The sequence below is a fragment of the Coregonus lavaretus genome (genome assembly GCF_964263955.1).
Source record: "Coregonus lavaretus genome assembly, chromosome: 28".
NCBI lineage: Eukaryota > Metazoa > Chordata > Actinopteri > Salmoniformes > Salmonidae > Coregonus > Coregonus lavaretus.
Window position 1 is genome coordinate 1,027,894 of NC_140015.1, and position 135,812 is coordinate 1,163,705.

Consider the following 135,812-nt stretch of genomic DNA (forward strand, 5'->3'; position numbering starts at 1 on the left):
CAGGCAACGCAACAGGCATGCTGTCAGAACAGAGTGGAAAGTGGACAATAACATGAAATTATTATAAAGTTTATAGGAAATCTTACACTGTATAAAAGGATGTATAATATAGAAATGGATATCAAGTGGATGAACTCAAACCTTTGACTGGAAGAATAGCATACAGTATTTTATGATCATACTAAATGTGACTAATTGTTAATGTGCTCCAGAACTGCAACAATTAATTGATACAAAACAACATATATACAGTAATATTAGCAAAGACACTATTGACTTTCTAGAGTACCATATATAACTGGATTTTTTATGCTAAGGTCAACTATATACAAAGAAACATGCGGCCAGAGCTGCTCTGTGTGTGTGTGTCTGTCATCTTATTTGTACAGGAATTTTGCCCGTCTGTCCTTCTGAGTGGCAAACCTCTCAATGACCCTTTGATTAAAGTCAGGAATGTCCCTGACAAGTTTCTTCTCCATGGAGAGCATGGCCAGAGCGTTCAGGCGATCCTGTGTCATGCTGTTTCTCAGGAAGGTCTTGATCCTTTTCAGTGTAGAGAAGCACCTTTCTGACTCAGCAGTTGTCATGGGTGTGGTGATGAGGATCTTGAGGAGGCTGGCAGTCTCTGTGAAAGTGCTCTGAAGGTTGTTCTCCATGAAGAACTGGTACAGGGGCACTGCACCACTACAAGCCTTGAACTCACTGTTCTCATAGATGAGGGACAGTTCGGTTTTGAGCTTGGCCTTGTTCAACATGGGGTACGCCTCCACGGTTGTTTCAAGCGCTGTATCGGGGAACTTCACACTGTGTTGTGGGAACAACTCTCCGTGCAATAGTGTTGCGCTGATGAGGTGCTGGGTGAAGGAGAACCTCTCTTTGGCATGACTCAGGATGGTATCACATACCTGTAAAAGATACATCATCAGCTTTAATTTGCAATTAAGCTATTTTGATGCAAGTGATCCTGACTGACACATGCCTATGTCCAACTCAAGTATATGATTACCAAGGTGCTGATTGTTCAGGGTTTTGGCTACATACTACCAGGCCTGAAAAAAGTTCTAGGGGGAAACACTGACAATTACATCACAACTTACCTCTATAGCCAACCTCTGTTGTTCTCCTGGTCCCAGCATCCTCCGTCGCTTGATGGGCTGTTGCTGCTCGTCAGATGCGCTGTCCCCACACAAAGAGGGAATTGAGGCCCTGGGTCCAAAAAATAAAGTTTAATTTGATAACTTGCAATCAGACTTCTTAACTCACTGTAATTCCCCCTCAACACACAACCAGTGACTTTTATATATATATATATATATATATATATATATATATATATATATATATATATATATATAGACAGACAGACAGACAGACAGACAGACAGACAGACAGACAGATAGTGTGTATATACACACAAACTATGTCTAGTAACTGCTTTTAACCTGTGATGTACATAATTAACTGATGTTATTAAGTTTTAAAGCCTTTTTCTATTACATTTGTGAGAGGGATGCAACATCATTTTGTTCTGCTGTGCACTTAGCAATAAAGTTAATCTTCAATAACAACTAGGCCTCTTCTAGAAATTGACCTGGTGGACACCTGAATAATTATTACAAACTGTGTAGTACTTTCCTGCATTATTATCAACGTCTGATTGTGTCTTCTCTTTCCTTTTAAAATACTAAAACAAATATAATTGTGACGGCTCTATGATAATCACTCACTTTGATGACCAGACACATTTAGGCTTTTAAACTGTTGTAAGTGAACTATTCATCTTTCTAACAACATCTTTATCAGCCAATAGTAAATATAGTTATTTACCTGATTGTTAGCATGCTGTCTGTGAACCTCTGGACAAGTGCTTTAATGAAGACAGGGTCGATGTTCCTCTTCTGCAGCTGGCTGAAAAGCATGTCCACATTTGGCATGATCTTGTGGAACAGTGCCAGGAAAAAACAGAAAGCCTCGTCTTCGAGCATCCTCACAAAGCCCCCCGCCTCTCTGACAGTCGGGGCATCAAAGTTCCCAGAGTCTCTGATGGTCTGGAAACACGTTAGGAGGTCATCCCTGTACTCGTACACAGTGTTTACAGCGCGACTGTGGAAGTTCCACCGTGTTGTAGAGGCTCTGGGGAGTCTATGCGCAACCACTTCGTCAAGCACGGTGGTTCGCTTGGGAGACCTGGAGAAGAAAGCAGAAAATCCTGCAAGGTCGGAAAAGAAAGTGCCGATCCTGGGGATGCGTGAAGTAGCCTGCTGCATGATGAGGTTCAGCTGATGTGCATAGCAGTGGACGTAGTGCGCATTTTCGTACACATCCACTATTTTACGCTGCACTCCGCCGGTGGCTCCCCTCATCACACTTGCTCCGTCGTAAGCCTGGGCAATAAGTTTGGCCTTTTGTCCATGTGAGAGTATGGTGCTGAGCCTCTCCAGCAGCGCTGTAGCGATGGTGTCGGCGGTTGCGTTCTCGATCAAAATGCGCTCTTGGACGTTACTTTTAGCATCGATGTAGCGTATCACAAGCACCAACTGGCAGTGGGTGGAAACGTCAGTCGTCTCGTCAGCTTGAATGGTGATAAAATCAGCACTCTTTACTTCCTCCAGGATGTAATCCTTAAGCACTGACAGCATACAGTCCAACAGCTCGTTCTGTATCGTCTTTGACGTGCCCTTAAAAACGGTAGCTGTCTTCAGGTGCTCCTCCAGCACACTGTCGAGGGAGGCAACAAAATCCACTAAGCCCCGGAAAATGCCGGGGTTGTCCGAGGAGTCAGTCTCCTCGTGCCCACGCAAGGCCAACTCAAAAGCCCCACAGAACTTCACACAATCGATTATTTTGGATAGAATGTGCCTGTTTTTATCCACCTCCTCATTGTGTTTCCTCACCGCAATCCTGTGGCCGTCATCCAGCTGCGTAGCAATGTTCACCCTTCCTAATACAGCTAGCTTTACAGAGTTGTCCATGTGTGCCCTGGTGTTCTCATGTTTCTTTACCTTCTCTGACAGGTGCTTCATATCCCTCACTCCGGTACCTGTCCATGCTGAATCTGACCCCGTCGTTTTAAAAAGCAAGCACGGAAAGCAAAATAAAGCATTAGCATCAGTGCACCCAGCTAGCCAAGCCTTCCTGGTGTACCAGCTACGGGAGAAGCCGCGCATATACTGCTTCCCTTTCTCGCTAGCCTGCTGTCTGATTGAGAGGTCAGGTTGATCTGGGCCCAGCTCTTTCACCCGAACTTTCTCTGACAAAGTTCTCCTCTCAAACGGATCTTGGAGGAGAGATTTCACAGAGTTAGGGTTGGGTCTTGGAGGAGTAACGTTTGCGCTCGCCATTGTCGTCTAGTAAAAATGGCGCCACTGGAGCCCGGTCCTTATTTTATCAGGGGCGAGCTTGGGGCGATAAAATAATCGCCCTCCTTGGATTCGATTTAAGATCGCTGATTGGCTACATTTTATGTCATACATTCATATCTTAAATTAGCAATTGGCTTAACTGCTACGTAGACCCGCCTCCTCGGGGCACTTTCTGTATCGCCCAGAGCTGACGAGGCGTTTGACAGGCAGAGGAAAGGTTGCGAATATGATTTTCTATCATATCTTACACATATTACTGTGTGCATTCCATATTTCAAACACACAAATATTGACATACTGATGTTTTTATTATTATTATTATTATTTTTATTTATTTTTTATTTTATTTTTTAAAATAATTTTATTTAAGGGGGCGGCGCCCTAGCGCCCTCTATCGGCCAGCCGCCACTGGTGAAAAGACTAATGGTGAGATTCGCGCCAACAGACGCCTCGCCGCCGCTCGGAGAGTCTGACGGAGAGTCTGACGCAAACATATGCATGAGACGGTTCTCGGCTGCAGAGCCTGTGATGCAGATAAGGCTATATCTGCGGTGTGGTTTTTATTACATAAATAGGCTACTGGATAGATTATATTCCGGGACCGCCTGTCAGCTACAGAGAGGGAGGGAATTGGGTTAGGTAGTTTCACCAAAACACCTCTGTTACACGTCCATAGCTCTGTCCCCAGCCGAACCCCTCAGTTCCCAAACAAGGTCTCGGGGTCAGGCTTTTGAAAATGCAGATTGTGCCTTTGGTAGCCTAACTTATATTGGCCTACTTTTATTAAGGTTTATTAACTTTGGGGCTGTTAGAGATTATGATTAATACTTTTTTCTCCTTAAGCATTGGATTACAACCCTTTAAACTGGCGTGTGGCCATCTGGCAATTCTGGCAAATGCCAGATGGGCTGGAAAATGGTTTAGTTGACACACCAAAAATGTTTTTTAAACATAAAAATAAAACAATGACAAAAGTGGGCCTTAACATTTTTTTTTGTGCAATTTCTCTGGTATACTAATCTATAATGAGCTTTTGGCTGATCAGTGGGCAATGGCCAAGATCACGGATCGTAGAAAACAGAAAGTTTGCCTATAAACGTAGAAAGAGCACATTCTACATGGTCACCTCACTGAAAACATCCTATTTTTTGGGCGGCTAAAACCATGATTTGGTCAAACAGTAAAGTGCATTATCCTCATGATTTCTGTAATGAAAGTGTCTGCCCTGCCCCTGTGCCTGTGCCCTCGCCTGTCCCCGATTAGCCCTCAGAAATAAAAAAGTAACTCTGAAGTTAAATTGAGGCCGATGTTTCAATAATCAAACGCTGTATCCAATCAGATTTGCATGGAACAATTATGTCTATCCCTGTACCAAACTCGTTTGCTACACTGGTCACCTTAATTTTGACAGTAAAATATAGCAACTATAGTCTAATTGTCAACCCAAAATTCATGGCAATACTGGGTTAGGTTGCACATCAAAATATCTTGAATCATGCATTCCTGCTTGGACATGTTAGATGAAACAACTTATTTATTGAATACCTCAGTAGTCTAATTATTACACTTCTAAATAAAGGACTATAAATGACTTGATAAGATTATTTCTCATGATTTGTCTGACTAATCATAGGCTGGTGCCACCAACAAAGTTAGAGGCACCGGTGACACCAGGGGAAGATTAGTTGGCGGCTAGTGCAGTGATGTGGGCTGGTGTGGATAAAACACCAGGGCTGAATTCTTGTCCCCTGCACATGGCCATATGGATCAGCACAGTGTGCCAGAAAGAGGCCTTTGAAGTAGAGGTGAAAAGTGTGTCAATGGAAATGGAAGCGGGAAGGTGGGACCTGTTGCAAAGGGAATACACAACATGAGCACTGACTGGTAAAAAAACTATAGGTGCTTCAGAATGTGGCACATGTGCAATAGGTCTACAGTGAGGGAAAAAAGTATTTGATCCCCTGCTGATTTTGTACGTTTGCCCACTGACAAAGACATGATCAGTCTATAATTTTAATGGTAGGTTTATTTGAACAGTGAGAGACAGAATAACAACAAAAAAATCCAGAAAAACGCATGTCAAAAATGTTATAAATTGATTTGCATTTTAATGAGGGAAATAAGTATTTGACCCCTCTGCAAAACATGACTTAGTACTTGGTGGCAAAACCCTTGTTGGCAATCACAGAGGTCAGACGTTTATTGTAGTTGGCCACCAGGTTTGCACACATCTCAGGAGGGATTTTGTTCCACTCCTCTTTGCAGATCTTCTCCAAGTCATTAAGGTTTTGAGGCTGACGTTTGGCAACTCGAACCTTCAGCTCCCTCCACAGATTTTCTATGGGATTAAGGTCTGGAGACTGGCTAGGCCACTCCAGGACCTAAATGTGCTTCTTCTTGAGCCACTCCTTTGTTGCCTTGGCCGTGTGTTTTGGGTCATTGTCATGCTGGGATACCCATCCACGACCCATTTTCAATGCCCTGGCTGAGGGAAGGAGGTTCTCACCCAAGATTTGACGGTACATGGCCCCGTCCATCGTCCCTTTGATGCGGTGAAGTTGTCCTGTCCCCTTAGCCGAAAAACACCCCCAAAGCATAATGTTTCCACCTCCATGTTTGACGGTGGGGATGGTGTTCTTGGGGTCATAGGCAGCATTCCTCCTCCTCCAAACACGGCGAGTTGAGTTGATGCCAAAGAGCTCGATTTTGGTCTCATCTGACCACAACACTTTCACCCAGTTCTCCTCTGAATCATTCAGATGTTCATTGGCAAACTACAGACGGGCCTGTATATGTGCTTTCTTGAGCACGGGGACCTTGCGGGCGCTGCAGGATTTCAGTCCTTCACAGCGTAGTGTGTTACCAATTGTTTTCTTGGTGACTATGGTCCCAGCTGCCTTGAGATCATTGACAAGATCCTCCTGTGTAGTTCTGGGCTGATTCTTCACCGTTCTCATGATCATTGCAACTCCACGAGGTGAGATCTTGCATGGAGCCCCAGGCCGAGGGAGATTGACAGTTCTTTGTGTTTCTTCCATTTGCGAATAATTGCACCAACTGTTGTAACCTTCTCACCAAGCTGCTTGGCGATGGTCTTGTAGCCCATTCCAGCCTTGTGTAGGTCTACAATCTTGTCCCTGACATCCTTGGAGAGCTCTTTGGTCTTGGCCATGGTGGAGAGTTTGGAATCTGATTGATTGCTTCTGTGGACAGGTGTCTTTTATACAGGTAACAAACTGAGATTAGGAGCACTCCCTTTAAGAGTGTGCTCCTAATCTCAGCTCGTTACCTGTATAAAAGACACCTGGGAGCCAGAAATCTTTCTGATTGAGAGGGGGTCAAATACTTATTTCCCTCATTAAAATGCAAATCAATTTATAAAATTTTTGACATGTGTTTTTCTGGATTTTTTTGTTGTTATTCTGTCTCTCACTGTTCAAATAAACCTACATTAAAATTATAGACTGATCATTTCTTTGTCAGTGGGCAAACATACAAAATCAGCAGGGGATCAAATACTTTTTTCCCTCACTGTATCTGTGTAAACATAGACTTAAATTGTAAACATAAGAGTGAACATGGCTCAGGTAGGCAGTTTGGACTGGCTCTCTGTGTGTGTAAACAGATAATAGATAAACAAAGTAAACAAGTGCGTGTGTGTGTGTATAGGGTGGGGTGGGTGGTGGGTTTGATTAGGATATAAACGGGTCAAGTAAAGTAACATGATTGTCTGAGACTTTGTCCCAAATGTCAACCTATTCCCTACATAGTGAGCTACTTTTGACCAGAGCTCTGGTGAAAAGTAGTGCACTATAAAGGGAATAGGGTCCTATTTGGGATATAACATGGGTGTCTTTATGGGACATAGACAGCTTAAACAACAACTAGGCCATCTAGTGGCTAGCTAAAATGCCACTGACACTGGGTCCCACAGTTGTGTCAAGTTGGCTGGATGTCCTTTAGGTGGTGGACCATTCTTCATACACATGGGAAACTGTTGAGCGTGAAAAACCCAGCAGCGTTGCAGTTCTTGACACAAACCTGTGCGCCTGGCACCTACTACCATAGCCCATTCACCTTCTGAATGGCACACATGCAAAATCCATGTCTCAATTGCCTCAAGGCTTAAAAATATATTTTTTAACCTGTCTCCACCCCTTCATCTACACTGATTGAAGTGGATTGAACAAGTGACATCAATAAGGGATCATAGCTTTCACCTGGATTCAACTGGTCAGTCTATGTCCTGGAAAGAGCAGGCGTTCTTAATGTTTTGTACACTCAGTGTGTATGAGAGGCACACTCACTCAGCAGACATTTGATAAGATGGCTCAACAATGGAAAGTAGACAACTAATTTTCCTGAATTACCTAATACCCCGTTATCATGACAGCTTTGCACACTCTTGGCATTCTCTCAACCAGCTTCACCTGGAATGCTTTTCCAACCGTCTTGAAGGAGTTCCCACATATGCTGAGCACTTGTTGGCTGCTTTTCCTTCACTTAGCGGTCTGACTCATCCCAAACCATCTCAATTTGGTTGAGGTCGGGGGATTGTGGAGGCCAGGTCATCTGATGCAGCACTCCATCACTCTCCTTCTTGGTAAAATAGCCCTTACACAGCCTGGAGGTCTGTTGGGTCCTTGTCCTGTTGAAAAACAAATGATAGTCCCACTAAGCCCAAACCAGATAAGATGGCGTATCGCTGCAGAATGCTGTGGTTAAGTGTGCCTTGAATTCTAAATAAATGACAGACAGTGTCACCAGCAAAGCACCCCCACACCATAACACCTCCTCCTCCATGCTTTACGGTGGGAAATATGCATGTGGAGATCATCTGTTCACCCACACGCGTCTCACAATGACACGGCAGTTGGAACCAAAAAAACTCTAATTTGGACTCCAGACCAAAGGACAAATTTCCACCGGTCTAATGTCCATTGTTCGTGTTTTTTGGCTCAAGCAAGTCTCTTCTTATTATTGGTGTCCTTTAGTACTGGTTTCTTTGCAGCAATTCGACCATGAAGGCCTGATTCATACAGTCTCCTCTGAACAGTTGATGTTGAGATGTGTCTGTTACTTGAACTCTGTGAAGCATTTATTTGGGCTGCAATTTCTGAGGCTGGTAACTCTAATGAACTTATCCTCTGCAGCAGAGGTAACTCTGGGTCTTCCATTCCTGTGGCGGTCCTCATGAGAGCCAGTTTCATCATAGCGCTTGATGGCATTTGCGACTGCACTTGAATAAACTTTTAAAGTTCTTGAAATTTTCCGTATTGACTGATCATCATGTCTTAAAGTAATGATGGACTGTTGTTTCTCTTCGCTTATTTGAGCTGTTCTTGCCATAATATGGACTTGGTCTTTTACCAAATAGGGCTGTCTTCTGTATACCCCCCCTACATTGTCACAACACAACTGATTGGCTCAAATGCATTAAGGAGGAAATAAATTCCACAAATTAACTTTTAAGAAGACAAACCTGTTAATTGAAATGCATTCCAGGTGACTACCTCATGAAGCTGGTTGAGAGAATGCCAAGAGTGTGCAAAGCTGTCATCAAGGCAAAGGGTGGCTATTTGAAGAATCTCAAATAAAAAATATTTTTTGCTTACTACATGATTCCATATGTGTTATTTCATAGTTTTGATGTCTTCACTATTATTCTACAATGTAGAAAATAGTAAAAAATAAAGAAAAACCCTTGAATGAGTAGGTGTTCTAAAACTTTTGACCGGTAGTGTATGTGAAATCCACTTTTGTAGCATCATGTGCTCTTAATATCACTATACCCCATAAATGTGAAATCCTGGTTTTAGATGTGACCATGAGCCAAAACGTGCATATATTTGTTGCTGGACTGTATAGGCCTCCTGCTGCTTTAGTTGATGCGATTAGTATCATAGCTGAGCATTTAAAACCTTTCTATCATCTGAACTGGTGGTCTTAGGGGACTTTAACCTGGACTGGCTGACACCTATCTCAGATAACTTTAAGAACATTTGTCTTGATCTTAATCTAACCCAGCTAATCACAAAACCCACTCGGTTAAATGTGAAAAATCTAGATAGATCCTCATTATTAGGTTTAATTCTCACAAATAACCCCCATAAGTACATGTCTTTTGGTATGTTTGCAAGTGACCTTAGTGATCATTTTCTTATAGCCTGTATTAAAGATACTAGACAGCATAATTCGGATCCCCGTATTATTAGGAAGATACATTTTAAAAACGCATGTCAAAAATGTTATGAATTGTTTTGCATTTTAATGAGGGAAATAAGTATTTGACCCCTCTGCAAAACATGACTTAGTACTTGGTGGCAAAACCCTTGCTGGCAATCACAGAGGTCAGACGTTTCTTGTAGTTGGCCACCAGGTTTGCACACATCTCAGGAGGGATTTTGTTCCACTCCACTTTGCAGATCTTCTCCAAGTCATTAAGGTTTCGAGGCTGACGTTTGGCAACTCGAACCTTCAGCTCCCTCCACAGATTTTCTATGGGATTAAGGTCTGGAGACTGGCTAGGCCACTCCAGGACCTTAATGTGCTTCTTCTTGAGCCACTGCTTTGTTGCCTTGGCCGTGTGTTTTGGGTTATTGTCATGCTGGAATACCCATCCACGACCCATTTTCAATGCCCTGGCTGAGGGAAGGAGGTTCTCACTCAATATTTGATGGTACATGGCCCCGTCCATCGTTCCTTTGATGCAGTGAAGTTGTCCTGTCCCCTTAGCAGAAAAACACCCCCAAAGCATAATGTTTCCACCTCCATGTTTGACGGTGGGGATGGTGTTCTTGGGGTCATAGGCAGCATTCCTCCTCCTCCAAACACGGCGAGTTGAGTTGATGCCAAAGAGCTCGATTTTGGTCTCATCTGACCACAACACTTTCACCCAGTTCTCCTCTGAATCATTCAGATGTTCATTGGCAAACTTCAGACGGCCCTGTATATGTGCTTTCTTGAGCAGGGGGACCTTGCGGGCACTGCAGGATTTCAGTCCTTCACAGCGTAGTGTGTTACCAATTGTTTTCTTGGTGACTATGGTCCTAGCTGCCTTGAGATCATTGACAAGATCCTCCCGTGTAGTTCTGGGCTGATTCCTCACCGTTCTCATGATCATTGCAACTCCACGAGGTGAGATCTTGCATGGAGCCCCAGGCCGAGGGAGATTGACAGTTCTTTTGTGTTTCTTCCATTTGCGAATAATCGCACCAACTGTTGTCACCTTCTCACCAAGCTGATTGGCGATGGTCTTGTAGCCCATTCCAGCCTTGTGTAGGTCTACAATCTTAACCCTGACATCCTTGGAGAGCTCTTTGGTCTTGCCCATGGTGGAGAGTTTGGAATCTGATTGATTGATTGCTTCTGTGGACAGGTGTCTTTCATACAGGTAACAAGCTGAGATTAGGAGCACTCCCTTTAAGAGTGTGCTCCTAATCTCAGCTCGTTACCTGTATAAAAGACACCTGGGAGCCAGAAATCTTTCTGATTGAGAGGGGGTCAAATACTTATTTCCCTCATTAAAATGCAAATCAATTTATAACATTTTTGACATGCGTTTTTCTGGATTTTGTTGTTGTTATTCTGTCTCTCACTGTTCAAATAAACCTACCATTATAATGATAGACTGATAATTTCTTTGTCAGTGGGCAAATGTAGGGGATCAAATACTTTTTTCCCTCACTGTAAACGATATAGACTAAAGAATAGATCAAATCCTTAGTTTTCTACAGAACTCTCAGATATCTTCAGAACAAGAAATCATGCCTGGGCCAGAGCTAGACTAACTGGTGCTGTTGTGGACTGGCAGCTTTTCAGGCAACTGAGAAATAAATGCACGTCCTTAGTAAAAAATACTAAATCAAGCTACTTCTTAAGTTCTATCGCTGACTCTGCTGGTGATCCATCCTACATTTTGGAAAACAGTTAAGGCGTTAAAGCGTGGAAATTCCTCTCCTTCCCTACCCAAGCAAGTTATACTGAACTCTGACATCATTATTGAAAAGAATGAGATAGGTCATGCTTTTAATCAACATTTTATGTCAGCCGGTTTTTTGTTTGAAATAAATCTTGGTTTAATAGACCCGGATCAGTCAGTAAACTGCTCGTCCCTCTCCTAGCCGCTAGTCGACTTGATAGTGGACCAGACAACCCCCAGTGAATCCTTGTAATCTCTGGAGCAACTGTCTACTTCTGATGTATTGGAACAACTACTCATGATTGATGTAAAAAAAGAAATCTACTGGGGCTGATATGCTTGATCCCTTCTTATTACAGCTTTCTGCTCCATTGTGTCAAAGGCATCAGTGAATTGCGGTGGGCGAAGTCAAACGCAGGACACAGAGATGATCAGAAAACGTACTTTACTAGAAAGTAATCTGAGAATACACAATCTCCACACAGGGAGGAAATAACCCGCACACTAACGACTGCCGATAACAATAACAATCACACACAACACACAGTGTAAGACAGAGGGTTAAATAGGGAAGACAATACTACATAATGGGAAACAGGTGTAACCAATCAAGACAGAACAAGTCAAACATAGAAACATAGATCGGTAGCAGCTAGTACTCCGGTGACGACGAACGCCGAAGCCTGCCCGAGCATGGAGGAGGGGCAGCCTCGGCTGAATCCGTGACACATTGATTGCGGAAGCATTAACACATATTTTTTACTTGACAATTATATAGAGTACTATCCCTACAGTTTGGAAGGCGGCCCATGTGCTTCGTCTACGTAAATGTGGCGACCCGAGTGATCTAAATAATTATCGTCCCATTTCCAAACTCTCTTGCCTAGCAGAAATCTTGGAATCATTGATTAATACTCAGCTTAGATCCCTTTAACATATTTTCTGAATGTAAAAGTCAGGGTTCAGACCAGATCATAGTACCATCTCTGCTACTTCTATGGTTTTAAATGATTTCATAAATTGTTTAGATACGAAGAAACACTGTGCTGCCCTCTTCATTGACCTGTCCAAGGCATTCGACAATGTGAATCACACCTTACTTATTCAGAAACTCTCTACGATTGGCTTAGATCGGGCTGCTTGTAGCTGATTTGAGAATTATTTAAAAGACAGAACACAGTGTATACAGTGGCTATAGAAAGTCACCACCCCCTTTCAAAATGTTCACATTTTGTTGCCTTACAGCCTGAAATTAAAACACATAAAATCAGACTTTTTCCGGCTTTATTTACACACAGTAACCCACAATATCCAAGTGGAAAACAAATCTAAAAAACTCAGAAAATTATTTAAAATGAAAACAGTAAAATACCCTATTTGGATAAGTGAACACCCCCCTGAGTTAATACTTGGTGGAACCACCTTTTGCTTGAATTACAGCCACGAGTCTCTTTGAATACGTCTCTACTAACTTTGCACACCTAGACTGTGCAATATTTGCCCATTGTTCCTTGCAGAATTATTCAAGCTCAGTCAAATTGTATGGTGACCGCTCATGGACTGCACACTTCAAGTCATTCCACAGATCCTCGATGGGATTTAGATCGGGGCTCTGACTAGGCCACTCAAGGACATTCACCTTCTTGTCCTTCAGCCACTGTACGGTTGCTTTGGCGGTGTGCTTTGGGTCATTGTCATGTTGAAACGTGAACCATCTTCCCATTTTCAAATTCTTGGCAGAGGGCTGCAGGTTTTCCTCAAGAATCTGTCGATATTTTGCACTGTCCATTTTCCCTTCTATCCTGACAAGCGCTCCAGTCCCTGCTGAAGAGAAACACCCTCACAACAGGATACTGCCACCGCCGTGCTTCACTATAGGCATGGTGTTCTTTGGGTAGAAAGATGTATTGGGTTTTCGCCAGACATATCGTTTTGCGTTCAGGCCAAAAAGTTCAATTTTGGTCTCATGACCACAGCACCTTTTGCCACTTGGCCTCGGAATCTACAATGTGCTTTTTGGCAAAGCTCAAACGAGACTTGATGTTGCCTTTTTTGAGGAGTTGTTTTTTTCTAGGTCTCAATGTGTTTTTCCCTGGTTAAATAAAAGTTAATAATACAAAATTATAATAATTATGATGATTATTTAGAGAATGTAGGTGTGAGCTTTACCAAATGTGGTCCTATAAAGCTTCCCAGAACAGGGAAGAGTCTAGGACGGTTACTAACACAGTTCCCAAAACACAAATCTGGTCCAGTTATATTGATATTCATTCAGTCAAAACCCCAGCAGCATTGCAGTTCTTGACACAAACTGGTGGCTAGCCAGCTGCGTAGCTAACAAGAACAGAAACGATTCACTGGAAATATACCCTTGTCCTCGCTATCTCTGTGACACGGATTGAGTTGCTATGTCTCTTCTCATGGAGGCTTCCCCGTTCAGAGGAAAAAGCGAGCGTTTCATGCACTGCAGGAGCTGTATTTACTATCCTCTCTTCCGGGACAATGTGGACTGACCAGAATTCCGATGCAACAATTGTTTACTTGCTGAGGACTATAGGGAAGAAGTGGCTACTCTTAGCAAACAGATTAAGAACTTGCACTACTGGGGAAAGTACCCCCACCCACCTTCTCCTTCTCTAGGCTACACCACAGGCTGGACGCCGTTCCGATGTGTTGAAAGTATCACCGCCATGTCAACACTCCTTGACTGAATGGCCAAATGCCTTCCAGGGAACCCTCCCCGAAGAAGTCTCCCACTCCCCTGGGAAATAGAATAGTACCGTCACTTCAGGTGGATTTAGTGGATGATACTGTCACCAACCCTGCCATGGAAGCACGTCACCCGCCAAAATGGAGGGAAGCGGCCTGTGGTGCATCTTTGGCGTTGAGAAGCCCGGCCCAAATTCAGTTTTCGACCAGCTTTGCCTTCCTGGCTTCAGAGGTTCCCACGCCATCGCCCTCTATCCGGACTCCTTCCCAGGGGGATTCTGCCTCCGATTCTGTCTTGGACTTGGATCCTCCACGTTCCCGGGGGGACTCGGCCTCGGACTCCTCCTCTCACTGGATCTCGAGGGTGTCTGACGCACCGGCTCCTCCGTCAACCACAATGGGTTTTGCAGCCAGCTCGAGGCACAAAAACCGCCAGACCTCCTTTGTCATCTCACCAGCCGTTAACGACAGTTCTATCGGGAGAAACATCTCAGTTCCCGGGGCAAAAATGTTGTGCTATCTTGGGGCTCGGGTACAGGACATCACTAGGACACAGGGGTCGTAGTCACTGTCGTAGTCCATGTGGGATCTTATGACATTAGAATGGCTAGCTCGGAATGGCTGAAACGGGATTTTAAAGAACTGGTTGGAACTCTAAAAGACTCCAACAAGCGTCCAATTACACTACCAGTCAAAAGTTTGGACACACCTACTCATTCAAGGGTTTTTCTTTATTTTTACTATTTTTTACATTGTAGAATAATAGTGAAGACATCACAACTATGAAATAACACATATGGAATCATGTAGTAACCAAAAAAGTGTTAAACAAATCAAAATATATTTCAAATAGCCACCCTTTGCCTTGATGACAGCTTTGCACATGCTTGGCATTCTCTCAACCAGCTTCATGAGGTAGTCACCTGGAATGCATTTCAATTAACAGGTGTGCCTTCTTAAAAGTTAATTTGTGGAATTTCTTTCCTTCTTAATGCGTTTGAGCCACTCAGTTGTGTTGTGACAAAGTAGGGGGGGTATACAGAAGACAGCCCTATTTGGTAAAAGACCAAGTCCATATTATGGCAAGAACAGCTCAAATAAGCAAAGAGAAACGACAGTCCATCATTACTTTAAGACATGAAGGTCAGTCAATACGGAACATTTCTAGACAACGTGGGTAAGAGCGTTGTACCAGTAACCGAAAGGTCGCTGGTTCTAATCCCCGAGCCGACTAGGTGAAAAATCTGTCGATGTGCCCTTGAGCAAGGCACTTAACCCTAATTGCTCCTGTAAGTCGCTCTGGATAAGAGCGTCTGCTAAATGACTAAAATGTAATGTAAATGTTGAAAGTTTCTTCAATTGCAGTTGCAAAAACCCTCAAGCGCTATGATGAAACTGGCATGAGGATCGCCACAGGAATGGAAGACCCAGATTTAACTCTGCTGCAGAGGATAAGTTCATTAGAGTTACCAGGCTCCAAATTGCAGCCCAAATAAATGCTTCACAGACTACAAGTCACAGACACATCTCAACATCAACTGTTCAGAGGGGACTGTGTGAATCAGGCCTTCATGGTCGAATTCCTGCAAAGAAACCACTACTAAAGGACACCAATAAGAAGAAGAGACCTGCTTGGGCCAAGAAACACGAGCAATGTACATTAGACCGGTGGTCTGGAGTCCAAATTGGAGATTTCTGGTTCCAACCGCCGTGTCTTTGTGAGACGCGGTGTGGGTGAACGGATGATCTCCGCATGTGTAGTTCCCACCGTAAAGCATGGAGGAGGAGGTGTTATGATGTGGGGGTGCTTTGCTGGTGACACTGTCTGTGATTTATTTAGAATTCAAGGCACACTTAACCAGCATGGCTACCACAGCATTCTGCAGCAATACACCATCCCATCTGGTTTGGGCTTAGTGGGACTATAATTTGTTTTTTAACAGGACAATGACCCAACACACCTCCAGGCTGTGTAAGGGCTATTTTACCAAGAAGGCGAGTGATGGAGTGCTGCATCAGATGACTTGGCCTCCACAATCCCCCAACATCAACCCAATTGAGATGGTTTGGGATGAGTCGGACGGCAGAGTGAAGGAAAAGCAGCCACCAAATAAAGAAAACCCCTTGAATGAATAGGTGTTCTAAAACCTTTGACTGGTACTGTATTTCAGGGCCAGTGCCATCACTGAGTCATGGCAGCGAAGGATTCAGTAGGTTGCTGGCACTACACGACTGGCTACGAGCCCACTATAGCTATTTTGGAGTTACTTTTGTGAATAACTTTGACACCTTTTGGAAACAGAAGATGCTCTACAGCAGTGGTCACCAACATTTTTTGAGTCGAGATTACTTTCTGAGTTAAAATGCAAGCCAAGCTGTACCGTAACATATATTTTTTTACATGACTTAAAAAACGTAAGCCTATGCAACATTAACCTATTAAAAACAGTACTGTAGTAATGACGTATGTGCAGTAGGCTATAGGCCCAAAACATTATCACCACATATTGGCTTTGCTTGAATTGCCCTGCCAATGCATTGTTGTTCTTCTCAGACCATTTTTAAAATTATATTTCAAGATTTGAGGTAGGCTATATGATCACACCGGTAATAGATCAGTTGTTGTATTACTTGTGAAGCACAGCTGAGTGAATATACATTTAAATAATTCGCTTTTTTATTTGATTTTACTGGGCTGATGGAGCCTGCATTTGATGGTCAGTCTCAGCGGAGGGAGAGGGCAGAAGACTGAGGTGTCCACGTCTCAACGTCCACTGACACTGACCAAAAAGGGACACCGTCTTCCAGGCGAAACTCAAGTCGTCACGCATTATTTCTGCCTCATGCACAAATTCATGTTGTTACTTACTCCTATGGCCAGAGAAAGTGAAATATTCCTCGATATAAAAAAACACCCAAGCCGTTAATAATAACAACGCAAGCCTATCGATTCACTTTCCTACTCATTCGTTGCAGCTGCAGTGCTAGTTTTAGCAGGAGTGGAAGTAGGGAGAACACACATTTTATAGCTTATGAAAGTGCTGAATAGAAAGTGTTGACAGAGCTGAGTAAAAACTTAAACATGAACTCATTCATAAAAACAGCAGCTCTTTGCTGTATTTGTTGACAGTCTCTCATTAAAAGTTGAGAAATCTCACAGTAACAACTTTGCTGTAGCTTTTTTTTTACGTCTGCTACGTTACTGCAGACATGGTAATCTGAGCCATCTGATTGGCCAGTGGTAGGTCTATAGTGCACTTGATTTGCTCCGCCCAGGCCCGCTGGGAAGGCAGTTTGTACCTTCAGACATAGGAAATGGTTCAAAATGGGAGCACGTCGCCTACCCGGTGCGCAGGGCAGCTGAATCGGGTGCACCTACCGCCAACAGCACGCGATCGACTAGGAATGCCTTGGAGATCGACTAGTCGAACGTGATCGCTCTGTTGGTGACCACTGCTCTACAGAGAGGATGGGGTCCATCCAAATCATCATGGTGCCTGGACCCTGTCCTCGCATTTCAAGGCTGCGCAGAGACATTGATTTATCAACACCCCAAGTCCCGCTCAGGTGGTAATCCCAACCATAAATTATCAGCATTATCATTATACTGCAGGCCGGCAAACAATTAACCATAATTGACTCTTGTTTTAACCCACGTCCTCGCTCGAGGCATAGGCACAATGGTACAGTTCTAGACAATCTTGTATCTATACCAATTCAAGCTAGCCCTATGGTATTTTCAAATAAGGAGTTGCCAACTGAGCATAGAATGCTTGTATTAGAGACTCCGTTTGATCTGAAATCCTGCAGCTGCGGCATTGGACTGATTCATGTACAGTACCAGTCAAATGTTTGGACACACCTACTCATTCAATGGTTTTTTCTTTTATTATTATTTTTATTTCACCTTTATTTAACCAGGTAAGCCAGTTGAGAACAAGTTCTCATTTACAACTGCGACCTGGCCAAGATAAAGCAAAGCAGTGCGATAAAAACAACAACACAGAGTTACATATGGGGTAAACAAAACATAAAGTCAAAAATACAACAGAAAATATATATACAGTGTGTGCGAATGTAGTAAGTTATGGAGGTAAGGCAATAAATGGGCCATAGTGCAAAATAGTTACAATTTCGTATTAACACTGGAATGATAAGATGTGCAAAAGATGATGTGCAAATAGAGATACTGGGGTGCAAATTAGCAAAATAAATAACAATATGGGGATGAGGTAGTTGGGTGGGCTAATTTCAGAATGGCTGTGTACAGGTGCAGTGATCGGTAAGCTGCTCTGACAACTGACGCTTAAAGTTAGTGAGGGAGATAAGAGTCTCCAGCTTCAGAGATTTTTACAGTTCGTTACAGTCATTGGCAGCAGAGAACTGGAAGGAATGGCGGCCAAAGGAGGTGTTGGCTTTGGGGATGACCAGTGAGATATACCTGCTGGAACGCAGACTACAGGTGGGTGTTGCTATGGTGACCAGTGAGCTAAGATAAGACGGGGATTTGCCTAGCAGTGATTTATAGATGACCTGGAGCCAGTGGGTTTGGCGACGTAGTGAGGGCCAGCCAACAAGAGCGTACAGGTCACAATGGTGGGTAGTATATGGGACTTTGGTGACAAAATGGATGGCACTGTGATAGACTACATCCAATTTGCTGAGTAGAGTGTTGGAGGCTATTTTGTAAATGACATCGCCGAAGTCAAGGATCACTAGGATAGTCAGTTTTACGACGGCATGTTTGGCAGCATGAGTGAAGGAGACTTTGTTGCGAAATAGGAAGCCGATTCTAGATCTAACTTTTGATTGGAGATGCTTAATGTGAGTCTGGAAGGAGAGTTTACAGTCTAACCAGACACCTAGGTATTTGTAGTTGTCCACATACTCTAGGTCAGACCCGCCGAGAGTAGTGATTCTAGTCGGGTGGGCAGGTGCAAGCAGCGTTCGGTTGAAGAGCATGCATTTAGTTTTACTAGTGTTTAAGAGCAGTTGGAGGCTACGGAAGGAGTGGGACCACTATTTTAGGACCACTATTGTTTTCACTATATATTTTACCTCTTGGGGATGTTATTCGAAAACATAATGTTAACTTTCACTGCTATGCGGATGACACACAGCTGTACATTTCAATGAAACATGGTGAAGCCCCAAAATTGCCCTCGCTAGAAGCCTGTGTTTCAGACATAAGGAAGTGGATGGCTGAAAACTTTTTACTTTTAAACTCGGACAAAACAGAGATGCTTGTTCTAGGTCCCAAGAAACAAAGAGATCTTCTGTTAAATCTGACAATTCATCTTGATGGTTGTAAAGTCGTCTCAAATAAAACTGTGAAGGACCTCGGCGTTACTCTTGACCCTGATCTCTCTTTTGACGAACATATCAAGACTGTTTCAAGGACAGCTTTTTTCCATCTACGTAACATTGCAAAAATCAGAAATTTTCTGTCCAAAAATGATGCAGAAAAATTAATCCATGCATTTGTTACTTCTAGGTTAGACTACTGCAATGCTCTATTTTCCGGCTACCCGGATAAAGCACTAAATAAACTTCAGTTAGTGCTAAATACGGCTGCTAGAATCCTGACTAGAACCAAGAAATTTGATCATATTACTCCAGTGCTAGCTTCCCTACACTGGCTTCCTGTTAAGGCAAGGGCTGATTTCAAGGTTTTACTGTTAACCTATAAAGCGTTACATGGGCTTGCTCCTACCTATCTTTCCGAGTTGGTCCTGCCGTACATACCAATACGTACGCTACGGTCACAAGACGCAGGCCTCCTAATTGTCCCTAGAATTTCTAAGCAAACAGCGGGAGGCAGGGCTTTCTCCTATAGATCTCCATTTTTATGGAACAGTCTGCCTACCCATGTGAGAGACGCAGACTCGGTCTCAACCTTTAAGTCTTTACTGAAGACTTATCTCTTCAGTAGGTCATATGATTGAGTGTAGTCTGGCCCAGGAGTGTGAAGGTGAACGGAAAGGCTCTGGAGCAACGAACAGCCCTTGCTGTCTCTGCCAGGCCGGTTCCCCTCTCCACTGGGGTTCTCTGCCTCTAACCCTGTTGCAGGGGCTGAGTCACTGGCTTGCTGGTGCTCTTTCATGCCGTCCCTGGGAGGGGTGCGTCACTTGAGTGGGTTGAGTTACTGACGTGATCTTCCTGTCTGGGTTGGCGCCCCCCCTTGGTTTGTGCTGTGGTGGAGACCTCTGTGGGCTATACTCGGCCTTGTCTCAGGATTGTAAGTTGGTGGTTGAGGATATCCCTCTAGTGGTGCGGGGGCTGTGCTTTGGCAGAGTGGGTGGGGTTATATCCTTCCTGTTTGGCCCTGTCCGGGGGTTTCTTCGGATGGGGCCACAGTGTCTCCGGACCGCTCCTGTCTCAGCCTCCAGTATTTATGCTGCAGTAGTTTATGTGTCGGGGGGCTGGGGTTAGTTGGTTATACCTGGAGTACTTCTCCTGTCTTATCCAGTGTCCTGTGTGAATTTAAGTATGCTCTCTCTAATTCTCTCGTTCTCTCTTTCTCTCTGAGAACCTGAGCCCTAGGACCATACGTCAGGACTACCGGGCATGATGACACCTTGCTGTCCCCAGTCCGCCTGGCCTTGCTGCTATTCCAGTTTCAACTGTTCTGCCTGCGGTTACGAAACCCCTACCTGTCCCAGACCTGCTGTTTTCAACTCTTAATGATCGGCTATGAAAAGCCAACTGAGAGACCTGAGCCCTAGGACCATACGTCGGGACTACCGGCCGTGGTGACTCCTTGCTGTCCCCAGTCCGCCTGGCCTTGCTGCTATTCCAGTTTCAACTGTTCTGCCTGCGGTTATGGAACCCCTACCTGTCCCAGACCTGCTGTTTTCAACTCTTAATGATCGGCTATGAAAAGCCAACTGAGATTTATTCCTGATTATTATTTGACCATGCTTGTCACTTATGAACATTTTTGAACATCTTGGCATGGTTCTGTTATAATCTTCACCCGGCACAGCCAGAAGAGGACTGGCCACCCCTCATAGCCTGGTTCCTCTCTAGGTTTCTTCCTAGGTTTTCGCCTTTCTAGGGAGTTTTTCCTAGCCACCGTGCTTCTACACCTGCATTACTAGCTGTTTGGGGTTTTAGGCTGGGTTTCTGTACAGCACTTCGAGATATTAGCTGATGTAAGAAGGGCTATATAAAATAAAATTGATTGATTGATTGTTGTATGGCGTTGAAGCTCGTTTGGAGGTTTGTTAACACAGTGTCCAATGAAGGGCCAGATGTATACAAAATGGTGTTGTCCGCATAGAGGTGGATCCGAGCGTCACCAGCAGCAAGAGCGACATCATTGATATACACAGAGAATAGAGTCGGTCCGAGAATTGAACCCTGTGGCACCCCCATAGAGACGGCCAGAGGTCCAGACAATAGGCCCTCCGATTTGACACATTGAACTCTATCTGAGAAGTAGTTGGTGAACCAGGCGAGGCAGTCATTAGAGAAACCAAGGCTATTTAGTCTGCCAATAAGAATGCGGTGGTTGACAGAGTCGAAAGCCTTGGCCAGGTCGTTGAAGACGGCTGCGCAGTACTGTCTTTTATCGATTGTGGTTATAATATCGTTTAGGACCTTAAGCGTGGCTGAGGTGCACTCATGACCAGCTCGGAAACCGGATTGCATAGCAGAGAAGGTACGGTGGGATTCGAAATGGTCGGTGATCTGTTTGTTAACTTAGCATTCAAATACTTTCGAATATACTTTTTCTTTATTTTCACTATTTTTTACATTGTAGAATAATAGTGAAGACATCAAAACTATGAAATAACGCATATGGAATCACATAGGAACCAAAAAAGTGTTAAACAAATCAAAATATATGTTATATTTGAGATTCTTCAAATAGCCACCCTTTGCCTTGATGACAGCTTTGTAGTGCACATGCCATTAGTTTGATCTCGAAAATTGACTTTATTATAACCTCTCAAACCAATGTGGACATTCTGGTAATATCTGATCATAATTATGTGCAGGATACTGATGTGTCTCTGACTGGTTATAATGTTTTTAGATCTGACAGAGTTGGCAGAGGTGGAGGTGTCGCCATATTTACAAAGGACAACTTAAAGATGTACTGTGCAGAAATCGCTACGCCATTTTCTGGTTGCAAAAATTCTAATAGTTAGCCTAATTTCAGTTCATGTGACAAAACAAGCAATTGTAGTGTAGAGAATCATTGCGCCATCTAAACCGTTGTGAAATATATTTTCCATAACCAAAAATATTATATTTTCAGCTGTTTGAAGCTGGTGTACAAAACCGAAAGTAAAAGACGCAAAAACGAACAGCTCTAACGCTTCTTAGACTTGCTTTCAATGATAATGACAGATATACAGTATAACACACATTTCTATGTGAATTTGGTTGGGTCGCCCAAAAAGTGACATATTGCAGCATTAAATGTTTCTGTATCTCTCACTACCTCTGTCCCTATGCAACTTGAATGTCTTGTCCTAAATGTGGGCCTTGGTAATAATGCCCAACTTACTCTAGTTGGAATTTATCGCCCTCCATCTGCCTCAACATGTGCTCTTGGCCGATTGTCTGACTTGCTATCTAACTAACTATCCTAAATCTAAATTATTAAAGGGGAATTTCACCCTGGGGGAATCTGGGCTTGTTTTCATCATGTCTGAGGCATTTCTAGGTTAGTGAGATGTGTTTCACACATATTTGCCCAGGAGGAAGGCAGGTCTGGGCTTTGTGCGCAGAATGATACGCCCTATGACGGCTTCCTGTGCCGGGGGCTAAATATGCAAGCTGATACATTTTTCCAGTCTCTGAAAGACTACAACTCGTGTGGGGCCGTGCTTCATGCTCTGACCATGTCCCTCCCCCAAGGCGGGCTTTTTTGAAAGGGTATCAATCAATGAGAGAAGACTTGAAATAGACAAGATGGCGGCGTACACTTTGTTGGATTACTTCATGGAGCAAAAAAAGTATATATTTTAACAATGGAGCATTTCCCCCTGCAACTGGACACAGACATTTTATAAGACTCTTGTTACCACAAATTGAGGACGAAGACAGGAAGGTTGGTTGGCAATCCTCTGTGCTACATCAAACAGTACCTATCCTGTAAAGTAATGGATACCAAAAATCTTTGGTTAAATCATATTGTCGGGTGTAAAATCTGTAGCTACGGTTCTCTGCACTTTACTATACCCGAGACACACTCAGACACACTGAACTGTACTACACAGTTCATACAATTTTTTTGTATGTTACTTTTACCATATAACATTCTTGTTGAATATCCAGTTCTCTTTTTGAGTTAGCATTAAATAGTGTATTTTAGATTTGGACAAATAAACATTCTTTGGATATATCTGAATGTCTAACATCTGATTGATGCTACAGAGCCCTGTACAGGTTATATAAATATCTTATTTGAATCCATAAAGGCAGACAACTTTCAAAGATTGATAGAAAATATCCATATTTATTTTATGGTGGTTCTATATGGTCTTATGCTGAGCCACACTGGCTGTGTTTACACAGGCAGGCCAATTCTGATATTATTTTCCATTAATAGGTCTTTTGACCAATCACATCAACTCTTTTTCAGAACTGATCTGATTAGTCAAAAAAATATCAGAATAAGCTGCCTGTGTAAATGCAGCCATACTCCTTTATCCGGCTTCGGTACGCTGACAATGGTGTTTGGCATGGTGGGCTGTGGAAGCTGAGAATCTTTGTGCTTTTGGCGAATGGTCTTGTCCGAATGCAATGGTCCGGTGTACGGCCGGCTGACCTTAACCACCAACTGTTTGGACCTCTTGCAGAATATTTTCTGTTACTGCACATCTCCTGGAAATACAGTGAGGGAAAAAGGTATTTGATCCCCTGCTGATATTGTACATTTGCCCACTGACAAATAAATGATCCGTCTATAGTTTTAATGGTAGGTTTATTTGAACAGTGAGAGACAGAATAACAACAACAAAATCCAGAAAAACACATGTCAAAAATGTTATAAATTGATTTGCATTTTAATGAGGGAAATAAGTATTTGACCCCCTCTCAATCAGAAAGATTTCTGGATCCCAGGTGTCTTTTATACAGGTAACGAGCTGAGATTAGGAGCACACTCTTAAAGGGAGTGCTCCTAATCTCAGCTTGTTACCTGTATAAAAGACACCTGTCCACAGAAACAATCAATCAATCAGATTCCAAACTCTCCACCATGGCCAAGACCAAAGAGCTCTCCAAGGATGTCAGGGACAAGATTGTAGACCTACACAAGGCTGGAATGGGCTACAAGACCATCGCCAAGCAGCTTGGTGAGAAGGTGACAACAGTTGGTGCGATTATTCGCAAATGGAAGAACCACAAAATAACTGTCAATCTCCCTCGGCCTGGGGCTCCATGCAAGATCTCACCTCGTGGAGTTGCAATGATCATGAGAACAGTGAGGAATCAGCCCAGAACTACACAGGAGGATCTTGTCAAGGATCTCAAGGCAGCTGGGACCATAGTTACCAAGAAAACAATTGGTAACACACTACGCCGTGAAGGACTGAAATCCTGCAGCGCCCGCAAGGTCCCCCTGCTCAAGAAAGCACATATACAGGCCCGTCTGAAGTTTGCCAATGAACATCTGAATGATTCAGAGGAGAACTGGGTGAAAGTGTTCTGGTCAGATGAGACCAAAATCGAGCTCTTTGGCATCAAATCAACTCGCTGTGTTTGGAGGAGGAGGAATGATGCCTATGACCCCAAGAACACCATCCCCACCGTCAAACATGGAGGTGGAAACATTATGTTTTGAGGGTGTTTTTCTGCTAAGGGGAAAGGACAACTTCACCGCATCAAAGGGACGATCAAAGGGACGAAATGTACCGTCAAATCTTGGGGTCAAATACTTATTTCCCTCATTAAAATGCAAATCAATTTATAACATTTTTGACATGCGTTTAAACTGGATTTTTTTGTTGTTATTCTGTCTCTCACTGTTCAAATAAACCTATCTTTTAAAATTATAGACTGATCATGTCTTTGTCAGTGGGCAAACGTACAAAATCATCAGGGGATCAAATACTTTTTTCCCTCACTGTACATGGTTGTGGTGTTACCATTTTACACTTTTTGTGGAAGGGATGTAGGGCAACATGCCTTTGTTGGAAAAAGTGTCAACCGATTGGGACCTAAGTGTTTAGAGACAGACTAGTGTATTGTTTAGGGAAAATGAGGGACATTGGGAGCTGCTTTTGAGAGGAAAGATCAGTCAACAAAGTGAATGGGCTGGGAGGGGGTGAAAAGTCTTAGGATAGAAGTTCTTACACAGGATGTATTGTTGTGTATGGCAGATTGAGTAGAAATGGCACCTTCCAATAATTCTCATACACAACAATACATTTACTGTCTCTAAGCGCATCCAAAAAAAACTTCCTAATCTCAAAGACCTATCTGTAAACCTCCCCCAGCACATTGACTTTGACAGATCATTGTTGTCAGTAGTAGCCCTTGGCAGGGGATTTTTGTAGATGTGTCTTTGTATTGTATTTGTATTTGTATTTATTAAGGATCCCCATTAGCTGCTGTCAATGCACCAGCTACTCATCCTGGGGTCCAGCAACATTAAGGCAGTTATACACCATTTTAAATATTATATGACATTACATTTGAAACTGGATTTTAAAGAGCTAATTGACTCTCTGCTAGACACAAACAAAAAACCCATCATATCTGGCCCTGTGCCTTCTCTGAATCGTGACATTGAATGCTTTAGCAGGATTATTTCTCTTCACAACTGGCTACATGATTAATGCAGCTCAATGGGTGTAACTCTTGTTGACAATTTTGATACCTTTTGGAAACAAAACACGTTTGGGTTCCTGGATCCTTTCACAGCATTATAAGGCTGCGTTGACACAATGACTTATCAATGACCCAAGCCCAGCTCAGCTAATCCCTACCATTGTGACGCAGAGTCATAATGCTAAAGCAAATGTACATTACACCAAGGGCGTTGGTAGACACAATATAAGTAACCTAATTTATGTCCCTCTAACTGCCTGGAATGCCTCTGTTGATCCTACAGCTATTGTATGCAGTAATCATGTGCCTAAGAACCAGATTTATACTGTTAGCACTGAGCCAGTGTGCCCTAGGAGGAAATCCACTGTATGCAGCTCACCCTGCACTAACATAAAGAACATGAGCACATCTACTGCTGCTAAGCTTCCCAGTAAAGCAATAAAAACAAGTAAGCATCCCAGAAGAAAAGTGCTCAAAATAGCCCACGTTACAAGGTTCATGAAATCAATAATTTGCTAGTAACAGATAATATTCGGACTATCTCTGAAACTCACTTAGATAATACATTTGATGATACAATGGTAGCAATACAAGGTTATAACATTTACAGAAAATATAGAAATGACAATGGTGGAGGTGTTGCTGTTTATATTCAGAACCACATTAGAGAGGATCTCATGTTAAATAATGTTGAAGTAATATGGCTACAGGTTCATCTGCCTCACCTAAAGCCCATTCTGGTGGGAAGCCGCTATAGACCACCAAGTGCTAACATTCAGTATCTGGATAACATTTGTGAAATGCTTGATAATGTATGTGATATCAATAGAGAGGTATACTTTCTGGTTGATTTAAATATTGACTGGCTTTCATCAGGCTGCCCACTCAAAAGAAAGCTTCAAACTGTAACCATTGCCTGCAACCTGGTTCAGGTTATCAGTCAACCTACCAGGGCAGTTACAAACAGTACAGGAATTAAATCATCAAGGTGCATTGATCATATCTTTACTAATGCTGCAGAGATTTGTTTGAAAGCAGTATCCAAATCCATTGGATGTAGTGGTCCTCTGTAGTGGTCCTCTGTGGTCCTCTGTAGCTCAGCTGGTAGAGCACGGCGCTTGTAACGTCAAGGTAGTGGGTTCGATCCCCGGGACCACCCATACACAAAAAATGTATGCACGCATGACTGTAAGTCGCTTTGGATAAAAGCGTCTGCTAAATGGCATATTACATTTACATTACATATAGTGATCACAATATAGTAGCCATATCTAGGAAAACCAAAGTTCCAAAGACTGGGCCATACAATACGTTTTGTAGTGATTCCTATGTTGTTGATGTAAAGAATATATGTTGGTCCGTGGTGTGTAATGAGGAGCAAACAGGCACTGCACTTGACACATTTATGAAATTGCTTATTCCAGTTACTAATAAGCATGCACCCATTCTGAAACTAACTGCAGCTCTTTTTGAAGTGTTGCAGTGATTTCACTCGCTGTAGTAGGTGACGTGTATAGTGTTGAGTCATCTGCATACATAGACACACTGGCTTTACTCAAGGCCAGTGGCATGTCATTAGTAAAGATTTTAAAAAGTAATGGGCCTAGAAAGCTGCCCTGGGGAATTCCTGATTCTACCTGGATTATGTTGGTGAGGCTTCCATTATAGAACACCCTATGTGTTCTGTTAGACATGTAACTCTTTATCCACAATATAGCTGGGTGTGTAAAGCCATAACACATTTTTCCATCAGCAGACTATGATCGATAATGTCAAAACCCGCACTGAAGTCTAACAAAACAGCCCCCACAATCTTTCTATCATCAATTTCTGTCAGCCAATCATCAGTCATTTGTGTAAGTGCCATGCTTGTTGAATGTCCTTCTCTATAACCGTGCTGAATGTCTGTTGTCAATTTAATTACAGTAAAATAGCATTGTATCTTTGTCAAACACAATTTAAAAAAATGTTTACTAAGGTTTGGTAACAGGCTGATTGGTCGGCTATTTGAGCCAGTAAAGGGGGCTTTGATATTCTTGGGTAGCGGAATAATTTTTGCTTCCCTCCAGGCCTGAGGGTACACACTTTCTAGTAGGCTTAGAGTGAAGATATGGCAAATAGGAGTGGCAATATCGTCTGCTATTATCCTCACAAATGTTCCATCCAAGTTGTCAGACCCCGGTGGCTTGTCATTGTTGGAAGACAACAATAATTATTTCACCTCTTCCACACTCACTTTACGGAATTCAAAATTACAATGGTTGTCTTTCATAATTTGATCAGTTATATTTGGATGTGTAGTGTCAGCGTTTGTTGCTGGCATGTCTTGCCTAAGTTTGTTAATCTTGCCAATGAAAGAATCATTAAAGTAATTGCCAATATCAGTGGGTTTTGTGATGAATGAGCCATCTGATTCAATGAATGATGGAGTTGAGTTTGCCTTTTTGCCCAAAATTTCATTTAAGGTGCTCCAAAGCTTTTTACTTTCATTCTTTATATCATTTATCTTTGTTTCATAGTATAGTGTTTTATTTTTATTCAGTTTAGTGACATGATTTCTCCATTTGCAGTACATTTTGTTCAATAGTGAGTCAAGGTTTTCAGAAATCATGTTCTGTAGACCAGGATTTAAAGCGATCCCCAGGTACCTCAAGTTTTTAGGAACCCATTGAAACCTCCAGCTGAGGAAGTCATTTCTCAGACAATGTTTTGATAGGGGCATTACTTCAGATTTGATCCAGTTTACTTTATAGCTGATATATCTGAAAATGCATTTACTAGGTCCAGTAAAGGCGATATGGAGAGTTGGGGGTCTGACATTAATAGTAATATGTCGTCTGCATAAAGTAGTAATTTATTCTCCCTACCATTTGATTGACTGATGCAGCCTAATGGCTTTGGCTAATGGTTATATTGCTATAATAAATAGGAGAGGCGAGAGACAGTCACCTTGTCTCGTTCCTCGTCCTACTGAAAATCAAATCAAATTGTATTTGTCACATGTTACCGTGAAATGCTTACTTACAAGCCCTTAACCAACAATGCAGCTTTAAGAAAATAGAGTTAAGAAAATATTTACTAAATAAACTAAAGTAAAAATAAAAAAGGGGTACCGGTACCTAGTCAATGTGCAGAGGTACAGGTTAGTCGAGGTAGTCAAGGTAATTTGTACATGTAGGTAGGGGTAAAGTGACTATGCATAGATAATAAACAGCGAGTAGCAGCACTGTAAAAATAAGGCGGGGGGGGGGGGGTCAATGCACATTTTATTAATTGTTCAGCAGTCTTATGGCTTGGGGATAGAAGCTGTTAAGGAGCCTTTTGGACCTAGACTTGGCGCTCCGGTACCGCTTGCCATGCGGTAGCAGAGAGTAGAGTCTATGACTTGGGTGACTAGAGTCTTTGACAATTTTTTGGGCCTTCCTCTGACACCGCCTAGTATATAATTTAGGTGGTGGATGGCAGGAAGCTTGGCCCCAGTGATGTACTGGGCTGTACGCACTACCCTCTGTAGCGCCTTACGGTCGGATGCCGAGCAGTTGCCATACCAGGCGGTGATGCAACCGGTCAGGATGCTCTCAATGGTGCAGCTGTATAACTTTTGGAGGATCTGGGGACTCATGCCATGGAGATGATCATAGTCCGTTAGTGAGTACTATGGATTTGGGGTTGTTGTACATAAATTTAATAATATTCTGAAAGCCCTGTCCAAATCCAAATGTATTTATAGTATAATGCAGGTAGTCTCAGCCCACCCTATCAAAGGCTTTCTTTGCATCTAGGGATAAGGCTGCCACTGAAGTATCCAAATATTTTGCCTTCCAGATGACGTGCAATCGGCGGCTAAGATTATCAGATTAAGTTCTGCCTTTCACAAATCCTACCTGGTCTGGATTTATGATTTTCTTAATGATATGATTCACCCTCATAGCCAGTTTTGTAAACAATTTTCCATCACAATTTATCAAAGAAATTTGACGGTAGCTCCCACACTCCTTTCCCTTTTTGAGGATTAAGGTGATTACTGCATCACTCGCAGAAGGTGGGAGCTCACCCATGTCAATCGATGTGTTAAATGTTTTCAATATTTCTGGGCTAAGCTGCTCTACAAACCTTTTATAGAAATCACTGGGTATCCCATCCAACCCTGGAGTTTTACCACTGGGTGCTTGTCTTATAGTTTCGGTCAATTCCTCCAAAGTAATGGGGCGGTCAAGCCAATTCCTGTTTTCCTCTGTTACTTTAGGAAGGTTCAAATTCTGAAAGAATGCTTCTGCTTTCTGCATATCTAAAGGACCGTCTGAAGTATAATGTTCCTGATAGAAGTCTCAAAATATATTGTTTATTTCTTTATGATTGGTAATCAGCTTGCCTGTCTTATTTCTGATTCCACCTACTTGCCGATCTGTTTATCTAGATTTCAATTGACTGTCCAACAGTTTTCCTGCCTTTTCACCTGATTCTTACCATCTCTGCTTCAGCCTGTACAGGGAGTCTTCAGCTTTTTTACTGAATAAAGTATTCAGCTCGTATTTGGTTTTCATCAGATTTACCAGCGAAATGTTGTTAGGATTGGACTAATATTCCCTCTCCAGCATTTTGAGCTCTGTTTCAAGTTGATCCATTTTCTGTTTATCACATTTCTTAATAGCAGCTGATCGTTGTATCATTACTCTGCATATGTAAGCTTTAAAAGCTTCCCAGACATGTACCTGTTTTACACTATCGTTGTTTGTTTCAAAGAATATCGTAATGTGTGTTTTAAGGAATTCACAAAACACCTTGTCCTGTAAGAGGCTGGTGTTCATTCGTCAAAATTTACATTTGTCTCTTTCTTCTCCTATTCCAACAGTCAGATCAATGGATGCATGATCTGTCATAGCTATCATGCCCACACTGCAAGCACCCACTTTATCTATTGTGTGAGATCAGAAAGTAGTCGATGCCCGAATAAACAGTGTGCCTATTTGAAAAGAATGTGCAATCACGAGCGGTTGGATTGATCGATCTCCATATATCATAAAGACCAGCATCTTTACACAGTGTTTCAATTGCGTCTTGAGTTTTTGAGGTCCTGGTTAGACAAGTTTTGGATTGATCTAAACATGCATTAGGGACCTGACTATAATCCCCCCTAGTACTTGAGGAAAATCACTGAAATCCAGTATTATTTTGTAAAGTTGAAAGAATATTTCCCAATATTATATTTTGTCATGAAACCTTTACAAGTAAAATCCAGATTCACCCCTCTTGGTCCTTGGTCCTTAAACTATTTTTCCAATTTTCCAGTACACTTTTGGAAAATAGAATAGAGACTTTTTTTTGATTGAATGTATTATGGTAAGCACTGCCCACCCATCTGTCTCCCACCCTAGGAGCATCCTTTTCCAGCAGGTCTCTTGGAGCATAATCATGTCTGAGTGTTTTTGGTTAAGATAATTCAATATCTTTCGTCTTTTTTAAATATGAACCTAATCCGTTCCCGTTCCACGACGTAACTTGAATCACATTAGTCATCATATCTGAAAGGTTGTAAATATATTATTACCAAAATGTGACAAGTATTACAATATTTTAAATCAATGCATTTCTGATAGCCACTGCTTGGCAAATCAAAGAAAGTGAACGACTGGTAGTGTGCTCCACCTAGAACACTAAACTTCCCATGGAACAAATATGTCATAAACATATCCCAACCCCACAAAATACAACAAAAAAATGAAAATACTAAAAAATAAAATCCCTCCCCCCTAAACCAGGCCTTCATCCGTGTGAAGTGTCCCAAGGTCTTTCGAGCACTGACGCTCCAACTAGAATAAGAACATTTTACCAGCACAAAATATAGGCATGACCATATACATTTTCAAATGACAGAGATGACATGTCATAGAAATGACATAGATCAACCAAAAACATCGAACATAAAGACAGGCTGGACATTATTCTCGCAAAGAGAAGAGATTACCTTTCTCATGATACATGTCTAATTCCAGGATGCAGTGTGATGGAACATTTTATGTTTGTGCTTTTCTAATGACCAATTTCTGTGTTCATGCAAGTGACTGATTGAACGAATCCTCACTATCAGTATCTGCAATTTGGCAGCACACCCAGACCCTTGTTTTGAGAACAAAGATATCTCAGTTTCAAGGTCTCAGCTTAGAGAGAAGAAGCCTCGTGAGGTATTGGTCTGTCACATGCATGAATGAAGCAAACGTTAATGATGAATTAACTTTGAATGATGAATAAGCTAAATCATGCAAATATAACTTGTCTGCAGTATATAAGAGAACTAACGGGACTGCCCCGGTAGAGCTCCTGACAGACGTTCACTATGGTGCATCAAGTTTGTTGGAACCTCTCAGGTTAACTGTTAATAAACAATGATTCATTTAAGATTGACTTCGAGTGTCCCATGTGTAGAATTTCCACGGCAATTTGGCATCACTAACTAGATTATTGATTCTGCCTGCAGAACTTTCCAGTGGGGGTCTTCGAGGAAAACCGGTGGTGGATTTTATGAAGCGTGAGGGAAATTCCCGTCTGACCAAAAGATGAGGTAGACCCGCCCAGACCCTTACTGTGAGCTGCCCAGGAGACACATCATCAGCAAACAATTGAAGGACACGGCGGCTGAATTTCAGTAAGTCAATTTAACAGGATTGAAATTTGGATATTAAGAAATATTAGTTAAGTGATTGAAATGTGGATAATAAGAGATAAGTACTGAGTGAATGTGTGAAAGTGCATGTGTTATTCTGATAGACAGTGCCAGCCCAGGTATTGTGAAAGTTGATCCCAGAAAGAGACTCTAGTCTCGAGAGCTACCTTAAAAAAGGAAGCTCCCTCCAAAGTTGATCTCTTCCCTTCTGAATTGGCAGATGTATTTTATAAATTCAGCGCATTACATGTTAATCTTAAAATAATAGACATTTAATAAGTGTGAAGCAGAAAGTGAATATCCAACAGAAATTGGTAATACATATTAAGAGGTAACACTGTTAGGGTAGACTAAAATTAAAACAATGCCTTTTAATACGGAGAAAGTTATCATGTTTGTTTGTTTTCTTTTGGAAAAGCAGAACATTATTTGAGAGTGATCCGTGTGTATTAGCAGTAGTGATTGGGAAGGTCTTGAGAGTCCTAGTTGAGGGAAACAGATATGGAGACTAGTGAAAGTAACAAAGTGAATGGTAATATTAGTGGCTTTCAGATAACACTCTAATAATGCAATGTCTTAGTAATGTATAGAGTAAATGTTTCAATATAAGGTCACATGACAAACAGAGGGATTGAACATTGGGACTGATATTAAATTAGAGGCCGCCATCTGGTGTTTGGGTTAGAGATACGTTTCTTGTGGAACAATAGATAGCAGCCAGTACTAACTGAACTCAAACAGGCTGTAAGGGACACCGTGGGGAAATTTTGGACAGAGGTATGAATAATTGAAGAAGACACGTTTTTGACAATTTCCTATATTATTACTCAATTCTATAGTTTGGGTAGCACCAGTGATTTACGTAAGAAGGTCATGTCTGTCACGTTGTATAATGATTAGAAGACAGGCGCAGGAATACGTATTAGGGTTTTTCTATTACTCCACCCAACACAAGGTACGTCATGAAAAACAACGGGACGAAGCCCAAAACAAACACGTGTATACAGTGGGGGAAAAAAGTATTTAGTCAGCCACCAATTGTGCAAGTTCTCCCACTTAAAAAGATGAGAGAGGCCTGTAATTTTCATCATAGGTACACATTTACATTTGACATTTACGTCATTTAGCAGACGCTCTTATCCAGAGCGACTTACAAATAGGTACATTCACCTTATAGCCAGTGGGATAACCACTTTACAATTATTATTATTATTATTATTATTATTTATTTTTTTTTGAGGGGGGGTGGTTTGGAGTAAAGGGGGGGTGGGGGGGTAGAAGGATTACTTTATCCTATCCCAGGTATTTCTTAAAGAGGTGGGGTTTCAAATGTCTCCGGAAGGTGGTGAGTGACTCCGCTGTCCTGGCGTCGTGAGGGAGCTTGTTCCACCATTGGGGTGCCAGAGCAGCGAACAGTTTTGACTGGGCTGAGCGGGAATTATGCTTCCGCAGAGGTAGGGGAGCCAGCAGGCCAGAGGTGGATGAACGCAGTACCCTCGTTTGGGTGTAGGGACTGATCAGACCCTGAAGGTACGGAGGTGCCGTTCCCCTCACAGCTCCGTAGGCAAGCACCATGGTCTTGTAGCAGATGCGAGCTTCAACTGGAAGCCAGTGGAGTGTGCGGAGGAGCGGGGTGACGTGAGAGAACTTGGGAAGGTTGAACACCAGACGGGCTGCGGCATTCTGGATGAGTTGTAGGGGTTTAATGGCACAGGCAGGGAGCCCAGCCAACAGCGAGTTGCAGTAATCCAGACGGGAGATGACAAGTGCCTGGATTAGGACCTGTGCCGCTTCCTGTGTAAGGCAGGGTCGTACTCTCCGAATGTTGTAGAGCATGAACCTACAGGATCGGGTCACCGCCTTGATGTTAGCGGAGAACGACAGGGTGTTGTCCAGGGTCACGCCAAGGCTCTTCGCACTCTGGGAGGAGGACACAACGGAGTTGTCAACCGTGATGGCGAGATCATGGAACGGGCAGTCCTTCCCCGGGAGGAAGAGCAGCTCCGTCTTGCCGAGGTTCAGCTTGAGGTGGTGATCCGTCATCCATACTGATATGTCTGCCAGACATGCAGAGATGCGATTCGCCACCTGGTTATCAGAAGGGGGAAAGGAGAAGATTAGTTGTGTGTCGTCAGCGTAGCAATGATAGGAGAGGCCATGTGAGGATATGACAGAGCCAAGTGACTTGGTGTATAGCGAGAATAGGAGAGGGCCTAGATCTGAGCCCTGGGGGACACCAGTGGTGAGAGCACGTGGTGCGGAGACAGCTTCTCGCCACGCCACTTGGTAGGAGCGACCGGTCAGGTAGGACGCAATCCAAGAGTGAGCCACGCCGGAAATGCCCAGCTCGGAGAGGGTGGAGAGGAGGATCTGATGGTTCACAGTATCAAAGGCAGCAGACAGGTCTAGAAGGACAAGAGCAGAGGAGAGAGAGTTAGCTTTAGCAGTGCGGAGAGCCTCTGTGACACAGAGAAGAGCAGTCTCAGTTGAATGACCAGTCTTGAAACCTGACTGGTTTGGATCAAGAAGGTCATTCTGAGAGAGATAGCAAGAGAGTTGGCTAAAGACGGCACGCTTAATAGTTTTGGAGAGAAAAGAAAGAAGGGATCCTGGTCTGTAGTTGTTGACATCAGAGGGATCGAGTGTTGGTTTTTTGAGAAGGGGTGCAACTCTCGCTCTCTTGAAGACGGAAGGGACATAGCCAGTGGTCAAGGATGAGTTGATCAGCGAGGTGAGGTAAGGGAGAAGGTCACCGGAGATGGTCTGGAGAAGAGAGGAGGGGATAGGGTCAAGCGGGCAGGTTGTTGGGCGGCCTGCCGTCACAAGTCGCAAGATTTTATCTGGAGAGAGAGGAGAGAAAGAAGTCAAAGCATAGGGTAGGGCAGTGTGAGCAGGACCAGCAGTGTCATTTGACTTAACAAACGAGGATCGGATGTCGTCAACCTTCTTTTCAAAATGGTTGACGAAGTCATCCACAGAGAGGGAGGAGGGAGGGGGGGGGGGGATTCAGCAGGGAGGAGAATGTGACAAAGAGCTTCCTAGGGATAGAGGCGGATGCTTGGAATTTAGAGTGGTAGAAAGTGGCCTTAGCAGCAGAAACAGATGAAGAAAATGTAGAGAGGAGGGAGTGAAAAGATGCCAGGTCAGCAGGGAGTCTAGTTTTCTTCCATTTCCGCTCAGCTGCCCGGAGCTCTGTTCTGTGAGCTCGCAATGAGTCATCAAGCCACGAAGCTGGAGGGGAGGACCGAGCCGGCCGGGAGGATAGGGGACATAGAGAGTCAAAGGATGCAGAAAGGGAGGAGAGGAGGGTTGAGGAGGCAGAATCAGGAGATTGGAGGGAGAAGGATTGAGCAGAGGGAAGAGATGATAGGATGGAAGAGGAGAGAGTAGCGGGAGAGAGAGAGCGAAGGTTGCGACGGCGCATTACCATCTGTGTAGGGGCAGAGTGAGTAGTGTTGGAGGAGAGGGAGAGAGAAAAGGATACAAAGTAGTGGTCGGAGACTTGGAGGGGAGTTGCAGTGAGATTAGTAGAAGAACAGCATCTAGTAAAGATGAGGTCAAGCGTATTGCCTGCCTTGTGAGTAGGGGGGGATGGTGAGAGGGTGAGGTCAAAAGAGGAGAGGAGTGGAAAGAAGGAGGCAGAGAGAAATGAGTCAAATGTAGACGTAGGGAGGTTGAAATCCCCCAGAACTGTGAGGGGTGAGCCATCCTCAGGAAAGGAACTTATCAAGGCGTCAAGCTCATTGATGAACTCTCCAAGGGAACCTGGAGGGGGCGATAGATGACAAGGATATTAAGCTTAAATGGGCTAGTGACTGTGACAGCATGGAATTGAAATGAGGAGATAGACAGATGGGTCAGGGGAAAAATTGAGAATGTCCACTTGGGAGAGATGAGGATTCCTGTGCCACCACCCCGCTGACCAGATGCTCTCGGGGTATGCGAGAACACATGGTCAGACGAGGAGAGAGCAGCAGGAGTAGCAGTGTTTTCAGTGGTAATCCATGTTTCCGTCAGCGCCAAGAAGTCGAGGGACTGGAGGGTAGCATAGGCTGGGATGAAGTCTGCCTTGTTGGCAGCAGAACGGCAGTTCCAGAGGCTGCCTGAGACCTGGAACTCCACATGGGTCGTGCGTGCAAGGACCACCAGGTTAGAGAGGCAGCAGCCACGCGGTGTGAGGCGTTTGTGTAGCCTGTGCGGAGAGGAGAGAACAGGGATAGGCAGAGGCATAGTTGACAGGCTGCAGCAGATGGCTACAATAATGCAGAGGAGATCGGAATAAAATGAACTAAACATCTGGGAAAGGAGAGAGCCACAACTCCCAAATATAACTCTCCCAACTTCCACCTCAGAAACTATAATTGTTGTAAACTACAGCGGTTCAATGTTTTCTAGGAATAGACTAACCTAGTTTCTTCAGCTAGCTAACTAGGTGCAGTATTATTCCGTGAAAAACGTCCGGGCACCTCGTCATAACACACAGCACGAACACACGGAGAGAGCCAAACTAACGTTAGCTAGTCACCCATGTCCCGAATTCCTTGAGCGACTCGGGCTATCAATGTGTAAAAAAATAAAAATAATAATAATAATAATATATATATATATACAGTGGGGAGAACAAGTATTTGATACACTGCCGATTTTGCAGGTTTTCCTACTTACAAAGCATGTAGAGGTCTGTAATTTTTATCATAGGTACACTTCAACTGTGAGAGACGGAATCTAAAACAAAAATACAGAAAATCACATTGTATGATTTTTAAGTAATTAATTTGCATTTTATTGCATGACATAAGTATTTGATCACCTACCAACCAAGAATTCCGGCTCTCACAGACCTGTTAGTTTTTCTTTAAGAAGCCCTCCTGTTCTCCACTCATTACCTGTATTAACTGCACCTGTTTGAACTCGTTACCTGTATAAAAGACACCTGTCCACACACTCAATCAAACAGACTCCAACCTCTCCACAATGGCCAAGACCAGAGAGCTGTGTAAGGACATCAGGGATAAAATGGTAGACCTGCACAAGGCTGGGATGGGCTACAGGACAATACGCAAGCAGCTTAGTGAGAAGGCAACAACTGTTGGCGCAATTATTAGAAAATGGAAGAAGTTCAAGATGACGGTCAATCACCCTCGGTCTGGGGCTCCATGCAAGATCTCACCTCGTGGGGCATCAATGATCATGAGGAAGGTGAGGGATCAGCCCAGAACTACACGGCAGGACCTGGTCAATGACCTGAAGAGAGCTGGGACCACAGTCTCAAAGAAAACCATTAGTAACACATTACGCCATCATGGATTAAAATCCTGCAGCGCATGCAAGGTCCCCCTGCTCAAGCCAGCGAATGTCCAGGCCCGTCTGAAGTTTGCCAATGACCATCTGCATGATCCAGAGGAGGAATGGGAGAAGGTCATGTGGTCTGATGAGACAAAAATAGAGCTTTTTGGTCTAAACTCCACTCGCCGTGTTTGGAGGAAGAAGAAGGATGAGTACAACCCCAAGAACACCATCCCAACCGTGAAGCATGAAGGTGGAAACATCATTCTTTGGGGATGCTTTTCTGCAAAGGGGACAGGACGACTGCACCGTATTGAGGGGAGGATGGATGGGGCCATGTATCGCGAGATCTTGGCCAACAACCTCCTTCCCTCAGTAAGAGCATTGAAGATGGGTCGTGGCTGGGTCTTCCAGCATGACAACGACCCGAAACACACAGCCAGGGCAACTAAGGAGTGGCTCCGTAAGAAGCATCTCAAGGTCCTGGAGTGGCCTAGCCAGTCTCCAGACCTGAACCCAATAGAACATCTTTGGAGGGAGCTGAAAGTCCGTATTGCCCAGCGACAGCCCCGAAACCTGAAGGATCTGGAGAAGGTCTGTATGGAGGAGTGGGCCAAAATCCCTGCTGCAGTGTGTGCAAACCTGGTCAAGACCTACAGGAAACGTATGATCTCTGTAATTGCAAACAAAGGTTTCTGTACCAAATATTAAGTTCTGCTTTGTTGATGTATCAAATACTTATGTCATGCAATAAAATTCAAATTAATTACTTAAAAATCATACAATGTGATTTTCTGGATTTTTGTTTTAGATTCCGTCTCTCACAGTTGAAGTGTACCTATGATAAAAATTACAGACCTCTACATGCTTTGTAAGTAGGAAAACCTGCAAAATTGGCAGTGTATCAAATACTTGTTCTCCCCACTGTATATATAAATAAAATAAAAACACAAGTGTAGGTTATGACTTACCCCTAGCAGCTACTGTTAGCTAGCCAAGTGCAAAGCTAGCCACTGAATTGACTCAGCCAGTTCGCATCAACTATGACAGATAAAATGAGGAAAAAAAATCCAGAAAATCACATTGTAGGATTTTTAATGAATTTATTTGCAAATTATGGTGGAAAATAAGTATTTGGTCAATAACAAAAGTTTCTCAATACTTTGTTATATACCCTTTGTTGGCAATGACACAGGTCAAACGTTTTCTGTAAGTCTTCACAAGGTTTTCACACACTGTTGCTGATATTTTGGCCCATTCCTCCATGCAGATCTCCTCTAGAGCAGTGATGTTTTGGGGCTGTCGCTGGGCAACACAGACTTTCAACTCCCTCCAAAGATTTTCTATGGGGTTGAGATCTGGAGACTGGCTAGGCCACTCCAGGACCTTGAAATGCTTCTTACGAAGCCACTCCTTCGTTGCCCGGGCGGTGTGTTTGGGATCATTGTCATGCTGAAAGACCCAGCCACGTTTCATCTTCAATGCCCTTGCTGATGGAAGGAGGTTTTTACTCAAAATCTCATGATACATGGCCCCATTCATTCTTTCCTTTACACGGATCAGTCGTCCTGGTCCCTTTGCAGAAAACAGCCCCAAAGCATGATGTTTCCACCCCCATGCTTCACAGTAGGTATGGTGTCCTTTGGATGCAACTCAGCATTCTTTGTCCTCCAAACACGACGAGTTGAGTTTTTACCAAAAAGTTATATTTTGGTTTCATCTGACCATATGACATTCTCCCAATCCTCTTCTGGATCATCCAAATGCACTCTAGCAAACTTCAGACGGGCCTGGACATGTACTGGCTTAAGCAGGGGGACACGTCTGGCACTGCAGGATTTGAGTCCCTGGCGGCGTAGTGTGTTACTGATGGTAGGCTTTGTTACTTTGGTCCCAGCTCTCTGCAGGTCATTCACTAGGTCCCCCCGTGTGGTTCTGGGATTTTTGCTCACCGTTCTTGTGATCATTTTGACCCCACGGGGTGAGATCTTGCGTGGAGCCCCAGATCGAGGGAGATTATCAGTGGTCTTGTATGTCTTCCATTTCCTAATAATTGCTCCCACAGTTGATTTCTTCAAACCAAGCTGCTTACCTATTGCAGATTCAGTCTTCCCAGCCTGGTGCAGGTCTACAATTTTGTTTCTGGTGTCCTTTGACAGCTCTTTGGTCTTGGCCATAGTGGAGTTTGGAGTGTGACTGTTTGAGGTTGTGGACAGGTGTCTTTACGAGTTACTCGTAATGCCCCGTGGTCGTGGAAAAGGCTGTTTTCCATTCGTCGCCTGCACGAATGCGCACCAGATTGTAGGCGCTCCTCAAGTCCAGTTTCGTGAAGTACTGCGCCCCGTGCATTTGTTCGATGATTGTTGGGATGAGGGGTAAAGGATAGCTGAACTTAACGGTGGCTTTATTCAGTGTTTGATAATCAATGCAGGGGCGCAGTCCCCCATCTTTCTTCTTAACAAAAAAGAAGCTTGAGGAGGCTGGTGACATAGAGGGGTGGATAAACCCCTGTTGGAGGCTCTCCTGTACGTAGATCTCCATGGCCTCGGTCTCCGTGTAGGAGTGGGGATAGACGTGTCCTCTCAGGAAGGCTGCGTCAGACAGCAAGTCAATGGCACAGTCCCAGGGGCGATGAGGAGGCAGGCGTGTCGCCTGGGTCTTAGAGAAACCCGGTGCAGATCCTGGTATTCCTCAGGTAAATCCACTTGAGTGGCGTGGTCCGGACATTCCACTGTAGTGTTGACAATGTAATCTAAAACAATAATCTATTTCCATTACGTGGAACTGTGTTCAGAATTGAAGTAGATTCAAGTATATGTTTTTAGTACCGAATATTGAGCTGATAAGCCAGCAGCAACTTTTTGAAGGTCCTAGCAGATTTGTTAAACACCAGGTTTTTATATTTTGACTAGTTTATGTCCCAGGGACAGTTAGTACAGAAATGTATGTCAATGCAACAGGTCAAAAATATTAAGATTACAAGCGAGGGGCTATGGGATTGTTTACTTTAGAAGGTGCCTATTCAGCTTTACGGGACACCATATTATCTGATGTGTCTGAAGTATAATTCTGTATATGCATGGTTTTATCAAGACTTAATCGATTAATGATGAATAATTTTTAGGACTGATTAAAATGTAGCATAGTGAAAACTAAGTACATGTTTATTTTCTTTCTTCCAGGACTGAGGGAATGTCCGCTACCAAGTTGTTTTTAACATGTTTATCAATGATTCTGTATCTCTCCCTTTGAAATGCTTTCTGAGGCAGGTGCTTTGGGAGTTAGTATAAAGGTACCCGAATCTGGCTGTTAAAGGAGCCCCAAATTAAGTAAGGCCATTTTGTTTGTTTTTACCTGTTATTGAATATTTGTTAGTGGTGTTAATACTGATTTATTGTGTGGGGTCTTTTTATTTTTTATTTTAGTGGGTTTTTCACAGGCTAGAAAGGATGCACCTTAAAGGGCACACAAATGAAAATGTCTGAAGTATCTATTGTCAGAGTTTTGGTTGCACACATGTAAACACTCTTGATCAGAAATGTACAGAAAAACCCAACGTAAACCTGATACACAAAATGTTTGAAATGTTTGAAATATCTTTAAATAATGTCTGAGGTACAGGGAAAGAAACTCTCACTTAATCTGTTCTGACTTTCTGGTGAGGCCTGAATACCCTCACTAGAAAGAGACATTGGGTGAGATTTAAATGGGCTATGTAAACACTAATAATTAGGAAGAAGTTTATAATTTATCAACAGTCCTATGTGTGATTCGGACCACGAGAAGGAGAGAGCGCTGCCCGTGAATGAGGGACACCTGTCTCTAGTCTATTTCTAAACCTTATAGGATACAATTAAGTTAAGATGGAGTCATCAAGGGTTGTAATTTTGATTTAACAGGCAGTGTTGTTGGTTTTTTTGGACTCATGAATCACGACGTGATCCAGCATATTGACTGTAGCACTCGTGCTGGAAAAACACTGGACCATTGTTACACTAATTTCCACGATGCATACAAGGCCCTCCCCCACCCTCCTTTCGGCAAATCTAACCACGACTCTATTTTGCTCCTCCCTTCATATAGGCAGAAACTCAAACAGGAAGCACCCGTGCTTATGACTATTCAACGCTGGTCTGACCAATTGGAATCCACGCTTCAAGATTGTTTTGATTACGCGGACTAGGATATGTTCCGGGTAGCCTCTGAGAATAATATAGAAATATACGCTGATTCAGTGAGTGGGTTTATAAGGAAGTATATAGGAGATGTCGTACCCACTGTGACTGTTAAAACCTACCCTAACCAGAAACCGTGGATAGATGGCAGTATTCGCGAAAAACTGAAAGCACGAACCACCGCATTTAACCATGGCAAGGTGACGGGGAATATGGCAGAATACAAACAGAGTGGTCATTCCCTCAGCAAAGCAATCAAACAGTCAATATCGACACAAAGTGGAGTCGCAATTCAACGGCTCAGACATGAGACGTATGTGGCAGGGTTTATAGACAATCATGGACCACAATAGGAAAACCAGCCACGTCTCGGACACCGACGTCTTGCTGCCGGACAAGCTAAACAAGTTCTTTGCCCGCTTTGAAGATAACACAGTGCAACCGACGCGGCCAGCTACGAAGGACTGTGGGCTCTCCTTCTCCGTGGCCGATTTGAGTATCTGTATGTGTTAACCCTCGCAAGGCTGCCGGCCCAGATGGCATTCCTAGCCACGTCCTCAGAGCATGCGCGGACCAGCTGGCTGGTGTGTTTACGGACATATTCAATATCTCCCTATCCCAGTCTGCTGTTCCCACATGCTTCAAGATGGCCACCATTGTTCCTGTACCCAATAATGCAAAGGTAACTGAACTAAATGACTATCGCCCCGTCACACTCACTTCTGTCATCATGAAGTGCTTTGAGAGACTAGTCAAGGATCATATCACCTCCACCTAACCTGTCACCCTAGACCCACTTCAATTTGCTTACCTCTCCAATAGGTCCACAGACGATGCAATCGCCATCACACTGCACACTGCCCTATCCCATCTGGACAAGAGGAATACCTATGTAAGAATGCTGTTCATTGACTATAGCTCAGCATTCAACACCATAGTACCCTCCACGGTCATCATTAGGCTTGAGGCCCTGGGTCTCAACCCCGCCCTGTGCAATTGGGCCCTGGACTTCCTGACGGGTAAAGGTAGGAAACAACACCTCCACTTCGCTGATCCTCAACACAGGGGCCCCACAAGGGTGTCTGCTCAGCCACCTTCTGTACTCCCTGTTCACCCATGACTGCGTAGCCAAGCACGCCTCCAACTCAATCATCAAGTTTGCAGATGACACAACAGTAGTAGGCTTGATTACCAACAATGATGAGACAGCCTACAGTGAGGAGGTGAGGGCTCTGGGAGTGTGGTTTCAGGAAAATAACCTCTCACTCAACATCAACAAAACAAAGGAGATGATCTTGGACTTCAGGAAACAGCAGAGGGAGTACCCCCAGATGGGAGAAATATACTTCTCCCATGGGCAAAGAAATTCAAAAGGGGTGATGATATTAATTAATAGTAATTTCGATCCGAATGTGCAAATTGTCCAAATAGATACGCAAGGTAGATGGATTATTTTAAATATGTTATTGGACCATAAACAGATATGGCTCATTAACCTTTACGGACCAAATAATGATGATCCACAATTATTTGACAATATATATAATAAATTATCAAGCCTGCAAGCAACTCAAGACAATATTATTATGGTGGGGGATTATAATACTGTTTTAAATAGCTCAATGGACCGTAAAGGAAATCACACCACAAACAATCACCCACATGCTCTTAAGGAAATTGTGAATGTCATGGATACATTAGAACTAGTAGATATATGGAGGCTTAAATATACTGATCTAGTGAGATATACATGGCGGAGACTGAATCAAGCTAGTCGTCTTGACTTCTTTCTTATCTCATTCTCGTTGGCACCAAAAGTAAAAAAAAGTGTTGATAGGGGACAGAATGCAGTCGGACCATCATATAATAGGCATATACATTACTCTTACTGAATTTCCACGTGGGCGAGGATATTGGAAATTTAATCAAAGCCTATTGGATGATAATTTATTCATACAGTGAGGGAAAAAAGTATTTGATCCCCTGCTGATTTTGTACGTTTGCCCACTGACAAAGAAATGATCAGTCTATAATTTTAATGGTAGGTTTATTTGAACAGTGAGAGACAGAATAACAACAAAACAATCCAGAAAAACACATGTAAAAAATGTTATAAATTGATTTGCATTTTAATGAGGGAAATAAGTATTTGACCCCTCTGCAAAACATGACTTAGTACTTGGTGGCAAAACCCTTGTTGGCAATCACAGTGGTCAGACGTTTCTTGTAGTTGGCCACCAGGTTTGCACACATCTCAGGAGGGATTTTGTTCCACTCCTCTTTGCAGATCTTCTCCAAGTCATTAAGGTTTCGAGGCTGACGTTTGGCAGCTCCCTCCACAGATTTTCTATGGGATTAAGCTCTGGAGACTGGCTAGGCCACTCCAGGACCTTAATGTGCTTCTTCTTGAGCCACTCCTTTGTTGCCTTGGACGTGTGTTTTGGGTCATTGTCATGCTGGAATACCCATCCACGACCCATTTTCAATGCCCTGGCTGAGGGAAGGAGGTTCTCACCCAAGATTTGACGGTACATGGCCCCATCCATCGTCCCTTTGATGCAGTGAAGTTGTCCTGTCCCCTTAGCAGAAAAACACCCCCAAAGCATAATGTTTCCACCTCCATGTTTGACGGTGGGGATGGTGTTTTTGGGGTCATAGGCAGCATTCCTCCTCCTCCAAACACGGCAAGTTGAGTTGATGCCAAAGAGCTCGATTTTGGTCTCATCTGACCACAACACTTTCACCCAGTTCTCCTCTGAATCATTCAGATGTTCATTGGCAAACTTCAGACGGGCCTGTATATGTGCTTTCTTGAGCAGGGCGACCTTGCGGGTGCTGCAGGATTTCAGTCCTTCACGGCGTAGTGTGTTACCAATTGTTTTCTTGGTGTCTATGGTCCCAGCTGCCTTGAGATCATTGACAAGATCCTCCCGTGTAGTTCTGGGCTGATTCCTCACCGTTCTCATGATCATTGCAACTCCATGAGGTGAGATCTTGCATGGAGCCCCAGGCCGAGGGAGATTGACAGTTCTTTTGTGTTTCTTCCATTTGCGAATAATCGCACCAACTGTTGTCACCTTCTCACCAAACTGCTTGGCGATGGTCTTGTAGCCCATTCCAGCCTTGTGTAGGTCTACAATCTTGTCCCTGACATCCTTGGAGAGCTCTTTGGTCTTGGCCATGGTGGAGAGTTTGGAATCGGATTGATTGATTGCTTCTGTGGACAGGTGTCTTTTATACAGGTAACAAGCTGAGATTAGGAGCACACTCTTAAAGGGAGTGCTCCTAATCTCAGCTCGTTACCTGTATAAAAGACACCTTGGAGCCAGAAATCTTTCTGATTGAGAGGGGGTCAAATACTTATTTCTCTCATTAAAATGCAAATCAATTTATAACATTTTTGACATGCGTTTTACTGGATTATTTTGTTGTTATTCTGTCTCTCACTGTTCAAATAAACCTACCATTAAAATTATAGACTGATCATTTCTTTGTCAGTGGGCAAACGTACAAAATCAGCAGGGGATCAAATACTTTTTCCCCTCACTGTAATTAGAACAAAGGAATTTATAACTGACTTTTTACAACATAACATAGGTACAGCGAATCCCCTTATTGTATGGGACACCTTTAAATGTGCCTTTAGAGGCCATGCAATTCAGTACTCATCTCGAAAACAAAAGCAATTTAGGTCAAAATAGTTTATACTAAGAAAGGAAATAGAAAATCTAACAGAACAGATAGATGGCAATAAAAACTGTAACATAGAGGCTCAGAATAAATTAGAGGAAAAACAAAAAGAAATGGAGAAACTTATTCAAGAAAGATCAAGTGTAATATATTATAAAAATAAAGCAAACTGGATGGAATATGGGGAAAAATGCACAAAATTATTTTTTAATCTTCAACATAGGAATGCTACCAAAAAGAACTTAATGAAACTGGTTACAATTGACGGAGTCACCCATATTTCACCAAATGATATTTTGAAGGAAGAAACAAAGTACTTTAAGCATATGTTTTCTTTTCAGTCGCCTCCATCTCCTCTAACTGAAGCTAATTGTAGAGATTTTTTTTCTATTGATAATGTCAAATTAACAGCCACACAGAAAGACTCATGTGAAGGTGAAATTACAGAGGGGGAACTTCTGGATGCAATTAAAGACTTTAAGTCCGGGAAAACTCCAGGGTTGGATGGCATACCAGTCGAGGTATACCAAACCTTTTTTGATATACTAAGTGGACCGTTATTAGCATGTTTTAACCACCCCTATGTAAATGGTAGATTATCTGACACTCAAGAAGAAGGTCTGATCTCATTATTACTGAAACAGGATACAAGTGGAAAATATAAAGATCCAGTCCATTTACAAAATTGGAGGCCCCTTACACTTCAGTGTTGTGATGCAAAAATCCTAGCAAAATGTATAGCGCATAGAATTAAAAAGGTATTGTTGGATATTATTCATTCGAATCAGACAGGTTTTTTACATGGAAGATACATTGGAGATAATATAAGGCAAGTATTGGAAACAATAGAACACTATGGAAAATATGGGAAACCAGGCCTGCTATTCATAGCAGACTTCGAAAAGGCATTTGATAAAGTTCGACTGGGGTTTATATATAAATGCCTGGAGCATTTCAATTTTGGAGAATCTCTTATAAAATGGGTCAAAATCATGTATAGTAACCCTAGGTGTAAAATAGTAAATGATGGCTATTTCTCAGAAAGTTTTAAACTGTCAAGAGGAGTGAAACAAGGATGTCCACTATCGGCATATCTATTTATTGTGGCCATCGAGATGTTAGCTATTAAAATCAGATCCAATAATAATATCAGAGGATTAGAAATACAAGGCTTAAAAACAAAGGTGTCATTGTACGCTGATGATTCATGTTTTCTTTTAAATCCACAACTAGAATCCCTCCACAGCCTCATTGTCAGTGGGTGCTGTAGGTGGGTGTGTTGCAGGAATCAGATGCAGGACGCAGAGAAATAAGTCCAATAGACTTTAGTAAAAAAAAACACACTCAAACAACGAGTCAAGCGCCCGGAGGCGAGAACGTCCGCACACAGGCGAAAACCAAAGGCGCACAAAACAGTGCGTAAATAACCTCCTAACACAGAGGAGGAAAATAAGAAATGCACAAGGCAACAGTAGCGCACTAACATGACAGCGAAACAATCACACACAAAACACAGACACACACAACGAGAACTAAATAGAACACTAACGAGGACTAACTAGACACAGGTGTACAACATCAAGACCAAACCAAACGAACATGAAACATAGATCGGTGGCAGCTAGTACTCCGGAGACGACGACCGCCGAAGCCTGCCCGAACCAGGAGGAGGAGCAGTCTCGGCCGAAACCGTGACAGTACCCCCCCCTTGACGCGCGGCTCCAGCCGTGAGCCGACCCCGGCCTCGGGGACGACCAGGAGGACGCGGAGCAGGGCGCGCGGGATGGTCCCGGTGGAACTCCGACAGGAGAGATGGGTCTAAGATGTCCCTCCGCGGCACCCAGCACCGCTCCTCCGGGCCGTACCCCTCCCACTCCACGAGATACTGGAGACCCCCCATCCGGCGTCTGGAGTCCAAGATGGACCGAACGGTGTACGCCGGAGCCCCCTCGATGTCCAATGGGGGCGGAGGAGTCTCTCCTATCTCATTGTCCTGGAGTGTACCAGCTACCACCGGCCTGAGAAGAGACACATGGAACGAGGGGTTAATATTCTTATATTCAACAGGTAGATGTAACCTATAACACACCTCGTTCAATCTTCTCAGGACTTTAAAGGGCCCCACAAACCGCCGACCCAGCTTCCGGCAGGGCAGGCGGAGGGGTAGGTAGGTTTCTGGTAGAGAGCCAGACTCGATCTCCGGGTGCGTACACCGGCCCCTCACTGCGGTGGAGATCGGCGCTCGCCTTGTGACGAAGGACGGCCCGCTGCAGGTGGACGTGGGCAGCGTTCCACGTCTCTTCCGAGCGCCTCATCCAATCATCCACCGCAGGGGCCTCGATCTGGCTCTGCTGCCACGGTGCCAGAACCGGCTGGTAACCTAATACACATTGGAAAGGGGTTAGGTTAGTAGAGGAGTGGCGGAGAGAGTTCTGGGCCATCTCGGCCCAGGGAATGTAACGCGCCCACTCCTCAGGCCGGTCCTGGCAATACGACCTCAGAAACCTACCCACATCCTGGTTGACACGTTCTACCTGCCCGTTACTCTCCGGGTGGTACCCCGAGGTAAGGCTAACCGAGACCCCCAAACGCTCCAAAAACGCTCTCCACACACGGGAGGTAAACTGGGGGCCTCGATCAGACACTATATCCTCGGGGACCCCGTAATGCCGGAAGACGTGGGTAAATAGGGCCTCAGCGGTCTGTAAGGCAGTAGGAAGACCCGACATAGGGAGAAGACGACAGGCCTTAGAGAACCGGTCCACAACGACCAGGATGGTGGTACTCCCCTGAGAGAGGGGAAGGTCTGTTACAAAATCCACCGAGAGGTGGGACCATGGTCGTTGTGGAACGGGTAGGGGCTGTAACTTACCCCTGGGCAGATGTCGGGGCGCCTTACACTGGGCGCACACCGAGCAGGAGGAGACGTAAACCCTCACATCCCTAGCCAAAGTAGGCCACCAGTATTTAGTGCTAAGGCAATGCACTGTCCGACCAATACCCGGATGTCCAGAGGAGGGTGACGTGTGAGCCCAGTAGATGAGTCGATCCCGAATCTCGAGCGGAACGTACTTCCGACCCTCAGGACATTGTGGAGGGCTGGGGTCGGTACGCAACGCTCGCTCGATCTCGGCATCGACCTCCCACACCACCGGTGCCACAAGGCAAGACTCCGGTAGTATGGGAATAGGCTCAACGGACCTCTCCTCCATGTCATACCGCCGGGACAGTGCATCTGCCTTGCCATTCTGGGACCCAGGGATGTACGTGATTTTAAATACGAACCTGGTGAGAAACATACTCCATCGAGCCTGGCGAGGGTTCAGTCTCCTCGCTGCCCGGATGTACTCCAGGTTCCGATGGTCAGTCAAAATGAGGAAAGGGTGTTGAGCCCCCTCAAGCCAATGCCTCCACACCTTAAGGGCTTGAACTACAGCTAACAGCTCCCTGTCCCCAACGTCATAGTTACGCTCCGCCGGGCTGAGCTTTTTTGAGTAAAAAGCACAGGGGCGGAGTTTAGGTGGCGTGCCGGACCGTTGAGAGAGAACGGCCCCTATACCAGCCTCAGACGCGTCTACCTCAACCTGAAAGGGTAATGCGGGATCCGGATGCGCCAGCACCGGAGCCGACTTAAACAGGTCCTTCAGTCTCCTAAAGGCCCTGTCCGCATCAGCTGACCACTGCAGGCGCACCGGACCCCCTTTCAGAAGGGATGTGATGGGAGCTGCCACCTGTCCAAAACCCCGGATAAACCTCCGGTAGTAATTCGCAAAGCCCAAGAACTGCTGCACCTCTTTTACAGTGGTTGGAGTTTGCCAATTACGCACAGCGGACACACGATCCACCTCCATTCTCACCCCTGACGCGGACAACCGATAACCCAAAAAGGAGACCGACTCCTGGAAAAACAGACATTTCTCGGCCTTGACATATAGGTCGTGCTCCAACAGCCTCCTCAATACACGTCGCACCAGGGTTACATGCTCGGCTCGGGTAGACGAGTACACCAGAATATCATCAATGTACACGACCACCCCTTGTCCCTGCATATCCCGGAAAATGTCATCTACGAAGGATTGAAAGACTGATGGAGCATTCATCAACCCATATGGCATGACAAGATATTCGAAATGACCTGACGTGGTACTAAACGCTGTTTTCCATTCATCGCCCTCCCTAATGCGCACCAAGTTATACGCGCTCCTGAGATCCAATTTTGTGAAAAACCGCGCCCCATGCAATGACTCCGTCATGGTCGCAATCAGAGGGAGTGGATAACTGTATTTCACAGTAATCTGATTGAGACCACGGTAATCAATGCACGGGCGCAACCCTCCATCTTTCTTTTTCACAAAAAAGAAACTCGAAGAGACGGGGGAAGTGGAAGGCCGAATGTATCCCTGTCTCAAAGATTCGGCTATGTAAGTCTCCATAGCTTTTCTCTCCTCTTGAGACAAAGGATACACATGGCTCCGTGGGAGCGCTGCTCCTGCCTGGAGATCAATCGCACAATCCCCCTGTCTATGGGGAGGCAACTGCGTTGCCCTAGTTTTGCTAAACACAAGAGCTAAATCCCCATATTCAGGCGGAATGTGCAGTGCGGGCACTTGGTTTGGACTTTCCACTGAAGTCGCCCCCACGGAAACACCCAGACATCGCCCCTCACACTGAACAGACCACCCATCGAGAGCCCTCTGTTGCCACGAAATAGCAGGGTTATGGGTGCTTAACCAGGGAATTCCCAGCACCACTGGGTACGCAGGAGAGTCGATCAGATACAGCTGTATAGTCTCTTCATGACCCCCCTGCGCACACATCCTAAGTGGCGCTGTGACCTCCCTGATCAACCCCGACCCCAACGGGCGGCTATCTAAGGCATGAACGGGAAAAGGTTTGTCAACAGGTAGGAGAGGGATCCCTAACTCTAAACAAAACTTTCGATCAACAAAATTCCCAGCTGCGCCTGAATCTACGAGCGCCTTATGCTGGGAATGAGGTGCAACCTGTGGAAAACCAACAGGTATACAAAAGTGCGCAACAGAAAGCTCTGGGTAAGTGGGGCGTCTACTCACCTGGGAGGCCCCCCCAGTGCGTGGCCTGTTGTCTTCTCCCCCGGAGAACCCTCCCCAGCACCTGGCCGCAGTGTGCCCTCCACGACCGCACTTGGTGCAGGAGACAGTCCCCCTCGGGCTCCTCCTCCTCCGTTCTCTAGCGCCGGCACCCCCGAGCTCCATAGGGCTCGGCTCGGAGGTGCCGGAGGGTGGCATGGACGGACCCCCCTCGGGACGTCCACGGGTGGCCAGCAGGGTGTCTAAACGAATGGACATATCAACCAACTGGTCGAAAGTCAGATGGGTATCCCTGCAGGCCAACTCACGTTGAACGTCCTCCCGGAGGCTACACCGAAAATGGTCAATGAGAGCCCGTTCATTCCACCCTAAATCCGCCGCTAGAGTCTGGTACTCTAAAGCAAACGCCTGTGCGCTCCTCCTCCCCTGTCTCAAGTGGACTAGCCGCTCCCCCGCCGCTTTGCCCTCAGGTGGATGGTCAAACACGGCCTTGAAGCGGCGGGAGAACTCGGCGTAGGAGATGGTGTTGGCGTCCATCTTCCTCCACTCAGCGTTAGCCCACTCCAACGCCTTTCCCGAGAGACAGGAGATGAGGGCGGAAACGCTCTCGTGTCCCGAGGGCACCGGGTGTACAGTGGCCAGGTAGAGCTCCACCTGCAGGAGGAACCCCTGACACCCGGCAGCTGTTCTGTCATACGCCCTCGGGAGTGAGAGTCGAATCCTCCTGGGTTCCGGACCTGGGACTGGTAGACCGGCCGATGGGGTGGACAGGGTAGGTGGAGGTGTGGGTACCCTGCTGGCTTCCCATCGGTGCAGGGTGTTGATCACGTCCTGTAGAGCGGTCTCCAGTCGACTTATCTGGCCATCTTGCCAGTGGATATGCTCCTCGAGCGACACAGGTGTCACGGCCGATCCTGCTGATTCCATGATGGTGTGTGATTCTGTCAGTGGGTGCTGTAGGTGGGTGTGTTGCAGGAATCAGATGCAGGACGCAGAGAAATAAGTCCAATAGACTTTAGTTAAAAAAAACACACTCAAACAACGAGTCAAGCGCCCGGAGGCGAGAACGTCCGCACACAGGCGAAAACCAAAGGCGCACAAAACAGTGCGTAAATAACCTCCTAACACAGAGGAGGAAAATAAGAAATGCACAAGGCAACAGTAGCGCACTAACATGACAGCGAAACAATCACACACAAAACACAGACACACACAACGAGAACTAAATAGAACACTAACGAGGACTAACTAGACACAGGTGTACAACATCAAGACCAAACCAAACGAACATGAAACATAGATCGGTGGCAGCTAGTACTCCGGAGACGACGACCGCCGAAGCCTGCCCGAACCAGGAGGAGGAGCAGTCTCGGCCGAAACCGTGACACTCATAGAGGATCTAGATACATTTTCTAACCTCTCTGGATTACAACCAAATTATGACAAATGTACTATATTACGTATTGGATCACTAAAAAATACAATTTTTACATTACCATGTAGTTTACCAATAAAATGGTCTGATGGTGATGTGGATATACTCGGAATACATATCCCAAAGGAAATAAATGATCTCACTTCAATACATTTTAATAGAAAGTTAGCAAAAATAGATAAGATCTTACTACCATGGAAAGGAAAATACCTGTCAATTTGTGGAAAAATCACCCTGATTAACTCTTTAGTATTATCCCAGTTTACCTATTTGCTTATGGTCTTGCCTACGCCTAGCGAACAGTTTTTTAAATTATATGAGAAAAAAATATTCAATTTTATTTGGAACGGCAAGCCAGACAAAATTAAAAGAGCATATTTATATAATGAATATGAATTCGGAGGACAGAAATTATTAAATATTAAAGCATTAGACCTATCACTAAAAGCTTCAGTCATACAAAAGTTATACTTAAATCCGAACTGGTTCTCAAGCAAATTAGTAAGATTGTCTCACCCAATGTTCAAGAAAGGCCTTTTTCCCTTTATTCAGATTACAAACTCTCACTTTCAGTTATTTGAAAAGGAAATAATCTCCCAAATGTCACTATTTCTAAAACAAGCCAGAGAAAGTTGGTTGCAATTTCAATTTAATCCTCCAGAAACGACAGAACAAATAATGCAACAAATATTGTGGTTAAATTCAAATATACTAATTGACAAAAAACCTTTATTTTTTGACAGAATGTTTAAAAAAGGTATAATCTTCGTAAATGATATCATCGGTAGGACTGGTGGAGTTATGTCACACATGCAGCTAACAAAAACATATGGAAATGTCTGCTCTACCCAAAATTACAACCAAATAATTGCAGCCTTACCGCAAAAGTGGAAGAGGAAAGTGGAAGGGGGAGAAATTAAGGAACTTGTCTGTCGGCCTTGCATTAAAGAACATAATTGGTTAAGGAAAACTGTGATAAATAAAAAAGTATATCAGTTTCACTTAAGGACCAAAGGATTGACAGCCGTCCCATATAGATTGCAAAATAGTTGGGAAGAGATCTTTGACGTACCGATCCCATGGCATAGTGTTTATGAACTGACACGCAAAACGACACCGGATTCAAAAATTAGAATCTTTCAATTTAAATTATTATATAAAATTCTTGCTACCAATATAATGTTATTTAAATGGGGGATACAATCTTCCCAGCTCTGCAGGTTTTGCTGTGAAGAGACAGAATCATTAGATCATTTGTTTTGGTTCTGTCCATTTGTAGCTTGTTTTTGGACACAGGTCCAGGAATGGCTAAAGGATTGCAATATTTACCCGGAACTAACCTTGCAGATAGCATTACTGGGTGATCTGAAAAGTCATAGTCAATCAATCAATAATATAATAATACTTTTAGCAAAAAAAAAATTTTTTAATTCACAATCTCTAGAAGCAATGAGAATAGAAAGGTTCAGAATTTTTGTAAAACATCACAGTACGGTTGAAATATATATGGCAAATAGAAATCCTATATGGATGGTGTTAAGAGATAGATGGGAGGTATTGAATAGAGTTGAAGGATGGGACTAATAACAAATAACAACAAATAATAACAAAGATAGCTAATAATGTAAGCATACTGTGTCCATAATAAGTATATAGGTTGAATGTTGGGAGCTTTTGGGAAGGAGCACAGTTAGAAAGATATGCCATATAGAAGCAAACCGGATGGACACCATGAAAATGATTGGAGAGGTTGAGAGTAGAAGAAGATCAGGAGCAAAAAAAAAAAATTATATATATATATATATATAATAGAATTATTGTAAAATTAACTCTGTCCATAAGGTGTAGATAGTAAGTATAGACCGGAAGTAGAGGCCTGGGCATTGTTGTTCACTAATTTACTCCAAGTAGGGAAAGGATGGTGGGGTTGAAAAGTAATAAAGGGGAGTATATATATAAAACATTTTAAAAAACATGGGGGATTGGAAGTGATGCAGACAATTACATTGATAGAAGATACAATCTATCTGCAATATTAAGCTGATCCATTCCCCCCCCCCCCCCCAAGAAAAAAAACAAAAAAAAAACAATGATGAGACAGCCTACAGTGAGGAGGTGAGGGCTCTGGGAGTGTGGTTTCAGGAAAATAACCTCTCACTCAACGTCAACAAAACAAAGGAGATGATCTTGGACTTCAGGAAACAGCAGAGGGAGTACCCCCCTATCCACATCAACGGGACAGCAGTGGAGAAGGTGGAAAGTTCCTCTGCGTATATATCACTGACAAACAGACAGTGTGGTGAAGAAGGCGCAACAGCGTCTCTTCAACCTCAGGAGGCTGAAGAAATGTGGCCTTTCTCCTAAAACCCTCACAAACCTATACAGATGCACAATTGAGAGCATCCTGTCGGGCTGTATCACCACCTGGTATGGCAACTGCACCGTCCACAACTGCAGGGCTCTCCAGAGGGTGGTGCAGTCTGCACAACGCATCACCGGGGACAAACTACCTGCCCTCCAGGACACCTACAGCACCAGATGTCACAGGAAGGCCAAAAAGATAATCAAGGACAACTACCACCCGAGCCACTGCCTGTTCAACCCGCTATCATCCAGATGGGACAGAGAGACTGAAAAACAGCTTCTATCTCAAGGCCATCAGACTGTTAAACAGCCATCACTAGCACAGAGAGGCTGCTGCCTACATACAAACTTGAAAATCACTGGCCACTTTAATAAATGGAACACTAGTCACTTTAATAATGCCACTTTAATAATGTTTACATATCTTGCATTACCCATCTCATATGTACATACTGTATTCTATACTATCTTAATAATGTTTACATATATGGCATTACCCATCTCATATGTACGTATATACTGTATTCTACATTTTTACATTTTAATCATTTAGCAGACGCTCTTATCCAGAGCGACTTCCAAGTAGTGAGTGCATACGTTTTTCATACTGGCCCCCCGTGGGAATTTAACCCACAACCCTTGCGTTGCAAGCGCCATGCTCTACCAACGGAGCTACAACTATACTATCTATTGCATCTTAGCCTATGCCACTCTGATAATGACATTGCTCATCCATATATTTAGATATTATTATTCCATTCCTTTAACCCTAAACAGGGGGTTGAGAGTAAGGTTTGCTTTAACCTTACAAGGACAATTTCAGCCTCATCAGTCAAAATAAAACTCTGATACTTCCATCTTTCTCCCATAGATACAATCCTGCAAGGGCTGGACTATCTCCGCATAGTCTTTCAACCATGGACGACAGTAACCAGCCACTCCCAACAGGGACATCATGTGTTGTTTAGTGACAGGTTTAGGCAAGGTCTTTGTTGCCTCTAATCTGTCATGCGAGAGGGTGCGACCCTCAGAAGTAATGTCATGACCCAAATACTTAACTGAACTACACAGCTGTATTTTAGTAGGGGAAGCTTTGTGACCATTCTCTGCTAGAAAGATCAATAGGGCCCTGGTGTCCTCAAGACAGAGCTCAGCAGAAGGGGAACAGACCAACAGGTAATCTACATACTGACCCACAGTACTGGCAGGTGATTCAACATAGCCTTACGGCATCACTGTCCAAGTCAATGTTTTCCCAAGAAATGTGTAGGAAAACCACTCCCATGACTCTGGTTCCACAGGGATACTGAAAAAGGCATTAACCAAATCAATAACTGAAAAACAACAACTTCCAGGGGGAACCTGGGAAAGAACGGAGACAGTGTTTGGCACTAAAGGTGCTCTGGCAAACACAGCATCATTCGCAATCCTCAGATCTTGAACAAAATGACAACAACAACACTGACTGTTAAATCAAAATAACAAATAAAATTAGAATTACAACCCTTGATAACTCCATCTTAAAATAATTGTATCCCATAAGGTAATTCAAGGAATAGTAAAATAGACTAGAGACAGGTATCCCTTATTTAGGGGCAGCGCTCTCTTTCTGTCCTTCTCGTGGTCCAAATCACACATAGGACTATTGCTAAATTATAAACTTCTTCCTAATTATTAGTGTTTCCATATTACATTTAAATGTCACCCAGTGTCTCTAGGCTTTCTAGTGAGGGTGATCAGGCCTCACCAGAAAGTCAGAACAGAGGTCAGAGGTCATTCAACCCCATTAAGTGAGTGTTTCTCTTTTCTTTCCCTGTACTTCAGACTCATTATTTAAAGACATCTCAACCATTCTACGGACCAGGTTGTCACGGATTCAGCCGAGGCTGCTCCTCCTCCTTGCTCGGGCAGCCTTCGGCGTTCGTCGTCCCCGGAGTACTAGCTGCTGCCGATCGATGTTTCGGTGTTTGTCTTGTTTGGTCTTTATTGTTTACACCTGTTTCCCATTATGTTGGATTGTATTCCCTATATTAACCCATGTCTCTCATTTGGTTATTTTGTGTGTGATTGTTCGTTTGTCATTCCGGCAGTTTCTTGTATGTACGGGTCTTTGTGTTTTCCTCCCTGTTTTGGAGGTTTGTTGTTTTGTACGTTTATTTTACTGTGTTCAGTAAAGAACGTTGCCAGCCGCTCTGTGTCCTGCATTTGACTTCGCTAACCGCATACACGTCGCTTGACACAGGTTTACATTGGGTTTTTCAGCACATTTCTTATCAGGAGAATTTACATGTGTGCAAGCAAAACTCTGACAATAGATACTTCAGAAAATGTCGTTTGTGTGCCCTTTAAAGTGCTAACCCGTGAAAAACCTGCTAAAAACAAAATAAAAGGACCCCACATAATAAATCAAACACGTTATTAACACCACTAACAAATATTCATAACAGGTGGGTGGGTGCCGGCGTTTGTGGTAAAACGTAGGGCAAAAACAAACAAATGGCCAGGCCTTACTTAATTGGGAGCTCCCTTTACGGCCAGATCTGTGTACCTTTATACTTAATAGAACTACAGAATTGTACTAACTGCTCTCCCAAGGCAACAGCCTCGGGAAACATTTCAAAGGGAGAGATAGGGACACCCCATCCTCTCCTAAAACCTTTTTTGGGTATCTGTACTTTACTTTACTATTTATATTTTTGACAATTTTTACTTTTACTTCATTACATTCCTAAAGAATAGTATGTACTTTTTACTCCATACATTTTCCCTGACACCCAGAAGTCTTCGTTACATTTTGAATACTTAGCAGGACAGGAAAGTTGTCTAATTCACACACTTATCAAGAGAACATCCCTGTTCATCCCTACTGCTTCTGATCTGGCAGACTCACTAAACACATGCTTCATTTGTAAATTATGTCTGAGGGTTGGAGCGTGCCTCTGGCTAGCCGTAAATTAAAAAAACTAGAAAATAATAATATGCCATTTAGCAGACGCTTTTATCCAAAGCGACTTACAGTCATGTGTGCATACATTTTTACGTATGGGTGGTCCTGGGGATCGAACCCACTACCCTGGCTTTACAAGCGCCATGCTCTACCAATTGAGCTACAGCTTCTGATAGGCTGAAAGATATCTGCATTGAGCTAAATGTAACTCAACTGATAACTGAACCAACCCACTCCAACTGTAAACACTTTAAAATATACAAACGCCCCTCATAAGTATACAGTCAATGGAATTTTTGCTAATGAGTTCAGTGATGGTAATAATTATTGTCTAATCTGGGATTGTGTGGATGGGGGATTGTGTCCGATATCTCTGACTTGGATCAGGCCCTAAATCGTTTTACTTCTTTGTTCAACTCTATTGCAGATAAGCATGCACCGTTCAAGAAACTAATGGTAAAGCATAGTGCTAATCCCTGGTTCACGCATGAACTATCAGAGAAATTTCAGGAGAGACATTTTGCTTGGGAGAAGGCTGACTGATTCTATGTCTGACTGGTTAGAAAAGAAAAAACGCCTTCTGGAAGGTAGTCACATCTCTGAAACAAAACTCTACGCCCTCATTACCCTAGCAGGTAATGACTAGAATACAGTATATACAGTTGAAGTCGGAAGTTTACATACACTTAGGTTGGAGTCATTAAATTCATTTTTAAACCATTCCACAAATGTCTTGTTAACAAACTATAGTTTTGGCAAGTCGGTTAGGACATCTACAAGTAATTTTTCCAACAATTGTTTACAGACTGATTATTTCACTTAAAATTCACTGTATCACAATTCCAGTGGGTCAGAAGTTTACATACACTAAGTTGACTGTGCCTTTAAACAGCTTGGAAAATTCCAGAAAATAATGTCATGGCTTTAGAAGCTTCTGATAGGCTAATTGACATAATTTTAGTCAATTGGAGGTGTACCTGTGGATGTATTTCAAGGCCTACCTTCAAACGCAGTGCCTCTTTGCTTGATATCATGGGAAAATCAAAAGAAATCAGCCAAGACCTCAAAAAAGAAATTGTAGACCTCCACAAGTGAAGGTACCACGTTCATCTGTACAAAGAATAGTATGCAAGTATAAACACCATGGGACCACGCAGCCGTCATACCGCTCAGGAAGGAGACGCGTTTTGTCTCCTAGCGATGAATGTACTTTGGTGCGAAAAGTGCAAATCAATCCCAGAACAACAGCAAAGGACCTTGTGAAGATGCTGGAGGAAACAGGTACAAAAGTATCTATATCCACAGTAAAACAAGTCCTATATCAACATAACCTGAAAGGCCGCTCAGCAAGGAAGAATCTACTGCTCCAAAACTGCCATAAAAAAGCCAGACTACGGTTTGCAACTGCACATGGGGACAAAGATCGTACTTTTTGGAGAAATGTCCTCTGGTCTGATGAAACAAAAATAGAACTGTTTGGCCATAATGACCATCGTTATGTTTGGAGGAAAAAGGGGACATCTCAAGACATCAGTCAGGAAGTTAAAGCTTGGTCGCAAATGGGTTTTCCAAATGGACAATGACTCCAAGCATACTTCCAAAGTTCTGGCAAAATGGCTTAAGGACAACAAAGTCAAGGTATTGGAGTGGCCATCACAAGTCTCTGACCTCAATCCTATAGAAAATTTGTGGGCAGAACTGAAAAAGCATGTGTGAGCAAGGAGGCCTACAAACCTGACTCAGTTACACCAGCTCTGTCAGGAGGAATGAGCCAAAATTCACCCAACTTAGTGTGGGAAGCTTGTGGAAGGCTACCCGAAATGTTTGACCCAAGTTAAACAATTTAAAGGCAATGCTACCAAATACTAATTGAGTGTATGTAAACTTCTGACCCACTGGGAATGTGATGAAATAAATAAAAGCTGAAATCAATCATCTCTCTACTATTATTCTGACATTTCACATTCTTAAAATAAAGTGGTGATCCTAACTGACCTAAGACAGGGAATTTTTACTAGGATTAAATGTCAGGAATTGTGAAAAACTGAGTTTAAATGTATTTGGCTAAGGTGTATGTAAACTTCCGACTTCAACTGTATATCTGACCAAATTATGAAAGACAAACATTGTAATTTTGAATTCCGTAAAGTAAGTGTGGAAGAGGTGAAAATATTCCCCTACCTAAGAATAGTAAAGCCCCCTTAACTGGCTCAAATAGCCGACCAATCAGCCTGTTACCAACCCTTAGTAAACTTTTGTGTTTGACCAGATAAAATGCTATTTTACTGTAAACAAATTGACAACAGACTTTCAGCACGCTTATAGGTAAGGACATTCAACAAGCACAGCACTGACACAAATGACTGATGATTGGCTGAGAGAAATTGATGATAAAAAGATGGTGGGTGCTGTCTTGTTAGACTTCAGTGCAGCTTTTGACATTATCGATCATAGCCTGTTGCTGGAAAAACGTATGTTATGGCTTTACACCCCCTGCTATATTGTGGATAAAGAGTGACCTGTCTAACAGAACACACAGGGTGTTATTTAATGGAAGCCTCTCCAACAAAGTCCAGGTAGAATCAGGAATTCCCCAGGGCAGCTGTCTAGGCCCCTTACTTTTTTCAATCTTTACTAACGACATGCCACTGGCTTTGAGTAAAGCCAGTGTGTCTATGTATGCGGATGACTCAACACTATACACGTCCGCTACAACAGCGACTGAAATGACTGCAACACTTAACAAAGAGCTGCAGTTAGTTTCAGAATGGGTGGCAAGGAATAAGGTAGTCCTAAATATTTCAAAAACTAAAAGCATTGTATTTGGGACAAATAATTTACTAAACCCTAAACCTCAACTAAATCTTGTAATGAATAATGTGGAAATGTAGCAAGTTGAGGAGACTAAATTGCTTGGAGTAACCCTGGATTGTAAACTGTCATGGTCAAAACATGTTGATACAACAGTAGCTAAAATGGGGAGAAGTCTGTTTATAATAAAGCGCTGCTCTGCATTCTTAACAGCACTATCAACAAGGCAGGTCCTACAGGCCCTAGTTTTGTCGCACCTGGACTACTGTTCAGTCGTGTGGTCAGGTGCCACAAAGAGGGACTTAGGAAAATTGCAATTGGCTCAGAAGAGGGCAGCACGGCTGGCCCTTGGATGTACACAGAGAGCTAACATTAATAATATGCATGTCAATCTCTCCTGGCTCAAAGTGGAGGAGAGATTGACTTCATCACTACTTGTATTTATGAGAGGTATTGACATGTTGAATGCACCGAGCTGTCTGTTTGAACTACTCGGTCACCCATGCATACCCCACAAGACATGCCACCAGAGTTCCCCAAGTCAAGAACAGACTATGGGAGGCGCACAGTACTACATAGAGCCATGACTATATGGAACTCTATTCCACATCAAGTAACTCATGCCAGCAGTAAAATTAGATTTATAAAACAGATAGAAATACACTTTATGGAACAGCGGGGACTGTGAAGCAACACAAACATAGACACATGCATACAAACACACGATAACATATACACTATACACACATGTACACATGGATTTTGTGTTATAGATATGTCGTAGTAGAGTAGAGGTCTGAGGGCACACACTTAATATGTTGTGAAATCTGATATGAATATATTGTAATGTTTTTTAAATGTATAACTGCCTTAATTTAGCTGGACTCCAGGAAGAGTAGCTGCTGCCTTGGCAATGGGGATCCATAATAAATACAAATACAAACAGACATTTATCCCTCAGAAGGGTCTTTCTACGGAAGCCTTCACCCTGTGCATGTGGCTGGCCACCGAGCTGGCAACAGGCAGCCGTGAGATCATCCTGTTCGCCTACCGCACAGAGTGCTACGACAAGTTCAACGTGTGGAGAAAGGCTGACGGCACCTACTGCCTGTACATGAGTGGGGACGGGGTTTTCTTCCACCTGCCTGAGCTCAGCACATTCCAGACCCACCTGTGTCTCACCTGGGAGTCTATGTCAGGCATGGCCATGTTCTACGTAGATGGGAAGAGGAGCATTAGGAAGGTGTATAAACCGGACACAAATTGCAGGCTGTCGGTAGAGTCATCCTGGGACAGAACCCAGACTCCTGAAGGAGTTTGACACCAAGCAGAGTTTTGTCTGAGGGATCAAAGACGTCAACATGTGGGACTACGTGCACTCCAATGCCATGATGGAGGCTTTGTATGCTGGGAAACGTGTGCCCAAAGGGAACATTTTTGACTGGGAAACCATAGAGCTCAAGGTCAACGGGAACATCAAGGTGATCACTAAAGACAGTGGCGGTCGGTGCTGTTTAAGATGAAGGAGGACAATTATTATTTTTATGAGCATGGCACTATTGTTATTACAGCATATTGGATGACTGTCACTCATATACCATTCACCCAGCTCAATGTAACATGGATAGGTTTAGGCTACTTACGACATAATTCTCAAATTTTCCCTATACCCATCATGAGGTTGCTACAACCTAGCCTATGAATGAAAGATTACAACGTGGGTGCACACAGGTCGAGATAAATTTGAGTAATCAAGGTGACAGACATTGACACATTCAATATCACCTTGCACAACATTCCTTGCATCTAGCTGATTTAGGGTGTAATCATTAGTCGAACAGTTGCAAACAAGAGTTTCTATTGGACAAATTCAGGTATGTTTATCCCCGTTTTGTTTGCTTCCGTTTAAGAAACGTTTTTCAACAGAATCGGCGGAATGACACCCCTGATCACACGCAAACACAGTTCACTTTCATAGCAGCCGGGGGTGCCTCGTAAGGATCTGACGGCGAGAGAGTAAACTGCCTCTTCCATCAATCCTATTAGCCAATCTTCAATCATTGGAAAATAAATTAAATGACCTATGATTACGCTTATCCTACCAACGGGACATGAAAAACGGTAATATCTTATGTTTCACCGAGTCGTGGCTGAACGACGACATGGACAACATACAGCTAGCGGGCTATACGCTACATCAGCAGGAAAGAACGGCTGACTCCAGTAAGACAAGGGGTGGCGGTCTGTGTATATTTGTAAACAACAGCTGGTGCACAAAATCAAATACTAAGGAAGTCTCGAGGTTTTAGCCTCCTGTAGCTCAGTTGGTAGAGCATGGCGCTTGCAACACCAGGATTGTGGGTTCGATTCCCACAGGGGGCCAGTATGAAAAATGTATGCACTCACTAACTGTAAGTCGCTCTGGATAAGAGTGTCTGCTAAATGACTAAAATGTAAAAATGTTTTAAAAAATTGCTCGCCTGAGGTAGAGTATCTTATGATAAGCTGTAGACCACACTATTTACCAAGAGAGTTTTCATCTATATTTTTCATAGCTGTCTATTTACCACCACAAACCAATGCCGGCATTAAGATTGCACTCAATGAGCTGTATAAGGCCATAACTAAACAGGAAAACGCTCATCCAGAGGCAGTGCTCCTAGTGGCCGGGGACTTTCATGCAGGGCAACTTAAATCCGTTCTACCTAATTGCTACCAGCAGGTTAAATGTGCAACCAGAGGAGAAAAAAAACTCTAGACCACCTTTACTCCACACACAGAGACGCATACAAAGCTCTCCCTCGCCCTCCATTTGGCAAATCTGACCATAACTCTATCCTCCTGATTCCTGCTTATAAGCAAAAACTGAAGCAGGAAGTACCAGTGACTCGGTTAATAAAAAAGTGGTCAGATGACGCTATTGCTAAGCTACAGGACTGTTTTGATAGCACAGATTGGAACATGTTCCGGGATTCTTCAGATAGCATTGAGGAGTACACCACATCAGTCACTGGCTTCATCAATAAGTGCATCGATGACGTCGTCCCCACAGTGACCGTACGTACATACCCCAACCAGAAGCCATGGATTACAGGCAACATCCGCACTGAGCTAAAGGGTAGAGCTGCCGCTTTCAAGGAGCGGGACTCTAACCCGGACGCTTATAAGAAATCCCGCTATGCCCTCCGACGAACCATCAAACAGGCAAAGAGTCAATACAGGACTAAGATTGAATCGTACTACACCGGCTCTGACGCTTGTCAGATGTGGCAGGGCTTGAAAACTATTACAGACTACAAAGGGAAGCACAGCCGCGAGCTGCCAAGTGACACAAGCCTACCAGACAAGCTAAACCACTTCTATGCTCGCTTCGAGGCAAGCAACACTGAAGCATGCATGAGAGCACCAGCTGTTACGAATGACTATGTGATCACGCTCTCCACAGCCGATGTGAGAAGACATTTAAGCAGGTCAACATTCACAAGGCCGCAGGGCCAGATGGATTACCAGGACGTGTACTCCGAGCATGTGCTGACCAACTGGCAAGTGTCTTCACCGACATTTTCAACATGTCCCTGACTGAGTCCGTAATACCAACATGTTTCAAGCAGACCACCATAGTCCCCGTGCCCAAGGACACTAAGATAACCTGCCTAAATGACAATGACCCGTAGCACTGATGTCTGTAGCCATGAAGTGCTTTGAAAGGCTGGTCATGGCTCACATCAACACCATTATCCCAGAAACCCTAGACCAACTCCAATTTGCATACCGCCCCAACAGATCCACAGATGATCTCTATTGCACTCCACACTGCCCTTTCCCACCTGGACAAGAGCAACACCTACGTTAGAATGCTATTCATTGACTACAGCTCAGCGTTCAACACCATAGTGCCCTCAAAGCTCATCACTAAGCTAAGAACTCTGGGACTGAACACCTCCCTCTGCAACTGGATCCTGGACTTCCTGACGGGCCGCCCACAGGTGGTAAGGGTAGGTAACAACACATCTGCCACGCTGATCCTCAACACGGGGCCCCTCAGCGGTGCGTGCTCAGTCCCCTCCTGTACTCCCTGTTCACCCATGACTACATGGCCAGGCACGACTCCAACACCATCATTAAGTTTGCCGACGACACAACAGTGGTAGGCCTGATCACTGACAACTATGAGACAGCCTATAGGGAGGAGGTCAGAGACCTGGCCGTGTGGTGCCAGGATAACAACCTCTCCCTCAACGTGATCAAGACAAAGGAGATAATTGTGGACTACAGGAAAAAAAAGAGGACTGAGCACGCCTCCATTCTCATCGACGGGGCTGTAGTGGAACAGGTTGAGAGCTTCAAGTTCCTTGGTGTCCACATCACCAACAAACTATCATGGTCCAAACACACCAAGACAGTTGTGAAGAGGGCACGACAAAGTCTATTCCCCCTCAGAAGACTGAAAAAATGTGGCATGGGTCCTCAGATCCTCAAAAAGTTCTACAGCTGCACCATCGAGAGCATCCTGACTGGTTTCATCACTGCCTGCTATGTCAACTGCTCGGCCTCCGACCGCAAGGCACTACAGAGGGTAGTGTGTACTGCCCAGTTCATCACTGGGGCCAAGCTTCCTGCCATCCAGGATCTCTACACCAGGCGGTGTCAGGGTAAGGCCCTAAAAATGGTCATAGACTGTTCTCTCTGCTACCGCACGGCAAGCGGTACCGGTGCGCCAAGTCTAGGTCCAAAAGGGTTCTTAGTAGCTTCTACCCCCAAGCCATAAGACTCACGAACAGCTAATCATGGCTACCCGGACGATTTTTTACTTATCTATTTTTTACTTAACACTTATTTTTATTAAAACTGCATTGTTGGTTAAGGCCTTGTAAGTAAGCATTTCACTGGTCTACACCTGTTGTATTCGCCGCATGTGACAAATACATGTTTATTTTATTTGATATTATAACTGTGGACTGATCTCTACACTGTTCAGATTTGATTGATTGGTTCATTAATTGATTGATTGGTTGATTAGACCATTAGAAAAATGCTAGGTCTACACATCAGCCATATAATTGACTGTCTGAATAAGGACCCATTAGGTATGGTGTTCAGTTACTACTACAGGCTGTTACATGTTGCAATGTAATACTGTAAATGTTGCCTAATTATCTCACCACACTCAACAGGAGGATGGTAGCAGAGATCAACTGCCCCCTTGCATTGAGGATTTCAAGTTTAAAGCCGACCCTGGTATTGCAGGCATTGTTTCCAGGAAATAGGATCCCCCATTGTACTGAATGGGGAAATGGCCATTTTCGTGGTCAATATTCGTGGATATGTAAAAAAACTAAAAACACAATCATAGTACTAATAATTGCTTATATTTCACCAGAGGTACAGTTTGTCCTTGGATCGATTACTTTAAAATCACACACAGACAAAGTTAAAAGGATAATTTAGTTGCTAATGGCAGCCTGCAGTATCTCGGTCGGCCTTCAACTTGATATACTCAATAAGAGGTGGCAGCACTGAGCTAGCCTGCAACGTCACTTCCTAAAGTAGCTCAAAATGTGTATGCGATGTTTCAAAAAAACTCCTCCATGTAGCAGGATGGTGACACGCTGAAATGACACTTGCTGATCTTCAAACGTGCCACTGAGTTTCTCATAGTAATCAATGGGGTGACGTCATCGATGGCTTCTTCCATATTTTTCTTTCAGACTATGGTAGCAGGACATCCCCTGCCACAACCAGGCAGGCATGAATAGTCCAAACACAGCCTGCAGCGGACCATACCACTATGACTACAAAATTAGGGATGTCATCTAATTTCTTTGATGATTAAATTATATAGAAACAACGCCTACCCTTCTTGGCAACAAATTATATTATATTTTTATCCTTACGCGAACGAAATGGACATGAAATGACACGCAGGATATTTTGGACACCCCTACATCGACATAATGGGACATGACCAGTGGACTGATCATGTGACATTTCCAGTGTCGCCATTTTCTGCAGCTACACCGGTGTTCCTGTGAAGAGGTGGCTTCTTCTTGTCGTTCCTGTGTTGCATGAAAGGGCCTTGCAATTGACAGTGCTGAGAATCGACAGAAACGTTGACGTTTGGTTTATAAGAAAGGAAATACACGGTTGTGCGTTTTCACTGTCAGTAGGTTTTCCCTGAGCGCGTGGAAGAATGTCGTCAGAAAGCCCCGAGTACTCCCCGTTCTTCGCAGTGATGGGAGCCTCTGCGGCTATGGTCTTCAGCGGTAAAGTTAACTATCACAACCCTCGTTTAATCATATGTCTCATATGCCTCGTTCGATCATAAGCTGTGTGTGTGTGTGTGTGTGTGTGTGTGTGTGTGTGTGTGTGTGTGTGTGTGTGTGTGTGTGTGTGTGTGTGTGTGTGTCGTGTTACTCTCGGCCGAAAAGGAATTTTGTGTCGAATATGGAGCGGGCAAGAAAAAAAAAAGCTAGGAGGATGCGGTTGATTGTTATATAACTGTCCATCACACCTGTCATGTGAGGGGGTAGGGATTCGGCCTGGAGATTTCCATCATAGCAGATGACGTTGCCATTAACGAAACAAGCTGGCCAATTTCTATTGATACAGTTTGATGTACACAACAGGTCAAACGTTTTAGAACACCTACTCATTCAAGGGTTTTTCTTTATTTTTACTATTTTCTACATTGTAGAATAATAGTGAACACATCAACTATGAAATAACACATGGAATCATGTAGTAACCAAAAAAGTGTTAAACAAATCAAAATATATTTTATATTTGAGATTCTTCAAATAGCCACCCTTTGCCTTGATGACAGATTTGCACACTCTTGGCATTCTCTCAACCAGCTTCACCTTGAATCATTTTCCAACAGTCTTGAATGAGTTCCCACATATGCTGAGCACTTGTTGGCTGCTTTTCCTTAACTCTGCGGTCCGACTCATCCCAAACCATCTGAATTTGGTTGAGGTCGGGGTATTGCGGAGGCCAGGTCATCTGATGTAGCACTCCATCACGCTACTTCTTGGTAAAATAGCCCTTACACCGCCTGGAGGTGTGTTGGGTCATAGTCCTGTTGAGGAACAAATGGTAGTCTGCTCAACTTGCTCAATTTCCACATTATTCATTACGAGACGTAGTTGAGGTTTAGGGTTTAGTGAATGATTTGACCCAAATACAATGCTTTTAGTTTTGGAAATATTCAGGACTAACTTATTCCTTGCCACCCATTCCGAAACTAACTGCAACTCTTTGTTAAGTGTTGCAGTTATTTCATTTGCTGTAGTCGCTGATGTGTATAGTGTTGAGTCATCCACATACATACACACACTGGCTTTACTCAAAGCCAATTGCATGTCGTTAGGAAAGATGGAAAAAAGCAGGGGGCCTAGACAGCTGCCCTGGGCAATTCCTGATTCTACCTGGATTATGTTTGAGAGGCTTGCATTAAAGAACACCCTCTGTGTTCTGTTAGACAAGTAACTTTTTAACGACATTATAGCAGGGGGTGTAAAGCCTTAACACAAGTTTTTCCAGCAGCAGACTATGATCGATAATGTCAAAAGCCACACTGAAGTCTAACAAAACAGCCCCCACAATCTTTTTATCATCAATTTCTCTCAACCAATCATCAGTCATTTGTGTAAGTGCTGTGCTCGTTAAATGTCCTTCTCTATAAGCATGCTGAAAGTTTACAGTAAAATAGAGTTGTATCTGGTCAAACACCATTTTTTTCTCCAATAGTTTACTAAGGGTTAGTAACAGGCTAATTGGTCGGCTATTTGAGCCAGTAATGGGGGCTTTACTATTCTTAGGTTGCGGAATGACTTTTGCTTCCCTCCAAGCCTGGGGGCACACACATTCTAGTAGGCTTAAATTGACAAATATGGCAAATAGGAATGGCAATATCGTCCGTTATTATCCTCATTGTTAATAGACAATACTTTTTTCACCTCTTCCACAGTCACTTTACGGAGTTCAAAATTACAATGCGTGTCTTTCATAATTTGGTCAGATATACTTCAATGTGTAGTGTCAGCAATTGTTGCTGGCATGTCATGCTTAAGTTTGCTAATCTTGCCAATGAAAAATTATTAAAGTAGTTGGCAATATCTGTTGGTTTTGTGATGAAGGAGCCATCTGATTCAATGAATGATGGAGCTGAGTTTGCCTTTTTCCCTTGTTTCATAGGGTTGTTTCTTCATCTTTTTATTCAGTTTAGTCACATGATTTCCCAATTCGCAATACGTTTGCCAATCGGTTGTGCAGCCAGACTTATTTGCCATTCCTTTTGCCTCATCCCTCTCAACCATACAATTTTTCAATTTCTCATCAATCCACTGTGATTGTAAAAACTGTTGTCATTTTATTAATGGGTGCATGCTTAATAGTAACTGGAATAAGCAATTTCATGAATGTGTCAAGTGCAGTGTCTGTTTGCTCCTCATTATACACTACGGACCAACATATATTCTTTACATCAACAACATAGGAATCACTACAAAACTTATTGTATGACCTCTTATACACAATATTAGGCCCAGCCTTTGGAACTTTGGTTTTCCTAGATATGGCTACTATATTATTATCACTACAGCCAATGGATTTGGATACTGCTTTCAAACAAATCTCTGCAGCATTAGTAAAGATATGATCAATACATGTTGACGATTTCATTCTAGTACTGTTTGTAACCACCCTGATAGGTTGACTAATAACCTGAACCAGGTTGCAGGCACTGGTTACAGTTTGAAGCTTTCTCTTGAGTGGGCAGCCTGGTGAAAGCCAGTCAATATTTAAATCACCCAGAAGGTATACCTCTCTATTGATATCGCATACATTATCAAGCATTTCACACATGTTATCCAGATACTGGCTGTTAGCACTTGGTGATCTATAGCAGCTTCCCACCAGAATGGGCTTTAGGTGAGACAGATGAACCTGTAGCCATATTACTTCAACAGTATTTAACATGAGGTCCTCTCTAATCTTCACAGGAATGTGGTTCTGAATATAAACAGCAACACCTCCACCATTGGCATTCCTATATTTTCTGTAAATGTTATAACCTTGTATTGCTACCACTGTATCATCAAAGGTATTATCTAAGTGCGTTTCAGAGATTGTCAGAATATGAATGTCATCTGTTACTAGCATATTATTGATTTCATGAACCTTGTTTCTTAAGCTACATATGTTATCCTGGGCTATTTTGAGCACTTTTCTTCTGGGATGCTTACTTGTTTTTATTGCTTTACTGGGAAGCTTAGCAGCAGTAGATGTGCTCATGTTCTTTATGTTAGTGTAGGGTGAGCTGGCCACGGTGGACTGCCTCCTCGGGCACACCGGCTCAGTGCTAACAGTATACATCTGGTTCCTAGGCACATGATCACTGCAGGATCAGCAGAGGCAACCAGGACAGCTAGAGGACACAAACCAGGTTACCCACATTGTGTCTACCAACGCCCCTGATGTAATGTACACTTTCTTAAGCATTTTGACAACTCTGCGTCACAATGGTAGGGATTAGCTGAGCTGAGCTTGGGTCATTGCTAAGTCATTGTCTCAACGCAGCCTTATAATGATGTGAAAGGATCCAGGAACCCAAATTATTTGGGTGGATCCCATCCTCCTTATAAAATGTGTTTTCTTTCCTAAAAGTATCGATACACTCATTGAGCTGCAATAATCACGTAGCCAGTTGTGAAGAGCAAGAATCCTGCTGAAGCGTTCAATTCCACGATTCAGAGAGGGCACAGGGCCAGATATGATGTTTTTTTTGTTAGTGTCTAGCAGAGAGTCAATCGGCTCTTTTTAAAATCCAGTTTCAACTGTTCAGAGCTGCCCTTCATAATGTCATTATATCGATAGAATCGATTTCCATGTCCTGACATAGAACATTCGGGGGCAGCTTAGTAATGTCATTTACTCGAGCTCCGGGATAGGACATTGTTTTTGCACCAGGAACGGTCACATTTCTTACCATGGATCTGTCCAAAATCACGGCTGGCGAGAAGGATGAGGAAATCCGCCTACTCCCACGCTTCACAGGATGCAGGCCTCCGACAGAGAATCCCCACTCGATCCAGAGCAGGGACGGAAGGTTGCCGACGTCGACTTCGAAATCGTAGTAGTAGGCACTGCAGCCGCAAACACAGGCACCCCCAGCGACGATGTTGCAGGAAGATCAGGCTCCAGGAGGGCGACACTATTCGTTGTTTGTATCCGCTCCGGGCCTCTCGTGGGGAGTGTAGACTGCTTTGCGGGAGGTTGCTGTCTTCGGTTTCCACGGCTCGTGACATGCGACCATCATTGATTGCCTTTCTCCTCATGCTGTGCTCCTTCGACGGCGCTATCAGATGGGGGAGCTCCGGGCAACACTGGCCGGTCAGATAACGACAAACGACAAGGCGGAGATGCTTGAACGCCGTCCAGCCACCGGCGTAGAAAATGTAAACATTCCACTCTGTCTTCCCCAGTTTCTTACGTAGGCTGGCGACCTGTGTGATCAAGGAAGCCACCTCAAGCCTATAATCCTCGGCAAGTAAGCAATTGCCGCATTGGAACTCCGAGTGATCCGGTTTGTCCCAAAAAAAAAGCGTAATACAGCTCCTACAGCGCTGGAACCGTTAATTTAGTTCTCCAGACAGAGGGCTCCATTGCAAAACTCATCTGGTACCAACTTCGTTAGCTTGATGGCTAGCAGCTTAGAGTCTCTGTCAAGCAGGCTTCAACCTGTCTCTTAAGCGCGATTCCGGGACAAGAAATAGCTGTTAAACGCTAACCGCGTCGTGGAATTCAGGCAAAAATATGTTCTGTATTCGTATTTTGTCATCAATGCAAAGGGTGGCTATTTGAAGAATATAAAATATATTTAACGCTTGTTTGCAACTGTTGGACTAATGATTACACCCTATATCAGCTAGATCCAGGCAAGAGTGTGCAAGGCGTGTGAGTGTCACTGTCTGTCACCTCAAATGTTTATCTCGACCTCTGTGCACCTATGTTGTAATCTTTCATCCATAGGTTAGGTTTTAGCAACCTCATGTTGGGTATAGGGAAAATTTGGGGGCAATAGCATATACATCAGTATCATCGGCATACAAGTGCAGGTTACAATGTTACAGGTTACAAGTCGATATTGTTAATGTAAACTGTAAAAAATACAGGACCCAGAATCGACCCCTGCGGGAACACTTTCGTAATATCCAGGAAACCTGAATTAACACCATCAGTAGAGTTGAGTTCTACAGTGAGGGGAAAAAAGTATTTGATCCCCTGCTGATTTTGTATGTTTGCTCACTGACAAAGACATGATCAGTCTATAATTTTAATGGTAGGTTTATTTGAACAGTGAGAGACAGAATAACAACAAAAAAATCCAGAAAAACGCATGTCAAAAATGTTATAAATTGATTTGCATTTTAATGAGGGAAATAAGTATTTGACCCCCTCTCAATCAGAAAGATTTCTGGCTCCCAGGTGTCTTTTATACAGGTAACGAGCTGAGATTAGGAGCACACTCTTAAAGGGAAGATGAGGAATTTGTACGCTTCAGTTCATTTACTGTTTTCCAAAATTTAGAAGGATCTCCAGCGGAGTCAGAGATGGAGCTTAAAAAGTAGCTTGATTTAGCTAGCTTAATCGAGAGTACATTTGTTTCTCAATAATCTGAAAGATTGCCAGTCCACTACAGAGTCGGTTTTCCTTGCTTTGGCCCAGGCCTGATTTCTCATCTGAATGAGCTCAGAAAGATCTAACCATTTGGTTTTCTTAGGAGCTGTCTTTGAATTGTTCAAAAGGGACATATTTATCTGCCAGAGGAATAATGTTCTAGAGCCAACTCGGGGTAAGGAATACAGGAGATAGTGGCTAAATCAGAGTAGAACGTGTCATGTAAAAATCCCTGAGGAGACTTTTTAAAATCTATCTTAATTAAATTAGGATTAGTATTTTGCTGTTTCGTATCTCTAGTACATACTATAGGACAATGATCACTGAGATCATATGCAAATACTAGACAAATAATTATGGGGGTTATTAGTAAGAATTAAATCAATCAAAAGAGGAGTTAACAGGGTTTTTCACATTTAGCTGTGTGGGTTTTGAGAGCAATTGTCAGATTTAAAATAAATGCATATACTTTTAAATTGATCTGAGGCCGGGGACAGCCAATCCAGACTGGTGTGGCTCCTGTTGCAGGGTTGTGGCTGCCATAGGGGGCAGGAGTGCAAAGGCGAATTGAGTTATTGCACATGTTCATTTCAGTGTAGGCGTTCCGTAACAAATATGCAAATACATGCTAGAACGTGCCAATAGGATCTCGCTAGCTCGTGCTTCACTCTGCCCACCACCTTGCTTGTTCTACCCACTATGATTAATTTGCTCCCATTGGAAACGACAGGCTGTGGTCTTGAGTTAGTTAAAAAATCTTTAGCTCAACGAAGGCTCTGCGGCTGAGCTATCCACATTCGGATGTCTTCGGAACCGCTGGCGGTTTCGCAGAGAGAATCATCTTTATCTTCACCGCGCGCACACAGTTCAGGCGAGGTACCCAGGCCAGTATGCATGGGTGGAAAGTCCCTGGCCGTCATTAAGCTTGTGAGTCATATGACTGCGGGTGAAAGATGTGTTTAGGAGAAAGAACTTGAAAGACCAGTGACTTCTTGTAGGCTTGGGCGGTATACTGGGGTATTTGGAAATAGCCATGGGATGGTTTTTCAATATCGTCAGTACCATTTGAAACTATTTAGAAATGTGAATATTTGTAGCTACTTTTTAAGTAAATACCTGCAGTCAACTTCTGCAATACGTTAGGAGATTAAAGAACATTGCATTCTTCATTTCATCTGTCACATAATTTTTCATGATGTAGTCTCCAGTCACGGGGTGGTTGTTTACAAGCACACAACGATGAGAGACCGGAGCCTTGTGAGTCACTCACTGTTGTGCAGCACGCGGCAGGTGATCTAGTTACAGGATGGAATTCACAACTAAATGTTTGCCAGATAGACAGTTAACTTAATAGTTATAAGATATCTCAAATGTGTTAAATGCTCTGCAGTTGTGCATTTAGTTTGCAAATTTAGTAGCTAGTTAGCTGTCTAGCTAAATGGTTAGCTTCTTCCAAAATCAAGCTTCGCTTGGTAACAGCAGAGAATCCCCTCCTGGATCAAGAGCCTTGCTGTCAAATATTTGTTTTATTGGTGCACCAAAATGTGAGTAGCATTTCTGAGTTACTTGAAAAACGTTGAGCTGGAATGTCTGTCTTGCAAATAGTTTAGGTCAGAGACTGTATAAAATGTCTGCAGTGCGCTCCTTAGCATTTAGTTAGCATTCTCTGTGATTTTACATGTACTTGTTAGCATTGCTAACCTTCTGATTAGAGTCTCAGTGGGGTTTGAAAATGGCGCCCCTTGTGTTCAGTGATTATATTACCAAATATCTCGGTATGGCACAAGGTCGGTATGACAATCTGGATACCGCCCATGTCCAACCTCTTGTGTGCGTGCCCCACACTGATATTTGTGGAGGAGGTGTGAGAATAGGCTACATGGCTAATTAGAGTAGTTTGGACAATAGGCTGGTTAAACCAGACTGACTGACTGGCCTCGCTCTCTGGCATTCTTTCACTTCAGTTTGGCTAGGCTAGCTCTGTGCTGAACCCCTATGTCCCCATGTATCTCTCATTCAGGGACTAAAATTAACACCTGCCAAATGCGGGTAGATTTTGGCATTGGCGGGTCACATTCCCCAGCCATGTTGGCAGGTGGTCAGGCTCCACATTTACATTTCACTCGCATTTGTGAATAAAAATAGTCAAGTATGATCACATTTATAGACAAATTAATTCTGCAGTAGCTATTTTCAAAGTATTTCTACCATTTTGTTTCATAGCTGGTAAATGATTTGCACAGTCAAAGAACTACAAATCCTATAGCCTATCCCACCTCGCGCTTCAACACTGCATGTGAAGAGCTGAGTTGAAAGATTCATTTTTAGAAGCGTTGCACAAAGGTTGGTCTAATTTACTTGAAACGAAACTCTACTGAAGTGAGACTTTGTCCTTGTCTCTTGGCTATTTACACTGAACAAAAATATAAACGCAACATGCAATGTGTTGGTCCCATGTTTCATGAGCTGAAATAAAAGATCCCAGAAATGTTCCATATGCACAAAAAGCTAATTTATCTCAAATTTGTTAGTGTGCAGAAGCCTTCGACACCCGAGGAAGAGAAGCATAGAGCTGGGTTCACTAGTAGATGTGACATATTTAAGAATTTCATATTTTTTGATAGTATGATAGAAAGCTTACGCCTGTCGTATTGCTGTTTAGATATGATGACATGTAAAGGATGTATGCAGGTGCATTTCTCCTTTTGCCAAGATAATCCATCCACCTGACAAATGTGGCATATCAAGAAGCTGATTAAATAGCATGATCATTACACAGGTGCATCTTGTGCTGGGGACAATAAAAGGCCACTCTAAAATGTGCAGTGTTGTCACACAACACAATGCCACAGGTTTTGCGGGACCGTGCAATTGGCTTACTGACTGCAGCAATGTCCAACAGAGCTGTTGCTAGAGAATTGAATGTTAATTTTTCTACCATAAGCTGCCTCCGATGTCGTTTTTTCCCCCCCAATTTCGTGATATCCAATTGCGATCCAATTACGATCTTGTCTCTTCGCTTCAACTCCCCAACGGGCTCGGGAGAGGCAAAGGACGAGTCATACGTCCTCTGAAACATGACCCGCCAAACCACGCTCCTTAACACCCACCAGTTTAACCCGGAAGCAAGCCGCACCAATGTGATCGGAGGAAACACCATTCAACTGACAACCAAAGTCAGCCTGCAGGCGACCGGCATGCCACAAGGAGTCGCTAGAGCGTGATGAGCCAAGTAAAGCCCCCCCCGGCCAAACCCTCCCCTAACCCGGACGACGCTGGGCCAATTGTGCGCCACCCTATGGGACTCCCGGTCACGGCCGGTTGTGACACAGCCTGGGAACGAACCCGGGTCTGTAGTGATGCAGTGCCTTAGACCGCTGTGCCACTCTGGAGGCCACTGAGGAGTATTTCTTTCTGTAATCTAAAGCACTTTTGTGGGGAAAAACTCATTCTGACTGGCTGGGCTCCCCAGTGGGTGGTCCTGGCTCCCAAGTGGATGGGCCTATGCCCTCCGAGGCCCACCCATGGCAGCGCCCCTGCCCGGTCATGTGAAATCCATAAATTAGGGCCTAATGAATTTATTTCAATCTACTGATTTCCTTCTATGAACTGTAACTCAGTAAAATCTTTGAAATTGTTGCGTTTTTTATTACATTTACATTTACGTCATTTAGCAGACGCTCTTATCCAGAGCGACTTACATTATTGTTCAGTATACCTCTTGCCCATGCCTCCATCAAGCCAATGCTTTTTTAGATTTGTGGAAAGTAATGAACAAGTGTACACTTCAGGAGAAAGGAGATATTATTGGGGGACACACCTTGTTTTCTCTGGCTACATCTGGAGTCTTTCTCTCCGTGGCTCTTTTTAAAATAATATTTCCTTAAATCCTCGCATCCTCTTTCCTCGCTGAAAGAACTGACCAGGTGAAAGCCATCCTAATGATGAGCTGAGTTGTCACCATATTGTTTATACCTGTCAAGTCTTTGCCAATCAGTACAGTTGAAGGGGAGAAGAGGACTGATTTTTAAGCAATTAAGGCAGCCATATAGGCTCAAGAATTTAGGAACCTTGGCAATCACAGATAGGTGCGAGCCTCAGAGTTCGGGATGTTGGCAATGAAGAACTTGATCTACTTCCCCAGAGTCAGATGAACTCGTGGATACCATTTTTATGTCTGCTTTCAGTTTGAAAGGTGTGTTAACTAGCGTTAGCACAATTGGTAACTAGTGCAATGACTGGATGTCTATGGGAACAGTCATTCCAGTCATTGCGCTAATGCTAGTTAGCATTGGCTCGCGACTGTATCTATAACTTCCTTCATACTGGACGCAGAGACATACAAATGGTATCCAAACTATCCCTTTAGATGCACACAAACTCCCCTACCTCTTCAAACTCCTGAAACCATTGTGATGGTGCTAATGCATTTGTTGATCTATTGAGTTTTCCTCATAGATGTAAAGACTTACGAAGCGTGGAAGGGAAGCTTACCTCTGGTTTTCGTTGGTCCTTACCTGATCACTGAGCTGTTCAAAAAGTAATAGTAATGTGATGAAAACAGGCTTTGATCAACAAGCGCAAACAATACTGTCAAACTCCATTGCCTTTAATAGCCCCACGCTCTATAACGATCTAATCTCTCGTTCTCACGTTTTTTTTTAAAACTTGAAACAAGTGTGTTCTGTTGACCGAAATAGGATGGTCTTGGAATTCTGTCTTTTTGAAATTCTAAATTCTCCTTCTCTCCTCCAGCGTTGGGGGCAGCCTATGGCACGGCTAAGAGCGGCACGGGCATTGCTGCCATGTCGGTGATGCGGCCGGAGCTCATCATGAAGTCCATCATTCCTGTGGTCATGGCGGGTATCATCGCCATCTACGGGCTGGTGGTGGCGGTGCTCATCGCCAACAACATTTCAGAGAAAGTCACGCTCTACAAGTAAGAGCTCAGACAGTGCAGATGCTAGTTACCCATTCTCAAGTCTACCGCTAGGCACTGCATGTCTGAAACGATCTGATTGGTAGTAATATGGTATTGGCTCCACTTGATAGGATTGGTGGATTTTTCCCCATATTGTTTTTCAGAAGTGTTAGCGATGTACTACATCTGTAAACTGATGGTCTGATCTCTTTGGGATGCTATGACTGCAATTGTTTTAAATATTCCTCTCTCTCCCTCCCCATCACATTCTCCTTCTCTCCAACCCATCTCCATCCCTCTCCATCCCTCCTCTCACTTTCTACGCTCTCTCCATCTCGCTCTATCCGTCACCTCTCTCCTGTAGGAGTTTCCTCCACCTGGGTGCTGGGCTGAGTGTGGGGCTGAGCGGGCTGGCGGCTGGTTTCGCCATCGGCATTGTGGGTGACGCAGGCGTTCGGGGTACCGCCCAGCAACCCAGGCTTTTCGTGGGCATGATCCTCATCCTGATCTTCGCAGAGGTCCTGGGGCTCTACGGTCTTATCGTGGCTCTCATCCTCTCCACGAAGTAGAGAAAGAAAGAAAATAACAAAGTCCTTCCATCCGTCTGTGTATGTCGAGTCAACGCTACGTCATCCATTCCATATATAAACAACTAAGAAATACAGAACAAATTGGAGAGCATGCCTTTATGCCTGGTTCCAAATCAGCTCCCTTTAGCCACTTCTTTCCTAGTGACACTACTTAATATGCCATTTTAGCAGACGCTTTTATCCAAAGCGACTTACAGTCGTGCGTGCATACATTTTTTGTGTATGGGTGGTCCCGGGGATCGAACCCACTACCTTGGCGTTACAAGCTACTTGATGGTCCTTTGTAGATCTAATAGGTTTGAATAAGTGTTAGCTATATGGTAATGGTAAAGCCACATACCTACCCCCTACCTACCTACCTACATTGCTTATTCATGCCTGTCAGATCTACGAGGGAGGCATCTTGAGGTGTTATGGGCTGTGCCCCAAATGGCACCATATTCTCTACATAGTGCACTACTTTTGACCAGAGCTGTATGGGCCATAGTGCTCTGGTCAAAAGTAGTGCACTCAATAGGGAATAGGGTGCGATTTGGGACACGGCATGGGGTTGATTTGGGATTGGGTGGGAAGCGAAAAGCGTCTCATCTATTCCAGTCGTATCTCTTTTCCTGTACAGTCGTCCTTGAGTCCAGTGGTCAACCCCTTGTAAATGTAGTGATGCGTTCGTCCTGTGCGTGCGTATCGGTTTACCTCCTTCCTCCCAATTTCCTCTCATTTGTGTGTCTGCTAAATTGCTTTTATTATTGTTCCTTTGTTTTTGTTTTTTCTTTTAATGTCCGAAGAACTGACTGTTGGACAAATCATTTTATTTTTCTGGGGACCATTTTCACATTAAAGGACCTAACTAATACGAGGACATGGATAACTATATATTTTTTGTTTGGTTGTTTTTTCACTAATTATTTATGAAGATTTTGAAATGTTAATAAAACTATTTAAATGGAACAAAGTGTTTTGAAATGTTAATAAAACTGTTTAAATGGAACAAAGTGTTTTGAAATGTTAATAAAACTGTTTAAATGGAACAAAGTGTTTTGAAATGTTAAAACTGTTTAAATGGAACAAAGTGTTTTGAAATGTTAAAACTGTTTAAATGGAACAAAGTGTTTATCGAGTTCCCAATGAGAGGTATGTGTATAGCTAGGGTTACTATGGAGACTGTCTCTGATGTCCAGATGTGGGAGTTAACTGTGTTTATGGCGGCAGGCATGTAAAAGTGTGTGGCATGTGAGCGTTCGTGTGTATGCTGTGTAAGAGTGTGTTTTAACTCTAATATGTCATTCTCAACACTCATTCGTACCGTTGACCTGTAGTACTGGGGTGTAATCATTACTCCAAACGAAAACTAGACAGATTCTATTGGACAGATTCAGGTAGGTTCCCTCCCCGTTTAGTTCGTAAATGGTTTCTGTTGCAAGACGTAATGACTAAACATCAGCCGTGGGGTTGCAGTTGCTCACTGTCGGGCCTCGTCTGTCTAATTTCCAATTAAATCTCAACCTCCAAACCACATATTTTCTTGCATTATTTAATGATTTTCTGTAACAATTTTAGAATGGAAGAATAGCTCTTTACCCATTTGCATTGAAATTGTACATTCACTCTGTGTGGGGGGGGGGGGGGGGGGGGTAAATGCTTTGCTCAAGGGTTCAACGGCAGTATGTAGCACATGGATTTGGATATTGATTCCATTGCCACTGTGCCAGCACTACAGATGCAGGCTCAGTCGCTGCCAATTTCTCCCATCAGCTTTATGTGATTCGTTCCCAGCAACAAGCAAGTGGTGGTATGTATGAAATTGATCCTATATGTGCTGTAGTGTAGGAATGTTAAGCCATGTTCATGTTTCTACAGCAGCACTATAAATACACTTAGCGTTCACCATCTTCACCTCTATGCAATTGCACTATAGTTGGAGAGAAAACATTTCCCATATCGCAGCAGTTGGGTTGCATGACAATACAAGTATCCAATCACTGGCGGCAGCTGGGTGGGGTTTGACAATGTATTGTTTGTCTGTGTCCTGAAAATAGGTCATGATCGAGTCAAATGTACAGTATGAACACAGGACAATGAGCCAGATATTTCACCAGATGTATAAATGTGAAGCATCCAGTTGGCGTTTCTGCTCACTACCAAATATGGTCATGAGGAAGCCCATTGGAGCAAGATAGATTTGGCCAAATTTCTGCAAATGTTCTCATTGATCAAACATTTTATCTCCATACAGTTTTCTGTTTCCACAACTAAAATATGTAACAGAGTGCACAGCGTTTTGTAGACTATACCCTTTGCCAGAGTTTCAAAAAAATGTGTTTAGGAGTGCAAGGGCGAATGGAGTTACAGCACACGCGCACTTCACAGAGTAGGCGTTCCCTAACGTAAATATGGAAATACATGCTAAAACGCGCCAATAGCATCTCACTAGCTGGTGTTTGGCTCTGCCCACCTCTGCTTGTTCTGCCCACTAGGATTCATTTACTATCATTGGAAACGACAGACTCTGGTCTATCTTGGACCAGAGCCTGTTAAATAGCCATCACCAGCACATTAGAGGCTGCTGCTGCCTATTGAAATCACTGGCCACTTTAAGAAATGGAACACTAGTCACTCTAATAATGTTTACAGTCACTTTAATAATGTTTACATATCTTGCACTACTCATCTCATATGTATATACTGTATTCTATTCTATAATATTCTACTGTATTTTAGTCCATGCCGCTCTGTCATTGCTTGTCCATATATGTATATTTTCTTAAATTCCATTCCTTACTAGTTTTGTGTGTATTAGGTATATGTTGTGAAATTGTTAGATATTACTGCACTGTCGGAGCTAGAAGCACAAGCATTTCGCAACACCCGCTATAACATCTGCTAAACACGTGTATGTGACAAATACAATTTGATTTGATTTATAAAAAAATATTTGCTTTGAAGTTGGGAAGAAACTGCTTCTCCAATAGAAATCCCGGATCACACTTGTAGGCGATGTCATGGCAACGTTGGCTATCTAAACGCATGCGTAGAAACACCGAATCGGGTCTAACGGTCGTCTCGCGCCAAACTGCGCATGTGTAGGCCGTCAAATCAAATCATTCCTTAGATAGAAATAAATTTGACGAAAATGAACACGTGTCAGTTTCTCACTTTCATGACGTTGGAATAATAACATGTTGAACTACTTAAAACATTGGCTCGAATCCAGGTTGTGCCTTTAGGTTTTGAGAAAATTAACAACTAAGGAATATTCTTTCACGTATCTCATTGAAGTCTCAAACCTCGGCCTGGTCTGCTTGGCAAGCGTTCCCGGAAGTCTCGCGATGTTGCGCCTCTGGGTTTAGAAACTCTGTGATAGAGAGTGAGTTAAGCTAGTTGGTAGACTAGCATGTTAGTAAAGAAAGTACTTCGCTGCAAATGTTTGATAAAGATATTGGCCTATACAGTCCTGTGACATTTAACGAAGACGGAGGGCTTATTTTTAAGTGTCGGACAAGAAACGGACGACTGGCAAGCTGGTAACGTTACATTACAGGTAAATTAGCAATCGCGCTAACGCTATCTAGCCAGCCAACTGTAACTAGCTAGGTACTCGCAAGCTAGCTAACGTCAACAAAAACATGTTGTTGGAGAAAGGTTACAAACTGTATGTTCATGTAATTAGTTATGATGCATATTATTTCCTACATTTTTGCCATGATGTAAATGTTTAGTCCTTGACCAAGGAGGGACAGCTAGCCCGTTAACGTTAGTTAAATAGAAAAAGTGTTGCAGCACGCTAGGGCTGTTCGCGAGCCAGCTAGGCCCGAAACGTAGCGGACGAAATGCACGAGATGATTGATTGCATGATCTAATCAACAGCCTAGCCTACACATTTGCGTGGCTTAGCTATGAATGACATTGCTTAATCATAGTAGTCAAACGAGTTAAATCGACATCCATTTATGGAAAATGATCTGCCGAGTTTAAGGGCGAATTATCTTTTCTCTTGCCACATATTCAAATTCCTTTATTATGTCATAAGGCACAAGGGTTATGGTATATGGCCAATATACCATGGCCAAGGGCTGTTCTTATGCACGACACAACGCGGCATGCCTGGATACAGCCGTTAGCCATGGTATATTGGCCATATACCACAAACCCCCAGGGAGCCTTATTGCAATTATAAACTGGTTACCACTGTAATTAGAACAGTAAAAAGTAATGTTTTGTCATACCAGTGGTATATGGCCTGATATACCACGGCTTTCAGCCAATCAGCATTCAGTGCTCGAACAAGGTTTATACATGTAAATAAATTCCCTTTGCGCATATGCGTAACTATAGATAAATCCAATAGGAGAGTTTGAGTGATGAAAGTTGGACAGAGGATCTCGAAATCTCTGAGCAAGAAACACTTGGATGAACGTAAACTAATGTTAGGCTACAAACTGTTATAAAAGGCCCATTTGAGAGATTGACTTGTCATTTCAATAGGCATAGGCTACAGATTAAAATCAGGGTTTATGAATGTAATTACATTTTGCCATAGTTTGCTTAGCTAAAGTCAGGTATCCTATAGCCCCTGATAGGCCTACATGTAATTTCAGATAGTCTACAGTAGCCTAGGCAAGATGTAAACTGAACGATTTAGCAGCTTGCCTAGTTCAAATTAACAGACAAATGTATTCATTAGTAGCGAGGCGATTTCGCAAATAAGAAGTGCTTGTTTCCCAATAGCCTGCTGGAATAGGCTACTGATGATGGGGTCATCATTTCAATCATTGAATTAAATATTACTTATATGTATATGAACTGAATATGCTTGTCAACAACAGCCAGTGTTTATTTTTTTTAAATTTGTTTTACCTGTAGCCTAATCTGACAACTGTTTGTTTTTGTATTTATTATGGGTCCCCATTAGCTGCTGCCAATGGGGTTCCAGCAAAATTAAGGCAGTTTATACAATTTTAAAAACATTACAATACATTCACAGATTTCACAACACACTGTGTGCCCTCAGGCCCCTACTCCACCACTACCACATATCTACAGTACAGAATCCATGTGTACGTCTGTGTATAGTGCGTATGTTATCGTGTGTGTGTGTGTGTGTGTGTGTGTGTGTGTGTGTATGCATGTGTCTGTGCCTATGTTTGTGTTGCTTCAGTCTCCGCTGTTCCATAAGGTGTTTTTAATGTTTTTCTAATGTGTTCATAATAACACAAGGCTACAACAACAAACTGTAGTCATAGGCTATTTATTAAATTGGTTTGCCAGCTCCAGGTAGGCTACACAAATGGCACAAATTGATTTGCAATGACTCCAGTGATATCGTCATTTCAACATATTTATTGTATCAAATGGTAGCCTACAATGGCATATACATTAATAGGCTACTTGATGGCCAACAGAGGCAAATGTATAATTCTCCACATTTAGCCTAATGTCAGTTTCATTGAGGACTTTTCCCCATAAAAAGAACCACGTGAGGGAGTACCATAACTTCCATTTCAAATTTCCACTCGGGTAGCTCCCAAGAACTGAGCATGTATAAAGTACTTTGCTTGATACCTTTTCTTTAAGCAGGCAACATTAGAATGCAGTTTTAACCTCAGAGCGAATCTATGTAATGCGCTCTAGTGCGCCCAAAGTCGTTTTCCCAGTGCTTTTGTAACCGGTTCTGTACCGGTACCTTTCTGCTTTGTGTTCTGGTGAGGTGGAAAGGAAGGGAAGGCTCTGGACACAATTCTACAGGTTGTCTCTCTTTTAATGACTGCATGGAATGGATACAAATGCAAGGCAAACGTTAATGCTACCGTCTGGACTCATACACAAGTATATTTGCTTGACAAAAGATAGTGCAGAATGCCTGTGAGAAAATCGTCAGAAAACTGTACCTGAAAGAGACCGTCTCCCGCACCCAAAGCAAACTGTAGCTGGTCTAGCCTTGCAAAGTTGCACTCTAAAATTATCCCCATTCACGCTAATATATATTCCTACCAACAATAGTGCAACAACACTATATTGATGACGATATATAATATATATATGTATATTTTTTCATTTTAACATTTGCTAACATGTACAGTGGGGAGAACAAGTATTTGATACACTGCTGATTTTGCAGGTTTTCCTACTTACAAAGCATGTAGAGGTCTGTAATTTTGATCATAGGTACACTTCAACTGTGAGAGACGGAATCTAAAACAAAAATCCAGAAAATCACATTTGTATGATTTTTTAAGTAATTAATTTGCATTTTATTGCATGACATAAGTATTTGATCACCTACCAACCAGTAAGAATTCCGGCTCTCACAGACCTGTTAGTTTTTCTTTAAGAAGCCCTCCTGTTCTCCACTCATTACCTGTATTAACTGCACCTGTTTGAACTCGTTACCTGTATAAAAGACACCTGTCCACACACTCAATCAAACAGACTCCAACCTCTCCACAATGGCCAAAACCAGAGAGCTGTGTAAGGACATCAGGGATAAAATTGTAGACCTGCACAAGGCTGGGATGGGCTACAGGACAATAGGCAAGCAGCTTGGTGAGAAGGCAACAACTGTTGGCGCAATTATTAGAAAATGGAAGAAGTTCAAGATGACGGTCAATCACCCTCGGTCTGGGGCTCCATGCAAGATCTCACCTCGTGGGGCATCAATGATCATGAAGAAGGTGAGGGATCAGCCCAGAACTACACGGCAGGACCTGGTCAATGACCTGAAGAGAGCTGGGACCACAGTCTCAAAGAAAACCATTAGTAACACACTACGCCGTCATGGATTAAAATCCTGCAGCGCACACAAGGTCCCCCGTGCTCAAGCCAGCGCATGTCCAGGCCCGTCTGAAGTTTGCCAATGACCATCTGGATGATCCAGAGGAGGAATGGGAGAAGGTCATGTGGTCTGATGAGACAAAAATAGAGCTTTTTGGTCTAAACTCCACTCGCCGTGTTTGGAGGAAGAAGAAGGATGAGTACAACCCCAAGAACACCATCCCAACCGTGAAGCATGGAGGTGGAAACATCATTCTTTGGGGATGCTTTTCTGCAAATGGGACAGGACGACTGCACCGTATTGAGGGGAGGATGGATGGGGCCATGTATCGCGAGATCTTGGCCAACAACCTCCTTCCCCTCAGTAAGAGCATTGAAGATGGGTCGTGGCTGGGTCTTCCAGCATGACAACGACCCAAAACACACAGCCAGGGCAACTAAGGAGTGGCTCCGTAAGAAGCATCTCAAGGTCCTGGAGTGGCCTAGCCAGTCTCCAGACCTGAACCCAATAGAACATCTTTGGAGGGAGCTGAAAGTCCGTATTGCCCAGCGACAGCCCCGAAACCTGAAGGATCTGGAGAAGGTCTGTATGGAGGAGTGGGCCAAAATCCCTGCTGCAGTGTGTGCAAACCTGGTCAAGACCTACAGGAAACGTATGATCTCTGTAATTGCAAACAATGGTTTCTGTACCAATGACTCTTAAGTGTAATGTAATGGAACTGAAATTCATGATCAAGGGCTAGGAATCAGTAGGCCTGTCCATATAGGAAAGGGAGAATGGACAAAGGGGCCAGGGTTCCGGTCTAGAAGCTGCTCCTGCCAAAGGTGCTTCAACAAAGTACTGAGTAAAGGGTCTGAATACTTATTTAAATGTGAAGTTATTTTATTTATTGCTTTGTCATTATGGGGTAAAGATTGATGAGGGGGAAAAAACGTAAATCAATTTTAGAATAAGGCTGTAATGTAATAAAATGTGGAAAAAGTCAAGGGGTCTGAATACTTTCCAAATGCGCTGTATATCACATTTGCCTACATTGTAAAAATGTCAACGTCTGTAGCTCATAGGGCTCTGGTTAAAATTAATGTGCCGAATATGGTGTCATTTTGGACGCAACCTTTGTCCATCCAACCCTGACTCTCCTGACTCCTCCATCCCCCAGGTGTCCTGCTGCGATGTCAAGGCGGAGCAGAAACAGCCGGGCGTGGCGTTACGTGTGGAGTGGAATACGGCGAGACGCTGATTCCCGGGCGCTGGTACTGTCCTCAGAGAGTGAGGAGTGGGGCTACGAACGCTTACAGGTAAGCGTTCGTAGCCCCCCACACTTGATCTCTCTCTATTGTCGAGAACTGTTCTATAATTTAACGTTTTTTGTTTCTGTCTTTTCTATGTCTTTGTCTACATGTTTATTTATGTTTACAGCAAGCAAGGGGAAGATATCAGAACAGGGACATTGGGGAATAATAACATATTGTACGGGATATATTTGTACTGTAGTGACGCAGTTTCTAAAGTAATACAAGGTCTCTTTCATGATCATGTGAAACGTCAATTGCTATGGAACTGCTGGGATGTATTTTTCTATGAAAATGATGTTAAAGGTAATTATGATGCAACTATGATGGTGATACGATATGGATTACGATTATCATCCTGAATATTAAGGCTATACTCACTTCATGTTACACACACAGACACTCAACCATGCAAATTGTCTGGGTTATTATTTACTTGGACATCACACATTATAGTCTTACTCTTACCCAGACATCATACACACTCACTAAATCACATCCAATATCATACACATCAACCTACAGTGGGGAAAGAAAGTATTTAGTCAGCCACCAATTGTGCAAGTTCTCCTACTTAAAAAGATGAGAGAGGCCTGTAATTTTCATCATAGGTACACGTCAACTATGACAGACAAAATGAGATTTTTTTTCTCCAGAAAATCACATTATAGGATTTTTTATGAATTTATTTGCAAATGATGGTGGAAAATAAGTATTTGGTCAATAACAAAAGTTTCTCAATACTTTTATATACCCTTTTTTGGCAATGACACAGGTCAAACGTTTTCTGTAAGTCTTCACAAGGTTTTCACACACTGTTGCTGGTATTTTGGCCCATTCCTACATGCAGATCTCCTCTAGAGCAGTGATGTTTTGGGGCTGTCGCTGGGCAACACGGACTTTCAACTCCCTCCAAAGATTTTCTATGGGGTTGAGATCTGGAGACTGGCTAGGCCACTCCAGGACCTTGAAATGCTTCTTACGAAGCCACTCCTTCGTTGCCCGGGCGGTGTGTTTGGGATCATTGTCATGCTGAAAGACCCAGCCACGTTTCATCTTCAATGCCCTTGCTGATGGAAGGAGGTTTTCACTCAAAATCTCACAATACATGGCCCCATTCATTCTTTCCTTTACACGGATCAGTCGTCCTGGTCCCTTTGCAGAAAAACAGCCCCAAAGCATGATGTTTCCACCCCCATGCTTCACAGTAGGTATGGTGTTCTTTGGATGCAACTCAGCATTCTTTGTCCTCCAAACACGACGAGTTGAGTTTTTACCAAAAAGTTCTATTTTGGTTTCATCTGACCATATGACATTCTCCCAATCCTCTTCTGGATCATCCAAATGCACTCTAGCAAACTTCAGACGGGCCTGGACATGTACTGGCTTAAGCAGGGGGACACGTCTGGCACTGCAGGATTTGAGTCCCTGGCGGCGTAGTGTGTTACTGATGGTAGGCTTTGTTATTTTGGTCCCAGCTCTCTGCAGGTCATTCACTAGGTCCCCCCGTGTGGTTCTGGGATTTTTGCTCACCGTTCTTGTGATCATTTTGACCCCACGGGGTGAGATCTTGCGTGGAGCCCCGGATCGAGGGAGATTATCAGTGGTCTTGTATGTCTTCCATTTCCTAATAATTGCTCCCACAGTTGATTTCTTCAAACCAAGCTGCTTACCTATTGCAGATTCAGTCTTCCCAGCCTGGTGCAGGTCTACAATTTTGTTTCTGGTGTCCTTTGACAGCTTTTTGGTCTTGGCCATAGTGGAGTTTGGAGTGTGACTGTTTGAGGTTGTGGACAGGTGTCTTTTATACTGATAACAAGTTCAAACAGGTGCCATTAATACAGGTAACCAGTGGAGGACAGAGGAGCCTCTTAAAGAAGAAGTTACAGGTCTGTGAGAGCCAGAAATCTTGCTTGTTTGTAGGTGAACAAATACTTATTTTCCACCATAATTTGCAAATAAATTCATTAAAAATCCTACAATGTGATTTTCTGGGGAAAAAAATCTCAATTTGTCTGTCATAATTGACGTGTACCTATGATGAAAATTACAGGCCTCATCTTTTTAAGTGGGAGAACTTGCACAATTGGTGGCTGACTAAATACTTTTTTTCCCCACTGTACTCAGATTTACTACACACAATATCTTGACTCAATTTTCTAACATCTGTAGCATTAGCTAACAGGCAAATAGGAAAGTGACCGTCAAAATACCTCTTATGGCAGTAACTTTACAAGCACTAATTATGGTCAATTTAGACTGAGAATAATATCTAGTTATGGTAAGGGGTGAAATAAGTATAGCCAGTTATAGTTGTAACGGTTTAGCAGATTATTTAAAAAAATCAGTCATTACGTGGTTAAAATAAAAGGAATGTAACGTATACTGTTTACAGGAAACTATTTCTACATCCTTAGATTAAGTTGTGTGGAAAAAGGAATGGGGTGGTGAAATAATTTTCTGTCATGGACAAAGGAACTCAAAAGGTGTGATGATATTAATTAACACATTTCGATCTGAATGTGCAAATTGTCAGGAATGATTCGCAAGGAAGGTGGATCTTTTTGAATATGAAAGTGGATGAAAAACTGATTTGGCTCATTAATCTATATGGTCCAAATCAGGATGATCCATACTTCTTCGAAAATATTCATACCAATTTATTGAATTTACAGGCAACAAATGATCACATCGTTATGGTGGGAGACTATAACACAGTACCTCAATGGACCGTAAAGTGAATCACTCTACAAACTATCATCAACGTGCCCTTAAGGAAATCACAAATATTATGGACACATTAGAAATAGTGGATATTTGGAGACTAAAAACCGCCGTCGTAGTGAGATATACAGTGGGGGAAAAAAGTATTTAGTCAGCCACCAATTGTGCAAGTTCTCCCACTTAAAAAGATGAGAGAGGCCTGTAATTTTCATCATAGGTACACGTCAACTATGACAGACAAAATGAGGAAAAAAATTCCAGAAAATCACATTGTAGGATTTTTTATGAATTTATTTGCAGATTATGGTGGAAAATAAGTATTTGGTCAATAACAAAAGTTTCTCAATACTTTGTTATATACCCTTTGTTGGCAATGACACAGGTCAAACGTTTTCTGTAAGTCTTCACAAGGTTTTCACACACTGTTGCTGGTATTTTGGCCCATTCCTCCATGCAGATCTCCTCTAGAGCAGTGATGTTTTGGGGCTGTCGCTGGGCAACACAGACTTTCAACTCCCTCCAAAAATGTTCTATGGGGTTGAGATCTGGAGACTGGCTAGGCCACTCCAGGACCTTGAAATGCTTCTTACGAAGCCACTCCTTCGTTGCCCGGGCGGTGTGTTTGGGATCATTGTCATGCTGAAAGACCCAGTCACGTTTAATCTTCAATGCCCTTGCTGATGGAAGGAGGTTTTCACTCAAAATCTCACGATACATGGCCCCATTCATTCTTTCCTTTACACGGATCAGTCGTCCTGGTCCCGTTGCAGAAAAACAGCCCCAAAGCATGATGTTTCCACCCCCATGCTTCACAGTAGGTATGGTGTTCTTTGGATGCAACTCAGCATTCTTTGTCCTCCAAACACGACGAGTTGAGTTTTTACCAAAAAGTTCTATTTTGGTTTCATCTGACCATATGACATTCTCCCAATCCTCTTCTGGATCATCCAAATGCACTCTAGCAAACTTCAGACGGGCCTGGACATGTACTGGCTTAAGCAGGGGGACACGTCTGGCACTGCAGGATTTGAGTCCCTGGCGGCGTAGTGTGTTACTGATGGTAGGCTTTGTTACTTTGGTCCCAGCTCTCTGCAGGTCATTCACTAGGTCCCCCCGTGTGGTTCTGGAATTTTTGCTCACCGTTCTTGTGATCATTTTGACCCCACGGGGTGAGATCTTGCGTGGAGCCCCAGATCGAGGGAGATTATCAGTGGTCTTGTATGTCTTCCATTTCCTAATAATTGCTCCCACAGTTGATTTCTTCAAACCAAGCTGCTTACCTATTGCAGATTCAGTCTTCCCAGCCTGGTGCAGGTCTACAATTTTGTTTCTGGTGTCCTTTGACAGCTCTTTGGTCTTGGCCATAGTGGAGTTTGGAGTGTGACTGTTTGAGGTTGTGGACAGGTGTCTTTTATACTGATAACAAGTTCAAACAGGTGCCATTAATACAGGTAACGAGTGGAGGACAGAGGAGCCTCTTAAAGAAGAAGTTACAGGTCTGTGAGAGCCAGAAATCTTGCTTGTTTGTAGGTGACCAAATACTTATTTTCCACCATAATTTGCAAATAAATTCATTAAAAATCCTACAATATGATTTTCTGGATTTTTTTTTCTCAATTTGTCTGTCATAGTTGACGTGTACCTATGATGAAAATTACAGGCCTCTCTCATCTTTTTGAGTGGGAGAACTTGCACAATTGGTGGCTGACTAAATACTTTTTTTCCCCACTGTACATGGAGGAGACTTAATCAAGCTAGTCATCTTGACTACTTTCTTGTCTCTTTCTCTCTTGCATCAAATGTTTAAAACGTTTTAATAGGAGACAGAATGCGATCGGATCAACATCTAATTGGCCTTCACATAACTTTTATAGAATGTCCACGTGGACGGGGATATTGGAAATGTAATCAAAGTTTACTGGAAGACAATTTATTTTTAACTAAGACAAAATAATTTATAAATGAATTTTTCCAGTACAATATAGGTTCAGCAAATCCCCTTATTGTTTGGATACCTTTTTAAATGTACTTTCAGAGGTCATTCAATTCAATATTCATCAATAATTTAAAAAAGCACTTTCTGGCTAAAGAGACAAGACTAACAAGGGAAATACATGAGCTAATAAATTCAGCAAAAAAAGAAACGTCCCTTTTTCAGGACCTTGTCTTTCAAAGATAATTCGTAAAAATCCAAATAACTTCACAGATCTTCATTGTAAAGGGTTTAAACACTGTTTCCCATGCGTGTTCAATGAACCATAAACAATTAATGAACATGCACCTTTGGAACGGTCGTTAAGACACTAACAGCTTACAGACGGTAGGCAATTAACGTCACAGTTATGAAAACTTAGGACACTAAAGAGGCCTTTCTACTGACTCTGGAAAAACACCAAAAGAAAGAAGCCCAGGGTCCCTGCTCATCTGCGTGAACGTGCCTTAGGCATGCAGCAAGGAGGCATGAGGACTGCAGATGTGGCCAGGGCAATAAATTGCCATGTCCGTACTGTGAGACGCCTAAGACAGCGCTACAGGGAGACAGGACGGACAGCTGATCGTCCTGGCAGTGGCAGACCACGTGTAACAACACCTGCACAGGATCGGTACATCCGAACATCACACCTGCAGGACAGGTACAGGATGGCAACAACAACTGCCAGAGTTACACCAGGAACGCACAATCCCTCCATCATTGCTCAGACTGTCCGCAATAGGCTGAGCGAGGCTGGACTGAGGGTTTGTAGGCCTGTTGTAAGGCAGGTCCTTACCAGACATCACCGGCAACAACGTTGCCTATGGGCACAAACCCACTGTCGCTGGACCAGACAGGACTGGCAAAAAGTGCTCTTCACTGACGAGTCGCGGTTTTGTCTCACCAGGGGTGATGGTCGGATTCGCGTTTATTGTCGAAGGAATGAGCGTTACACCGAGGCCTGTACTGTGGAGCGGGATCGATTTTGGAGGTGGATGGTCTGTGGCGGTGTGTCACAGCATCATCGAACTGAGCTTGTTGTCATTGCAGGCAATCTCAACGCTGTGTGTTACAGGGAAGACATCCTCCTCCCTCATGTGGTACCCTTCCTGCAGGCTCATCCTGACATGACCCTCCAGCATGACAATGCCACCAGCCATACTGCTCGTTCTGTGCGTGATTTCCTGCAAGACAGGAATGTCAGTGTTCTGCCATGGCCAGCGAAGAGCCCGGATCTCAATCCCATTGAGCACATGTGGGACCTGTTGGATCGGAGGGTGAGGGCTAGGGCCATTCCCCCCAGAAATGTACGGGAACTTGCAGGTGCCTTGGTGGAAGTGTGGGGTAACATCTCACAGCAAGAACTGGCAAATCTGGTGCAGTCCATGAGGAGGAGATGCACTGCAGTACTTAATGCAGCTGGTGTCCACACCAGATACTGACTGTTACTTTTGATTTTGACTCCCCCCTTTGTTCAGGGATACATTATTTAATTTATGTTAGTCACATCTCTGTGGAACTTGATCAGTTTAAGTCTCAGTTGTTGAATCTTATGTTCATACAAATATTTACACATAAAACAAAATAAACGCAATTGACAGTGAGGACGTTTCTTTTTTTGCTGAGTTTAGTACAGGTAGATAGCAATAAAAACGATACTGCAGAGATACAAAAAAAGTTGGAGGAAAAACAAAAAGAACTGAAGGAACTTATTCAAGAACGATCTAAGGTAATCTATTACAAAAAGAAAGCAAACTGGATGGAATATGGAGAAAAATGCACCAACTTCTTTCTGAATCTCCAACACAGGAACGCTAATAAAAGGAATTTACAGAAACTTGTTACTGAAGACGGAGTCATCTATGATTCTCCAAATTATATTTTAAAAGCTAAATATTTTAAGCAGATGTTCTCTTTTCCGTCTCATCCTCACCCACTGAATGACGATTACAGTAAGGAATTGTTTCCAAATAAATATAAAAAAAGGAAAATCAACAAATGTACAGAAAGATAAGTGCGAAGGCCAAATTAGAGGAATAACTTTTTGAGGTTATTCAATCCTTTCAGTGTGGAAAAACTCTAGGGCTTGATGGCATACCGGTAGAGGTATATCAAGCCTTTTTTGATGTACTCACAGCTCCATTGTTTGCTTGTTTTAACTACTCCTATTGGAATGGTAGTCTGTCAGGTACTCAGCAGGAAGGTCTGATTTCACGATTATTAAAACAAGACCCAGATGGCAAATAGACTGGATCTTTATATCTTAAAAACTGTAGGCCTCTTACACTTCAATGTTGCGATGCAAAAATACTAGCGAAATGCATAGCACTCAGAATGAAAAAGGTTTTACCAGGTATTGTTCATACTGATCAGACAGGTTTTTCACATGGATGATACATTGGAGATAATATACAACAACTACTAGAAATAATAGAACATCATGAAACATCTAAGAAGCCAGGCCTGGTATTTATAGCGGATTTTGAAAAGGCCTTTGATAAAGTAAGACTGGATTTTATTTATAAATGATTGGATTTTTTCAATTTCGGTGATTCTCTTATAAAATGGGTAAAAGTAATGTATAGTAACCCCAGGTGTAAATAGCGGCTACTTCTGAGTTTTTAATTGTCAAGAGGAGTTAAACAAGGGTGTCCGCTGTCACCATATCTATTTGTTATGGCCATCGAAACGCTAGCTATTAAAATCAGATCAAATAACAACAGAGGATTAGAAATCCAAGGCTTAAAAAAAAGGTGTCCATGTATGCCAACGACTCAAGTTTTATTAAGTCTGCATGATAGACCCCTGCAATGTCTCATTGAAGATCTAGATAATGTTTCTGGACTCTCTGGACTAAAACCTAATTATGATGAAGTGTACAATATTACGTATTGGATCTTTCAAAAATACAACTTTTACATTACCCTGCAGTTTACCTATAAAATGGGCTGATGGTGAAGTAGACATACTTGGTATTCATATCACAAAATATATAAATGAGCTCTCTACAATGAATTTCAATAGAACACTTGTAAAAATAGAAAAGGTCCTGCAACCATGGAGAGGTAAATACCTGTCTATTTATGGAAAATTGCCCTGATTTATTTCCTTAGTCATCTCAGTTTACTTATGGCACTGCCTACTCCTGATGATTCGTTTTTCAAATCATATGAGCAAAAAATATTTTGCTTTGACCTCCCGAGTGGCGCAGTGGTCTAAGGCACTGCATTGCAGTGCTAGCTGTGCCACTAGAGATCCTGGTTCGAATCCAGGCTCTGTCCTAGCCGGCCGCGACCGGGAGACCCATGGGGCGGCGCACAATTGGCCCAGCGTCGTCCAGGGTAGGGGAGAGAATGGCCGGCAGGGATGTAGCTCAGTTGGTAGAGCATGGCGTTTGCAACGCCAGGGTTGTGGGTTCGATTCCCACGGGGGGCCAGTATGAAAAATAGCCACTGTATATAATGAATATGAATTGGGTGGGTTGAGATTATTAAATATAAAAGCCCTTAACATCTCAAAGCATCACTTATTCAAAAGTTTTACTTGAACCCTAAATGGTTCTCAAGTAGATTACTAAGGAAAGCTCATGCATTGTTTAAAAATGGCCTTTTTGCCTTTGTGCAGATTGCCATGTCTCATTTTCGATTAATTGGAAATGATATTTTGTAATTGGTTGCACCAGATCTTATTTAGGGGCTTCATAGCAAAGGGGGTGAATACATATGCACGCACCACTTTTCCGTTATTTATTTTTGTAGAATGTTTTTTAACAACTAATTTTTTCATTTCACTTCACCAATTTGGACTATTTTGTGTATGTCCATGACATGAAATCCAAATAAAAATCATTTTAAATTACAGGTTGTAATGCAACAAAATAGGAAAAACGCCAAGGGGGATGAATACTTTTGCAAGGCACTGTATCTCTCTTTTTCAAACAAGCATTGCAGAGCTGGCTACAATTTCAATTTCATCCTCCTGAAAAGAGAGAACAAACATTATGGCTGAACTCAAATGTGCTGGTTGATAAAATACCTGTATTTACGGGAAAGATGTTGGAAAAGGGTATTTTGTTTTTAAATGATATTGTAAATTTGAATGGTAGTTATGTCTTTCATGGAGTTATCAGAATTGTATGGGAAGGTTTGCACAATCCAAGATTACAACCAACTGATTACAGCATTACCCCAAAAATGGAGGAGGCAGTGGGAGAAGGTAGGGAACTGGTCTGTCTGCCCAATATAAAGGATCAAAACTGGCGGAGGAATAAATATAGCATAAATAGGAAAGTATACCAGTTTCATTTGTGGACCAGGATGTTGACAGCTGTGCTATACAGATTGCAAAATAGTTGGGAAGAGATTTCTGATGTACCAATTCCATGGTACAGGGTGTATGAGTTGATATATAAAACGACGCAAGGTTCAAGACTTCATGCTTTTCAGCTAAAATTATTAAATACAATCATCGAAGCTCTGCAGATTTTGTTGTGAGGATACAGAATCAATAGACCATTTATTTTGGTAATGCCCTCAGGTAGCCTGTTTCTGGTCTCAGGTTCAGGAATGGCTGAAAATGTATAACATTGATCTACATTGGTCTCGGATGGTTGAGGGGCAGCTCTTGGGGAACTGTGAGGGGGATCTTGGAGGGCTGGTGGCTTGGCGGTTGGGAGCTTGGGCCGGTGGCTGATGGATCGCTGGTTCGGGTCCCCGTTTTTGACCTTGTTGGAGATCTGTCGACGTGCCCTTGAGCAGGGCGTTGACCCTGGTTGCTTCTGGATGGGCGTCTGTTAGATGACTAATGTGATGTGGTTGTTGAGTGGCTTCACTGCAAGTATATTGTTTTAAATATTCAATAAATATATATATTTTTTAAAATAGGGTCCGTTTGTGACGGACGTAGACCAGGGGTGTCAAACTCATTCCATGAAGGGCAGATTGACTTCTGGTTTTTGTTATTTCCTTTCAATTTGTGTCCAATTTAAGACCTAGACAACCAGGTGAGGGGAGTTCCTAACTAATCAGTGACATAAGGCTAGTTGATCAATCAAGTACAAGGGAGGAGTGAAAATCCGCAGACAATTGGCCTCCCATGGAATGAGTTTTGACACCTGTGACGTAGAGGGTTCCATTGTGCCAGAAAAGCGGAGTCAAGCACAGCTGACATATTTGAGCACTGTTATGTACTGTTTGTAAATTGTGTTTGTGGCCTCTGCAGTACAGTGACTCAGACTCTGAGCCAGACTACCGGCCCGTGGTGCCACCGGTCCCCAGTGCCGTGCCCGTTACCGGAGAGTCGTACTGCACCTGCGACTCCCAGGCCGAGCCCAGCTACAACCCACGTCTCCAGGGCTTCCACCGCATCAAAGACTGCCACTGTGGAGAGGAAGACCAGGGTGAGGACGGGAGGGCCAGGGTGGGGAAACCAGGGTTGTGTTCAGAAGGGCACGCTGTAGCAAAATGTTTTGAAGTGGAAAATTAGTGTTTTGTTTTTGGTCAAGTTCAGGTAGTCCCTCCAGGTATTTCAGGTATTTCACACTGTTTCTGAGGGTTTTTTTCTGTTCCCAAAGTGAAACTCACCATTATTTGCTTATTAAAATATCTAAGTGTCTGAAATGTTGGAAGTCAACTGTCATTGGATCCACTGACGTCTTGACATTGCAGACTTCGACTGGGTGTGGGACGACAGTAACCGCTCCACGGCCACGTTGATGACCTGCGACAACCGCAAAGTCAACTTCCACACGGAGTACAGCTGCGGCACAGCAGCCATCAGAGGCTCCAAGGAGCTGGCAGATGGACAGCACTTCTGGGAGATCAAGATGACATCACCAGTGTACGGGACAGATATGGTGAGGCGCCGCCCATCATTACTCAGGAGACAGGATTGTGAGGATCAGTGGAGGCTGGTGTCACCTTAAATCGGCGGACGGGCACATTGTAATGGAATGAATGGAACGGTTTTCATTCATTCCATTCCAGCCATTACTATGAGCCTGTCTTCTGATTTCTCTCTTCACCAGCCTCCACTGCTGTGGGTTGGGGCTTAGGCTTGTAAAACCTTAGGAAGTTTAGTGGTTTCTCTTTCCTAAAGCTTATTTTGTGAACCTTTTGCATGTTGTGTGTTGGTGAGCATGTTGATGACGGTTCTATTTTGATGTTATGTGATTTAAGGTGAACATGTTGAATGACTCTTCTATGTTGATGTTGTGTAGATGGTAGGCATCGGAACCTGTGACGTGAACCTAGATAAGTACAGACATACCTTCTGCAGCCTGTTGGGGAAGGATGACGACAGCTGGGGTCTCTCCTACACTGGTAAAACCATATAATCCATCAGATAATCCTTATCACAAACAGACCTGGGTTCATTAAGTATTTGTTTTCTTTCACATACATTCAGCGTTTGATTGAGCCTGCCTGGAGTGGTGCCTGCTCTGCTGGACAAGGTTTTCACTTTTTTAGCTATCCCATTTGTACCAGGCAAGCTCAATCAAACACAGCTCAAAGTATTTAAAAAAAACAAATAATATTTGAACCCAGGCCCCTGATCACAAAACATATACAGTGAAATCATCAGCTGCAGTGTTAATCACCCAGTGTTACCTGTTTTGTTTTCTTTTCTTTAAAAAGAAAAGCTTCACAGTAGTAGTAGCTTCTAGTAGCTCCGATGCAGGGTTGTTAAACACTGCGGGGTACCAGTCAAAAGTTTGGACACACCTACTCATTCAAGGGTTTTTCTTTATTTTTTACTACTAAATAACACATCTGGAATCATGTAGTAACCAAAAAAGTGTTAAACAAAAAATATATTTTATATTCTTCAAAGTAGCCACCCTTTGCCTTGGTGACAGCTTTGCACACTTGGCATTCTCTTAACCAGCTTCACCTGGAATGCTTTTCCAACAGTCTTGAAGGAGGTCCCACATATGCTGAGCACTTGTTGGCTGCTTTTCCTTCACTCTGCGGTCCAACTCATCCCAAACCATCTCCATTGGGTTGAGGTCGGGTGATTGTGGAGGCCAGGTCATCTGATGCAGCACTCTTCTTCTTGGTCAAATAGCCCTTACACAGCCTGGAGGTATGTTGGGTCACTGTCCTGTTGAGAAACAAATGATAGTCCCACTAAGCGCAAACCAGATGGGATGGCGTATCGCTGCAGAATGCTGTGGTAGCCATGCTGGTTAAGTTTACCTTGAATTCTAAATAAATCACACAGGATCACCAGCAAAGCACCCCCACACCATCACACCACCACCTCCATTCGTTCACCTACTCTGCGTCTCACAAAGACACAGCGGTTGGAACCAGAAATCTCAAATTTGGACTCATCAGACCAAAGGACAGATTTCCACCTGTCTAAAGTCCGTTGATCTTGTTTCTTGGCCCAAGCAAGTCTCTTCTTATTATTGGTGTCCTTTAGTAGTGGTTTCTTTGCAGCAATTCGACCATGAAGGCCTGATTCACGTAGTCTCCTCTGAACAGTTGACGTTGAGATGTCTGTTACTTGAACTCTGTGAGTTTATTTGGGCTGCAATTTCTGAGGCTGTTAACTCTAATGAACTTATCCTCTGCAGCAGAGGTAACTCTGGGTCTTCCTTTCCTGTGCGGTCCTCATGAGAGCCAGTTTCATCATAGCACTTGATGGTTTTTGCAACTGCACTTGAAGAGACTTTCAAAGTTCTTGAAATGTTCCACATTGACTAACCTTCATGTCTTAAAGTAATGAATGACTGTTGTTTCTCTTTGCTTATTTGAGCTATTCTTGCCATAATATGGACTTGGTCTTTTACCAAATAGGGCTATCTTCTGTAAACCACCCCTACCTTGTCACAACACAACTGATTGGCTCAAACGCATTAAGAATGAAAGAAATTCCACAAATTAACTTTTAACAAGGCACACCTGTTAATTGAAAAGCATTCCAGCTGACTACCTCATGAAGCTGGTTGAGAGAATGCCAAGAGTGTGCAAAGCTGTCATCAAGGCAAAGGGTTGCTACTTTGAAGAATCTCAAATATAAAATATATTTTGATTTGTTAACACTTTCTTTGGTTACTACATGATTCCATATGTGTTATTTCATAGTTTTGATGTCTTCACTATTATTCTACAATGTAGAAAATATTAAAAATAAAGAAAAACCCTGGAATGAGTTTGTGTCCACATTTTTGACTGGTACTGTATATCTTTCTTTCCAATGGACACACGCAGGTGTTTGTAATCATGGCCGGCTATGGCACAATATCATTGGTCAATTTACAGATATCAACAATTTATTTAAAAAAGGCCTGAATGTATATCAAACAATCATAGATACAATTACAGAATACAGTGCCTTCAGAAAATATGAATACCCCTTGACTTATTCCACATTTTGTTGTTACACACAATACCCCATAATGACAAAGTGAAAACATGTATTAGACATTAGCTAATTGATGAAAACACAAATATGTAATTTACTTAAGTATTCACACCCCTGAGTCAATACATGTTAGAATCACTGTTGGCAGCGATTATAGCTGTGAGTCTTTAAGGGGTAAGTCTCTAAGAGCGTTGCACACCTGGATTGTTATTGTCCTGCTGAGAGGTGAATTTGTCTCCCAGTGTCTGTTGGAAAGCAGACTGAACCAGGTTTTCCTTTAGGATTGGATTTAATTGTCATTAGTTGTCAACGATCTACATAAAATACTCTAATGTCAAAGTAGAAGAAGAATTCTAACATTATTTTAAAATTAAGGAAAATAAAACATATATCTTGATTATTCAACCCTATGAGTCAATACATGTTAGAATGACCTTTGGCAACGATTACAGCTATGAGTCTTTCTGGGTAAGTCTCTAAGAGTTTTGCACACCTGGATTGTACAATATTTGCCCATTATTCTTTTTAAAATGATTCAAATTCTGTCATCAGTTGTTGATCATTGCTAGACAGCCAATTTCAAGTCTTGCCATATATTTTCAAGCAGATTTAACTGTAACTCTGACACTCAGGGACATTCAATGTCATCTTGGAAAGCAACTCCAGCGTATATTTGGCCTTGTTTTTAGTTAATTGTCCTGCTGAAAGGTGAATTTCTTTCCCAGTCTCTGTTGGAAAGCAGACTGAACCAAGTATTCCTCTAGGATTTTGCCTGTGCTTAGCTCTATTTCGTTTATTTTTTTATTTTTAACTTAAAGAATTCCCTTGCCGATGACAAGCATACCCATAACATGATGCAGCCACCACCATTCTTGAAAATATGAAGAGTGGTACTCAGTGATGTATTGGATTAGCCCTAAACATAATGCTTTGTATTCAGGACATAAAGTTAATTTCTTTGCCACCTTTTTTGCAGTTTTACTTTGGTGCCAAAACAGGATGCATGTTTTGGAATATTTTAATATTCTGTACAGGCTTCCTTCTTTTCACTCTGTAATTTAGGTTAGTATTGTGGAGGAACTACAATGTTGTTGATCCATCCTCAGTTTTCTCCTATCACAGCCATTAAACTCTGGACCTGTTTAAGTCACCATTGGCCTCATGGGAAATCCCTGAGCGTTTACCTTCCTGTCCGGCAACTGGGTTAGGAAGGATGCCTGTATCTTTGTGGTGACTGGGTGTAGTGATACCATCCAAAGTGTAATAACTTCATCATGCTTAAAGGGATATTCAATGTCTACTGCAAAAAACAAAGCAGAGCTCATGCCTTTTCATGCAACTTTTTTCAAATCATCATTAGTCGCATCATGCAGCCTTAGAATTAATTAGAAATCTAAACATATAGCCCAACATTTGTATCACAACTAAAGTTACATAACTCTAAATTAAGCATATAGGAGGACCTGTTTCTTTGTTAACCACTCAACACAGAATAGCTGCATGTGCTCACTCCCTCATCATTTTGGAGAAAATATCCTTTCTATTTTATTCAGCTATGTTCAATTGTATTAGTCATACTATAAAATAATGCCACGAAATTCTTAGCAAATCTTGTCTGCTAAATTAACAAGTGTAGCCCACAGCAATATGGCATAGCCAGATCAGGGCCTAACATAAGGACAACTCTGAGTATGCTATTCTGTTCTTCTGAAATAGACTACATTTTCTTCATATCAAGTTTGTTTAGACCTGTCTAAAATAGATCATGTATTTATTGTGATGGTGTAGGCTATATTACATGGATTTATTAGACTTTTTAAAATGTAGATGTTCCAAAGGTCTGCATCAGTGGCTTGTAGGCTATGCGTGGAAGGCAGGAGATGCTAAATGTGTTTGTTATTTACTGGTCAATTACTGTGAGACCGGCAGTTATTTGCTTGACAATCACCGGCTGACAAAATTTCATGACTGCAACAGCCCTAATTGGGCTTCTGAAGTTCCACTCTGCTGCGTTTGTTACCATGTGGGAGGTGGGAATTGACCAGTTGTAAAGTCGTAAATACCAGTTGGATGCATTATTTGATTTAAACTTGTGAGAAACACCGATTGGATAATGGCCAACAAGCTGTGTCAACCATAAACTACATGTACAGCCATCATGCTTGTAAACAAATTATAGAGTTAAAAAAACACAATAGATTGCTTTTAATAAATAATGTTTTGTTACATTGAACTGTCGACAATACTGTTAGAGGCCATTTCCTTAGTAGGTGACGTCAGAGGTCACCAACTGGGAGAAGTGAGTTCAATGTGTCAAATCGGAGGGCCTGTTGTCTGGACCTATGGCAGTCTCTATGGGGGTGCCACAGGGTTCAATTCTTGGGCCGACTCTTTTCTCCGTGTATATCAATGATGTCGCTCTTGCTGCTGGTAAATCTCAGATCCACCTCTACGCAGACGACACCATTTTGTATACATCTGGCCCTTCATTGGACACTGTGTTAACAAACCTCCAAACGAGCTTCAATGCCATACAACACTCCTTCAGTAGCCTCCAACTGCTCTTAAACACTAGTAAAACTAAATGCATGCTCTTCAATCGAACGCTGCTGGCACCCGCCCACCCGACTAGAATCACTACTCTCGACGGGTATGACCTAGAGTATGTGGACAACTACTGACCTAGAGTATGTGGACAACTACAAATACCTAGGTGTCTGGTTAGACTGTAAACTCTCCTTCCAGACTCACATTAAGAATCTCCAATCCAAAGTTAAATCTAGAATCGGCTTCCTATTTCGCAACAAAGCCTCCTTCACTCATGCTGCCAAACATGCCCTCGTAAAACTGACTATCCTACTGATCCTTGACTTCGGCGATGTCATTTACAAAATAGCCTCCAACACTCTACTCAGCAAATTGGATGTAGTCTATCACAGTGCCATCCGTTTTGTCTCCAAAGCCCCATACACTACCCACCACTGTGACCTGTACGCTCTTGTTGGCTGGTCCTCACTACATGTTCGTCGTCAAACCCACTGGCTCCAGGCCATCTATAAATCATTGCTAGGCAAATCCCCGCCTTCTCTTAGCTCATTGGTCACCATAGCAGCACCCACCCGTAGTCTGCGCTCCAGCAGGTATATCTCACTGGTCATCCCAAAAGCCAACACCTCCTTTGGCCGCCATTCCTTCCAGTTCTCTGCTGCCAATGACTGGAACGAATTGCAAAAATCTCTGAAGCTGGAGACTCTTATCTCCCTCACTAACTTTAAGCATCAGTTGTCAGAGCACCTTACCGATCACTGCACCTGTACACAGCCCATCTGAAATTAGCCCACCCAACTACCTCATCCCTATATTGTTATTTATTTTGCTCTTTTGCACGCCAGTATCTCTATTTGCACATAATCTCTTGCACATCTAGCATTCCAGTGTTGATACTAATTGTAATTATTTTGCACTATAGCCTATTTATTGCCTTACCTCCATAACTTGCTACATTTGCGCACACTGTATATATATTTTCTGTTGTATCTTTTTGACTTTATGTTTTGTTTTACCCCATATGTAACTCTGTGTTGTTGTTTTTATCGCACTGTTTTGCTTTATCTTGGCCAGGTCGCAGTTGTAAATGAGAACTTGTTCTCAACTGGCTTACCTGGTTAAATAGAGGTTAAATAAAAAAAATTAAAATAAAAGTGGGTGCTCAGGATGATAGGTGAGTTTCCCACCAGTAATTACTAGTTTGAGGGCCGTTCCAGTGGATTCTTCCCCAGTCGTATGTGGTAAATTCTCACTTGGTTACAAACGCACCATGACACTGCCTCTTTCAGTTCAGTGCCAGGGTCTGTAGCACGGTAAAGTGTAGCACTCCGGGGTAATTTGATGGGCTGTCACTGTTAAGTAAGCGCAACACAGGGTGCATTGGCCAAATCATTGAAAACTTTGGCTTTGGTTTGCTTATATAAAGCGGGGTACTAACTTTTTGCTGGAATGGGTGCAAATAGGGCTGTTACGGTGACCGTATCACACTGGTGGTCACGAGTCATGACGGCAGTCAAATTCCATGTGACTGTTCAGTCACGGTAATTAGTCTTCTCCAAGCTCTGATGATGGTCATTAGTAGCCTACCAAACTTGCACTCTGGTACTCAGCACTCTATTGTCCCTCTAATCACTCTGACATCAATGCAAATGTGATAAAACATATAATCAAACACGTCATGAGAGCCCATGTGCTCATGTTGCACAACATTTCTATAGGCTATGCAACTGCGTGAGAAAACAGTGAGTGATGGCCTCTATAAATAGAGGATCCCATCAGCTTTCTATAGGCTGCCTATGTCAATCTACTATTCCCCCATAGTACAAAAGTTGATGGGCTAGTGTTTTTGCTGTTCGTTAGAACTACTCATCTTGTTGACTGACAAAGTAAATGTCAACAGTTCTTCCAATATCTACAATCTGTGCCTCGGAATTGGATAAGGACGCACATAGTTGCGTACCAGGTGTCTTCACTTGTAGCCTTGGAGAAAGACCTGATCACGTGACGGCATTCACTAATAAGAATATAGCTATCTGAGAGAGCCATATGAGTGAGAGGTGCTTCGGAGCACACAGCCGGGAGAAGTGAATAATAATAATAATAATAATAATTATTATTATTATTATTATTATTATTATTATTATTATTATTATTATTATTATTATATTCAGCCCAAGGGCACAACGGCCACTGACCGCAAAGGGCATGTATTTTTTTAGGGGGCATTACGGCCACACAAAGGGGATGCCACCGGGAAATTCAAGGCATTATCAAGTGCTTGTCAAATTTGTGAATGAGAGACTGGTGAAATATGTGCAGCCTGTGCAAATAAAGCAGAGCTCATGCCTTTCATGCAACTTTTTTCATATCATCATTAGTTGCATCATGCAGCCTTAGAATGTATTAAAAATACAAACGTTGGGCTATGCAAAGTATTCAGACCCCTTCTCTTTTTCCACACTTTTTACATTACAGCCTTAATATAAAATTGATAAAATAAATAATTCTCATCAATCTACACACAATACCCCATAATGACAATGCGAAAACTGGTTTTTAGAAATGTTTGCAAATGTATGAAAATAAAAAAGGGATACCTTATTTACATAAGTATTCAGACCCTTTGCTATGAGACTCGAAATTGAGCTCAGGTGCATCCTGTTTCCATTGATCATCCTTGATGTTTCTACAACTTGATTGGAGTCCACCTGTGGTAAATTCAATTGATTGGACATGATTTGGAAAGGCACACACCTGTCTATATAAGGTCCCACAGTTGACAGTGCATGTCAGAGCAAAAACCAAGCCATGAGCTCGAATAAATTGTCCTTAGAGCTCAAAGACAGGATTGTGTTGAGGCACCAAAAAAGTTTGTCTGGTCTGATGAAACCAAGATGTAACGCTTGGCATTCAGGCCAAAGAGTTCAATCTGGAGGAAACCTGGCGCCATCCCTACGGTGAAGCATAGTGGTGGCAGCATCATTCTGTGGGGATGTTTTTCAGCGGCAGGGACTGGGAGACTAGTCAGGATTGAGGCAAAGATGAACGGAGCAAAGTACAGAGATCCTTGATGAAAACCTGCTCCAGAACGCTCAGGACCTCAGACTAGGGCGAAGTTTCACCTTCCGACAGGACAACGACCCTACGCACACAGCCAAGACAACGCAGGAGTGGCTTCGGGACAAGTCCCTGAATGTCCTTGAGTGGCTCAGCCAGAGCCTGGACTTGAACCCGATCGAACATCTCTGGAGAGACCTGAAAATAGCTGTGCAGCAACGTTCTTCATCCAACCTGACAGAGCTTGAGAGGATCTGCAGAGAAGAATGAGAGAAACTCCAAATACAGGGGTGCCAAGCTTGTAGCGTCATACTCAAGAAGACTCGAGGCTGTAATCTCTGCCAAAGGTGCTACAACAAAGTACTGAGTAAAGGGTCTGAATACTTATGTAAATGTGATATTTCAGTGATCTTTTTTTTTTTATTATTAGCAAAAATTAAACTTTTTGCTTTATCATTATGGGGTATTGTGTGGAGATTGAGGGGGGAAAAAACTAATTTATCAATTTTTGAATAATGCTGTAACCTAACGAAAAAGTATAGGGATCTGAATACTTTCTGAAGTCACTGTATCTACAGAAATAAGGATCCCACTTCTATTGCCTGTTTTGAGTGTTTGTTTAATAGCCTACTGATTCCGTGAGTACCAAGCCTCACGCAACCACGTCGGATAAACAATTTCACAAATTCAGCTGTTTTTCATCTTTGCTATGCTGTAATAAAGGCTTTACACTTTTTTTTCGTTAGAACAGCCTTTGATATTATTTGTAATTTATTTAGTGTTTAATACTGTTCCAAATTGTTCGAAATATTTATAATTATAACCCTCCTTTTTCTTGATCTCCTTATTGTTATTATTATTATTATGATGATCATTATTATAATAACGGTTATTATAATTAGTAGGCTTAGTATATAGCAGCCTTGTATAACCACCATCGAGGTGTAGGCCTAAGAGCGCATCCTGTTCAGTAATGCCGTAACTTACTTAGGCCTATATTTAATTAGTTATATAGGCTACTGTATCAATCAATCAAACAATCATTCATTCGTTCATCTCATCACATAGCATACGAGTCATTCATTTGTATTCATGAATTGAAATGCATTTTAGTTTTTAAATGAAATAACAAAGCGACCTTTGAATAATTAGTGTAAACAATGAATACACCGTTCCATTTCGGAAATTGCATTCACGAATGAATGCGGCTGTTTTTAGTCTTTGCTGTAACACAAAAAAAGTTTACATTCTCTGGTACGCTTATAATTTCTTTAGTGTTTACGTTGTTTATCTGTTTGGCGCAGATTTTGCTGTCACGCGTTAAGATGGTCGGAGTTTGTTATAATCCATTTATGATGCGATTATGATATGCTATAGGTCAGGCCCAATTGGTCACGTGCATGCAATTGTATACATGTCACATAAAGAGATCAAGGGTTGAGGGAATAGGGAATGTTTTTTCTAAACAAATGAGGGATTTCGGTAACAGTAACTTTCAGTCAGAAGGCTGCAATTATGTTGCAGCTTCAGCAACATGGACAGCGCGATAAACACTGTTGATGTTCTGTGGTGGTCGCTGCAGCAGGGAGGAGAGAGACAACGGGTGCTAGTCAGTCACTCGCTGGCATATTTTTTAACACAGAGCAGCAAGTCTTAGCCCGGCCCAATCAAATCAACTGCTGTCGTACTCCCTCTAGTCATTTGTGAGTCTTTTATTATATCATCAAACAGTGCGCTTAAATCATCAGACAAGCTCAGTGGAAATAGATTATTTGATTAAAACACGTAGGATGTGTATATAAATGGAAAAATACATGTAAAAAATGTGTTTGTTTTTTTGGTCGGGACTGCTATACACTGTTACATCCCTGTGGATTGATGAGGAACTGAAAGATTGTATGGTTGAGAGGGATGAGGCAAAAGGAATGGCAAATAAGTCTGGCTGCACAGCCGATTGGCAAACGTACTGTAGATTGAGAAATCATATGACTAAACTGAACAAAAGAAGAAGAAATTGTACTATGAAACAAATAAATGATATTAAGAATGATAATAAAAAGCTTTAGAGCACCTTAAATGAAATTTTGGGCAAAAAGGCAAACTGCTCCATAATTCATTGAGTCAGGTTCATTCATCACAAAACCCACCCACTGATATTGGCAACTACTTTAATTATTTTTTTCATTGGCAAGATTAACACATTTAGGCATGACATGCCAACAACAAATTCTGAACCTACACATTAATGCATAACTGACCAAATTATGAAAGACAAGCATTGTAATTTTGAATTCCATAAAGTGAGTGTGGAAGAGGTTTCCTTTTCTGTGCGCATGAGCAACAGAACTCTGTTCTGTAACATCTGCATTTCACATAAACTCGTCACTCTTTTCTACCCAAACCGTGACATCCCTCCCAGACTCCTGTCTCACCTTGGCAGTTGGGATCACCGTCTGTTGGCTCTGTTCTGGTTTTTCTGCGACGATGTTCAGGCATCGGAGGTGGAGGCTCGAAGTCAACATCACAATCAGATGAAGACTCGGCAACATCGATTTCAAGCTCAATATCCGATCCTCCATCCAACTCCAACTCATCTAAATTCTGCAGCATTTGCAATGCGCGGTCAAATTATTTGCTGCTGATAAATAGGCATAACAAACTAATCATTACACTATTGTCTAAATTAAATCAACCTCTTCACCCTACTTTATCATTGTTGGGCTTATTTAAATTAAATTGTGGTATGGTGCACAATTATCGTCCATTCAGCCATTTGCATTCAATGAGGAGAGAGCGAGAAGAATTAGCACCTGGCTGCGTACCAACGTCCTACAGCACATTGTCTTGGCAGGTTAAGTTGGGAATAGGTGTGAAAAACAGCTAAAAAGGCTCAATACTTTTCTGTTTGTATTTCAAAAGTCTGACAGATGAGCAGTGTAAAATACAAACATTTAGGAAAAGTCAGGGAAGGAGCAGGACAGCTTTTTTTGGGGCATATTTTTTATTTATTTCCAAAATCAAACATCAGTGGCCATTGGCCTATGGCAGTTCTAGTGTTAATGGAAGCTTTCCAACATAATCCAGATAGTTAGGCATTCCCCAGGGCAGCTGTCTAGGCCCCTAACTTTGTTCAATCTTTTCTAATGCCCTGCCACTGGTTCTGAGTAAAACCTGTGTCTGTATATGCTAATTACTCAACACTATACACGTCAGCTACCTCAGCAAGTGAAATCACTGCAACACTTAACAAAGAGCTGCAGTCAGTTTCAGAATGGGTGGCAAGAAATAAGTTAGTCTACATATTAAAAAAACTAAAAGCATTGTATTTGGGACAAATCATTCACTAAGGCCTAAACCTCAACTAAATGTGGAAATTTAGCAAGTTGAGGGGACTAAACTGCTTGGAGTAACCCTGGATTGTAAACTGTCCTGGTCAAAACATATTGATGCCACAGTAGCTAAGCTGGGTCTGTCCATAATAAAGCGCTGCTCAGCTTTCTTAACATCACTATCAACAATGCAGGTCCTACAGGCCCTAGTTTTGTTGCACCTGGACTACTGTCGAGTTGTGTGGTCAGGTGTCACGAAGAGGGACTTTTACAATTGGCCCAGAACAGGGCAGCACGGCTGGCCCTTAAATGTACACGGAGAGCTAACATTAATAATATGCATGCCAATCTCTCCTGGCTCAAAGTAGAGGAGAGATTGATTTCATCACTACTTGTATTTGTGAGAAGTATTGACATGCTGAATGCACAAGCTGTCTGTTTAAACTACTAGCACACAGCTCGGACACCCATGCATACCCCACAAGACATGCCACCAGAGGTCTCTTCACAATCCCCAAGTCCAGAACAGACTATGGGAGGCGCACAGTACTACATAGAGCCATGACTACATGGAACTCTATTCCACATCAAGTAACTCATGCAAGCAGTAAAAAGATTAAAAACAACAGATAAAACATCTTATGGAACAGCAGGGACTGTGAAGACACACACACACACAGGCACAGACACACACATACACACATACATACTCATTATGGGGTATTGTGTGTAGCTTGATAAGAAGGGGGGGGGGGGAACAATCAATTTTAGAATAATGCTGTAACCTAACAAAATGTGGGAAAAGTGAAGGGGTAAATCCCAGCAACAAATAAATGTGTAGTCTGGTTTATGGACACATCTACGACCAGGAGCTAAAATTTCTTGGGAACAGAAATATTTAAAGATTGGGATGCCATGAAATTAGATTTTATATATGGCCACTCCTCCCCCTTTCTGTAATTTGTCACATCTAAATACGTTATCGTTTATTTTGATGTCTTTATCAGAGACATAACCATTGAAACATGTTTCTGAGAGAACCAGAATGTCAGGACATGAGTCATGTACATACAGTGCATTCGGAAATTATTCTGACCCCTTGACTTTTTCCACATTTTGTTACATTACAGCCTTATTCTAAAATTGATTTAAATTGTTTTTTCCCCCTCATCAATCTACACACAATACCCCATAATGACAAAGCAAAAACAGGTTTTAAGAAATGTTCGCAAATTTATAAAAAATAAAAACAGGAAATATTACATTTACATAAGTATTCAGACCCTTTACTTAGTACTTTGTTGAAGTACCTTTTGGCAGCGATTACAGCTAAACGCTTGGCACAGCTGTATTTGGGGAGTTTCTCCAATTCTCTGCAGATCCTCTCAAGCCCTGTTAGATTGGATGGGGAGCGTCGCTGCACAGCTATTTTCAGATCTCTCCAGAGATGTTTGATCAGGTTTGGGCTCTGGCTGGGCCACTCAAGGACATTCAGAGACTTGTCCCGAAGCCACACCTGTGTTGTCCTGGCTGTGTGCTTAGGGTCGTTGTCCTGTTGGAAGGTGAACCTTCGCCCCAGTCTGAGGTCCTGCGCGCTCTGGAGCAGGTTTTCATCAAGGATCTCTGTACTTTACTCCGTTCATATTTCCCTCGATCCTGACTAGTCTCCCAGTCCCTGCCGCTGAAAAACATATCCATAGCATGATGCTGCCACCACCAAGCTTCACTGTAGGGATGGTGCCAGGTTTCCTCCAGACGTGACACTTGGCATTGAGGCCAAATAGTTCAATCTTGGTTTCATCAGAACAGAGAATCTTGTTTCTCATGGTCTGAGAGTCTTTAGGTGCCTTTTGGCAAACTCAAAGCTGGCTGTCATGTGCGTTTTATTGAAGAGTGGCTTCCGTCTGGCCACTCTAGCATAAAGGCCTGATTGGTGGAGTGCTGCAGAGATGGTTGTCCTTCTGGAAGGTTCTCCCATCTCCACAGAGGAACTCTGGAGCTCTGTCTGAGTGACCATCGGGTTCTTGGTCACCTCCCTGACCAAGACCCTTCTCCCCCAATTGCTCAGTTTGGCCGGGCGGCCAGCTCTAGGAAGAGTCTTGGTGGTTCCAAACTTCTTCCATTTAAGAACGATGTAGGCCACTGTGGTCTTGGGGACCCTCAATGCTGCAGACAGTTTTTGGTACCCTTCCCCAGATCTGTGCCTTGACACAATCCTGTCTCGGAGCTCTACGGACAATTCCTTTGACCTCATGGCTTGGTTTTTGCTCTGACATGCACTGTCAACTGTGGGACCTTTTATATAGACAGGTGTGTGCCTTTCCAAACCATGTCCAATCAATTGAATTTACCACAGGTGGACTCCAATCAAGTTGTAGAAACATCTCAAGGATTATCAATGGAAACAGGATGCACCTGAGCCCAATTTCGAGTCTCATAGCAAAGGGTCTGAATACTTATGTAAATAAGGTATTTCTGTTTTTGCTTTGTCATTATTGGGTATTGTGTGTAGATTAATTAGGATATTTTTTTATTTAATCAATTTTAGAAATAAGGTAATGTAACAAAATATGTAGAAAGTCAAGGGGTCTGAATACTTTCAAATACACTGTATATTCAGCACGACATTCATGTGAGCATTATAATATGATTACACAACCCAAAATGAATGTGAAATGTACTCATAACTTGACAGCAATATATTTAGACTACTTCACGTTTGCCTGGGCTTGCTAGCAGTAGCCAGCCAGTAGCACTGGGAAGTGAAGTGCAGTCTGGGAATCGTAGTATGCTGTGTAAATTCCATTGTATTTCTATGGTGTGTAGACTATTGTAATATTCAAGCTTCAGAAATGAGCTTAATTTTTTTCTTCTTTATTTTGAACTAAACTATTCATTTAATACATAAAATGATTTAGCTATAATGAATCATAGGTCTAATGAATGTCATTTGACCCAATATTATTGCTATAGTTGAGCAAATTAACACTATGGATCAAATTACATTTTAAAACAGTTTAGATGTAAATGTAAAATAATTTTGTCTGCTCTGAGTCTCCGATATGGTTTTGCATAAACCTTGAAAGTATTCTTCTGTTATTTAATATGGTCTTTTATTTTTGCGAGCATAAAGGCATTTAGCTCGTCTGGTAGGCTCGTGTCACTGGGCAGTTCGACTGGGTTTCCCTTCGAAATCCTTGATAATTTGTAAGCCCTGCCATGTACATATGGTCACTGTGGGGACAACATTGTCGATGCACTTATCAATGAAGACGGTGACTGATGTGAGAAACTCCTCAATGCCATCGAATGAATCCCGGAACATTTTCCAGTCTGTGCTAGCGAAACAGTCCTGTAGTTTAGCATCCGCTTCATCAGACCACTTCCGTATTGAGCACATCACTGGTACTTCCTGTTTGAGTTTTTGCCTTGTAAGCAGGAACTAGGAGGATATATTTGCCAAATGGAGGGCAAGGGAGAGCTTTGAATGCGTTTCTTTGTGTGGAGGTGATCTAGTTCCACAGGTGACATGCAGGTAGAAATTCGATAAGACAGATTTCAGTTTTTCTGCATTAAAATCACCAGCCACTAGGAGCGCCGCCTCTGGATGAGCATTTTCTTGTTTGCTTATGGCCCTATACAGTTTGTTGAGTTCAGTCATAGTGCCAGCATTGGTTTGTGGTGGTAAATAGACAGACATTAAAAGCTCTCTTGGTAAATAGTATGGTCTACAGCAGGGATCATCAACTAGATTCAGCCATGGGCCTATTTCTTTATTGAGCGGATGGTCGGGGGGCCGGAACATAATTGCAAATTAACCGCAAGAAGCCCAAACAGATATGTTGTTTGACTAAAACAATCATTTCAAACCTTGCTTACATTTCTTTACGATCACGTGTCTCTATTTTGCTTGGGAATACTTGGGAACAGAGTTCTTAAATTAAAATAACTTGGAGCTGATTTCTTGGTGTTTTTAGTCTTATGTCCAACAACAAAAAAATATATACTTTTTTTTTGGCTCAGAAAACTTTAGGGGCCACATTAAACCACCCACGGGCCAAATTAGGCCTGCGGGCCACCAGTTGGGAACCCTGGTCTACAGCTTATCATGAGGTATTCTAACTCAAGCGAGCAGAACCTCGAGACTTCTTTAATATTAGAGATTGTGCACCAGCTGTTGTTAACAAAAAGACACACACCTCCCCCTTTGAGCTTATCCGATGCTGCCGTTCTGTCCAGCCGATACATAGAAAAAACCACTAGATGTGTATAAACCCTGGCCTTGTTCAGCCAGGACTGAGAAACATATAGGATATTACAGTTCTTCAGGTCCCGTTGATGGGATAGTCTCAAAACTGAGCTCGTCCGGTTTGTTCTCCAGTGATTGTACATTCGCCAATAGAACAGAGGGTAGAGGCGGTTTATGTACTCACCAATGTAGTTTCGTCAGGGAGTCGGCACGTCGGCCTCTCTTACGCCGCCACCACCTTTTTCCGAGTCTCAGGGATTAGGGCCTGGTCCGGGTTGAACAGGATGGCCTGCGCCTCCAACTCGTTGAAGTAGAAATCTTCATCCAAATCTAGGTTAGTGATCGCTGTTCTAATGTCCAGAAGTCATAGGAAACGATGGCTGAAACATTATGTACAAAGAAAGTTAAGATCAGCGCAAAACAAAACACTAAATAGTAGTTTGTCAGGAGCCCGTAAAACGCCTGCTGTCCATTGCAGTGCCGTTCTTCTGCCAGGAGCTAATGACTTACCGAGACTGATCTCAGAATGTGCCAATGTTTGTGAATTATTCCTTTTATTTGTTCCGAGCATTTTGAGTAGCGCTTAGTAATAATAATTATTTTTGCGAGACTGTCCTAGAAAGAGATCACGTCTCTTTGTTTTGGATTTTCTCGATGGCAGTATTGATCTGACCATTTATTGAATTTTCTTTGCCATCTGTGTTTCTTTTGCTAATTCTTTTGATTCTGTAGAATTGCCTGTAAAAACTGTTTTTCAAGGGACGGGGGTGACAGCTATCAGCCCTTAGCAAACTGTTATGATCAGTGGGTTTCTTGTAAAGATCTGTGTATAGGACATTAACCTCACAAATAAGCGTGTCAGATGTGATAATTAATTAATCTTTGGTGCTCCGAACAAGAGTTAAAGGGATACTTCGGGATTTTGGCAATGAAGACCTTTTATCTACTTCCCCAGAGTCAGATGAACTCGTGGATATCATTTTTATGTCTCTTCGTCCAGTATGGTTTTGACTAGAAAGAATACAGCTTTTGTCAAATTTGACTTTTCGTAGCAGGTTAGGAGAATTGGGTTAAGGTTAGCTAAAATGCAAAAAAACAAACATTTGATGTCAATTTGACAAAAGCTGTATGAAGGTAGGTCGTTTCGCGAGCCAATGCTGACTGGAAGTCTACAGGATATGCAGCTGTTCCCATTGACTTCCAGTCATTGCGCTAGTTGGCATTTGATGATGAGCTAACTGGAATGGAAAATTCAGTGGAACAAAGATATCAATGTACCATTTCCAAATAATAATGTTGGGCAATTTATTTTTATTTTTTGAGAGGGTTGAGAATTGACTGTTTCTCCATGTAACCCACATACAAAGTAGCATAATTAGGAGCCATAGGTGATCCCATAACAGTACCCTTCATCTGGATAAAGAAATAGTTTTGAAACATGAAATAATGATGTATGTGTGAGCCTGTTTTGTTTTGCCCTTATAATAATAATGCTAATATGGTCATCTTCTTCTAGGTCTGTTGCATCATAAAGGAGACAAGGTGAACTTCTCGTCACGTTTCGGCCAGGGCTCCATCATCGGAGTGCACCTGGACACATGGCACGGAACACTCACCTTCTTTAAGAACCGCAAGTGCATAGGTAATTACAGGGGTCACAGGTCAAGGAGACCAGGTGGGCAGTGTTGGGAAGTAGTGATTTACATATAGTTCAACTAGTAATTTAATTACGTTTTGCAGTAGCTTGGTGGTAGTTGAACTAAATTCAAATCTTGGTAGCGTTTTCAGTGGTTAATTACTTTTTTGCCATGTAGTGTTGTAGCTAACTACTGGAACTACACACTACTTTTTTGGCTAAAAGATAAGAAAATATGGGTGAAGTAGGCAAGAATTTACTTTCTTTTACGGCATCAGACATGCCTAATTCTCACTTGAAACAGTTTTTGTTATTAATAGGCTAAATTACACATTCTGTTAACATTTGACTGTTGCAATTTGTAGTCTGACATTTCAGATGTAGATATAATTTATCACAAAGTAGTTTGGATGCAGTGAACTACTTTTTCAAAGTAACTTTAGTTAAGTAAACTATATTTTTCTTAAAGGAAAGTTACACTCAAAAACTATCTTTTGGTATTTGCTTGATTAGTCCATTGTTGATATAGTCCCAAAATGTTTGCATGCCAGCAATCAGGTTACAGAAATACTGCCGGTAAGATCGTTTTTGGGTGGAGTATTCCTTTAAGGGTAGCTTAACTTCCTCCAGTGTGAAGTAATTGGTAGCTTGGTAAACTATATTTTCAGGGTAGCTTCCCCAATACTGCATATTAGATGGGTGGTTGGGCAGTATGTAACTAGATGGGCATTAGGGGCCAGTTTCCCAGACACTGTTTAAGCTTAGTCCTGGGCCACAATGCATGCTCAATGGAAAATCTCCATTCAAAGTGATTTCTAGTCCAGGACTAGGCTTGATCTGGGATGGGAAAACCGGCCCTATATATCACTTCTAGACCTAATTAACATGGAACCTACCTAGGATTTCTCATATTCCCCCTCTGCATGTACCCAGCTAGTTACCCAGGTGCTGCGCCTAGCCATTTGCTTGTGTGTGACGCTGGGTAATGTGACAGCAAATGGATCCATTTCCATTCTAAACTGGACAGTAAAGTGTATATTCTATTCTGCAGGAGTGGCGGCTACGGAGCTACAGAACAAGCGTTTCTACCCCATGGCGTGTTCCACAGCAGCCAAGAGCAGCATGAAGGTGATCCGCTCCTGCTTCACGCCCACCTCCCTGCAGTACCTGTGCTGTGCCCGCCTCCGCCAGCTCCTCCCAGAGCGCCCAGACACCCTGAGCGTACTGCCGCTGCCCCCTGGCCTGCGCCACCTGCTACACAATAAGCTGGGCTGGGTCCTCAGCCTCAACAACGGCCTCTTAGGGGCCCCAGCGGGGGAGGAAGGGAGAGGGGGGGCCTCGGGGTCTGACTCGCCCCCTGTGCCCCCCTTGGCTGGGGCCTTGTCCTCTGAAAGTGATGACTCTGAGGGGTGTTCGTCGGACCGTGAGGCGTGTCAGAGGAAGAGATGTCGTTGGACGTGACGGGAATCCGACGCGACCCCCAATATAAACACATGGGGTGCATCCTAAATGACACCCTATTCCCTATATAGTGCAATACTTTTGACCAGGGCCCATATGGCTCTGGTCAAAGGCCCATAGGACTCTGGTCAATAGGGTGCCATTTGGATGCAGCCATGAACTGGACTGGATCCCTGCCCCCTCCCTGAGACACACTCAAGTTATAACCCCTTACACACACACACACACACACATACGCACGCACACGTTACCGTTAATGGGTGATCCCAGGACCTGGGGACAGTGTTGTGGGAACATTTTAATCAAGATCAAACAAATGTGGCACTAAGACCTATGGCCAAACTTCAGTGTACATTAACAGTATATGCAACAACAATGATGACATGGAATCAATGAAAAGAGAACAAGTGCAGCATTATGTGGATTGTCACCACGCTTTCTCCTTGTACATGAAAGGTTGGTTGGATTGCTATAGGAGTGGCCCAAAAGGCCCTATTTTAAGTTATTTTTTAGCTGACTGAATTGTCACAATTCTCTAAGACATTTATTTGTTACTTTTTTCTTCCCTCTTTGATGTGCCTTTGTCTGGTCCTGGCACGAAAATCCAAACAATCCATGTTACATTATTAATGCAAGGCGTAAATAAGACAAGACTCGCCTTCCAAATTGGACATTTTCTAAATAGGAAAAAAGGCCTGCTTAGGAGGTGGTCTTGGTCAGATTTCTTGCATGTAAAACATGACATTCAACAACTATCCTAGCTGGAAGACCCGTCCCTAGATCAATGTCGATGGAGTCTGTCTGTCCAATGGTTAAAGTGATGCAAATTTGGCGAGAGCTTGCGTTTGTTTGTCAGCAGCTGTTCTCTTCTGAAATCATAACTTCATTAGGCTGCCATTAACACTGGAATTGAATCAAAGTTTTGGAAAATCTATGGGAAAATGTCTGTTCTTGCTCTGCAAGAATACACAGTTCAAGTAATCAGTTTGACAGTTTTGAATACTTAGTGAAACAAAGTTATTTTGTTGTTAATCAACAGATTGGTTTCGGAGCAGGAACAATGTTTATTATTTTATTTAGATCAGCTTGACAATGTATTTCCCTGAATTATTTTTGTCATATCGTCACCAGACATGGCATCAACCTGTTTTTTGTGTGTTTTTTTAACTAGATGTTTAAGGGGGGGGGTTCTGATTTGTTCCACTCAATACTGCTGTCATATTAGATGGGTTGGGGGAGTGATGACTGTTACACATACACTCTGTTGAACTGTGTGTTGTCACCCACCGTTCTTATACTGACCTTCCTGTAATGCTCTCCTTTATGGTTGACTCATTGTGTCTGTTAGTCAGACAGACCGTTGGTTTTGTTGTCAAGTGCATTTCAAATCAAATCGAATCAAGTTACATTTTATTTGCAACATTCGCCAAATACAACAGGTGTAGACATTACAGTGAAATGCTTACTTACAAGCCCTTAACCAACAATGCATTTATTTATTTTTAAATAAAAAAGTAAAAAAATTAAGCAAATAACTAAAGAGCAGCAGTAAAATAAAATAACAGTAAGGAGGCTATATACAGGGGGGTACCGGCTAGTCGAGGTAATTGAGGTAATGTACATGTGGGTAGAGTTAGTGACTATGCATAAATAATACAGTAGCAGCAGCGTAAAAGAGGGGGATGGGGTGGGGGTGGGGGGGGCAGTGCAAATAGTCCAGGTAGCCATGATTAGCTGTTCAGGAGTCTTATGGCTTGGGGGTAGAAGCTGTTGAGAAGCCTTTTGGACCTAGACTTGGCGCTCCGGTACCGCTTGCCGTGTGGTAGCAGAGAGAACAGTCTATGACTAGGGGGGCTGGAGTCTTTGACAATTTTGAGGCCCTTCCTCTGACACCGCCTGGTATAGAGGTCCTGGATGGCAGAAAGCTTGGCCCCAGTGATTTACATTTACATCATTTAGCAGACGTACTGGGCCGTACGCACTACCCTCTGTAGTGCCTTGCGGTCGGAGGCCGAGCAGTTGCCATACCAGGCGGTGACGCAACCAGTCAGGATGCTCTCGAAGGTGCAGCTGTAGAACTTTTTGAGGATCTGAGGATCCATGCCAAATCTTTTCAGTCTCCTGAGGGGGAATAGGCTTTGTCGTGCCCTCTTCACGACTGTCTTGGTGTGTTTAGACCATGATAGTTCGTTGGTGATGTGGACACCAAGGAACTTGAAGCTCTCAACCTGTTCCACTACAGCCCTGTCAATGAGAATGGGGGCGTGCTCAGTCCTCTTTTTTTTCCCTGTAGTCCACAATCATCTCCTTTGTCTTGATCACGTTGAGGGAGAGGTTGTTATCCTGGCACCACACGGCCAGGTCTCTGACCTCCTCCCTATAGGCTGTCTCATCGTTGTCGGTGATCAGACCTACCACTTTTGTGTCATCTGCAAACTTAATGATGGTGTTGGAGTCGTGCCTGGCCATGCAGTCATGGGTGAACAGGGAGTACAGTAGGGGACTGAGCACGCACCACTGAGGGGCCCCCGTGTTGAGGATCAGCGTGGCAGATGTGTTGTTACCTACCCTTACCACCTGGGGGCGGCCCGTCAGGAAGTCCAGGATCCAGTTGCAGAGGGAGGTGTTTAGTCCCAGGATCCTTAGCTTAGTGATGAGCTTAGAGGGCACTATGGTGTTGAATGCAGAGCTGTAGTCAATGAATAGCATTCTCACGTAGGTGTTCCTCTTGTCCAGGTGGGAAAGGGCAGTGTGGAGTGCAATAGAGATTGCATCATCTGTGGATCTGTTGGGGCGGTATGCAGATTGGAGTGGGTCTAGGGTTTCTGGGATAATGGTGTTGATGTGAGCCATGACCAGCCTTTCAAAGCACTTCATGGCTACAGACGTGAGTGCTACGTTGGTTGGAACCCCTGTGCATCCAATGTTTGGGCTGCAGACAGTGTACTGAAGAAAGGCAAAAGGGGTAGAAAAGGGGTGTCCACATATTATAATATAAATATAATATCTGTGTGTTATTATTTGACTGTACAATGTTTATTTGATGCATCAAAGCATTCAGAAAGTATTCAGACCCCTTGACTTTTTCCACATTTTGTTACGTTACAGCCTAATTCTAAAATTGATTAATTTGTAATTTTTTTCTACACACAATACCCTAAAATGACAAAGCAAAAACAGGTTATGAATTTTAGCAAATTTATAAAAATTAAAAGATCACATTTACATAAGTATTCAGACCCTGGAGCAGGTTTTCATCAAGGATGTCTCTGTACTTTGCACCGTTCATCTTTCCCTCGATCATGACTAGTCTCCCAGTCCCTGCCGCTGAAAAACATCCTCACAGCATGATGCTGCCACCATGCTTCACCTTAGGGGGGATGGTATTGGCCAGGTGATGAGCTGCCACCACCAAGCTTCACTGTAGGGATGGTGCCGGGTTTCCTCCAGACGTGACCTTGGCATTCAGGCCAAAGAGTTAAATCTTGGTTTCATCAGACCAGAGAATCTTGTTTCTCATGGTCAGAGTGCTTTAGGTGCCTTTTGGCAAACTCCAAGCGGGATGTCACGTGCCTTTTACTGTGGAGTGGCCACTCTACCATAAAGGCCTGATTGGTGGCGTGCTGCAGAGATGGTTGTCCTTCTGGAAGGTTCTCCCATCTCCACAGAGGGACTCTGGAGCTCTGTCAGAGTGACTATTGGGTTCTTGGTCACCTCCCTGACCAAGGCCCTTCTCCCTCGATTGCTCAGTTTGGCCGGGTGGCCAGCTCTAGGAAGAGTCTTTGTGGTTCCAAACTTCTTCCATTTAAGAATGATGGAGGCCACTGTGTTCTTGGGGACCTTCAATGCTGCAGACATTTTTTGGTACCCTTCCCCAGATCTGTGCCTCGACACAATCCTGTCTCGGAGCTCTATGGACAATTCCTTCAACCTCATGGCTTGGTTTTTGCTCTGACATGCACTGTCAACTGTGGGACCTTATACATACAGGTGTGTGCCTTTCCAAATCATGTCCAATCAAGTGAATTTACCACAGGTGGATTCCAATCAAGGTGTAGAAACATCTCAAGGATGATCAATGGAAACAGGATGCACCTGAGCTCAATTTCGAGTCTCATCGCAAAGGGTCCGAGTACTTATGGAAATAAGGTATTTCTGTTTTTTATTTTTAATACATTTGCTAAAATTTCAAAAAAACCTGTTTTCACTTTGTCATTATGGGATATTTTGTGTAGATTGAGAATTATATATATATTTTTTTATCCATTTTAGAATAAGGCTGTAATGTAACAAAATGTGGAAAAAGTGAAGGGGTGTAAATACTTTCCAAATGTACTGTATAAACCGGATATATCAATGGATCTTCTATGTAATGTTCATACTGTATGTATAGTCCTTTATTCTTGTCTTTCTCTCCGATAATGTATATCTAAAGCATGGCCTTTAACTGAAACTAAGATGAATAGGTGAAATATGCACAGAACTAAGGCTGTATTGGCAATGTTTTTTTAATGTAGAAAATAATTGGAGGATCATGGTGCTTTTTGCTTTTCTTTTTTCCCTTGGTTCAAACAAATGTTTGTAATCTTTAATAATCCTTTACATTCAGTATTATCTTCTCTGTTAAGATGTATATTGTTAATGCAACCTATGTTTGCATATCATTGGTTTGCACACAAATGTTCCTCCAGGAACTAAGGATTAAGTAAGTAATGTTTGCGTATGTCTGTTGGTCTAAAGAACCTACAATGGCACCTTGGTATATCAACATCAAATAAAATACAAATGAAAACCTTTCTTTGCTAATCAAAACAAATGCCACTTTCAGAGTACAGACAGCGGTATCAGTTGAGGCAGCTCTGGCAATACAAAATACATTTTCGTGATCTGAAAATCATATTGACAATAACATTCTACTGGTATTCATCTTTGTAGTCGCTTCCCAACCTAGCAGGTGACATCACAACTGAGATGGCCATAGATACGTGAAAGGAGTCAATGGAATGCAGACCGTTTCATTGCCCAGATTGGCGCACATTCAGCAAATCTGATCTAACAAAGTGAATATTCTTCAAATCCGTCATGATTTATGTATTGTAATAGGCCCGCAGTGGTTACCTAAGCCTTATTTGGATATATTTGTCTGTTTTCGCTGCATAACATTTAGAAGTTGTCCCTTTTCAGGTTTAGAAGAAGTGACTACTAAATGCTAACTCCTGGAAATATCTGACATATCTAATTTACATAAGTATTCACACCCGAGTCAATACTTTGTAGAAGCACCTTTCGCAGCTATTACAGCTGTGAGTCATCTTGGGTAAGCTTAGAAGCGCTTTCCACACCTGGGTTGTGCAATATTTCCCCATTTATTCTTTTCAAAATTCTTCAAGCTCTGTCAAGATGTTTGGGAGCATGGCTAGACGGCAATTTTCTTGCCATAGATTTTCAAGCAGATTTAAGTCAAAACTGTAACTTTGCCACCCAGGAACGTTCACTCTCTTCTTGGTAAACAGCTCTACGGACAATTCCTTCGACCTCATGGCTTTCTTTTTGCTCTGACATGCACTGACAGGTGTGTGCCTTTCCAAATCATGTCCAATCAATTGAATTTACCACAGGTTAACTCCAATCAAGTTGTAGAAACATCTCAAGGATGATCAATGGAAACAGGATGAGCTCAATTTCGAGTCTCATAGGAAAGGGTCTGAATACTTATGTAAATGTGATATTTCAGTTTTTTTATTTGTAATACATTTGCAAAAATTTATAAACAGTTTTTGCTTTGTCATTATGGGGTATTGTGTGTGGATTGATGAGGGGGGAAAACAATTTAATCAATTTTAGAATAAGGCTGTAATGTAACAAAATGTGGCAAAAGTCAAGGGGTCTGAATACTTTCCAAATGCACTGTATTTTATTTAAATTCCAATATAATTTTTCTGTATGGGATACAGAAGCTGTGACTACAACACAGTATCAAAGACAGTACAGTATGTTTAGAAACTGTGACCATATGATATGATCCTTGTCACAACACACAGGACAGGTGAAATCTTGCACTGGGAGAGATTGTCTATAAGCCATTTTTTCCTTCCCCATCCAATTCCACGTTAGCTACCTGTGTAGCTAACCCATAGACTTAGATAGACATCGCATCATTGCATCTGTCCCATTATGGTGTCTTTGAGAGCATGGGCCACAGATTATCCATTATATCACGTGTCAAACTCATCTCACGGAGGGCCGAGTGTCTGCGGGTTTTCCATCCACCCTTGTACTTGATTGATGAATTAAGGCCACTAATTAGTAAAGGATCTCCCCTCACCTGGTTGTTTTAAGTCTTAATTGAAAGGAAAAAACTAAAAAATGCAGACACTCTGTCTTTCGTGGAATGAGTTTGTCAGCCCTGCATTATATTGACCAGATACTCAAGTGGCTGTTCTAACAATGAAAATAAATGTATTTAAAGATTGAAGGCAGTCTGGAGCAGTGTTGCCAACTCCTCAGTAAGGAAAGTAGCTATTGGCTGTCCTAGAAGTCGCTAAATGACGTCATCACCTAATTTGTATAATTTTTTGGTATACAATCTAAATGGACTAAAACAAAATAAGGGCGGGATCAGCCAGCGGCGGCTTCCCGCATGCGCGATTCATTTGCAGTCTGGACGCGGAGGGGTGTATTTCAACAACTCGTCTCTTCCAACTTGTTAGGCAATCACATGTACCTACGGGGGAAGGATGGCCAGCCACACAGGAGGGTCATTTTTACTAAGGAGGAGGCCGTACTGACCGAGATACATGCTTGCCATTTCGGAGTGAAGCGCATTATTGCCAAAATCAACCTACCTTCTGATGTGGAATTGTCAAGGAGGTGGACAGCTGGGCAAGTGAAATAACCTTTTGTTTATCAATCACATTCTATTATATCTGAAATTATTATGATTTCAATGAATGTCATATCAGAGAGCACACAATGTTTCAATTTGTCACATTGTGCTTAAAGGTCAGTACCCTGTCTAGCCTGCCAGAAGTTTGAGAGGGTGAAGACTGTGGCACCGGAGTTAAAGCCCATCAAAGTTGTTTCACCATGGCACATGATCGGTAAATGGACCTCATCGGACCCTTCACGAAATCCAGGTATGGCAACAGCTGGTGTCTAACGGCGACCGATCACTTTAACAAGTGGGTGGAGGCAATACCCATTAAGGTCAGTAAAGGAAGAGAACGTGCTTAACTCTAAATTCCCTTCTGAACCCATTTAAAAAGGGTGCTTGGAACCAAAAATAGACTTTTGCTTTGTATGATACTGTAAGAATATTCTAAGATAAATATGCACAACACAGAGGACTAGTGGTCAACAGGGAATTAACGATCAATGGAAATAGTTGTTTCGAATCTTTGTAGGGGTTCCAACCAGCGACTCATAGCTACATGTGGCAAGTTCTAATTGGTCCAAATGGTCTATACATTGAGCCTGAAACAGGATACTTGGTATTTGGCCATTGGCCCAATTTTATTGCAAGAAATTCTAATTGGTCAGCCACATGCTATGCTTGAGGCTATAAACTACATCCTGTCTCTTTGTTCAGTGGAGAAACATTGAGAACAGGGAAGAATGAACATCTACCATCTACTTTCCAGCATAACAACTATGATTTGTTCTCTTTGAATAAATATATTTTTTTCCCCTGATTTGCTTTGGGGTCTGTGTTATTGAAGAATAACATCAATTGCTAACAATACCCATCAAGGACGAGACTGGTGAGGCCACCTCCAAGGCGATGATGACCAACGGTTCTCCTGAGGTCATGTTGAGTGACCGAGGTCATGAATGCTGGAACAAGGTATGGATGTTATAGGTTATATTCTGTCACTAATGGTTTGTTTAATGTATTTTTTTACAATTTGTTTTTGTTTTTCCATGGTACATAATCAGACATATTTCAATATCTTATATTGTCAATAGATATCGCTTTCCTACTCCAGGTTTGAATGAATGGACCAACCAGACCCTCAAGACTGCCATGGGCAAGTCCCTTGACGGGTACCAGGAACGGTGGGAGAACAACCTGAAGGTAATTCTCTTTACACACAACAGCAGCGTCCAGGCCTCCACAGAGTATGGACAGAAGGCTATATACAATTATTGCATATACTGTAGTCTTTCAAATTTGTGATTGTCTATTGCTATTTTTGTATAACGTACTTTCAGATCACTGAAACCCCACCTCATGTGGTGGAAGTTGTCGAACCAGATCAGAACGCCTTCTAGGACCACCTTCAGGCACGGACTGAGAAGGATGTGGAGGTTTTTGACCAGGTAAAAATGATTGTCTGCTGTTAATTTATTTTCAGGCCCTCCAAGAGATATGTAAGAAATGTATTTGTAATATGAAATATAATTGCATTTATTCCTGTTATCAATCAAGGTGAGACTGCATATTGACAAGGCGCAGGAGAAACAGAAGGAGAGCTACCGGAGGGGAATCAAGAAGGGAACCAAGCGCTTCGACATACGGGCAAAATACTTGGTTTGGAAGAAGGACGAAAGGAGGGCGAGAGCTGGGAAACCTTGCTGCTCTTTCGCTCCTAGCTGTGGTCACCATCTGTTAATGTGAATATAAAAAATCACTGATATTTTTCCCTTCGTCTTCCTTGGGTTACCTCGGTGGAAGCCAACAATCTTCTCCAGTTGGAGCTGTTGGACGATCGACCACTGAAAGCCCTGATGCCCTACACTTTGGTGAAGCCCAATAGACAAAGTATGTTAAGCTTTTGTTGACATTTGAGAAAGCAAGAAATGGTAGTTATGCTGAGCTTATAAAAATGTACCTCTTCAATTTACCTCTCCAAATGACTTTAGGACCATCGACTGTCCGAGGCCCCCAGGAGGTATCCCATCCACCAGAGCCAGTGAGTTCGGAACAGTCTGATTCTCTGTGTTCTGAGTCGGAGGGGGACCATCGAGGTAGGCTATACCTTCCAAAACTGTTGAAAAGTACATATCTCCCATTTATAACACTGCACTAATCCATCACATTTTCTCACAGTAAAGTGTAACCTGTGTGTTTGCTTGTTTACATCTCTGTCTCCTACCCCGTTCCCTTTTAACTCTACTCCTATTCTCCAGGACCTAGGGGTTCTGCCCAACACCCAGACATGGATCCACCTGATGTCCTCCATTACCAACCATCCTCCAACTTTTCATTACATCATCTACAGCTACTGTTATTATCATGTTGTCATTATCTTCTAAGAAAGTTTTCTTGCGCTATCATACTGGGCACATAATATGTGAGATACACAGATGAACTAAAAACACTAGCACTGCAAACACTCAAAGAGAGCAGCAGTGCCTGGACTTTCCAGTCTCCCTCTTCAAGTCCCCTTTCTGAAACTGGCAGCCTGTTGAGAACAAGTGACAAGCAGAGCCTCCCACCCCACAGCAAACACCTTCTATATTCCACACCAGAATTCAGTAGTTTAGTCTATGATTGCCATGTGAGTGTACAAAAGTCAGTGAAAATAAATTAATGACACAACTGTACCAAACTAAATCAAAGTTTATATATTAAAATCTTAAGTATTGCCAGTTTGGTTTTCACAGCTGTTTCACAAGGTTAATTATTGTAAGGTATCCTTTGATGGTATTTATTAGTTCCACATTATTCATTGTATCCTAGGACCAACAATAGATAAATATATATTCAACCACAAGGGCGTACTAATGAGCTATGCGAGATAGAAAAAAAGAAATCATAATAGAGGACTACTGAAATTAGTCTAGAGTCCTCTCTCTATGAGCTAACCATCGAACTTAGCTAACTAGCCACTTAGTAGCTACCCCCCTGTCTCTGAATTTTGCTTTTGTTCTAATTTAGATTCTTTTTTTATATACTAATTTCTTCAGCAGCAGGTGGAAGGCAGTGCTTCTGATAATACACTGCTCAAAAAAATAAAGGGAACACTTAAACAACGCATCCTAGATCTGAATGAATGAAATAATTTTATTAAATACTTTTTTCTTTACATAGTTGAATGTGCTGACAACAAAATCACACAAAAATTATCAATGGAAATCAAATGTATCAACACACGGAGGTCTGGATTTGGAGTCACCCTCAAAATTAAAGTGGAAAACCACACTACAGGCTGATCCAACTTTGAAGTAATGTCCTTAAAACAAGTCAAAATGAGGCTCAGTAGTGTGTGTGGCCTCCACGTGCCTGTATGACCTCCCTACAACGCCTGGGCATGCTCCTGATGAGGTGGCGGATGGTCTCCTGAGGGATCTCCTCCCAGACCTGGACTAAAGCATCCGCCAACTCCTGGACAGTCTGTGGTGCAACGTGGCGTTGGTGGATGGAGCGAGACATGATGTCCCAGATGTGCTTAATTGGATTCAGGTCTGGGGAACGGGCGGGCCAGTCCATAGCATCAATGCCTTCCTCTTGCAGGAACTGCTGACACACTCCAGCCACATGAGGTCTAGCATTGTCTTGCATTAGGAGGAACCCAGGGCCAACCGCACCAGCATATGGTCTCACAAGGGGTCTGAGGATCTCATCTCAGTACCTAATGGCAGTCAGGCTACCTCTGGCGAGCACATGGAGGGCTGTGCGGCCCCCCAAAGAAATGCCACCCCACACCATGACTGACCCACCGCCAAACCGGTCATGCTGGAGGATGTTGCAGGCAGCAGAACGTTCTCCACGGCGTCTCCAGACTCTGTCACGTCTGTCACGTGCTCAGTGTGAACCTGCTTTCATCTGTGAAGAGCACAGGGCGAATTTGCCAATCTTGGAGTTCTCTGGCAAATGCCAAACGTCCTGCACGGTGTTGGGCTGTAAGCACAACCCCCACCTGTGGACGTCGGGCCCTCATACCACCCTCATGGAGTCTGTTTCTGACCGTTTGAGCAGACACATGCACATTTGTGGCCTGCTGGAGGTCATTTTGCAGGGCTCTCGTAGTGCTTCTCCTGCTCCTCCTTGCACAAAGGCGGAGGTAGCAGTCCTGCTGCTGGGTTGTTGCCCTCCTACGGCCTCCTCCACGTCTCCTGATGTACTGGCCTGTCTTCTGATAGCGCCTCCATGCTCTGGACACTACGCTGACAGACACAGCAAACCTTCTTGCCACAGCTCGCATTGATGTGCCATCCTGGATGAGCTGCACTACCTGAGCCACTTGTGTGGGTTGTAGACTCCGTCTCATGCTACCACTAGAGTGAAAGCACCGCCAGCATTCAAAAGTGACCAAAACATCAGCCAGGAAGCATAGGAACTGAGAAGTGGTCTGTGGCCACCACCTGCAGAACCACTTTTTTTATTGGGGGGTGTCTTGCTAATTGCCTATAATTTCCACCTGTTGTCTATTCCATTTGCACAACAGCATGTGAAATGTATTGTCAATCAGTGTTGCTTCCTAAGTGGACAGTTTGATTTCACAGAAGTGTGATTGACTTGGAGTTACATTGTGTTGTTTAAGTGTTCCCTTAATTTTTTTGAGCAGTGTATTTCACACCCTCTCTTGTTTCCTTCCAATAGTTTGTGATAGTAGTTAAAATATCACTTCAATCTTTGCAAACAACGCCAAAGCAAAAAAAACTAAGTCTGGAGTGTCCCCGGAGTGACCACCCCCAAAACGTTTCAAAGCGGAACATGTTCTATCCCGGAACTAAAGAAATGTATCAATACTTCCAGGGAGGTTTTTCGTCCGTCGTTTGACAATTTTGGAGGAAGTCGTCACAGAAGTTGTGCGTTGTGGAGGTCAAGTCAAATCTCAGGTAGCTAGGTATGCAAAATAAAACATCCCCTGGAAATCTAAGCTACTATTTAAAAAATTGTGATAACAAGAATACTGTCTGTTGAATAGTGGAATACTTCGCTAGCTAGCCCGCTAACGTCGATAGCTACCGTTAGCGTGCCATCTCTCTGGCTATCTGTATTAGCTAGCTTGCGACAGACAAGACTGCCAGTCCTAGCACGTGAAATAGTAGCTAACGTTAGCAGACCACATTTAGCTATCTAACGTTAACGGTAGTCATTATTCAATTGAGCAGTATTGATTGTGGTTCTTAAGATGTTTGGCTTTACTTAACGAGATGAACTACAGTATGATGACTAACTAGTATGTTGTTAACGGTAACACCTCTTGAATAGTACACTGAATGCAGGCCCAGGAAAAACTAGGGTTCCATAGTCTGGTGAATTTGGGGCTGTATCTGTCTAGATATCTGCTGAAACAGAATCGTTAGTCCCAAATACACCAGACCAGAAACTCTGGTTTTACCTGGGTTTGCATTCAGTGTATTTGGGTCATTCTAGGTTATCAGACCTGCGAGTGTCTCCAGGTTATCAGATCTGTGAATGTCTTCATGAGTACATCTATTGTAAAATGGTCAGAACTGTCTTTATTTATTCCTTTATGTGAGCCTAACCTCCTAACCCCCAGGTTCTGAAGGAGACCCAGTGACATCATTATCGACCAATCATGGTGAAGAAGAAGCGCATCCGCCTGATCGCTGAGATGGCCCGGAAGATCCGTGTGTACCGGGAGCTGAAGAATCGGCCACGGGAGTCTGAGAAGTACGCACTGGACTACGACACCATGACGCGACCACACACCATGAAGACCCTGCCCGTGCTTGCCTGGCAGGTATGTGTGTGGGGCACCAGGTAGCCTAGAGGTTAGAAAGCAGGGCCAGAAGGTTGATGGTTCAAGCCCCAGGCCAGGTGTAAAAAGTGGGAATTTAACTGGCAACTAGATGGAGGGCTGTGGGTCTGTGATGCCAGATCCCATCGACTACTGTTGTGCCCTTGATAAGTCCGGTAACATTCCCAAAAGTTTTCCAGAAATCATGGTTGGGCGGATTCCTGGATTTCCAGCTTATTTCTGCAAGATCCTGGGAACCTTCCGACCGTATTTTAAGGAAAACCTGGGAATTTCAGAAACCTGGGAACCCTAGCCCTCGAACAAGGGAAAGAAAATTGATAAAACCCTAAAACTGCTTTCGTTTCTATTCAGGACGTGAGGAGAGAGAGCCGTCTCTTCTCCCTGCTGTCTGGCCTCAGGCTGTTCGGGGTTGGCCACCTGTTCACACGCAAGTCTTGGCTGACAGAGCACCCTGAAGCACCTAGCTACTGGCAGGTCACCAAGGTCAAGGTGGACTACACTGCAGAAGTGAGTGGGGAGAGGAAATGGGGGGGGGGGAGTGAAAAAGGTAAGAGGGGGGACAGAGGTAAGGGAAAGAGGGTGAGTAATGGGAGTGGAGGCTTATAACACTGTTACTATATTTATTTATTTTATTTTTTATTTTACCTTTATTTAACTAGGCAAGTCAGTTAAGAACAAATTCTTATTTACAATGATGGCCTACACAGGCCAAACCCGGACGACGCTGTGCCAATTGTGCGCCGCCCTATGAGACTCCCAATCACGGCCGGTTGTGATACAGCCTGGAATCGAACCAGGGAGTCTGTAGTGACGCCTCAAGCACTGAGATACAGTGCCTTAGACCGCTGCGCCACTTGGGAGCCCTATAAAGCCTCATACATACACTATTTATACAAAAGTATGTGGACACGCCTTCAAATGAGTGGATTCGGCTATTTCAGCCACACCTGTTGCTGACAGGTGTATAAAATCGAGCACATAGCCATGCAATCTCCATAGACAAACATTGGCAGTACAGTCGTGGTCAAAAGTTTTGAGAATGACACAAGTATTGGTCTTCACAAAGTTCGCTGCTTCAGTGTTATGAGATATTTTTGTCAGATGTTACTATGGTATACTGAAGTATAATTACAAGCATTCCATAAGTGTCAAAGGCTTTTATTGACAATTACATTAAGTTCATGCAAAGAGTGTTGACCCTTCTTTTTCAAGACCTCTGCAATCCACCCTGGCATGCTGTCAATTAACTTCTGGCCCACATCCTGACTGATGGCAGCCCATTCTTGCATAATCAATGCTTGGAGTTTGTCAGAATTTGTGGGTTTTTGTTTGTCCACCTGCCTCTTGAGGATCGAACTAAAGTTCTCAATTGGATTAAGGTCTGGGGAGTTTCCTGGCCATGGACCCAAAATGTTTATGTTTTGTTCCCCGAGCCACTTAGTTATCACTTTTGCCTTATGGCAAGGTGCTCCATCATGCTGGAAAAGGCATTGGTCGTCACCAAACTGTTCTTGGATGGTGGGAGAAGTTGCTCTCAGAGGATGTGTTGGTACCATTCTTTATTCATGGCTGTGTTCTTAGGCAAAATTGTGAGTGAGCCCACTCCCTTGGCTGAGAAGCAACCCCACACATGAATGGTCTCAGGATGCTTTACTGTTGGCATGACACAGGACTGATGGTAGCACTCACCTTGTCTTCTCTGGACAAGGTGTTTTCCGGATGCCCCAAACAATCGGAAAGGGGATTCATCAGAGAAAATGACTTTACCCCAGTCCTCAGCAGTCCAATCCCTGTACCTTTTGCAGAATATCCGTCTGTCTCTGATGCTTTTCCTGGAGAGAAGTGGCTTCTTTGCTGCCCTTCTTGACACCAGGCCATCCTCCAAAAGTCTTCGCCTCACTGTGCGTGCAGATGCACTCACACCTGCCTGCTGCCATTCCTGAGCAAGCTCTGCACTGGTGGTGCCCCAATCCCGCAGTTGAATCAACTTTAGGAGACGGTTCTGGCGCTTGCTGGACTTTCTTGGGCGCCCTGACGCCGCCTTCACAACAATTGAACCTCTCTCCTTGAAGTTCTTGATGATCCGATAAATAGTTGATTTAGGTGCAATCTTACAAGCAGCAATACCTTTCTGTGAAGCCCTTTTTGTGTAAAGTAATGATGACGGCACGTGTTTCCTTGCAGGTAACCATGGTTGACAGAGGAAGAACAATGATTTCAAGCACCACCCTCCTTTTAAAGCTTCCAGTCTGTTATTCTAACTCAATCAGCATGACAGAGTGATCTCCAGCCTTGTCCTCGTCAACACTCTCACCTGTGTTAACGAGAGAATCACTGACATTATGGCAGCTGGTCCTTTTGTGGCAGGGCTGAAATGCAGTGGAAATGTTTTTTTGGGATTAAGTTCATTTGCATGGCAAAGAGGGACTTTGCAATTAATTGCAATTCATCTGATCACTCTAAATGACATTCTGGAGTACATGCAAATTGGCATCATCAAAACTGAGGCAGCAGACTTTGTGAAAATTAGTATTTGTATCATTCTCAAAACTTTTGACCACGACTGTAGAATGGCCTTACTGAAGAGCTCAGTGACTTTCAACGTGGCACCGTCATAGGATGCCACCTTTCTAACAAGTCAGTTCTTAACATTTCTGCCTTGCTAGAGCTGCCCCGGTCAACTGTAAGTGCTGTTATTGAGAAGTGGAAACTTCTAGGAGCAACAACGGCTCAGCCAATAAGTGGTAGGCCACACAAGCTCACAGAACGGTACCGCTGAAGATCGTGTGTCCTCGGCTGCAACACTCACTACAGAGTTCCAAACTGCCTGAGGAAGAAATGTCAGCACAAGAACTGTTCGTCGGGAGCTTCATGAAATGGGTTTCCATAGCCGAGCAGCCGCACACTAGCCTAAGATCACCATGCGCAATGCCAAGCGTCGGCTGGAGTGGTGTAAAGCTCGCCGCCATTGAACTCTGGAGCAGTGGAAACGTGTTCTCTGGAGTGATGAATCACACTTCACCATTTGGCAGTCTGACGGACAAATCGGGGTTTGGCAGATGCCAGGAGAACGCTACCTGCCCCAATGCATAGTGCCAACTGTAAAGTTTGGTGGAGGAAGAATAATGGTCTGGGTCTGTTTTTCATGGTTTGGGCTAGGCCCCTTAGTTCCAGTGAAGGGAAATCTTAACGCTACAGCATACAATGACATTCTAGACTATTGTGCTTCCTACTATGTGGCAACTGTTTGGGGAAGGACCTTTCCTGTTTCAGGATGACAGTGCCCCCGTGCACAAAGCGAGGTCAATACAGAAATGGTTTGTTGAGATCGGTATGGAAGAACTTGACTGGCCTGCACAGAGTCATGAACTCAACCTCATCGAACACCTTTGGGATGAATTGGAACGCCGACTGCGATACAGGCCTAATCGCCCAACATCAGTGCCCGACCTCAAGTCCCCGCGGTAATGTTCCAACATCTAGTGGAAAACCTTCCCAGAAGGGTGGAAGCTGTTATAGCAGGAAAGGGGGGGACTAACTCCATATTAATAACTATGATTTTGGAATGAGATGTTCGACGAGCAGGTGTCCACATACTTTTTGTCATGTCGTTTACATGTTTATAACTCCGCTCTCTTCTTCTCTGTAGAACATGGACCACGGCAGAGCATGGGGAATCCTGACCTATAAAGGTGAGAATTTCCCATTCACACATCATATATCATGCTCTCTCACTGAAGAAAGAATAGGTGTAGCTTTCCTTTGTAGTACCGACGTGATTCACAATAGTGGTCATGAACAGATAAGAGATGACGACCAAGACAGCCTTTTCACACTACCGTTCCGATCCTCAGCACAGCTTGGTTCAGTGCTGCTCGGTTCGACTCCGTAGTGTGAAAAGCCTTTTTATTTGTTTTTACAGAATGACATTTCAGCAGCTTTTCATGTGCCTCTCTGTCATTGCATGATCTCTCACAGATGAAGGAATGCCTAGGTTTAGGTTTCTTCAGCATTAACCTCGTCCCCAGGCTCGTGTTGCTGGCGCATAGAGCCTGGTAACCGTTTCTTCTGACCGGGGAAGTTTTGTTAAGAGTTTAGCTTGCACTAAACATTAACACGCATCGCTTGCGCTACAGTTTTGGAAGCATAAGGAATGTACCTTTCATATCAGTGAGAAATAATAATACATTTAAAAAAGTGAAATTACTACACCTTTTTATAGGCTTAGTGTTCCCACACAGCCATATTTCCATGTTACAGCGCTTGTTTATGGAAAACACTGACGGAAAAAGTGGACTACCTGTGCTAATTAGCTATCTGCGTCTCCGAACACCTGTGTGTAAACGGAAGACGGACGCCACAAACGTGTTGTAACTGAAAAATACTATCGGCTCCTTTAGTCCACTATTGGGATAGACAACAGTGTGCATTAATGTGGGACTTGAAAGGGGTGTAGTTGAAATTGAGGCGGGAGAGGGAGAGAGCCTGCTACAGCTGTGCCTTGGCCTATTACACTGAACAAAAATATAAACGCAAAATGGAAAGTGTTGGTCCCATGTTTCATGAGCTGAAGTAAAAGATCCCAGAAGTAGTCCATACGCACAAAAAGCTTATTTCTCAAATGTTGTGCACGGATTTGTTTACATCCCTGTTAGTGAGCATTTCTCCTTTGCCAAGATAATCCACCCACCTGGCAGGTGTGGCATATCAAGACGCTGATTAGACAGCATGATCATTACACAGGTGCACCTTGTGCTGTGGACAAAAGATCACTCTAAAATGTCCAGTTTTGTCACACAATGCCACAGATGTCTTAGGTTGAGAGAGCGTGCAATTGGCATGCTGACTGCAGGAATATCCACCAGAGCTGTTGCCAGAGAATTTTATGTTAATTTCTCTACCATAAGCCGCCTCCAACATAGTTTTAGAGAACTTGGCAATACTTCCAACCGGCCTCACAACAGCAGACCACGTGTAACGACGCCAGCCCAGGACCTCCACATCCGGCTTCTTCACCTGCGGGAAAATCTGACACCAGCCACCCGGACAGCTGATGAAACAGCACAACCAAAGAATTTCTGCACAAACAGTCAGAAACCATATTAGGGAAAGCGTCACGTCTGGAGGAAACCTGGCACCATCCCTACGGTGAAGCATGGTGGTGGCAGCATCATGCTGTGGGGATGTTTTTCAGCGGCAGGGACTGGGAGCCTAGTCAGAATTGAGGCAAAGATGAACGGAGCAAAGTACAGAGAGATCCTTGATGAAAACCTGCTCCAGAGCGCTCAGGATCTCAGACTGGGGCGAAAGTTCACTTTCCAACAGGGCAACGACTCTAAGCACACATCCAAGATAACGCAGGAGTGGCTTCGGGACAAGTCTCCTAATGTCCTTGAGTGGCCCAGCCAGAGCCCGGACTTGAACCCGATCGAACATCTCTGGAGAGACCTGAAAATAGCTGTGCAGCAACGCTCCCCATCCAAGCTGACAGAGCTTGAGAACATCTGCAGAGAAGAATGGGAGAAACTCCCCAAATACAGGTGTGCCAAGCTTGTAGCGTCATACCCAAGAAGACTCCATGCTATAATCGCTGCCAAAGGTGCTTCCACAAAGTACTGAGTAAAGGTCTGAATACTTATGTAAATGTGTGTTTCATTTTTAATAAATTAGAATATAAGATTTCGAAAAAAGTTTTTGCTTTGTCATTATGGGGTATTGTGTGTAGATTGATGAGGGGGAAAAAATATTTAATCAATTTTAGAATAAGGCTGTAACGTAACAAAATGTGGAGAAAGTCAAGGGGTCTGAATACTTTCTGAAGGCACTCGCCAAACAATTTTGAAAGTACATGCAATTTTCACGTGTTCCACCACAAAACTGTCATAAACAAATCTCAAGTATCAGAGACCGCAAGCTCCCAGCTACTATATCTAGCCAATGCAACATTGACATTATCCCACCCCTGGTTAGCCACTATTGGCTTAAAAAGCCAAACCTAACATATCTGCCAATTAATTTCCAGCAATATTGCCTGTCTGTGATGTGTGTTTGTCCATCACTCCATGTCTAGCTAGTTGATGTGATAACCGTCTTGTGGTTTGACAGAAATACTTTCCCCAAAACCTTCTCATTAAATGTTAACTGCAAAGTAGGCTTACCAGGCAGAAGTATATCATGAGTAAGTATATCATTTGTATCTATTTTTTGTTATTTGCAAACTTGCCATGAAATGAGCTGCAGCAGTACAGAACAATCACTAGACCAGAACATTAGATGGCACATTCCTTACTCGCTAGATGCGCAATTAAAGGGCCAGATGCACAATTAAAGGGGAATTACACTTTTTTTTCTTCCAGGCCTAACAGAATTGTCTTCAGATGTGATTTAAGCATTGACATGAACTCAGAACATCAATTTTGTTGTTTCTCTACGAACAATTGTACTTTTATTTTTGGGGGGTACTTTTTACCCCTTTTTCTCCCCAATTTCGTGATATCCAATTGGTAGTTAGAGTCTTGTCCCATCGCTGCAACTCCCGTACGGACTTGGGAGAGGCGAAGGTCGAGAGCCATGTGTCCTCTGAAACACAGACCCCACCAAGCCGCACTGCTTCTTGACACACTGCATGCTTAACCCGGAAGCCAGCTGCACCAATGTGTCGGAGGAAACACTGTACAGCTGGCGACCAAAGTCAGCGTGCATGCGCCCGGCCGTCACAAGGAGTCGCTAGAGCGCGATGGGACAAGGACATCCCAGCCAGCCAAACCCTCCCCTAACCTGGACGACGCTGGGTCAATTGTGCGCCGCCTCATGGGTCTCCCCGTCGTGGCCGGCTGCGACACAGCCCGGGACGAACCCGGTTCTGTAGTGACGCCTCTAGCACTGCGATACAGTGCCTTAGACTGCTGCGGCACTCAATTGTAATTTTCAGAGTAAAAAACTAACAAAATATAAAACCAGGAAAAATAAAACTGAACATAATTTGGGAAAATATAAAACAGAATTTTGGGGGAAAAACATTTTATAGGGCCCCCCTTAGTTGTTTATTAACAATTATTTTACCAGGTATATTGACAGAAAACATAGTGTACTACTTTCTCTTGTACACTAAGGACCTGGGGAAAAGTGGAGGGGAGGGGAGAGGAGAAGAATGTGCCTATTTGAAAGCTAGAATGTGTAGCTCTCGACATGTTTAATTTTCTCATGCTAGAAAAAGTTGGAGACCCCTGTGCTAGATGGTGATGGCCTGAGAGATCAGCCAATTAAAACCATTGGCTGTTTTCGCCGCTCCTTCAAGTCCCGTCTCGACAGAGAGAGCTGGCTGGTGGGCGAGACTACCTCCGCATTACTGTCATTTGACATTTATCACAGCAGTGGTTGTGAAAAGAGATTAGGAAAAGACCAAGTCAACATTATGTGTATTATTATTTTCCACAGGCAAGCAGGAGAGTGAAGTGAAGGAGATTGACAAGGTGATGTACCATGACTGGCGTCTGGTGCCCAAACACGAGGAGGAGCAGTTCAAACTCTACAACCCTGTTCCCGAGCCCCCCATACGCTATGTGTCGTACCCGCCCCTGCTCCGTGCCATGCTTCTCGCCCAGCGGCAGAAAGATAAGCTAGGGGCGGCGGTTGAGGAGCCAACCTTACCCCTGAAGAGGGATGTCCTACTCAGCAAAGAGTACTTCAGAAGTCAGGAGAAAGAGAGGGAGCGGGAGAGGCAGGAGGGGACAGCAGTGTGAGAGAGGGGTCAAGAGGAAAAGAGGTGAAAGGTTACCTACAAGGGACTGTGATGTCAACTTGGATAGATCCTACACCCTTCGTCCAAAAGCATTGAATTGTTACAAGCATGGATGAAGGGAGTTTCAACCATATCCTTTGCACCAATCCATTCCTTTTAAATCCATGAGGGGGTGTAGGAGTGCACATCTCAGGAGAAGGGTAGAGAATTGGACAACAGCTATAGCCGTTTCTTTTACATTCATATGAGCCTTCTATAAAGATTATTCTGAATAGAAAGAATTTGGGATCATCAGATGGACTTGAGTGACAACTTGCTGTAAGGTTTCCACAACTGGCACTTGTCTCTTACCCATATTGTGATGTGATGCTTGTGTGTTTGTATTGTAAATATTAAAATATACTACATTATGAAAAGAATGGGCACTCTTAGTTTTTATTAAACCGGATTCATTCTAACTGGATGGCTGGGTTAAAATAGATTTGATTATTCTCCCACCCATGTAAAAGCAATTATTATTCCACTTCCATGCATGATAGATGACATTGGTCCTGGTGACGTTGAAACCTGTTGCTGAACAG

General features: G+C 43.0%; 3 protein-coding genes and 1 pseudogene across 6 annotated transcripts; all 4 read left to right on the forward strand.

Moving 5' to 3' along the window:
- Window positions 1-61,133: 61,133 nt before the first annotated feature.
- On the forward strand, window positions 61,134-61,743 carry LOC311103825 (C-reactive protein-like; annotated as a pseudogene). Its single transcript has one exon. The product of its transcript is annotated as a C-reactive protein-like (transcript).
- Window positions 61,744-66,190: 4,447 nt separating this feature from the next.
- LOC311104428 (V-type proton ATPase 16 kDa proteolipid subunit c-like) lies at window positions 66,191-78,925 on the forward strand. Its single transcript, XM_084146264.1, has 3 exons — window positions 66,191-66,483; window positions 76,655-76,838; window positions 77,185-78,925. Exons 1-3 carry the CDS (start codon window positions 66,411-66,413, stop codon window positions 77,387-77,389), a joined length of 462 nt encoding a protein of 153 aa, XP_084002390.1. The 5' UTR covers window positions 66,191-66,410; the 3' UTR covers window positions 77,390-78,925.
- A 1,824-nt stretch (window positions 78,926-80,749) lies between these two features.
- On the forward strand, window positions 80,750-116,467 carry LOC311104221 (SPRY domain-containing SOCS box protein 3-like). 2 transcript variants are annotated; one of them, XM_084145959.1, is made up of 7 exons: window positions 80,750-80,948; window positions 85,339-85,477; window positions 95,388-95,565; window positions 95,834-96,021; window positions 96,385-96,487; window positions 113,236-113,361; window positions 114,407-116,467. In XM_084145959.1, the coding sequence occupies exons 2-7, from the start codon at window positions 85,352-85,354 to the stop codon at window positions 114,814-114,816; spliced, it is 1,131 nt and encodes a 376-aa protein (XP_084002085.1). In that variant the 5' UTR covers window positions 80,750-80,948; window positions 85,339-85,351; the 3' UTR covers window positions 114,817-116,467. The 2 variants fall into 2 exon arrangements, with proteins under 2 accessions (XP_084002085.1, XP_084002086.1); XM_084145960.1 differs by having other exon boundaries at window positions 80,784-80,948; window positions 85,339-85,432.
- A 10,074-nt stretch (window positions 116,468-126,541) lies between these two features.
- On the forward strand, window positions 126,542-135,650 carry mrps34 (mitochondrial ribosomal protein S34). Of its 2 annotated transcripts, none has more exons than XM_084146267.1 (5): window positions 126,542-126,600; window positions 127,269-127,472; window positions 127,842-127,997; window positions 131,140-131,182; window positions 134,928-135,650. In XM_084146267.1, exons 2-5 carry the CDS (start codon window positions 127,308-127,310, stop codon window positions 135,230-135,232), a joined length of 669 nt encoding a protein of 222 aa, XP_084002393.1. In that variant the 5' UTR covers window positions 126,542-126,600; window positions 127,269-127,307; the 3' UTR covers window positions 135,233-135,650. The 2 variants fall into 2 exon arrangements, with proteins under 2 accessions (XP_084002393.1, XP_084002392.1); XM_084146266.1 differs by having other exon boundaries at window positions 126,544-126,608.
- Window positions 135,651-135,812: the final 162 nt, after the last annotated feature.

Bases quoted from the DNA above. Each gene is read 5' to 3' on its own strand.
- LOC311104428 (XM_084146264.1), top strand. From the start codon at position 66,411: ATGTCGTCAGAAAGCCCCGAGTACTCCCCGTTCTTCGCAGTGATGGGA. The intron at 66,484-76,654 runs GTAAAGTTAACT...TCTCTCCTCCAG, and splicing joins TGCGGCTATGGTCTTCAGCG to CGTTGGGGGCAGCCTATGGC. The intron at 76,839-77,184 runs GTAAGAGCTCAG...TCTCTCCTGTAG, and splicing joins GAGAAAGTCACGCTCTACAA to GAGTTTCCTCCACCTGGGTG.
- LOC311104221 (XM_084145959.1), top strand. From the start codon at position 85,352: ATGTCAAGGCGGAGCAGAAACAGCCGGGCGTGGCGTTACGTGTGGAGT. The intron at 85,478-95,387 runs GTAAGCGTTCGT...TGGCCTCTGCAG, and splicing joins GGGGCTACGAACGCTTACAG to TACAGTGACTCAGACTCTGA. The intron at 113,362-114,406 runs GTAATTACAGGG...TCTATTCTGCAG, and splicing joins TAAGAACCGCAAGTGCATAG to GAGTGGCGGCTACGGAGCTA.
- mrps34 (XM_084146267.1), top strand. From the start codon at position 127,308: ATGGTGAAGAAGAAGCGCATCCGCCTGATCGCTGAGATGGCCCGGAAG. The intron at 127,473-127,841 runs GTATGTGTGTGG...GTTTCTATTCAG, and splicing joins TGCCCGTGCTTGCCTGGCAG to GACGTGAGGAGAGAGAGCCG. The intron at 131,183-134,927 runs GTGAGAATTTCC...TATTTTCCACAG, and splicing joins GGGAATCCTGACCTATAAAG to GCAAGCAGGAGAGTGAAGTG.